Source organism: Lipophrys pholis (genome assembly GCF_963383615.2).
Source record: "Lipophrys pholis genome assembly, chromosome: 2".
Lineage (NCBI taxonomy): Eukaryota > Metazoa > Chordata > Actinopteri > Blenniiformes > Blenniidae > Lipophrys > Lipophrys pholis.
Genome location: NC_137636.1, coordinates 12,591,250 through 12,707,406, shown reverse-complemented (window position 1 = coordinate 12,707,406; position 116,157 = coordinate 12,591,250). Strand labels below are relative to the sequence as shown.

The 116,157-nt window shown below is 40.3% G+C and overlaps 6 protein-coding genes across 8 annotated transcripts; 3 read left to right on the top strand and 3 right to left on the bottom strand.

Moving 5' to 3' along the window:
• The first annotated feature begins 13,332 nt into the window (after window positions 1–13,332).
• alx4a (ALX homeobox 4a) lies at window positions 13,333–31,983 on the top strand. The gene is made up of 4 exons (XM_080458201.1): window positions 13,333–13,699; window positions 24,608–24,927; window positions 29,244–29,372; window positions 30,333–31,983. The coding sequence occupies exons 1-4, from the start codon at window positions 13,348–13,350 to the stop codon at window positions 30,651–30,653; spliced, it is 1,122 nt and encodes a 373-aa protein (XP_080314327.1). The 5' UTR covers window positions 13,333–13,347; the 3' UTR covers window positions 30,654–31,983.
• A 3,135-nt stretch (window positions 31,984–35,118) lies between these two features.
• ext2 (exostosin glycosyltransferase 2) lies at window positions 35,119–58,071 on the bottom strand. The gene is made up of 15 exons (XM_080458198.1): window positions 57,962–58,071; window positions 54,730–55,072; window positions 54,431–54,654; window positions 53,680–53,769; window positions 52,630–52,746; window positions 52,243–52,438; window positions 51,850–51,989; window positions 51,647–51,740; window positions 46,509–46,640; window positions 42,620–42,809; window positions 39,897–40,063; window positions 38,634–38,777; window positions 38,289–38,417; window positions 37,519–37,601; window positions 35,119–36,533 (listed from the first exon to the last, which is right to left on the bottom strand). The coding sequence occupies exons 2-15, from the start codon at window positions 55,042–55,044 to the stop codon at window positions 36,395–36,397; spliced, it is 2,160 nt and encodes a 719-aa protein (XP_080314324.1). The 5' UTR covers window positions 55,045–55,072; window positions 57,962–58,071; the 3' UTR covers window positions 35,119–36,394.
• A 2,880-nt stretch (window positions 58,072–60,951) lies between these two features.
• Window positions 60,952–95,563, bottom strand: dagla (diacylglycerol lipase, alpha). Of its 2 annotated transcripts, XM_080458196.1 has the most exons (21): window positions 94,864–95,482; window positions 80,902–81,003; window positions 80,585–80,796; window positions 80,293–80,394; window positions 80,063–80,201; window positions 79,852–79,939; window positions 78,873–79,007; window positions 78,702–78,779; window positions 76,956–77,080; window positions 76,469–76,619; window positions 74,900–74,983; window positions 73,641–73,718; window positions 73,321–73,401; window positions 72,923–73,065; window positions 72,108–72,176; window positions 71,950–72,022; window positions 71,315–71,523; window positions 69,157–69,283; window positions 65,263–65,429; window positions 64,991–65,008; window positions 60,952–64,506 (listed from the first exon to the last, which is right to left on the bottom strand). In XM_080458196.1, exons 2-21 carry the CDS (start codon window positions 80,994–80,996, stop codon window positions 63,408–63,410), a joined length of 3,273 nt encoding a protein of 1,090 aa, XP_080314322.1. In that variant the 5' UTR covers window positions 80,997–81,003; window positions 94,864–95,482; the 3' UTR covers window positions 60,952–63,407. The 2 variants fall into 2 exon arrangements, with proteins under 2 accessions (XP_080314322.1, XP_080314323.1); XM_080458197.1 differs by lacking the exon at window positions 64,991–65,008 and having other exon boundaries at window positions 94,864–95,563.
• A 5,614-nt stretch (window positions 95,564–101,177) lies between these two features.
• polr2l (RNA polymerase II, I and III subunit L) lies at window positions 101,178–103,199 on the top strand. Its single transcript, XM_080458202.1, has 3 exons — window positions 101,178–101,282; window positions 101,800–101,904; window positions 102,962–103,199. The coding sequence occupies exons 2-3, from the start codon at window positions 101,810–101,812 to the stop codon at window positions 103,068–103,070; spliced, it is 204 nt and encodes a 67-aa protein (XP_080314328.1). The 5' UTR covers window positions 101,178–101,282; window positions 101,800–101,809; the 3' UTR covers window positions 103,071–103,199.
• Window positions 103,200–103,290: 91 nt separating this feature from the next.
• LOC308106451 (cleavage and polyadenylation specificity factor subunit 7-like) lies at window positions 103,291–109,799 on the bottom strand. Of its 2 annotated transcripts, none has more exons than XM_080458199.1 (9): window positions 109,131–109,799; window positions 107,572–107,769; window positions 107,325–107,428; window positions 107,060–107,205; window positions 106,614–106,953; window positions 106,212–106,315; window positions 105,547–105,691; window positions 105,219–105,437; window positions 103,291–103,821 (listed from the first exon to the last, which is right to left on the bottom strand). In XM_080458199.1, exons 1-8 carry the CDS (start codon window positions 109,215–109,217, stop codon window positions 105,221–105,223), a joined length of 1,341 nt encoding a protein of 446 aa, XP_080314325.1. In that variant the 5' UTR covers window positions 109,218–109,799; the 3' UTR covers window positions 103,291–103,821; window positions 105,219–105,220. The 2 variants fall into 2 exon arrangements, with proteins under 2 accessions (XP_080314325.1, XP_080314326.1); XM_080458200.1 differs by having other exon boundaries at window positions 103,462–103,821; window positions 105,216–105,437; window positions 109,131–109,797.
• Window positions 109,800–109,982: 183 nt separating this feature from the next.
• sdhaf2 (succinate dehydrogenase complex assembly factor 2) lies at window positions 109,983–113,389 on the top strand. The gene is made up of 4 exons (XM_080458825.1): window positions 109,983–110,148; window positions 111,037–111,260; window positions 111,720–111,829; window positions 112,769–113,389. Exons 1-4 carry the CDS (start codon window positions 110,122–110,124, stop codon window positions 112,897–112,899), a joined length of 492 nt encoding a protein of 163 aa, XP_080314951.1. The 5' UTR covers window positions 109,983–110,121; the 3' UTR covers window positions 112,900–113,389.
• The last annotated feature ends 2,768 nt before the right edge of the window (window positions 113,390–116,157 follow it).

The window sequence follows — 116,157 nt, the reverse complement described above, 5'->3', positions numbered from 1 at the left end:
TTCAAGATTGACGTCAAATCTTGGAAACCTGGACAATGGCGTTTAATGTTGGCGTCTCGAGTTTTGTAATTAACTAGATTATAAAACAGATCGGGCTGATGATAATTTAACTCGTACAAACTATGTCATTTATTTGTTTAGTTATAAACTTTTCTCATTCTTGCAACAGACAAAAGCTTAAAAACTTGTAATAGCGACTGTCATTTGAAGCTATCACCAGCTTTATAGAGTTTTTATTTGTTAGCCGTGTCTAGCTGTTTTTATTGTCTTGGGGTAATATTTCATTATTTTTTGAGGTGGGGATATATAAGTATTATAACAGATAAGACCGGAAATCAACATCATTATCAATAAAGCTCCTTTTTGAACATGACAGCGGAGTACAATACAAACCGTGGATGAAATGATTTATCCTGACAGAGACATTTCTATGATGCAACATATTCCCCATAACTATTTTCAGATATGAACCTCATACAACTTTACTGCTGTAAAGTTTAAGCCCTTGGGGGGGAAAACATTGCTCTGTTCCTTTGTAGTGCTGCAACATTCCTGATGTCATTTACCAGCTTTGAATCTTTGAATGCTGAAGAGTCTCTCTTGTGCTGCCAATGCACAATCCAGCATCGCAACCACAGCGATGATGAAACACAAAAGACTTGAACTTTCAACCGTGTGAGTGCAAAACATCTTGTGTGTGAGTCTTGGTTATCAATGATTTGCCTCATGGCAGAACGGTGTCAAATATGTCCGGTGAATGAAGTCCAGGAAACAGAAATAGTAGTGTTACCTGTGATTTTGAGGCTTCGCACATTCACATGCTGAAAGTACAGATAATGCTCCAGAGCGGGAGAAGTCCTTGATAAAGTCTCTTTAGTCTAATTCATCAAACATGAGCAGGCTCGTTTCTTTGAAGCCTTTCTTAAACAAAGTTGCTGTAAGGACACCAGGACACAATTATTCTGGGACAAAGCTGAACAGTTGTTTATTGTTATGTGTGTGTGCGGCTTTCATTTTTTTAATACCACACTAGTGCTCAGTCTGCTCAGAAAGCATACAGACATAGATGATCACTAGAATGAAAACAATAATTAGATTTCTGTTGACTTTTAAGCCTAAAAAAACAAATTTTATTTATTGATTTTAAGTTTGTTTTGACGTTTCCTCTTATGTTTATAATTTACTTGAAGATTAAAAAAAAATAAAATAAACACTTCTGTAATGCAGTGATTCAAAGAAAATTCAGTGAGACTATTTCTAGACATCTGTGCACATGTTGAGCAGCAGCCCTACCCTCTGACCTCTTCACTGAGCGACCCACATGCTGCTGCAGGCTCGGTCTCTAGAGTCATGATGATGTCCGGGAGCCTGAGTTCGTAGGTCACAGTGTTGACAGCAAGCACCTTGCTGCGAGACTTCGATCTGCCCACCAAAATAAACACAAAAGGGTCTGGTCCAGGCCTCCCACAACACACCCTGTCCAGCTCTGACTGTGTCCCTTAGATGCAACGCTAAGGATGCACAGGACGCTGCCTCCTCTAATCAAAATACTGTCAGGGTCAAAGGTTGACCTGGGAGAGCACTGTCAACTTCTATCCCAGCGACATTGTTTCAGACAACGTGGCTTTACTCAAAGTAAGTTTGTGCTATTTTCCTTTGATTGGCTCCCGTTTGATGAGCTTTTCACCACCACCCCTTTCTCTTTCTCTTTTCTCTGCTCATACATCAGCCACAGCAAGTGTGTTTCATTGAGAGAGAGATGAACCCGAAACTCAAGTGAAATGCAGCACACGCCTGTCATTGTCTTCATATAGCACATCAAAAACCGACGTCAACCCAAACACGCTCGGACTGACTTTTATTTCAATTTACAATTCAGTCCAAAACAATTGAAGACTATCAAACAAACTTTGAACACCATAATGTTAAACCCATGTTAAGTCTCCACTTCTGATCACTGGAGCAGTTTTAGATACACCTGTACAATAACAAAGATCCTTCCCAAAAGTTCAAACACACCGAATGAAATTTGGCTGCACGGTGGTGTAGTCCAAAAAACGTGTATATAAAGTTAATTGGTGACCCTAAATTGCCCCTAGGTGTGAATGTGAATGTGTGTGGTTGTTTGTCTCTGTGTGTTTGCCCTGTGTTGGACTTTGAGTCTCTCCAGGGTGTATCCTGCTCTCGCCCATAGCAAGCTGGAATCAACTCCAGTGCCCCGTGGCTCTGAACAGACGAATAGAAGACGGCTGGGAATTTAGGCTGTCAAGGTTCGTCATGAATGATTGCATAATTCACACACAAGAGAACAAAATGTGGTCCGCTTGAAAGAAAACACTTTTATTTGTGTAACTGAACATTGTGAATCTCGAAAAGGGTGAACCAGACAGTAACATGTCATCTGTTCTTATTTATAGTCAAACTGCTAAAGGATAATCTGGATTCAACAGTTTCTTTCTTCTTTTTTTTTTCCCCAAGACTGATTTTTTTTTTCTCTTTTTATTTGTTGTTTTTTTGTATTTAGCTACAGTATATCAAACTATGACGAACAAGGGTTACCAGTCCAACTTGTTTTACGATCATTGTGAGCACGTTATATAATTATACTATATATACAATTCAGAGAAGATGTGACTGCTCTTGGAACTGCATCCGCTTGCAAGATTGAGTATATATTGGAAACATCATCTGTCTGAGTATCACATTTAGCGTCATTAAGGAAGTTATGAAACTTTATTTATGACGAGAGTTACTTATTTGAAAAATAATTGCGGAAAGTAACCCCTCCTTTATCACCTTGATTTCCTTCAACTTCATAAAGTGTACATTGCTGAAGCACAAATCGAGCCTGGAACAATGGCACTCCGATGCTAAACAGGAGTTCAGTGAAATGAGAACAGAGCTCGCCTTTACAGAAGTCAACAACTTTTGATTACGCTGGTAGTAAAGCTGTCAGACAGCTTAATGAGGAAGACAGAGTGAAACAGCAGTTCTACACCTGTATTCTTGTGTGATTAGAAATATTGTTTGAGTCCACTAAAACATCAGCATTAAATTGTAACTGCATGACTAATTTAATTCTAGAGATTTGTCACTTGGATTACTACTTAAATTATTAGAGCTTCAGTCTCTCTTTGTTAGCTTTGTGATGGACCGGTGGCATGTGTACTGCCGGTGCCCATACTCATCTGTGATTGGTTCCAGCCCTCACAAACACAATTTAGATAAATGCTGTGAATCACCTCTATCATGTGATGGTGTAAAAACTAAAAGTGTAGTGCTTGTAGTCGACATTGACGTAAAATGGGAGAAAATCAATATGTGTCGCAAAGGTAAAAAAAACAACAAAAAAAAGACAACATTAATTTTAATCCATTCCAATGAGTTGGCTACTATAAACCAATTTTTGACATAATAAGCTATTTGCTACTGAAACAAATAAGCTGAGAAACCACATGAAACCAGGGTAGAAACATTAGGCTTGTATATCAGTTTTCATTTGTCAGTTTCATGGTTGGATACTGAAATTTTAGGAGCAAGACTGAGGTTGAATTGAACTCCAGTGACCTCACAAATATCTGTGTGTATACGTCTAAATTGAACACAGTTGGCCTCGCTAACTGTCAACGAAAATCAATGTCATTTTTCTGACGAATGAATTAAGAGTTAAATCTTTTCAGGCAGCAACTTCCCGACCATGGGTTTCCACACATTGACACGATATACTACAAATGACACTGGGTTTAATGTAGCTGGCAGCTCTGAAGGCATACGACTTTCCTGCCTTTCTCAAAGGTTTGGACATGCACAGTATACAATTGAACGGATGAAAAAGAAGAAGAATATGAAGCGTGTGAAGCAAGAAACTGCATGACAAAACCAAAAGCCAGTGAAATTAAAAAAGCTGACACCATCAAGCAGCACTTCATCATCTGGACATTTACAGAAGAGCGGGTGGGGAGGGAGACAACAATTTACTGGACATTTGTGTAATTTATTCACAGAGCAGTTCCCTCTCGATTACAGCCTGCAACCTATTTGCACAGCATTATTTCTCAGAAGTGGTTGAACTGGGTAAGGTGCCAGTGCAGTGCATCGGAAATCCTTTCAAACTGGTGCTCATTAGCGTCACAAGTATATGCAGCTTGATTCTAACCCTCTCTGTAGAAATTGAACCTATTTGTGCATGTTACCTTTTTCTTTTCTCCATAGTTACGAAAAGATATGGAGCCTAATTGATGTTGAAATGTTTAGGGGACATCTCTTGTTAATCACAAATAATGAAATGATTCCTTATTATAGAATGCAAAATTGATAGAGGAATCAAAATCAGGTGGTCAAATTTATTTTAGTTCAGGTGCCAACTTGTAGTCCAGTTTGCAAGTTTGATTTCAATCAGGACATACCAGTAAAATGCTTGCGCTGTAATTTATAAATAACAAATATTTTTGTTTTAATTACACTAGCACAAGTAGTTTTGGGAAATACTCACAGTTTATTTTCTCCTTAGAAACCTTCAAGAAGGCCAACGAATGTCTTCAACAAACTGCTACGTATATGATGAAACTTTAGAAGCATGCAAACACACCCTCGGCATGAAGCTAATGGAATCAGGGCTGCTTACTATTGTCAGCACACCTTCATGCAAAAGTGAGGAAATATACATTTGAGGTGTGTGTAAGTTAAATGGGGTGAAGGAAAGAAGAGACAGATTGGAGTCAATTTTATTTCAAAGCATGTATTACTCTGTGTACTTTTTTTTTTAAAGAAATCATGGTACTGTGCTTCAGGAGGAGTTTTAGAGTCAACAAGAACATAATAAAAGCTGGGCAATTATATACAACATGAGTGTGATAGTATGACAGTTGGCAATAAATACAGACTGCCAAATAAAATAAGCTTCTCTATGGCGTATCGTATGATATTTGTCAAGATTCTCATTAGAAGCCAAATCATCTGTTTTTGCAAAGCAAAGGAATTTTGCACCCTGCTAAAAACTGGAGTTTCTCATGAGAAAATGGATGGCTGGCATGAGAGCTTGAGTTACGAGTCAAATGCAGGTTTCATGCTCAGTGCTTGAGACTTGCAGCCATGGTTGCCAGGTCTGCAGCCCACCCACAGAAATGAGCAGCCTAGATGTCTGGCCATGTATTGATCATATTATTATTTGTTGTGTGTTAGGGTTAGGCAGACCTATTTTTGCCTACAATTTGTATGAATATTCTCAATGAATTAAGATCCAAACCTGGCATGTTTGTTTAAAAAAAATAAAACAAAAAACATGACTTTCACAAAGAAAGTCTCACCAAAAGCCTATGAGAGAAATCTGGAAGTTTAGTAAAGCATAGTTTCATATGAGAGCAAGATAGAGAGAGCGATTTTAACAACTTTTAACTCTTCAGTGAGAGAAAAAAGCTTTTAATCAAGGCACACTAAATAATTGTGGTGTTTCTGATTATTTTGATACACTTTGCAGTCATACCAACACTAATGGGATTCACAAGCACATGGTTTTGTATTTTGAATCACGGTTTTGGGCTGGTTGTTTAGAAGCTCTCTCTCTCTCTCTCTCTCTCTCTCTCTCTCTCTCTCTCTCTCTCTCTCTCTCTCTCTCTCTCTCTCTCTCTCTCTCTCTCTCTCTCTCTCTCTCTCTCTCTCTCTCTCTCTCTCTCTCTCTCTCTCTCTCTCTCTCTCTCTCTCTCTCTCTCTCTCTCAGACCTGGCAACCCTGCTGACAGCCCTAATTTGCTTTCAAAAAGAGGCTAATGCTTGTCAGATTGATATCAGTGAATGAGCTGCATTTGAATGTCATGGGTCAATTTTGGCCTGCGGGCCAATGGTTTGGCATGAATGCCCCATAGCATGTGAACTCTCCTGAAAATAGGTAGGGGAAATATATATCTTAAACACATTGCGTTTGCATTGGTTGTTAGATGAATAACTACTATGTCTTTGTGCCATTAGCCTCTGAGGAGCCCTAAAGACATATTTGTGGCCATGGTTTCCAGCTACAAAAGCCAAGGGGAGACCTCCATATAAGCTTTCTGCCCAGTAAAGCTGCTACAGTTGCTCTGGGGAAATAAATTATAGTGAGTGGTGCACACAAGGAAAGAGAGGTTACCAAATATGTCAAGTACCATCCATTTAAATACCAGTGGGTGCCCGCTAAATTATGAAGAATTTGATTCATGACAACAGTTTTCTCCATTTCATACATTCATAATAACTTTACTATTAAGTTTTCACAGGCTGAACCCAGAAATCACTGTTTGTGCTGTTGTATGAGGGATGTCTCCAGGTGGCCCACCGTCCATTTCAAGACTTCAAGATACATGAAACACACAGCTGTATATACAAATAAAAGGATTAGGTACACGACTCAGTATAGGAAACACAAACATACTCAATAAACATTTATTCTAATATTTTGAAAATCTTAGATAATGATAACAATAATCATAATGATAGAGACAGTGAGACAAAAAGAAGTAATGAGTCATACAAGATTGAAATATTATGAATCTTGTGTTCAGGTTCATGGGTGCGGCTACTTTTTCACATGCGCCTTCAATTGTGATCATGCCGATTATCCGATTAAAAGAATCAGAAAACTCTAAATTTATCTTGAACACACACATGAAGGCACACATCTTCCTGTTTTGTGAGCTTTTTTTTTTGCCAGCTGTGTGTACTCCGAATCTGATGGAGCCGGATAATTCTCTCAGCCGATTATATCAGGAAAAGAGGGATCCCAAGATCAACTCCAGATTCTGGACGTAGTCACATATGGGACACATTTTTCCAGATCCTAATAAACTCTATTCTGTGGATTTTGTGTGTGTTGTGAGGCCGGATGGGCCAGGCATCATCCCCAGCCCCCCGACAAGATCTGCAGAGCCCAAAAGTCAAGGTGTTTTAAAAAGCCATATGGAATGTAATAGTCTCAAAGTAGCTCCGCAAAGTACCTCCAGTACATTCAAATGCTTCCACATTCACTGTATAGATACATACGGACGTGTGCCAATAAGTTAATACCACAAGAAAGAGACCGTAGAAGAAGATTTGAAATGTATTTCTTGAAAGACGGTGGGCAAGTTCAATCTTCTGACGCGGTTGAGTCTCCCACTCATGTGAAACCAATTTAAAGCAGCACGTACACGTCCGTTGCTTCATCTCATCTTCACCCACACGCCTTCATGAAGTGGCCATAGCTATGTTAACCTGCAGGATTGTCCTCACTGCCACTGACCGCAAGGACACAGACAAGAGAGGACCGACGAGTTCACATCTTCAGGAAGGTCTGTAGAAAGTTGACATTCACAGTCTGACGTTTTAGAAATTCCCAAAAACTGTTGATCGTTAATCAAAGCATTCTTAGAAATGTGGCGCTAAAATCAAAAGCCTCCGTGCAAACATAACCTCATGAGTAAGGCGGACACTGAGCTCATCCAGCAGCATCTGAACGATTTAGTTGGATTTTTGATTCAATCTGAAAATACAATATGAGCAGGCTTAGGTGATCCTACATGAATAAAACTTCAGTATTTTCATGATAACAACAAATATGAAGAGTCTACCAAAATCAAGCCCTTAAAGCAAAACGATATCTGTGCTTTAGTTTGGGGTTTTTTCAGCAATAATTGTTGGATGACCAGAGATTTATAGGACCTTTAGATATGAATCTTAAATGTGGTTCTTTTAAAAGTCCAGTACTTTTTTTCTTTTTCTTTTGTCATGGAAAAACAACGGTCATGAAACAGTGTATGACACGTACACTCGCCACAGGCCAAGTGTCATTGATTAAAATAAACCGTGACATAAATAGTACCAAAGATGAAATGACAGAAGAAAGTTTCTCCTATTGGCTTGGGCAGGTAGTAACCGACACAGCACTGCTGCACTACTGACTCGGTAATGGGATGTGACAATACAAATTCAGGCCGATACAGAGCAGATATTTGCATGTCACACAGATTAAACATTACAGCAAAGCTTAGCTCATTTTTACACTCCACAATGGAGACAATGTGGCGGGGACTATTTACAGATGTTCTGTCTGTGCGGACTGGGCCACTCGTCATTATGCCAGGTGGCTCAAGATATTCAGTGCCACTGAAATGTTATTCCAGGCGTATGTTTTTTAAAAAGCCCAATGCCACATGCTGTGTTTTCAGAACTCAGCTGCACGAGTTTTTGAAATCTGAGGTCTGTGTTGTGAGCGGTACAGAGTCATGATCCTCTGTATTTTCAGAAACTCTGTTTTTTTTTTGTTTTTTTTTTCATAAAGCGAGGTGCCTAAACAGGGCTTGTGAAGACGGAATGTCTCTTTTATGTGAAATTAAATAAGATCAGCTTGTGGGCCTCTCTCCTTCCTGTTCCGCTTTCCGTTTTATGTTCGTTTCCATTCCCAAACAAAGCCGTCTCTCCACGGTGTATTAATGCCCATCAAAGGCCTCAATCAAGTTGCTTTGCCACAGGCTAAAGCCATACTGGAGAGGCTAAAGTTTAATGCTGTCAGTGCAGCGAGGATGTGGGCTCATGTCTCCCCCATGTCCTTGTTTTTCCCCTTTTTTTAACCCCTACATGCACAAATATCCCGGTTTGTGGAATAAGACATCCGAAAACTGCGCAGACTGAAGGGCCATTTAAAGGTCATTGACTATGACAACAGTCCCACTCATTGTGCCCATTAATACAATGTCTTTATGTATTGCACTGGGGGAGCGGGAAAAGTATCAAATAAAACATAATTATGGAGGGCTTCCTAAAAAAATTTGTCACGGATGTGAGTCAATAGACTCTCAGTTTGGAAGTATCCGGCAACAAAAACATATTTGAGAAGAAGCTGTCACCAGTTTGCTGATATTTTCTCTTCCTGAGTGTGATATTAAACTTTGTATCAGTCCTAATTAAACTTCCGTCATGCTATTAATCCATCTCCGTGTGCTCTGAACAGGGGATTTTAATCCTTAGAGCATAATCACAGAAATATCTGTAAATTTTTAACCTTAGGACATTTGAAGGATATTTCTATACTCCTAGACTTTAAAGAGTATAAAGAAAAATTACTACATGTCTTGTATAGAATCAAATCCCTTGTAGTGAGATAAAAGTGACACAAATCATACTAATTTCACCATATCTCCTTAAAAAATTGTCTCAATGGGCCAAGTCCCTCCTTTAAAGTTACTTATACATTACTGAGTACAGTTAATGGTTTTAAAAGAAATGCAATCTAAATATATCCAAATGATTAATATTCCTTAGTATGAATTCCTATGTTCTGATATTTTCTTGGTGAGAAAAAAGATTCTATTAAAGATTGCTTTCCCTGAAGTTCACCAGAAATTATAAGTGACACTTCAGAGTAAATTATATATTATGAAAATGTTTCAATAAAGAATAAACATGGATTGAACCATCGCTTTTCTATTTCGACTGACAGTGAATGTATCTGTTCTTAATAAAAGTAATAAGATATATGATTTATTTTATCACATATTTTGAACATTGAGATTGTCGTGATTTCATATAAATTGTAATCTCAACGAGTCAATACCTTCAACTACTGTTACTGTCAAAAGTGACCTTCTTCTCAAAGAATTTGATGACAAATTTTCTATGAAGAAAATATACAACTTGTGCTTTTAAAAGTACTTTCACTGTCTTTGCCTGTACACGTGCACTCACTTTGACTTTGTGGGTGCTTGTGTGTGTGTGTGTGTGTGTGTGTGTGTGTGTGTGTGTGTGTGTGTGTGTGTGTGTGTGTGTGCTTTAATGCTGCTTTATTCACTGCAGGTGGGCCTACTGTTAGAGGGAAGCTTTCACTCACTGTGCCAGAAAACTGACACGTAAATAATGTTTCAGTAGTGAGGAGCACAGTCCCTCACGCTCTTACTCTGACCATCTCGGGCTGTTTAAAAAAAAAAAAAAAAAAAAAAACACACAAAGAAAATGAAAAAGACTGCGCATGTTTCTTATAATAAAACAATTACAGTTAACTGAGGAGACTTTTTTCCTCTGTGAAATAAAAGGAGATCACATCATTCTTGTAGCCAAAGCATGAACCACCCTCTCAACATGCCAGCGGAAACATAAAGCACCCTATATTCCATCTTTATTTACAGTGGTTGCAGACTCACTGGAGCAGCACTACAGATAGAGGCAGATGAGACGGTTTTCCGGCACATATAGCACTTCAGAGTCTTGCATGTGTCCATTATGTTTTCCATCTGAAAGTGACATCGGAAAACTTTCTGCACCTTTACGTTTTTGTACCTGCCGGAGAACAGAAAGTCTCTGATTATGTAGATCAGTGGCAGAAATCAGCCTGTTGCTATTGCTGTTGGGAGGGCTGATAAGTAGAAAAATATCCCCATAGAAACTTTAGGGGTCCATGAATCGACCACTCAGAAGACTGCTGGTGACTTGATCCATATAGTCCTAAAGTTTCACAAATGCAGAGTGTTATTCAGAGGTTAATGTGCTTTTGTTTATGATATCCTTTAAGTTAATGTTGCAAACGTTAAGATGTATTTCACCTTGTTACATGTTTCTAAGAATAGCAGTAACAGAGGTATACGGATCCTGCAGGTTCAAAATTTGACCCAGTGATCATTATGTCTGGTTCACTGCCATAAATCCTTCGACTGACATATGAGCTCAAAGTGATAAGATATTTGTTTGACTCCAGGAGATGAAATATAAATTGCCATGAGGTCATTTTATGTCTCCTTCCAAAGTCAGTTAGTTTACAAGAGTGCCAGCCAAGTTTTAGGAGCATCATTCAGTCAGACATTTGACTATGGACACCTCTCAGTCTCAGCCTGGAACCTGAATTCAAACCCAATCAGCTAAACGCTGCAGATATCAACTCCTCTTCTTCTCAGATGCTTTCTTCTTTGCCTCACACATGTGCTTGCATGTGTCCACCATGTGTGCATGGCTTTATGAATGCGTTTTCTTTTCTTTTTTTTTTGCAGTATGCACCCGCATATAGTGTCTAGCTGTGAGTCTGTCATTTTTTTCTTCTGGAACCTCATAACTCTGTAAGGACGCAGAGCTCATCTGATTTTCTGCAAAACCTCTGAAAACCAAGCATGCCATTGTGCACATTGACTGGGGAAGACTACAAATTTTAAAATCACAGGAAAATGTCACATCGAAAAGTGACAGTTTATTTCCTTCTTTTGCTTTAAAAAAAAAATAAAAATCAGAAACAGATTATAAGAGTTTGCGTGCAAACATCTTTTTAAACGCACTTTCAGAAACATGTGTGGTCATTTATACCAATTCACAAGGCTTCATTCAAAAAGATAGATCACTGTGTGGGAATAGAAGAAAATCTCCTAATTATATTTGATACATTAGAAATGTAAATGAAAATTATTTGCTTTTATATTACAGTAAGCGGCTCAGAAAATTTTAATTTACATTAATTTGATTACTTTTCAGTCCGACAATGCTGAAATATGTGACTCTCCACTTAAACTTAACTAAAACTGTGCAATATTTTATGGGCAACGTTATATTTTGCGTGTGTATGTGTGTGTGTGTGTGTGTGTGTGTGTGTGTGTGTGTGTGTGTGTGTGTGTGTGTGTGTGTGTGTGTGTGTGTGTGTGTGTGTGTGTGTGTGTGTGTGTCTTGTGTTGTTTCATGGATAGATTCAAAACATTCAACACTGTATTCTTTTAATGTTTTTAAACTATAACACTTCTTTTCATGTTTTGGAATTTCATTGAACTTATATCATGACAATAAAGACATTTGACTGATTTGAATCAGTCCAGGTGACAAAAGGGATTAATCAACATCATTACATGGAGAATAAGAACAAAAATGTAGCTGGTTGTTGAATAGAAATGCAAAGTGGAACATATTTTAAATCTGCTGAGGACAAAATTTCAAATGTGTGTGTCAAAGGCTCTTAAATTTTATTGATGATAACAGAAAACGATTGTTCCTATACTGTCATACTATCGAGCTATTAATTACACTAATAACTATAAACAGCTGGTCATTCAGTCAGTTACAGACATTATTAGGAAAACCACATTGATGTCATCATCAGGCAGGACAATATGAGTTGTTATGTTGGGAATCAAGAAAAAATACAAAATGTAACATTTATGTTATAAAAAATGAATAAAATTGCCTTGTAATTCGTATAAATCCCTTTAAAGAAAAGTAATTCTTATCATTGGATGAGTTTCCTGTTAATTACGCACGTTGATCTCCAGTGTGGCTTTCTAGTTATCGGCCTGAAACGTTTTTCCTTGGTCTGCATTTATATAACCACAGATTCAAGAAGCCTTTCTTGAATTACTCCACACGTAAAGAGTTTATTTGATGATAATAATAAGATAACGAAAACTGTAATATAATGATCACGATCTTATTTTTTTTTTAAAGAGCAACGGGCGGGAGAAGCACAATATGAATTTTTGTTGTTTAAATATTTAAGTCGGCGCAATAATTTCTCTCACTGCCCAAACGACTGCGCAATGATGAAAAAGTAATATTTCTAACGCCAATGTCTTAAATTGACTGGTTTGTCAATGTAATGGGGTTGGATCCCATAAATTTGTGGTTCCAAAATAATTCAAAAATTTTACCTTTATTACAGAAAATTATATGTGTTGGTGTAAAGATCGGTATATCTATAAAATAATGAAACTAAGACCCGTTGAGTTACGCATGAAAAATATCATGACTAAAATAAATGAGACGCAAGAGACTCTAAATATTCGCGGACACAGGCCGCTGAATATATGGATGATTTGTCCTTGATGAACCATTGCGAATGAAGCGTAAAATTGTGCCCTCTCCGCTCCAGTGCCATCACTCATAGACCATATTCATATCCAAATTGCATTAATGTCATGTGTTAAGAGACCCCCGCCCCTTTCTTGCAAACTTTTTTTTTTTTCGAGTTTCTTTTCAGCAAATAAGCGTCCTATAACTTGCTCATGTCATCAGGATGATCACTTGGGAGAGGTCTTGAAGCCATGAGATCTGCGCCCCATCCTCCAAGGAAAGACGAGTTTGTGTAACGCTCCTTAAACCTGAGGGGGAGTTTTGGAGTGTTTGGTCAACGACAGTGGTTCCTGGAAAAGATCTGAATCGTTTTATAACCAAACCCAGCTGCGGGGCGGTGTGGGCTGCAGTCTCTGCGCGCATATGTGTGCGTGTGTGCGCGCATTTTCATCTGAATGAGGTAGAGGCAGAGAGAGGAAGGGGTTTCTGAGAGAGAGAGAGAGAGAGAGAGCGAGAGAGAGAGAGAGAGAAAGAGAGAGAGAGAGAGAGGGGGAAAAAAAGTTTTGTTCACCCCATGACTCTTTTTTTAGGCATGAACGCGGAGACCTGCGTTTCATACAGCGATATGACATCCATGGATTCATATTATAGCCCCTCTGCTGCGCAAGGTAGGGATCACCCGACGGACCACTTTAGGACATTCCCAGCTACTGACACCAAATACAGCCCCACTGCCTTCCTGCCCAACAAAGGTCAGGCTTACGGAGAAAAGTCCCGGAGCCCCTTCCAGCAGGAGTGCCAGTCATTGGATGCCGCTGCAGCTGGGCAAGGCACTTTCAGCAAATACCACCTCTTCATGCAGAGGTCCTCTTGCAAAACACCCCCCGAAGAGGACAAGCTGCAGCAGGAGAGAGGACTCAACGGAGCGCTCATCCCGTGCTATGGTGAGTGTGGAAAATTCAAGGTGAGGCGTGAATAAAGCCAAGTGCGGAATTGAGATAAACACGCAGGGAATGGATGCAGCATGCAGGTAGGCTGCGCAATGAAATCATTCGCTATCGGACAGTCCTCTGCAGTCCTGCGTCTGATTTACAAATGTACTGCACAGTTGTGAATCTGTCGGTCATCGCATCATTCCCCACAAAACCCACAGGAAGAAAAAAATTGCAAGTTTCGATGGTAAACGGCACCGATGTGCAGCACATCAGCGAGAAAATAGTTTCTCAATGCAACAAGGCATTCCTCAAACTTTTTTGTTTTTTCGAAATTGTCCATGCAAGTGCATTTCATGTCTTGTCATCCCCCTCAAAATAAGTGAAAACCCATCAATAGATTCTTACCTGCAGCGTTGCTCGTTTGTGAGGAAGTGCTCCAGCAGTTCATGTGCGTAACACAGTTAAGGCGAAGAAGCATAATCTTCCCGACTATCAAATTGTCTCTTTGGCCATCAAAATTAAATTAGGGAGCATTTAATGCGATAATCTGCATTACAATCCTCAATATTGGAGCTGAGTCAGACAATTGAATTAACAGATTTTCAGATGGCACAAATAGTGAGCTCCAAACTGATAATATTTTCATTTCATTGCGCCGCCTGATTGGCTCCAATTAGATTTAATTGCACGGGGGCACTGTAGTAATTGGTGAATGATGAGGGTGTGAATAAAACTTTGACCTTTGTTAGGTAGGCGGCGACTTTAAAGGGGGCTTTATTTCAGCTTTTCTGTCCACCTGAGGACATGCACCCCTAATGTCTATACGCACTTGAACAGGGGGGGAAAAGCTACCATCAAGATTTATCCATCAAGAAGATGCGTAACGTGATTTTTGTCCGTTCAAAGTGAGCAAATTGAATTGAGCTGGGTTTGCCCTTGACTTAATCTCCTGGTCGTAAATAACACACCCGGGGAAGCACGGAAAAGGAACAGTGTTCAGTGGTGTTCAGCCGTATAAGCCGCCTCTATCTATGCGCAATCGCTATCCAATAATTAAATAGTAAATAATAATTCTTACAAATCGAGATGCCCAATTGTTTTGAAGTCACTTGGTCCTTGTCTTATCTGAAAATATAACACTTTTAGTGATTGTCTTTACACAGAAATTTATTTTTCTACTTAAAAATATATTTTTGTTTTGACAAAATATTTAAGCGTGAAAACAGATTTCAATTCAATTGGTCTTGGTATTGAACAATCAACAAAAACGCCAGGTTTTATAACTCAAACAAACCGCTCCATACAGAGGGAGTGGAATTTAACAATACCAACACTAAAATGACTTTAAGTGAAAGCATTATAATAATACTTTTCCCTGAATGGAAGATCACAGTGTTGCGTTTCTTACGCACGAGGTAATCGCCCCTCTTTTTTTTTTTGAATTATACAACTGCTTGTCCATCACTATTACGCAAATTTGTTATTTATTTTTCAGTGGAAGTAGTTAAAGGATGTTTTGACAGAATCCGGATATCGACCCGAAAACGTCCTTTATGGTTCCAGAATGTCAAGACACGGAGATCAATCCTTCTTATGGGCTCAGACTGGTCCTTTAAAATCACTGTAAAGTTTTTATTAGCTATTAACCTTGACACTGGCCTGGGTGAAATGAACAAAAAAAAAAGTATGATACGTAAAATAAATGACAGTTTTTAGAATGAGTGGCAGAAAGAAAGATAGAAAGAAAGTAACCTTAAACTTATTTGTTTGTATGTCTGTCTGTTTGTTTGATAGATTGATTACAATAACAAAATAATTAAAAACGGCGCAAACCGCAAGTTATATTCACCTTGCAAGTGTTTTCATTTATTCAACTTGTGCGTACAAGCAGCCTTCACTTTTTCCAGCAATACATTCTGACTTCGATTAAAACGTATTCCGGCACCTCGCCTGATTTTCAGATGTAAATCAAATTTTCCCGTTTTAAATAACTTCATTTTAAAGATCTGAAAGGAAAATCACAGAGTTGCTAATGAAGAATAAATCATATTCAGAAACAGGATTAAAAATGAATGACGTGAATTCGCAACGTCGTTTCTTAATTGATAAATTAATTTTTGGGGAAATTTATGCAAAGATACATATATAGTGTGCCTTTAAATATGTGGTGGAAATATTGAAAATAATTCTCACGTCTCCATTAATGCGGTTCCTTCTGTCGACGTTACAAGAGGCGCTCCGACAATAATCCGACTCAGATGTCAAACCTCACTGTTTGCTTGACCCTCGGAGACAAAACCTCTAAGTCCTCACACAAGAAACACAGCAAATCTACTTCTTTTAAAATCTGAATTTACGTGTTTGATCACTTTATCAACAGCGTAAGTTTTCATTTTCACAAATAAAATAAAATCCTCTCAATATCTTAACGCGCAAGTTTTGGAGAACAAACTGCGGATGGAGGTCATTTGACTTTGTGGGCCTTTTTTTTTTCTTTTTTCTTTATGATCATCACTGACTGAAGGTTTTTCACTGACTTCCACACCGCTGACTGACTGGACATAAATTGAAGGCAGCAGTAAAATATGCTGAACTTCCTTGCTGGGGGAAAACATGATAAATGATTCCTGATGTTTTTATTGGAAAAATGCAAGAGCATTACACTCCCTGGATCATTTCTTTTATCAAACCTGTATTTTACACCCTCGCAGGGTAGTTTCACGTTGTCAGAGATTTGCCGTGTTGTTGTAATTTCCAGCTTGATCCCTTCAGTCAAAGGTGATGTGATGACTGGTCTCTCAAGTGCGAGCTGGGGGCTTTAACTGAGACGTTTTTGGGCTGAAGGAAAACAGAGTGGCTGCCTAACAAACATTCACATACATCAGAGTCAATGCAAACACAGTGATGTTGCTTTGCACTCAACACACTGCCAATCAAGTTGTTATGTGGAATCAACAAGGCAGCTTTTGGAGCAGGAGCAGCTTCCAGGGCCAGGCTGAGAGCTGACAGCAAGAGACTGAAACTGTGAGCACTATGTATGAGAAAGTGTGGACAAGGCATCAATAAATACTGCACGGGCTGCTTTACAACTGTGAAAGAGTAACAGGACAAATTTAAGTTGTGTGGAAAAAGTTTTCAAACCCCCAAAATACTTTACAACAAATACACTTTTTAAAATACTTTGAAATGAGGAAAATTGGATTTCAGGTGGGTATAATGTGTACAAACATCTGTTAATATTTTAGGTCATAGATATTATTTTACAGTGGTTTGTTTAGTTCTGACCACAGTAACACAATATGTTTTATTTACATGCAAAGTGTAATCCTTCTAAGTTACTAGTGATTACCCCTGTCAAATAAATGCAACGTGAAATGGCAGTATTTGTTTGAAAAGCTGCATAAACTTGGCTCTCTTAATTATTTATCAAGGTCCCGTCATAGAAAATACTTGCTTTAGGTGTAATAAAATATCACTTAGGCTACTAAACATTCAGAATATTAAAGTAAATGTCAAACTACAAAAAGAATTCACAAGTTGAAAAGCAAAAATGACCCTGTGGAGGCTTCACTCATTCATTTCAGTCTTAAAACAGCCACCCACAAGTCTTAGTGAATCTCCAGAGACAACATGCTTCCTCTTTTGATGTGTCCGTGTCCTCTCCCTGTGTCTGAGTGTGTTGACCTCTCGCTCGGCTCTCCTGCCCTCGGTTGTTTGGAGAGGAGGGCCAGCTCCCCTGGATGCACGCAGCAGAGAGAATCCATTTGAAACCCCTGTTTAAAACTCTGTTGTCAAAGCTTGGCCCTTTGCAACATTTGGAGTCTGGCTCCAGAGTTTTTCAGTCATTCAAGTAGATCATGGAGGCAACGTGCGTCACTTTATTGTTCATTCATGACATGGGTGTTGAAGTGCCTCTAAGGTTCGATGGAATCAACTCTTAGATCTTATCAGATCTCAGCGTGTGTGCATGCAAACCTCTGCAGCGATGGAGACATAAATGATTGCACTTTAAAGTAAAATGAATTATTTATTTTGGGGTTTGAATTAAAAAAATAAAAATAAAAATAAATCAAGCAAATATTTTTCCCTGCAAGAGTACATCTGTTTTTTTTTTTGTTTTTTTAAGCAGGACGAGCCAAATCTCTATATGTGGACTATCATCCAGGCGATTGCACTGCCTTGGGAGATATTGTAACTCCCATCTATACCCCACCCCCGTACCATTTTTAACCTGGCACAACCATTTCAACCTCCGTAATGGCCGCCTCAGCTGATTGGGCCGAGCAGGCCGTAATGGGAACCAGCCACGAAGCCCAGACAACTGAGGCACACTTCAGCCACTCAGTGACATGAGTGGAGGTGACAAGGACTCAGGATCATTTTACCATTTAGCTTAAAGTTTGGCAGGGTAATTTACATTAGGCTCAGTTTGCATGGCCGAGTGAGAGCAGCAGGCCAGAGAGGCTCATGAAGTCCAGGACTTCCTTTGGTCTGTTTGTCACCGACTCGTGTGAAAACAAACTCATACAGAAATGAGTGAGCAAGGTTGCGTCAAAACAGCACATCAGTTCAGACCTCGCTTTGTTTTTTTATTTTTTTTTTTATGAATGTTTAGTGAGACGACCTTTTCTTGACGCTCATTTTAAATTATGTGGCAAATCATTCACTGTTTATTGCCAAAGCTTAGTCAGTGGATTCAAGTGTATTGGATCACCTTCTGTGCAGTCAATTCATCAGAAAATATTGTAAAATAGATTTTAGGGATTTCTAAGTAGGAAAATTCAGAATGGAAAGCCCGGTGGTTTTAAAAATTAGCGGCACCAAAGTCCTAAGAGAACAAATTGTGTAGTTCTGTGGAAAAAAGCTCAGATCTTTAGAATAAAATTCAAAAGTTCACGTCAGTTTCATGACAGAAGCTATTTAGTAACATTAATATACATACTATGAACAATACGTTGTGGTTTTAACTTCACTTGCACTTTAATAATATATTATATTCTGTCAGTACTTGCTTGTTTATTATTCGTTATGTTTTCTAATGTTTACAAACCAAACATCTCTGGGTAAGGAAAGCCTTGTTTGTCTGTATTTTCGTAGTGATTGAGCACTTGTACTTTTAGAATATTTCATCTTCTAATCCATACCAGCAAACCAAACAAACAAAGTTTTGACTGTATAATCCTGAAGGCAGCTGCAGTTCTATTTGTTCCAACTGATGTCTTTTGTAAGTCGGTTGGTGAAAGTTGCCGGGTTCATTGCGCCGTTAAACTGTTACGTGAATATTCAGATGTTTTGGTTTGAGAATTCTTGGTAGGAACAAGTGATTATGCAAGATTTAAAGCAAAAATTCTGGGCAAAGAGAGTTTCATTGTAAATGCACGCACACTGACGGTCTTAGCCAGTTTTTCCGACCCGGGTGGAGGAGTCTGTTTTGATTGAACAACAAAACACAAGATGGAGGAAGCCCAGTTTTGCTCTAAAGTCTGGGAGGAACGTTTGGAGGGGAGCTTGGTGGAGGCGTGGGGTGGGGGGGACACACAGGGGGAGTGTGTGAAGGAGACAAAGGGTGCGTGAGAAGTGATTTATCAGCCTCTCGGTTTATTGGGGATTTTTCCGTCTGAACTTTGCTCAGCGCTCCGACGCCGACCATTATGCTGATCATTCGGCAGAGCGGCGCACAAAAACAAACTAAACAATTGTTAAAACATTTTCTGCAGTTCCATATATGGGACACATTGCGTCAGCAGTGGAGCAACTTTACAGTATGGCGCTGTATGGATTTGTAAACGGCTGTGTCTTTACATACATATTGTCTCCAAATGTGTTGAGCACCTGACTTTACACCAAGCAAACATAGTGCCAAGCTATTGATAGTTGTGTTGTTTCCACCTCCACAAGAGACAAGGTCACACTTTAGGAACCAGAGAGACCGTTTCCACATTTTCACAGGTGTACTGATTGACTTAAAGCTGCAGTAATTCTATAGCGTCTAAAATAATCACATAGCCTGACAATGTGAAAACGTGCAATAGCAAGGTGAAAGGTGTGACTTGTGCACGCAAATCTATGCAGATGTACAAAATGGGCTGTTTACATAGTATATAGATGTTTATTGTTTAGCAGCTAAAAAGCCAGGTATTTTACTCTGAAGTTAGTAGTGATTAAACTTAGAAAAAATTAAATAATTGTGACAATTGATCATTGATGATCGACTTTAAAACTGCTGAATGAGTAAATAAGCAACTATATTGTACTCATATCCACTTTAAAGATAATGACATGAATGAGATATTTCTTGTTTTTATTGTTCTCAAAGGGACCAATTACACCAGTTCAGTAAAAGTCACGCACCGCAGTATAATAATACTTCATTATGTAGAAAAGACGTATAATCATCATGTATACACTGTCTTTACCAGCAAATGAAAACATTTGAAATTAATGCAACAATTTGTATCACAACTACTATTACTTCTACTGTTACTATAATAATAACAGTAGTACTGCTGTAACTACCACTTGTACTACTTCCCATACACTACTACTGCTACTAGGACTACCAATCCTATTTATAAAAACTAAAATATGAAATGTGAAGCATATTGTAGAACATTAAATCACAGAAAACACAAATCAAAGACAATGTTGCTCCTCATTATGTCGAAGTGCCTTTCGCCTCAGCTTGGTTTCAAGCTAAAGAACCAAAGAACGTGATGTTTGTGGTCGACGCTCAAAGCTGCAGTTTGTTTTCTGCAGTTATTATCACATCTGCAGCAGTTGTGTCAATGAATTGCAACTATTTTGTGAAATCCCGGCTTGTGATTTGTGATCAAATAAATTGAGGAGGCATATTCATGAGATCCCGTTGCATTTAAAATGACTTAATATAATATGACATAGATTATATATTGTATTGCAATGATTATCCACTCTACACTATATTAATGTCTCGGTCTGCTTCAATTGATGGAGCTCAATATGACTAAAGGATCAAGTTTCCCTGTTTCCTTTTCTTTCTTTCTTTCTTTCTCTTGCTCTCCTACTTTTTCTCTGTTTTGCAGATATGTCTTTCTGGAGCGACACAATGTTAATCTCTCTGTCACCGTATGCTTTGTAATTTATAGCATTTCCTCTTAACACTGTGAACTGACCCCAGTCATCTTAGTCAATAAAGAGGCAGGGAAGGTGCCCCGACGCTTTACAGCCAGTTAAACTACACTTTGATGTTGCCCCCCTGCAGGTTTTTAACTGTGAATTAATAGTTGTCCTTACCGTATGTCTGGCCAGCAAAAATCACTTTTTTCTTTTGGATACCAAAATCCACATAACCTCATATCACACTGAGGCACTGTGATTTATTTTATTTTATTAATTTTTTTTTTTTATAAAAATTGTAAAAATAAATCATGAAAAGTTGCATAGGTTGCATGAAAGAAATTACAATTTGTACACAAACCGGTGGTATTGTATTATCAGCAGGAAGCACCCACATGTAAATTACAGCTCACAATGCCATGAACTTTGTTTTGTGTCTATAATTTTAGCAGAACTGCTTCTGTAGCCACCAAACTGAGCTGCAGACAGTTTGCCTTCACTGTGCTCTGGAACAATGCAGATGGGTGAATCCACCATCGAGAATAAATAGAACATTCTGTGGTTTTGTAACTGAAAACATTTCTCAAGGCAAAAAACAAAAATACCCAGGCATTCGCAGGGTTGTAGTCGAGGCTTATTTCCATGTTTATAAAAAAAGCAGAAATGCAGGTGGAAGCCAAAACTCTTTTGAAAAGGTTTGAAAAGGCATTTATGCCCATGGATATTGTAATAGAGGCTGTGATATATGGTCCCCTGTTTGAGAATTTGTTCTTCTCTCCATACATACGGCATTAGCTGCAGGAGGAACCGCTGCCGTCCACCCTGAGCAGAGTTAGAGAACCTCAAAACTCAAGCAGATTGCCCGGTTAACAAGCACGAAAATTTCAGTATATCTCACACTTGCATCTAAAGACATTTTTATTCAGACAATCCTATGGATGATTTGTGATTTCTGTGATTGGATTGGGTTTTCATGTGTTTCTAATCCACTTTTAAATATGCTTTTACTGTCGTACTTTGGTACTTGTTTACCAATTGTAAAGTGCATTACAAATAAAATGTATTATAATTATTATTATTATTGCCAGAAAAAGATCCCATCGTGAAATAAACAATTGCCTTTGATCAGCGAGAGATTTCCTGATGTCAAACAGTCCCGACAGCTCTCGCTTTGTCGGGACTGTGGGTGCGGGCCAGGGGGCGCATGAGCGAGCGAATAACTGCATAGTATTTATGCTCGAGTGAAACACATTTGCTCCCTTCAAGCTCAACGGGACATGTTAGTTATGGACAGCGAGGCAACGTTTCAGAGATCAGATCCCCAGCAAGTGGTCTGTCACCAAAACACAGATCGCCTGCTCAGGTCCATGAGCGGCTCTGTTGGGCAAACATCCGAGGAACATGAGCCTTGCTGCTCCCTGAATCCTGTGGACTGAAATGCATCTGGTGTGAGACATTGCGCTCCAGTATCACACCAGACTTCATGGCCAGACAGGTTTCTCTCTCTTCTCCCGAGGCTGAACGAGATGAAAATAAAATGAGTTTGATGGTTTAAGTTTAGGGACTCTGCATGCTCAGCAGGGCAAAGGGATGAAAACACGAGGCAGTGTGTCATTACTAAACTTTACCAAACATCATGACTGCTCCAGGAAGTGTGCTTGTAGTCAATTAATAATGGCGGTCACCAATTTATACTTTGTGTATATTAGCATTATTTTATATAATCTGTTGTGAAAATATGTTGTTTTTTTAATTATTACTAATGCAAGCAGTGAAATCAGTAAAATTCTGTTATTTGAGTGTCAGTGTTCAACAGTAGTAATTATATCTTACACAGTTAAACTAAATAACTCATAAAATGATACACATGGATTATAGATACCAACATTGTTCAAGCTTGTTCTGACTACTTTATGTTTCTATTTTATCAACCGAGAGACCTTTTTGTTTAAGTTTTTTTTTGTTTAACAGTGATTCTAATTTAGATTTTAAAACATACAGATGTGATTTTATTTCTGTGAAAAATTACCACTATTAATGTAATTCCATTATTTTCAGGTCTGTGAATTTTAACTGTTCCTGGGTTTGTTTTGTGTTTTTAGCCTTTATTTGTTCAGGAGAAACACATTGACCTGAAAATTATGGAATTACATCAGTAACATGGGCTTAGAAAACAGAAATGGGTCAAAGGTCACAGAAGACATTATACGCATTACGCTCCTCAAAACTCTGGAAACAAACACAGATACGCCTTTAAATGATATCAAATTAAGAAAAGATACAAAAGAGTATTTAGTTTTGTTTTTCAAGTCAATGAGTTGCATATTAATTCAGACAGGTCTATGCCAAAATGTTAGCGATATAATGTGTCACCGATATTCAAAGTGCTGCATTGGATACGCTTTGGTGGACGAGCGATTCGGTTATTGACAAGTTATCTCTTCACATCCCCTTGTAGCACACCCAACATGGCAGTGAGACGCGGGTCACTGAGTGTGTGTGTGTGTGTGTGTGTGTGTGTGTGTGTGTGTGTGTGTGTGTGTGTGTGTGTGTGTGTGTGAAGCATCTTCAGTGCTGACAGAGTGCTGAGAGCTGCACAAGCAGCTCACATGAGCAGAGGGCAGAAAACCCACCTCCCAGTTTCTAACCTGACAAATTGTTGGATGAGTCTCGGCGTCCTCCATCCTGAAAATAAACTCCCCTCAGATGATATCAAGCAGCAGGAAGGGTTCAGCGATGTGAGGAGCCACTAGACACAAACAGAAGGAGGCACCTGTCATTGAAAAGCCTGACATCGTGACACGTTTGTTCCTTGAGCAGTCACCTCTGATGGGAAGTTAAGAGGCTGCCAGCTCAGACAAGAGAGCTGGCGCAGACATGATGATGGAAATTTATGAACAGAGAAGTGCTTGAGGTTTTCTGTTAAACTGCAGCCACGAGGGAAGCAAGTGTACAAAGATCTCAAACAGACCTAAGTTAACAGTTCAATCTGCCAGGTGACTCTGTGTGTGTGTGTGTGTGTGTGTGTGTGCGTGCGTGTGTGCGTACGTGTGTGCGTACGTGTGCGTGCGCATACGTGCACTGAATGATCTATGCTTTACAACTGGAAGCAACCAGTGATCCAGAGCATCCATTACATCCTCCAGCAGACAAACCAGCTGACACACACATGCTCCACTGACAGATTTCAGAATGGTCACAGAGGTTCTTCTCGAAGCACGATAAATTTCATGGAGATAAATGATCATGTTAGACTGCCGTCTCAAAAGGCAAGTTCAGTCGACACAGGCTCAGCTAACTTTATGCTTTATATACGTTCAGCTGAGTGAAGATGACAGATTTCCACTATGTTTGTCCCAAGTATAAGAGCAGTCAAAGCGTGCCTCAGATTGAAGACACTCATATAAGTGTGAGTCCTATGGGACTATTATTTCATTTGAAGAGGCTGTTGAAAAGGTGAAAAGTTGAGAATTGCACTGTATGTGGCAATATGAATGTTAGAGTTGCTATAGACATGCGCAAAACCCTACTTGTCAAAAGTAGTTGAGGGAAAACATGCCAAAAATGGAAAGAAGTGTGAAACATCAAAGTGTAACTTATGTAACTAACTCTTCACATGGAGAATCCACACATGACTTAAATAAGCCCAGCAGCCTTAAATCTTGATGAGAAGCAGTCGAACAAAAACCGATAAATAAATGTATTTGACTGAATTTCATGACTTGTTTTTGCTTTCCTTTTAATTCTACTCTTTTGATATGGTAAAAGTATTGAACATGAAGCTGTTCTTTGACAGGTTTTACTTTCTTCCTGTGTCTGCAGGTAAAGACGGTTCAGGTCTGACAGACTCAGATTTGGGCCCGGACTCCGACCCACCTGGCATGGACACCAGATATCTGTCAGTGAAGGATCAGGGCGTGAAGGCGGCCTCCGACAGGCCGCCGGGCACAGACTTGGGGAGTCCTCTGGACAAGACTGATAGCGGCGAAAGCAACAAAGGCAAGAAGAGACGCAATCGCACCACCTTTACAAGCTACCAACTGGAGGAGCTGGAGAAGGTCTTCCAGAAGACACATTATCCTGACGTTTATGCTCGAGAGCAGCTGGCACTGAGGACGGATCTGACTGAAGCTCGTGTGCAGGTAACAGAGGACACCCAACAACAGGGTTTGGGACAATTTTAAAGCTATGTAAAGAAACCTCTTTATACCACCATTTAATATGCACAACTTGTTGGCGCAAACATGGGACGCAACCATGTGCCCATCCTTCAAATTTGAAAAAATGAGCTTTCTCTCCCTCAGCAGAAGTGTGTTTAAACAAAGCAGCCTCACGGATCCTTCAGCATCTGCAGCTCGGCAGAGATAACGTCACTCACAGAGCAACATGAGAGATTTATCTGGTAATGTGGGAGTCAGGGGAGAGAGTGGGGGAGTGGGAGCTAACAGAGGCCAGGGGGCCCAGGGGGGCTGAGGCTTGAGCTGCCTGGGCCTCATATGTGCAGTTTTTAGGAGAGCAGACTTTTTATCGACATATGAGGAGACCTGTTAGACCATGCTGTGTTTCCACTGGATCATCTCAATAATTTCCCCTTAGGACACGGACGCTTTAGTTTCCTGAAGTTGTGAGTTGATTTCTATTGGTAGAAACCGGTCCTAAAGTCAGCACTGAGCCTCCGGCCTTCTGGCCTGATTAGCATACAATTTAGTCATGACTGCTGTAATGTGTTCCAACATTAGTATAGAAGGAAGGAGTCTTTCATCCTTTCTAAGGCCCCACTTACACGACAACGAATACTGCGCATGCGTATCTCTCCCCCTCCCTCCTGCTCATCCAGTTGTAAACAAACATGGCGGCCCGTAGTGGTACGACTCGCAGTCTATATTCTAGTTTTATCGTCCATATCAGTAGTTTAATAGTTGAGACTCACCCCTGATAGCATCCGATGCGTCATCAGTCCATGCGGATGTCGGGTGCGCTCCATTTTCTTCAGGTTTATAGTGTTTTGTTCTCTGCACACACGTCTGTGTAGTTTCATTACAAAATCAAGTAACAGTGCCCTCCTGTGGCCCGGCATACTAACTACATCGTTGTCTCTGTGTCCTCTGCTGCACAGTAAACACACTTCTTTTTTTTTTTAACGGATTAGGTGTTGTCACGTGAAACGTTGTCATGTAAACGGAGCTTAAAGCATGTCTGTGTGAGGTGTGTGTGTGTGTCCGAGTACCAAAGCCCCGGGATTGTCTGTGTTTTTCTTTCATTAAGGTACGATTCACACAAGAATGTGTCCCCACTGTGGTCTCCTGCGTAGGTGTGAAACCCTTCCCATGGGCTTCGAGTGTCTCAGTAATCATATATATATATATATATATAGACACACACACACACACACACACACGTTTCTTTTGCCAAAGCAGTACATACTTTCAGTTGCTGAACTTGTCTGATGAGATAGGAGCTCCATAAAAACTAACCTTCGACATGATGAGCCAGAGCAGCAGCCAGGAGAAACACAGGAAGTCTGTGCAGCCACGGGGTTATAACTCAGACCCCAGTGTCTGAAGGTTTGCTCTGCTCGGCTGCCGGTCATATCACAGACCTGCATGCCTCAGATGGATGCAGGTTTACAGCTCTGGGCTCTCCCAGCGGTCCTCTTAAACACTCAAGTTAAAAAGATAAAAGACGGGAGATGCCTTGTCGGTCAGAGAACAGGACTCTGCACTTCATTCTGACCATCCACATGCAAAAACAAAAAATGAACTCACAGCTCATCAATTCAGCATCGAGGGTTAAAAACATGTTTAAGAAAAAAAAAGAATTACTTAGATTGTTGACACTTTATAGCATTTTGGTTTTATTACTCCTGATCCTCACACACAAAAACAGAAGACATTTAAGCAACATTAGAGCCGGGAGTTGTTTGCTTTTTCAGTTTCAGTGTTTCAAAGGGAGAGACTGGGTTCACATCTGAGCCATACATACTACACGGGGAAGGTCAAAGGTCAAAGGTCAGGGGTTTCAATAGCATCACATCACTCAGATTTGCTCCTTTGTTAGTTTTAAGAGCCAAAATCACATCTGATCACCTCGTGTTTCTAGTCCGGAGACCATAGCCAGCAGCTCAGTCCAAACTTACAGAAGTGATGCAGGAAACTTTTGTAACAATAAAATCACATTTAAAGAGAAAATATCAAAAAATATTTATCATGGATATAGAAATGTTGATAATATTTCTGTCATATGAGACAATTTATGGAATCCATGGCTGCTCAAGTAAATCAATATAATAAGTTTGATTAATATTTGACTGTTTCAGTGATTCTGAGATTAACAATTAAACAAAAGAATGATTTCTGGTTTTATGTTCGTATTTGGGCCTGTTAATCATTTTTAAAATTTCTTGTGAAAATTGTCAGAAAAATAAAAATATACAAAATCGTCATAAGATTTTACTTTTGTGTTCTGCTCGCTTAATTTATTGAAAAGTTGAAATATGTATCAACACCATTTACTTCTGGTAAAATACCCTCCATTCTCAGATGATGTTGTTTTACCCCGACACTATAACAGCCAGTGTCAAGAGTGTGACGCTTTAATTCACTGAAATCCCCCCCACAATACTTTAAATATGAAATATTTGAGGATTTTCTTTTAAACTTTACTTTGGCCAAAAGCTAAAGAAAATATGAAACATATAACGTATTAAATACCCTACAGAAATTGGGTAGCATACAATGAACGAATGTAAAAATGTTGTAAATGTTTGTCTGTGTATGAAATTCTATTGAGCCCAAAAATAAGCCAATACAATAAACCAAAATAGGATTAAATCGAATTATCCAGTTGTGGCAGCACATTCGAAGTTGCTACAAAACACGGGGGGAGGTTTCAAATGTTATGTTGTATTTCTTTTTTGAATCTGTCCACTTGTGTCCTCGACTTACCTGTAATCGACATGGGAAATAGGAAATTATGTGGAGGACTTTGGAGGAAAAGAGAACAAACTTGCGCTTAATAAAGAACAACAGTGGTCCGAGGTGTCTCGATGATACTATTAGTGTTTTGGGGGTGTTGGAAAACCGAAGCCATGCTCAGCCTCGGATTTCTTTTTACTTTGGTTTGGAAGCTGACATGAGTGACAGCAGAGGCGGGTTATCAATCCTCTGAGCTGCTCTCTCACTTCAAAGTGTTTTCGGCCCCATACAGTTCTCCTGCTGGGGCCAGTTTGGCATTTCTCTGCTCTTTCTCTCTGGGGCTGTAACATAAATAAAGCCTCATTGAAAGTCCACCAGCTACTTAAGCTGTCAAGGTCTTTACCAATTACTGTCACAATGGAGTGTGCGCGACGCAAAAATGTGTTCTCCCCGTGTAATAGCCTACAGACTCGGTGTAAAGCGAAGATTGAGTCGATCAGAGCTGTTGGCGACACCGTATACATGCAGTTTATCTGCAGTCCCTTTTAGAGAAATGGGTTGAGAAACAAGGTTTGTAGGTTCTGAGTGAGCCACAGTGCAGAGAACGACGGATGAGAACATCAAGGAAAGGATTAGGTCCTGTAGTCTGGGAGCTTCTTTAATTTAGTAGGAGACAGTATCTCAAAGGCAGGATTTTTAAGTTGCAGGAAATTAAAAAGGGAAATGCAAACAAACCCCACTTATAATCCCATCTCACTTTTCAATTTCCTACATCGTCTCTGAAGATTTGTTTCACAGTGCCTGAGCAAAAAGCAGGAAAGATGGGAATTGATATCAGAAACAAGTCAGACGGGAACATTTTTGTTGCTGAATTTATGAGTAAATCAAGCCGGTCTAATTGGGTCAATATAACCAACAGTTTTCGAAAGAGACACACAGTTTGATGGGAATCATGTCAGGTGACATGTGAAGCCCACCAGGCACAATTGTTTTAGATTCCCTTCATCCTCTGATGGTATTTCAAACACACTAAATGTCTTCGGTAAACAATGGTGTCACATTTGGATGTCAGAGATGATTACCGAAAACAAAAAACACCCACCTCTTGTCAGACAGCAAATAAGCAAAGGTGATTTGTTTGGGAGCCTCAAAGTTACGTAGGGTCCACTGGTTCCCCTCGTCTCTGTCTTTGTCTTTTCCAGTTTTTCATCCGTTCAGTTAAGATTGCACTGACATATTTATGTGAGTTCATCTGGATCTGAAATACATTTCTGTCAATTGCAAGTTCACAATTCCACCTAAAAGCTTTTGAGTATTTGATGAGCTGCGAGTAAGATTTGTGAGTCGGTCCTGCAATGTTCCTGATTATTTTTTCACTTTAGGAAGCTTAGATGTGGTAGGGGATAGGGGAGGGTATTCTCTTTTTGAGTGCCCCTATGTGCAAGGTGGACAGTAGAGATTCTGCTCATCTTCAAGTTGACAAATGTTGATGCTCACTTTATAACTCTGAATTATTTTTCTCGTTTTATTCTTTTAACTTACAGGTTTGGTTCCAAAACCGAAGAGCGAAGTGGAGAAAGAGGGAGCGTTTTGGCCAGATGCAGCAGGTCCGGACACATTTCTCCACCGCGTACGAGCTGCCCCTCCTGACTCGTCCTGAGAACTACGCTCAGGTACAAAATGAACACTTCAGCAAATGTCCGCCGATTTTTCACGCCATTCCATCATAATCCCAGTATAATTTCTTTAGAGGACAGAAAAAAGGTGGGGGTTTCTTCTACTTGTACAGACGGGAAACCATTCTTTCTGCAATGAAATTTACATTTAATTGCCTTTGGTTTTGTCAAGAAAGTAAATGCAGGTGGCAGCAATAAAAAAATATGAATGGATCCTTTTAAAGGAATACTTCTACTTGTGTTTATGGTGAGAGTCGAATTATAAGGATTGGTAGGTGTTATCTTGGAATAGAAACAGGAGGCAAGAGGCATAATGGGCCTCATTATGTTAATAATCACCACAGCAGTTTGAAATAAAAGTATGTGGTTTTGCTGATTTCTCTTTTTTTGCATTAAATTTAGAGTTGGGTCTCTGCATGGTGCCCACACAGCAACCTAATCAGGAGAAAGAAAGCTGAAACACAAGCCAATCCTCTAATTTAATTAAACCTCAGGCACACTAAAGGTGAATTTGTTTTCAAATAGGAGAAGTACTCAGAACGTTTTCTGTACAGTTTAGTATCAAAGTCAAAGAGAAAAGATGACAGATTCAGCAATGAATGAGATGAATGAGAATGTCTGTATATAAAAAGGAAACCTGACCTCCAGACAACAAATTATGTTTGATGGTTTCAGTTTGCAGTGTGTTATGGTCTCGTGTAAACTGAAGTAAACTTGTAATGTGACCATCTTTATTATTACAGTGTTCGATAAGCCCTAAAGCGCTGCCACAATGAAGGTGGTCGACGTTTAGATAAATCAGAACTGTCGACCACGGCGCACAGTAGTCATTCAAAAATACTCGCCCTGAAATGTGTCCCTGAGCAATTCATCAGGAAATGTGACAAAAATGTTGATGCTACAGTTTTGGGGAATTTTTTTGGCTGAGATGAAGTTGATTTGCTGAACTTATTTCAGATCCAGAACCCGTCCTGGATCGGTGGCAGCAGTGCGGTGTCCCCTGTGCCGGGCTGCGTCGTGCCCTGCGACACTGTGACTCCCTGCATGACGCCCCATCCCCACTCTGCCAGCGGAGTGTCTGATTTCCTGAGCGTGCCGAGTCCCGGGGGTCACGTGGGTCAAGCCCACATGGGCAGCCTGTTCGGAGGATCTCCCGTCATGCCTGCAGGCATCAACTCGTATGATCTCAACATGGACCCCGACCGCAAGTCCTCCAGCATTGCAGCTTTACGCATGAAAGCCAAAGAGCACAGTGCTGCCATATCCTGGGCCACATGATGTGTTCATACATGCTGGATGAGGTTGCATGGGGGGTGGGGGGGGGGGGTGGGGGGAGCAACCTCATTATCCCCCGAAGCTTTTAGGGAAACCCAGCGTGGGGGCGAGAGGGCATGGAATTCAAAACACTAAAAGGCAACAGTGACTACCTTCAAAAATGCTGCAATAGAACGAGTACATACAGAGAAAAAAAAACAAAAGAACTGGCAAAATAACTGGTGCCATGTTTTTTAGTGCCTCTGTGTTAAAAAAACTAAACAAAACAAAAAAAACAACAATGGTGAGCAAGCAGGAGGTGGTGTTGTACTGTATGACAAGAGCTGCAGCTTAGAACTGAAGATAATGCTAAGAAAAGCTTAATTATATCAAAGAAATCCATGCACTTATTTACTAAAATACAGGAGGTTCTGTTTGTACATTGCTTTTGGCGTCTGCAGTTTTTATGTTCGGTGCTGTTAAACTGTTACAATGTTATTTAAATTTGTAAAGCGTTTTTTCCCCTCTCTAAACATTTTGTTTGTTTTTCCAAGTCCCCTTGAAGACAAAAAAAAAAAGGAGTTGTTTGAGGCCATGTAAGCATGTTGAGTCACGTTGGTGTAAAATCTAGAGCTCCAGAAAACTCCCCAGCGCATCTGTACCAGAAAGACGCTTCTCACCATCAACACAAACGTTAAAATAACCAACTGTGGGCGCCTTCTTCAGTAAGTCTGAAGTGGCTGGAAACTCTCGCGTTTAAAAGTCAAACAGATGAAAAGTGGTTTGCTTAAGTGCGGTCGGGGTGAGAGATCCACCTGCCACTCCGACTCAGGAGGAGGAGGAGGAGGAGGAGGAAGAGGAGGAGGAGGTGACGGAGGAGGAAGTGGAGTGTGGGAGTAAGCGAGGGGCACAGCAGGCCTGCTGCTCACGGGGGCTGAAGAGCCTGGGAGCGTCGGCGTCCGAACAGAGCGCAGCTCTGTTTGCAGGAGGACGGACTCGGAGTGGACGTGAACGTGCCCCTTTGCGTTTCAAAGTCTCGCCGGTTCCAGAGAGAGAAGGTGTCCACCAGTCGGACGGCCAGAAATAACAGAGAAGCCGGCAGCAGCTTCCAGGAGGCTGGTGGACGTTGCACACAGCGTGTTGACACTTTGAAACGCTGAAAGGACGTCAGTGTTCAAACTGCCATTTGTCGACTTCGCCGTGGCCGCTCGTGGCTCATGAAGCAGCTCTGGCACACACGCCGTTGTTTTCCTTTCTATTACTTTTGTCTATTCATGGAACAAGTTTTGTGTGGAGTCACCTTCCTTCAGGTTTTGGTGTGGACACTTGGAGCAATGTTTCTGTTGCATTATTCAACAAAACAAAACAAAACAAAACAAAAACAAAACAGGACACTGTACAGTCATGAGCAGTTTAGGGGTCAAACGTTGTAACTGAAATACTCCAATGGCCAGATTTTTCAAAGTGGAACAGTGAGGAACAAACAGCAGCAAACTCCAATTATAAGTTTATCGATTGTTTCTAATGATTGATATTTATGATGCACGGCTGAAGCATTTAATATGAACTGGTTGTTTTTTCAGAGGGCGTCAATTCAATCAAATCTGATTCATCTAAAGATTTTACAAAATCATTGAAAAGTGAAATATTTCACCAGTTTACTTTCAAGCAGTTTGACATTTATTTCATGATAAGAAGCAGGAAAAACATCTCATTCTATGAAACATTGTATTTTTTTTTTTTTAAAAGATGTATTTCATATCAGAGATTTACCCACAAGAAAAACAATGGCACGCTGACATTACATGGAAGGTCTCTCGTTTCTCGGTCTTTAGACACGATGTTGTAAACGGGTCTTCCACGGTGTTTGTGCGGTTCAAATCGAGAGGAACGATGAAGCCACACAGGCGTGCATCTTTTTCCATCTGTTAATTTTTAACATCAACTTCTTTGGATGGATACGTTTCCCTTCTGTTTCGTTCAAATTCAGTCAAATCTCTTTGAACAAACAAGATGTCCGTGTGCCTGTTCAAGAGTTTACATATAGAAATATGGGTCAAAGAAACATAAGCTTGAGGTCAACCCTCGTTAGATTTGTGGCGTGGTTTCTAAAGAGGATCCGTTTTTAGTACTACAAGAAAGAAATGGTAAGGAATCGTGTTCTCCTGTCCCCTCCTGTTGTCTTTTCTCTGGGTTTACTTCTGCCGGGGCTGGAATGATAGGCCTTTGTTTGTTTGTGTGACTTCATGGGAAGAGGAAGGGCAGGGTAGAGGTTAAAGCCAGCAGAACTCAGCTCCACCGCTTGGAGCTCATCTCTTACAGAGGATATCATTCAGTTTCCTCAAATATTTAAATAGTAAACCTCAAGTTTCACCCCCGGTAACAGTGTCCTGCAGTGACAGAAATAGCAGATGAGGGGTTTTACCAATGAGGGATCGTGTCACGTTTTTCTTTGTTTGCAAATCCCGATGTAGGCCTAAAGCATAACAGAGGGTTTCATAGTCTCAGAGAGAAAACCCGATACCTTGTAGTACACCTTGAGGCTGCAGAACCATTTCTAATTCCCTAAACTGAACCACATTCACTGTCCTTCTGGGTAGGTAAAGGAAGCGAGGCTCAGGCTATAACCTGTCAGCGGAGCAGATCACTCCAAAGTCCTCCTAATTACATCCAGTTTCACTCTTCTGTCCAAATGTAAGGCATGTGCATTGATCTCAGAACCGAGAGGGTATCCTTGAAAACATGAACATGGGGCCCCCTCTGCTCTCGGGCGGAGGGGTTGGATGGAGGGCGAGCTGTGAGGGCGTCTGCTGTGTTCCGGTGTTCTGGGAAAAGGACAGTGCACACAGCTGCGCTCAGGGGGTAAATGCAAAACAAACATGCCTCACACATGCTTCCCCCTCAGCTGTCATGGCTCTGCTTTCAAAGATTCATCCCACCCACCCCACCTTCCATCACACACATTGCACTGCGCCTCTCCCTTCACTCACTTCCAAAAGAGTCCGAAGGGCCCGAAGGCTGCGGCGTCCCGATTTCGGGGTCTGAGGCACGGCCAACCCAGGAAGGCTTTTTAATTAACACTGAGCCATGTGGAGGCGGAGGGCTGCAGTATTGTGTGTCAGGATGGACAGGGCCGTCTGTCTCTGTTCGTGCTGACTCTTCCGCTCGCTACACACACACACACACACAGGAAGGTTTAGAGCCAACATGTTCACTGCTTTCACTCAATTGTGGGTACTCGCTGTTCATTGTTCATGGATTAAAACATATCTGGTGATGGCCGATGTCCCCTCTTTACCTCTTGTGTCACCAATCCTACAATGCCCGTCCATTCGAGATTAACTTTATAAACAAATAAACAAAACCGTTTTTGCCTCTTGAATGCTGTAAAACTCCAGCCTTGAGAGACACCATTATGCATTTTTCCAATTTTCTAGTACTACTGAAGTCAGGCAGTCAGTATAGGAGTAAATATTTGATAAATTTGTGTGCTGTTGTGTGCATGTACATTTTTGTGCATGCAGTGGATTGAAGTGCCAAAAGACTCTTGGAAATGTTACAAATTTTATGCTCTGTTTTATTTTGTGAGACAATTTATCAAGTATTTGAGTGTATCACTTCTCTTAAATGTGTTGATGTACGTTTTGTTGAATTTCTAATGAGTTTGAACATAGTTTTCTTTCCTTGCTATGTAATTCTTTAAATTTTTTTTCATGTTTGCGTGGCTTCAAGCTGTCTTTTGAAGAGTATGAATTTACTCATGCTTGTGTTAAGTTTGTGATTAAAAGTACAATAAGTTATTGCACTTGGATCCATAATGCATTTCTTACCAGAAGCAGCAAAACATGTTCTCGTAATTCAGTTCCAGGTAAACATGACAGTGGCTTCCCACAGATTCAAAGAATGATCATAATCAATTTACAACTCCTGCAACAGAAATGGAAATTTCTACAGCATTTAACGATCATTCAAGTCATTCAAAACTTTAAAGAGATCAGCTAAAGACCCCGGCTGGCCACTATGAGCGAAGAAACTGTCTCAAGTTGTTAAAAAAAAAAAAAGCAAAAAACCCTATGATTTACTTTTGTCATATTGCATTGCACCATTCTGCCAAAGTATTGTGTCATCATTGTAGTCAAACCGTGAAATCCCCACACATCTCCGTGCCTTTGAAGAGACACGAGTGCTGAAATGAGATCGCGCAACCCGCAGGAATATCACACTAATTGAACTTGACAAAAATACGAACTGCGCCCTTTTGAACTGCTGACACTGAACAGGGTGGATTAGGCGGCGTATATTAACAACAGGTGACAGGCTGGAGGGAACAGTGGACCGGCCGAGTCACGGAGGGTCCGCTCCAGACGCCCGCACATTCAACCAACGGCAGACATAAAAAATAGAAAACTGTCTCACTTCATCTTCTTCTCACTTAATTCACTCATAAATGGAAGAAAAAAAAAAAAAAAATACAAAAATTAGGACCAAGACATGTGCGGTATTTTTTTTTACTTATGTATTCCAAAGGCTTATGTACAGTGAGACATATGAAGTCTCTCGAAACATTTAGACGTCTGACTGAGTTTGTGAAAAACATTTTAAAAAGTCAAATAAAAACACCCCAAGGCAATGAAAACATTTTGAAGATTGCACTGTTTTTATCGTCACATCCTGAATACTGAAGAGAGGACAACCGGCAAAGGAAAAAGGACAAAAACACAAACAATTGAATCTACAACAATTAAAAAAACAAACAAACAAAAAAAAAAAACACATGAAAGGTTTATACACATCTTTGAAAATGATATTCATCTCATCTTTCACTGTACATTATATCTTCTGCAATGTTTGTGTAGCACAGGAATAATGAGGTGACTTCATGGATGCTTCACTAAGCATCACTGTTTTTTGTTTTATATATATTTAAATATATACATAAAATGCTCACACGGGGAGTTAAAAAAGAAAAGAAAAGAAAAACCCGAACCCCCCCCCAAAAAACTACAGTTCAAACGTTTCCAGTAGCTCAAGCATCTATTCTTTAAATCAGCAGTTACTCACTCTAAATATTAGATTTATAGTACCAGCTTTGTCTGACGCGCCGATGTGAAACATTTATTGTACATCATCCGTGTGTCATCACATTTAATCAAGCGCCTAGTAAAGCCTGCACAGATGTTACTGAATCAATTACTTGTGGAAGATCAGCATGTAATACTTTATCTTTGCGTACAGTACAACTAAAAGAACAAGGTCGGGTTTTCAGCTTTTCAAGACAAAAGAAAAAAAAGAAAAAGATTATTGCTGCGCGTTAAACTAGGACTATTGTACAGCGCTGCGGCAAAAAAAAAAAAAAAAAAAAAGACACCTTTATACATTGTTCGGATGACTCCAGAGGAGATGGAGCTCAGAGTTTGCAGCTTCAGAACAGTGAGGATCCACGAGGGCCTCAGCCTGTTCAACTATCAGACTCAATGTGACCCTCACTCGTACTTTAAGACTAATGAAGAAAATGACACAGCTCCCGATACCATCCCCAGGCTTGTGTCTGTGTCCTCGGTCTGTCCAATAGTAACCATAATGTACTCTGGATTTGTGATTCAAACATAAATAAGAAAAGACAGAAGGAAGATAATGAAACCCATTGTAACTGAAGGGTAGGTGATGGTCTGAAAGTGGAAACTTCCAGATACAAAGTAAAATGCTCCTGAAAAGTGCTGATGTACTGACAACGTGACGAGACCCAGGCGTCTGTTGTAGGCTGGTCAGAGACTGCCGATGTTGGGGAAGCTCTTGAGCTTCTCTGGAAAGTCGTCCTTGTAGAGCACCGGGTCCGCTCGGTGTTCCACCACCTTCAGAGGCATCGTCCCAAATACCGAGGCAAACTTGTTGATGCATTCAGATCTGCGGGTGAAAACAACTTCGTCACTTTTCTAGAGCAAACTTCTTCTGCCACACGCGTGTTGTTAAAGGTTACCGCAAGATTAATTTACTTTTATGTGTTTGTAACAGTAAAAAATGTCTTTTTTTTTTTGGAAAAAACTTTTCACAAAAAAAACCCCCCAAAAGCCATAAAATCCTCAACGGGTTGGATTGTGAAAGCTTTATAAGAATCTATTAATACCCTGCACAGTAGTAGTGTCCTGCAAAATATCCTATTTTCAGGAACGTAGTGTGTTTCGTAATTGTAGACTTCTAATAGTTCTTTTTAAAGATACAAGACAAAATGCTGAAATAACCTTATATGGTCACTTGTTCAATAATGAACAAAAAACTAGGATAAATCCAGTTATGCCATTTCCCTGAAGTTGGTTTTCTTTACGTTTCTATATACAACAAACTGAATATAAATAAAGTGCAGGCTCTGTCTACTTGTAAACTGAAATCACTGATCTGGACAACTCTTTTTCACTTTTACACATTATCATTGTCAATTCTTAAAAAGCACTCAACTACTTTCATTAGTTCCGACATTTTATATCCTGAACAAAGTCTTCTTAACAAATAACCCAAAGTAAAATAAAAAAATTGTGGATAATACACAGGTGCCTTGCTGTTAAAGAAACATGGAGAAAAAGTTCCACAAAACTGTATTTTAAATCCATTAATACAATTACCTTCGCATAATTAACTAAATCAAATATTTCAGTAATTTCACCATGTTTAAAACGAATGGATGATACTATCATTTAAAAAGAAAAATGATTCCACAATTTGTTTTCGGCAAAATCCAAAAGCAGAGTCATCCAACAAAAGAGCAACACATGCATGTGATGACCAGCTGCAGTCAGTTAGCACACAGACACACAACACGCAAATAAAATAAATGAATAAACCGATTACACTGTGGATTCAATTGATCCAGATTTTCCAAAACAAACAGGCATACCTCTCCACCATGTGCGTCTGATCGAGGGAGAGTCCATCGATGGCAGTACATTCAGGGCACTTGAACTTTTTCCTCGGGGTCACCTAAAGAGAAACAAAACAAATGAGTCAAACGGGTAACGTCTGTTCACTTCTGCACCTTTGTTATAAAGACACAATACTTTGTCCTTTAAAAGTAAACTGTGACATCCTACAAGAGCTTTTCTCACTAACAAGATGAAGAAGACGAGCCAATCCTCATCAGCGCAGTTAGACAAAGATGATTTATTCTAGTCTAAACTTTATCAACACCCCGGGCCGTGCCAGCACCACGGACCTGTGTGTGTGTGTGTGTGTGTGTGTGTGTGTGTGTGTGTGTGCGCAGAAGAAAGTCAAAGGCACACAGGGGAGGGAAGACGGACGACACGGTGTTGGAGTGTTTTGTGAAGGAACCTGTTGGGAGCTGGAACCCCGGGTGCAGGTGTAGGGAAGTGTGCAGCCTGTGATTTGACGGCGGGGTGTGCATGAAACCCGGCAAGCTTAAGAAAACACACTGGGAGGGGGGAGTGCCAGTGAGTGACACTCAGATAAGGGAGGTTGAGGTCGGGCTTTAGCTCATGGCCCCCTGCACCTGGGCACAGTGAGTGCGATGGGGTGGAGTGGGGGAGCGGCAGTGATGTTGAAGGGTGATAGCTGATCAGACCCAGAGATCCTGGTATGCAATGTTGGGCTTCAGCCTCCCACTGCAAGTTAAAAAACACCCAGAAGAGCAGTCAAGAGCAGGGAATGTACCTTTATGGGGGCTTTGCCTGTAATGTTCGCCACCAGGAAGTTCATGGCAATATCTTCACAGTTCATGTGAGCGTCCACCCAGTTCTTGATGTCTCCTGGCATCTTGTATGTGTACAGATAGTTGAAGTACTGAAACAAAGAGAATTAAACATTTAATATCAACATTGACATAAGGAGCCAAAATATGGAGGTGGAATGGATGTGCTAGATTTTCTATATATTTATATCTGAAATGAGTTGTGTGCGCGAGCATGAGAGCTTAGAATTATTAAAACCTAAAACCCCTTGAGAGAAGCTCAGAGGGGGAATTAAAGCAGCTGAATATACTCAATTTTCTCTGGTCACCTTGTGGTAGAAGGCAACGCCGGTAAGAACCATGGAGACCTCATTGGTCCATTCTGACTCGTACTTCCACTTCCCCAGTTCATGGTCCCAGAGGTGCAGCCTTCCTGGATAGCCCACCAGCCTGTCTGGGAATTCCCTCCAAACCTGAAGGAAACAGCAACGCAGAAGACTGATTGGCTGACATTCCTCTTCTGAAGTGGACCAAGGTGACGTTTGATCGCTTACAACGAAGGTCTGGTTAGACACTGGAGAGCTTGGACTGGAAGAGGCTCTGGTGGGATTGTGCCGTTAGTGCTATTCAATAAAATCCTTCGATAGACTCGTCTCCAATAGCAGACGTTTGTTGGTGTGCAAAAATATTGTGCAGTTGGGAAATTTCTAAATATTAATTTCAATTTATGTAGCACCAATAACAATATTGTCATCTTAAGGTACATTTACAGAGAAAAGAAGCAAAGAGAGGAGACGGAGGAGAGGAAAAACCCCTTTTAACAGGAAGACACTGGTGCAGGACCAGGCTCAGAGGACAGGCAGAAAGGGACAGAAAGAGAAAAGACAGAGCCAATAAATCACCACGTTATGACCCATTAATATATTGAAATAGATAAATATACAATCTAATTCTACATCTTGACCAGTGAAGTGAGAAAACAACCATAAAGATGACTCAATTCATATCTTTTGGCTCAAATTCAAGTATTAACCTACATTTTCAGATCTCTCAGTCTGATCCTGTCTTTTACCCAACAGTCATGACTAAAAGCCAGTTTCTCGCAAACCAAAGCACAAAACAATATTCAGGCTCAAATTCCTTTATAGTTGTCTGCTCGTGTCAAATGGTTTCCCACCATCAGCCAATCTGATCCCTTTACTGAAAGCAACAAGAACTGTGACCAATCACACGACTTCTCCATTCGGCCTGTAATTCCACGTAATTATCTTTAAACTGAGCACAATTTTATTAAATGGCTTTTAAATGGATTCAGGTGAGTGTGCATTAGTCACTGAGCCTGGGCAGGTATGAGGGCATGGAAAGCATCAGCTTCACAGCTGTCATCATTCTTAACACATCAAACACTTGGGGCAGGCAGTCAAATCCCCGACGAGCACAGAATGAAACTGTAATCTTCCTGAACGACTTTAAACTCTGAGATCAACTCAAAGTGGCTCCATGCCATCATGAGAAGGACGGGAGGCACGTTGAAGGTTACCATTCCTGTCCCTTCTTTTGTTTTGGTTTTGTACTGGCCGTCTTTTTCTCACCTCATAACCAAACTGCAGTTCATCAGGCGTCAGCATGATTATATCGTCGTCGATGGCGAGCACGGCTTCTGTCTCGATCTCGTCGAAGGGGAAGAAACGGTTACTCAGTTTGTTCTCTTTGGTTCGAACCACTTTGAGAGGGACGGTCATCTTTGGCCAAAGAGATTCTGCAAGGAGGACAGAAAACAAAGGAAAAACAAAAAAATGACCACATTTACAGTTTAATGCACAGAGATTAATTAACTTGTTAGTGCATTTGACCTCTTGATAGAGAATATACCAGAGACAATTGTTATGATTGATGTTTGGGAAGATTTGCTGACAAAGGTTATGTCAAGTTCTAACTTTCTCCAATAGAACAATAAACTGACCATCTTTAAAGAGTCAATTATAAAGAATGAGAGCACCACAATGGATTCTAGGTAAATGGAACTATATTATAAGTATTTTCTAACACGTCAGAAACCCCAAAAATTTAATATTTGACATTATAGTCATCATGTTTTACCCTTAGCAGGGTGCTAATTGAGAAAGTTGAAAATTGAGACAATTGGAAATTGGTGTTGGCAGCGTATATTAATTCCATCTAATCCAGTGTCATGGGGCGCAGCAGCTAATCCCAGCTAACAACGAGCAAAGGCAGGTCACATGTCCACCACAGAGCAAACGCAGCAACAGACGCTCACACAGGCCAATTCACAATTACAGACGATTTCAGAGTCATCAATTAACCTCAAATGCATGTTTTGTACTGCGAGAGGAAACTGGAGTAGCAACAGAAAACGCACACATGTACAAGGATAACATGCAAACTCCTTCTGCAAATTTCCCTCTGGGAATAATAAAGTATTTCTATTCTATTCTATTGTATTCTAAATTGTTATGAATGAAAAATAGTGGTCGTCATCCAACAAACAAAATACACATATATGCTCTATGACACTGTAATAAACTATTTATTAACACTTCAAGGGTAGACTAAAGTGGCAGAGTTGTAACAACAGTTACCAGCTAGGGAGATTTTGAAATCTGCTGGCAGTGGAAAACGCTGCTCTGGGAATTTAACTTCACTCACTGACTCGTATCGCAACACTAAACCTCAAGCACGTGCAAATCTAACCACACAGCGATTCTTCATGAAGCACATCAACAAAGTAGGGCTTTTTTTGTTTTTTGCTTCAGGGGAGCGCTACAAAAGTCTTGGGTAGTGTCCATGGCACGGACGATGGCACAGTCAGATCACACAGAATGTGTCCGCTCATTAATGGACTAACTCGGGCCTGGCAGCGTATGAGAGGAGCCCCGGCTCCTCCTAACCACGTCTGAGGCCTGCTGTCAAAAGCTATTGTCAGGAGAACTGCTATGTTAAATGCCCAGAGTTTCTTCTTTCACTCTCTCCATGGCACCGTCATCCCTTCTTTTATTTCCAAGGCTGGAAATAGACCGTAAGAGTGAGGGAATTATAGGCTATTATGCGAGGTTTGAAACTTTAGCCCCACCTTGGCATCCGTCAAAAAGCACACTGTCAAGTGTTGTGACGTGTGACTTCTTAAACTGTATTCAATCACCCCCCCCCCCCCAAGAAAAACCCAGAATTCACATGTGAGTGCGGCTATTAATTTTAGGAGTGTATTCCAATCTTATAGAGATAAGTAGGAGCAACATGTACCAAACAAGCATGCATGAATGTTTTGTCCAAATGACCCAAAAAAATAAAAGGAAAAATTCCAATTGCTGACTTGAGTTGTACAAACATAATGTGTCTTTGACGGCAATTCTGCTTTGTTGGACATAAAGACATAAAGACAAGAGGAAACAAAAATGGGGGTCTTACTATTTCAGATCAAGGCTGGGAGTGACCAGGGAGCAAATCTGTTTTCATATTGGCCTGAGCCCGTGAGTCTGACCCGTCAATGGCCCCTAGTTAATTCTAATGGGACACAAAGCTCCAGCCAGGCGCCGCTGATGCCTCTAATGAAAAGGCAACTCGCAGCCACGAGTAAGCACTTCAAAGTTGTCTCACGACTTCATTGCATTAGTTAACGCTTACTGCTGTGGGACACATTTCATGGCAAAAAAACCCACTTTGCATCCGTCAGTGGGATAAAAAAAACTACATACAGTTTTATGCTGTAGCAGCCAGATTAGGTTCAATAAATAGACTGAGCAGTGAATTAAAGAAAAACACTTACAGACTCCTGACAGGTTTTCATAAGAACTGATGGGTGCCAGAAAACAGTTTAAAATAAGTTTCTGATCAGATAGTACTGAGATGTACTCATATAATGCAAGTATTTTAAGTCTACTGTATGCTCATTCTTAAAATATGGAGATGTTAGGAATGGATGATTGATCATTTGACCAAATATTAACAGCTCGTGTGTGAGTACAGCTTATTGCAGCAGTGTTTATTTGGGATGGATGAGGTTTTGTCTTGAAGACTCACTTTGGGTCTTCACAAGACAAGAACACAGAATTGGAAAAGGAGGCCAACTCACTGAAAGGTTTTTAATCTGTTCTACGTTGTGACCAGGTTTACCCATCGCTACCACTGAACAACAGCCCCCCCAGTGCAAGTACTGTATAGTTGCGGATTCATTCTGAAATATATTGATAATCCCATGTATGTTCATTCTGTGTTTGATCTATGTGGCTCATTTAGCTGGACCCATTTTATCTTGATCTTAACACCAACATTTATTCTCCCGTACTGTTCTACTGACCTTCAGGAGGACTTTTGTCCTGATTGTTCCACACCACCACCAGCTTAGCCAAGCTGGGCACCTTGGAAATTTCTGTGATGACCCTGAAAAGACTTTCAATGCGATCGTAGGTTAAGACCACAGCAGTGAACCCAGGAGTCCTCGGTGGGATGAGTGGCAAAAAGAGGGGGCTGTTTACACTGGCCCATTTCTGCACAAGAGAGGAGACAGAAAAATAAACACAAGCTGTAGAGGACATAAACATATACACATAAAAACATTTCACCAATTTCCACGTAAAGCAATAGTGACTGTAGCCTAGAGGTGGGTACTACTCCTGGTCCTGAAGGGCCACGACAACACGTTGATTAAGTTGAGGTCTGTTGAATCAGGAAGAAACTGAAAGTATGCAGGACTGTGGCTCTCCAGGAAAATGAGTGTCCACCTAAATGAAAGCCTACAGAAGCAGCAGCACAGACTAGAGCTGCAGGTGAAGAGTTTGGGAAGAATCAGGTTGGATTCCGCCTTCTCTGAAGTTGATATAAACAAATGAAACTCTGTAGGGAAACAGAAGAAATGGGGGAGGACAAAGAAGAGGAAGAAGAAAGAGGAATGAGGCAACTTTGCCAGGCTGTGACTTGTTGTCGTCTATCGGCAGTGTGAAACTTGGCTTTTCTTTTATTACTCGCCTTTAAAATGGCCTGTAAATCCTGGGAGTCGCACCGACTCCAGGTTGGATCAAATGACACTGTTAAAGGAAGGAAACCGCGGGAGAGTTTTCTGATGGTATGTGTGTGCTTAAGTGCTCAACTTTAAAAAAGGTACAAACCAGTCAGCCAGCATGCTCATGATAACATTTCCTCCTCAGGTTGTTTCTTTTTGCGAAACTAAAGAGAAGCTGAAGCTCTCAATCCTAAAGATAAAGTGCTGTAACACTTGCTACAGTCGGAGCATCAGGATTTTCTCTTCATAAACTTCATCAAAGTCCGCATAAATGCTTCAGCCTGGGTACAATGACAGTCAGTCTGAGAAGGGCAAAACGAGTGCATCCAGCACAGTAAATCTGTGGGCTTCTTGAAGTACACATAAACCCCCATTTCTCCTCTGGTCCCAGGTGGCCACTGAGTGATTATGTGGCTCCTTCCACAGCATCAACACAAGTCTGTCAACAGAGACACAGCCACTGCTTTCTACTCGACATCAGTCACTCCATCACCTATAAAAGCTGGCTTTACTGGCAAGTGGAAACTTCCCTGTGGTCTTTCTCACATTGTCAACACAAGAAGAGGAGGGAAATAATTAAACTAACACATACACTCCGTGCACATGCATTAAAACAGAATAAAAGCTGCTGAGACCACTTAAGTCATTTGTCAAACAGAATCGGTGAGATAAAAAGAAAGCCGCAGCTCAACGCGCCCCCAACAGATCTGAAAGCGGGTTTGCTACGCTTTACATTCGCATCAAAAGGAAAATGTTTAATTGTCTTTAATCTCAGACGCCGTAAAAAGCACAAAGTTTAAGAACAAGACCAAATGAAGAGCTGCCTCAGGATCAAAGGTCTTTCTTTGTGTGTTTCACACTGATTGTTTTCACTAATAAAGAAGACAGTCAAACTTTCTTCGACTCAATTCAACAAGACATTAGGGAGGACATATTTGTCAACTTGACTGCATGTTTGTGTACCAAAAAAAGGGAGCTATCGTTGTAGATTGAATCCCATCTTAAATTGTACTGCAAAGTTTAAAAACAAAGCTGGTACACAATTGTGTGTTCTCGATTCATTTATATTAAGAGTGTGAATACATTTGTAATTTTGACACAGCTTTAGCCGACTGATCTGGAGAGGAAAATAACTGAAGTTAGAACACTGATTATCTTTGAGGTTATTTAAAGGTTTCTAATCCCATAGTGCATGAGCAGAGTATAAGTTATAAAAGGTTTTTTTTTCTTTCTTTCCCATAAGAGATTCCGTCAAATTTTATAGTCAACGATTAATTCAAAGTGAAACTAAAATCTTGAAACGACTGAAGTACAGACTTCTACAATAGAAAGAAGTATATCTGTAAAGTGTGCGGTTAATTTCACTTTCATATTTCTAGCTCCCAAACGCAACGAAAATGTTTTCAACTCAGGTAACTTTGAAAGTCTGAGAAGCTCAGGGCTTGTAATGTAGAAATCCTGCAAGTATGCCCCCTACCTACGAATCCCAAACAAAAAGCAGCTTGTCCCTTATTCCAAACCCCCCTCTCCAAAGGCACCAGCAATCCTGGGAAATGTGCTTTCAATTACCAGCCTGAAGACTATAGGAGGGAAAATGTCTGACTGATTTATTTAGTGCTGTGTGCAAGTTCTTCTCGCCATCCATTCACTGAAGCCATCCAGAAAACACTTCATCTCCCTCTGAGGCAGAAATGGCCAAAGGTCTGCACCCCGACACAATTAACCTCCTCTCAGTCTGAACAGGCCGGAGACCGGTGTAATGCTCACAGATTAGAAGATAGGTTTGGGGGCTCTTACAAAATGATCTGACACAAGGGGGCAACGTCAAGTGTAGCAGTTGGTATACGAGATACCCAACAACCAAAATCTACATGGGCCGCTTCCAATTCTAGCTGGACGAGACCGTTTAATTGGACTACTGTCTTTGTTCCTGTATACATGTGCAGAGGTGGAATTGATTGGTTGCTGAAATCATGTTGCCTTCGCAATGATAGGCTGCTGTAAACGTGCTTTGAGCAATTTCAGGTTGAACGACAACGTCACAAACAACAGTCAATAGTGAGCTGAGACAGCACAACGTGACTCGCTGTAGTCGTCGTTCAAGTTTACACTTACCAGTCACTTGGTTTTATCTTCCTATGCGCTTGTTTATCAGTTGTTTCTTCCAGTCAGGGTTTGGTGCAGAGCTCGAGTGTTTGTGTAGAACAGCTCAACCTGTACCAGTCGGACTGTTGTGTATACACGCAGGAGGAGATCGAAGTATGTGTCTCCAACTTCAAAAACTATGTTTACATGCAGTTTTCAAGTCGAGCTTCAGACCAACTGACGCAATATTAGGTATCATGTAAACATGCTGACTGAATCCTGAGTAACCTTACAGATATTAACAGATCGGTCAGAAAACATTTCACTGTTTACGCTCGAGATTTCCCGTTAGGACGGTCACTTCTCTAATCTTCGGTTTTTAGTGGATTTACTTAAACTGGCACACTATTCGATAGCTGACAGATCCAAGGGCATTATTATGCGTCAATGCACATGCTGACTTATACACGCTTCTATCCCACGGATGAAGGATGGAGAAGACTCCAGATCAGACCGGGCTGATTAACAGCTCCTGAGAGATGATGGCCCAGCCAAGATGTCTGCAGCCACAAACTCCCACAACCACAGGGACGCTAAACACACACACGCCATTCTTCACATCCAGCATACTCTCTACAAACACAATGACTCAGTCATACAAGAACTTATTTTTCACCGCAACTGGAGGCATCCTCTGTGCGCAGAACTGCTGACACAAACTGGCTGCCTCGGAGCATATCTGGGAGTTTAACAGACTGAGGAGCACTTCATGTGTGGCACTTCAGAAAGAGGCGAAGCATCTACTGTCACTAGACAAAAGTCTTTGATTAACAAGGCACAGGAGAGCGGAAAAACTTATGTGGCACGGCGACCAACTGCATGGCAACTCTCAACAAGTGTCATTCAAATATCTGCAATGGAAACAGTGATCCAACTGATTGGCTCGGAATGGTTAACCAAAGAGCTGAAGACATTAAATAGATGTATTTCGTAAAAGAGCAGCCCTCAGGTATTGAGACAGAGGAAACATCAGAAGGTAACTGTTTGAACACACTGATATGGTGCACGTCTTGCTCAAAATCAAGTGTGCACAGGTACATACCACCACAGGTGGGTTGTTCCACTGTTCATAGCTGTGTGCAGCATATGGGTAAATACGGTCGTTGATGATCTGCAAGGTTGTCAAGCCGATAGCCTTCATGGAGCTGAAGTAAGCTTCCCAGAACCAGCGTGCCTATAGACAAAGGAAACACAAGTTTTTACAATTAATGAGAAATGTACAGAACTGACAGTTCAGGATCAACACTTAAACCACTTGCTATTCGACTCCTGCACCGATATAGATAAGAGAGTTGAAGAGTGCCTCTGGTTGTCTGTTTTTGAAAATGTACCGTCAACAAGTGAGTAGTTGATTATTTGAAACTGTAGCCACCATAAAAGAAGGTTTGACCAAATATGTAACACTGAATAATTGTGCAGATGCATTTGAAAGAAAGACAGTGACAGCAGCCAACAATTATTTACCCGAACCTCAAAAAAGATATTACATTCAGATGTCAGTGTGTTATTACCATTTTTTGTGGTATTTTCAAACCAGAGAGTATGCACATGACAGAGGATAACAGTTGTGTGAAGTCATAAATGTAAAATCCAGATATGTCCCCCTCAGTGCACATCTTTTAAGGCAATTTTGTAGGCCTCTTCAATGTCTTGTCCTTCAACAACTCCTCTTCTGAAGCTCTATCCAATCTCTTTTCATTGTGCCTGTTTCATTTCAACAGATCTCTGCTTTGAACAGCAGACTTTATGATAAGTGAACTCTTAACCCATCTACACCTCAGGTTTTTTTTCAGCAAAAACTGTGAGCATGAAAGAGTGTGTGCACATTCAATCTGTGTACTCCCTGTATTATTGCTGAAGCTGGACCATTAGGAAACATCCTGGGACAGTTCAAAGTTGAAAGGACTCTAAGAGTTTAATGAAGCGACAAATAAAGTCTTTTCCCAGGAGGCATGGATGCTGTGCCAATCCAATTACACCTTTCTGTCTGAATCCAAATCAGACAACAATTCTGCTGTAGAACATGTGAATATTTACATGAAGAGCCATCTGCTGAACATGTAATGCAACTGATATAAAGCCGTTCATGTGTCAGTCTCATTATTTGCTTTTGTGCATTCCGTCTGTTAAATAAACATCTTTTCAACAAGTGTGTCTGAAAGAGCAATGTCTGTTTGGACCAAAAGACTGAGGATATACACCAAGATAAAAACGGCACTTATTTTTACAGAGGGGGTTAGGAGAATCCAAAAAGACTTTCTAATCTCAGGGGGGAATCCCAACGGCTCATAAATCAGCCAGTGATGAAAGTTTCTTTTTCCGACCGGGAGGAGGTATAAAGCAAACTGTGCTGGCTCAAGGGCCCATCCCGTCGCCCTCCACCCTCTCCCAGCGCCTGCAGGAATTTTTATGAGCAGGGAAGAACGGACATCATTGCAAGAAAGAAGTGAGACCCGTACTGCGCCTTCTAACAGCAGTCTTCAGCCCGCAGTTCACGCACTCGATTCCCGTTTGTTTGGCTGCTTGAAAAAGAATGTGAAGCAGTACCGACACTGCCACACTGTGCACAAGCCAAGAGCTAACCAAAATGTATTCCCTCAAATTAGAGATACGTGTATTGGAAATTAAAACTATAAAGCTCCTGCAAATTGTAGGAAATAATGCAAGACAAATGTCGCAGCCATCTGATGTAATGCCTAGTTGAAATGAAATAATCTTCTAATTTCCCTGCAGTTTAGTGAAGTCTCCACTTGCTCTCATTCTTTGATTGTTTAACATAACTGGAGTAAAAAAAGCTGATGCACAGAGAGAGCCGAACTGACAGTAATCTATATTGCTTTGTTTAGCTCTGTGAAAGTTGTCAAGTGCCTGACAGACGATTAAACCGATAGACCAGAATTGGCAGCCACTGAGCTGTGGACACAAGCAGGGAATCATTAGTGTATTTGACATACTGGTAATCAAAAGCAGCAGTAAAACCAAATCTGTTCCAATCGTGAGAGGTTCTCACTGGGAATATTATTTCCCTCAAGATTTATTAGCGCTTCACTTTTAACTGTGATCAAAACATTTCCACACACACATGCACATGTGCAGATATTACTTGTTAATATTAATTACCCAGTGTAAATCAATCCTTATTAAAATCGCTCAAGTAAGAAACAAGTTCGCAGGACTTTCGGCCTAGTTGACGACATCTGACGACCACTTCCTTAGTAGTCGGGTTCATGTGGTATTACAGAGTGCTGGTGCTTGTAAGCCCTTTGGTTTGGCAGATTACTGACAATGGAAAAAAGAAAAAAAAAAGGTTAAAAAAAAAACCGGTCTTCCTCTGTTCAGTCCCTTCAAGGTCATATTGAACTTTGGCTTGTGAAGTTCTGACTAAAAGAGATTAAGATTCTGACTGGAGGCCTTTGGTTAAGTTAATGTTACCTTATTAAAAAAGGTGCAATGCCTGTGAGGATTCTATTCTATGCATATAAAAATTGGGGGATTAAAATTTTTGGGGGGATAAAAAAATAAAAAAAAAGGTTTATGGGGTGAAAGTGACTTGATGCATTCGATAAAGCAGCGATAGTCCGCACACAGTGTGTGAAAGACAACAATGCTGGAAATATGGGTTAAACGCTGCTTGTCAGGTCAGACCTTAATCTCAAAGCAGTAGCAGAGGATAAAATCCATCCTTGGCTCTGACTCCCTCCTCCCATCTCATGAATTCTAATTTAATAACAGAAATGATTCGAGTGTGCTAATCTAATAAAGATCTGGAGTGTATGTGTCCTAGTCTGAGGGTACGACCCAAACAAAGCTCATGGGAGTAAGTACACAAACATGGGCTCAGCGGTCTCATTTGAACACTGTTAACATCTCCCAGCTGTTTACTATGTGGCCTTTTAAAATGTGACTTTAGTGGATGCTATTACATCATCTCAAACATGAGAATGAGATTTGTTGTTTCAACTGAGAGAAGTGCAACAGCCATCATAGTGTAACCATCCCAAGAGATCCTGTACGGGGTGAACTAAAAGCACAAAGTACCTCATTGTTTTGTTGGCTGGCTGTGGTATTTAATAAAAATCTGATAAAAAGCACCACATAATGAACAATAATATGCCATTTGAGGAATCAGAACAATTAGTTTTAGTTATTTGGATTTATGGCACTTAACCACATCACTCAAATGAAATAATCTTTGAAAGTCATTTTTTATAGAGAAGCCAACAGAGGTCACATATGGGCAGCTCTGAATATTGTGGAGTCCACCAAAAAAACAAACAAACAAAAAAAAATCACACAAAACAAATTATCGCTACCAAATTGTGACTGATCACAAATTATGCACACCAGTTTTATGAAAGTGTTCATATTCTTTTCCACTTCAAAATTTGAAATTTTACAGGCCCATTAAAAATGAAAAGAGCTTCAAATGTAGTTAAAATTGTTCCTGTCATAACCGGGGAAGCAAATAATGTGTCAATGTCTTTTTTTTTTTTGGTTTTAATTGGTTCGTTGGCATTATGGGGACTAGACCACGTGTGGCCTGCAAGGTTTAACTACTCAATCTTCCGACTCCTGAAAGTATAATATAGGCCGACAATATCCTAATCTGTACCAGTGTTTCCCAGAGCGCTTCCAGAAGTACCACTGCTTTGGATGTTTTCAATGTCTCCTGGCTCCAACACACCTGATTCAAATGAATGGGCCATCATGGAGCTCACAGGAAACCTGATAAATCGTCATTCATTTGAATCAGGTGTGTTGGAGCAATGAGACATCTAAAACATGAAGGACAGTAACTCCTTAAAATAACAAAAGAGCCATTTCATACCATAAAAGAAAAGCATGCACAATATCTGTTACTATTTTTACATTTCAAGGGTTAAATCACAGCACATGGGAAGACAAGTCACACTGCATAACCAGGTGCTGTTGAGCCCTCTGCTGGATAAACAATGGAAATATATCAGCTATGTCAAAATTCAAGAAATCCATGTTTAAGCCTATTAGAATAGTACCAGTGTAACTGTCATCTGAATGAAATATTGATCCTTTACCAAGCGTATTTTTTTGTGGTCTGTTATAATTAATAATGTTTAATGATTGTACTGTAGTGACTTTCAAGATTCATTTACAGATGTGTCTCAAAAAATTGGGTTATTGTATGACTGCCAATTAAAACATCTGATCCTATGTAAAAATAATTCTATCATTTTGACAATTTTCTCAAATCGGAAAGAACATTACCATTTAAAAAAAATAAATAAATAAAATAATCACTTTGTGTGATAAATCTAACATATATTGAAGTTTCACTATAGTACAAATAGAATTTTTTTTTTTTTTAACATGATTTCATAGATATAACTACATATGCTTGCAATGTAAAGAGAGTATGGCTAAAACTAGAAATGTGTCACGGGCGGGATCTTGCTTTCTTAGTGTCAGTCTGTGATGTAGTGTTGCTAAAGTTTATTATGTGAAAAATGTATTTGCAGTCGACGGAGCAGACCATCAGAGTAGGCAGAGGACTACTGTGACCACTGGATAACAATACTACAGCTATACTACTGCTGAGAGTCATATTCAGCAGAATAGCCCCACTCTGCCCTGCTAGAAAGCCATAGTTCTGAGCTTGTCTGGTGTAATCCTACCCTGAGTTCATCTTTGAGCTCTTGGCCCAAACTGTGTGTTTGGCCAGTGTAATTGGTAAATGGACTAGAGTTGATACAAGGGAATGAAGAGCAGCTGAACTGGTGCACTTTTCTCATGGTTGCTTTCACTTTTGTTTATTGTGGCTCAATGCAGATATCAAGTGGAAAGAAAGAAAGCCATCTTCTGTGCATTTTGCTCAAGCTAAAATCAACATAGCTGAATCCTCTAAAAGCCTTTTCAAATCTAGACCAAGCAAAAGAGGAAATTCAAACTCGGAAAAAAAAAACTGAGGTCGGGTTCCAAATTCCTGTCTCTTGTATATCACGTAATTTGCTTCATCTTCCACAGATCTGGTTTGTCGACTGGTTAAGAAATTGGAACGTCTTAAAAATGAAAAGGCTCGATCAAGTAACAGCCCCACTGACGACTCTGTCAGACTAAGCTCTCAAACAACCAACAAAGTCATGCACTTTACTTCAGCCTCATGTTTACTGCAGGTTTTCTTTTTAGTTGCAGTGTGACATTTACCTGTCTCTGCATTTCTTCAACTTGTCTGTGAGGAATACTCTTCAGGATGGTGTACATATCTGATAGTTTCTCCTCTGGAATAACCACAGATGCCCTATAGAGAAAGAAAGGAAAAAAAAAACCAAGAAATACATATAGTCAACTGAAAATTCGGGGCTGTCAAACTATTTGACATTTTTCCACAGCTCTATGACACAGGATACCTTTTCCAGTCAAGCACTTCAGAGAATGGCAGGATGTAGGAGTCGGCCAGGATGACTGGGACACACCCAGCCTGCAGCACATCACTGAGGGCAGCTTGACCCAAACGAGCCCCTCGCAAGACCACACAGAAGGAAGACTCCTGCAGAGAGAAGTGGGTAGAAAACCATCAGAGGTATATCTATAATCTATGTAGATATTGCAAACAGAAACTGACAAATATTACAATAATTCCCCATTTAATTCCTTTGCTTCAGGCCTTGCTCACAAACAGGATTCCGGAACTTCCTTCCCCATACTTGGAACAACAGTACAACTAGTCACGTCAAGAGACAATTGATGCCCACGCACACAAAATTACCAGCACTTGGAACAAATGTTTCTCACGGCCGCACCTGCAGGATCTGTGGGTAGTCATACGTCTGCCCCTTATAACAGCGTTTTCGTGCTGATGCAGCGCCCTGGGACAGGTTGCTACACTTGTCGAGGAGCAGCAGTGCCTCGCCGTTCTCCTGCTTCAGACGCTCCAGTTCGGCCCGGTACTCTCGGTGAATAGCAGTTTGAGAAGACAGAACAAAGTAGCGTCGAGGCCTGGGAAAGGCAGAGATATGAAACGAGTCCTCGGGTTAAACTTTATGGGGTAAACCACATATAAGTACTTCCTCGAGAGCAGTGTAAGGAGTTCATAGAGATATCTTTAATCCAAGACAAATGGGCTAAAGTAACTTGGTACTGATGTTGCCCATAAACAAGACAAAGAAAAATGAGGTGTGAGATCTCACCCTGGCTGTTTCTCAGGCAGCTCGACGTCTGCAGAGAGGGGGCTGTACACTGGTATGCTGACGTCATAACCCTGTCTGTAGGTCCAAGTGGAGAAACCGCCACCAGCCAGAAGTGCTCTACAAGAGACAAGGCTGGATTAAAACGATGCATTAAAACGATAAAGATACAAAGAAGGAACACCTCTCCTTTGTCTTGTGCTGCTGTGACACATAAAATGACACCACGAGACTAAATGCCCATGATAAAAAGGTCCCATAATGTGTGCTTGGTGATGAAATGTATTTTGTATCCTCTTTTATTCTCAGGTAAAGTGAACATAAAGTAGAAACATACCATGACTAACACCTGGTTCTGATGAAGCTCCATGCCAAATGGACTCCATCTGGATGAGCGCAGGAAATTCCTTACAGCTAAAGATAGTGTTCGCTGTCTGAAAACTGGGTTTTCATAAACCCAGCCTCCTCCATCCTGAACCATCAGTCTAGCCTACAGCACATATTCAGACATATGGCTCTTTGCTGGTAAAAGCAGCCAGATTTATCATATCACAGCAAGGCCTCTGGGAAATATGTTATTTTCTCCCTGCTTGTAAATACTACTTTCATCTTCATTAGATGATAATTCATAACAAGTTTGTGAGAGACAGCTTTCAGCGAAATGCCACTTCGGTCTTTGAGAGACGTTTTTGCTTGGAAATTAATATCAAATCACATTGATATGTTATACAAACATGAAGGAAGTTATAGACTTGAATCATAAAAACCTACCCCAATGGTTTTTTTGGTTTCGTTTGTTTTGTTTCAATACAGTTCGCACCGGTCAACTGTATTTTGTTGTTTCAGATGAGTTTAAATTTTCCTTTTAATTTAGTCATTAGTAACAAATAGCACTTCCTGTGCTTCGGCCGTCAACTAGACTGCAGGCAAGTGTCCATCACTGGAAGAGTACACTTTCTGAGAGGAGTAAACTGAACCCTACAAACAAGCCTGGACAGGTCTTCGTTTGAGCTGAATGAACTCAACACAAGTGCTGCTTTTAATATACACTACCTGTCTCTGGGTACATCTAGAGCTGTATTATAGTCCGGAGGGCCTCCAGGTAACATGTTGAAAAGCAAATGATTCATCCCTTTGTCCCACCTGAAAAAAATTAGGACAATACATTACTTTCAAAGTAAAAAAACAACAAAAAAAACCTAACAAAACCAAGTGAAAGCCCACTTTCATACCCTGTGCACAAACACCTATTTAATAAAAAGGCCAGATAAATTTGTTTGTCGAGCACATTTTGTATATGCGCCACAACATATAAGCAAGAAAATGCAAGAAATAACAATAAAAAAGAGAAAAAATGGCGTAGAAGACATTTCAAAGTAAAACATTAAAAATGTTTTAAAGGAAAGGACTGCAAGTGCCCAAAGTGAAATATTGCCACAAGACAAAACTATGTAAGGTATTGTTATATTGATCATTTTTATTATTATAAGATAGAAATACACATTGTCAGGTACCACTTTAAGTGTTTCTAAAATCTCTCTTTCGTAAGAGGTCATTTGTTTTTAAGAGGTGACTCATCAATGAATATAAGGTATTACAGCTGTATATTTCGAAATGTAACAATTTTGTGCTATTAGAATAGATTCTACTATAAAATGAACCAACAAGACACACAGGCCAATTCAGTTGTTGTAAACGTTGGTTCTGGTTATAGTGATTCAAGTTTAGGTAAAAGAAACATTTAAACTTCATTACATCCACCGGATGAAACTGTTTTAGACTTGAGTCGACAGTAAATATTTACCTGGGCAGCATTGCGAGTGCCTGTGCCGTCTCTCTGATCCGTAAGGAATTCTGATTTAGCACATCAATAGACGGGATAAACAAACAAGCCCTAGTGACATCGTCAGTGTAAAATTCACTGTCAGAAATGGCACTGAGCAGGTCGTTGTATTCTCGGGACAGTCCCGTGCTGCTGATGGGAACTCCCAACTCATCCACAAACCTCTGCAGCGAATAGATGTAGACCTGCAAACAGTAATTTCAATAGTGAGCCATAGCTTAAACAGGAAACAAGTGAATTCTAGTGTGAAGTAGAGTTACCTTAATTTTATTCTTTGGATTGTAGCCACACCTGTATACATCAAAACAGGTGTGCATGCGACAGCTTAGGTCGCCCCGCTCTGGTATTGAGCTGGAGGCAGGCAGCCGGATCAAAGGGGCATCGTGCACAGTGCGCTTATCGATGGTCCAGTCAGTGGTGGATTCAATGGAGTGAGGCCAGAACTGAAACATCCCGGTGGCGATCAGGCCAAGCAGCACGACTGAGAAGAGGGTGATGTAGTAGATGCGGTGCTTTGTCTTCATTCGCGGGATGAGAGCAGGGCCCCGAGAGCTGTATTTCCCAGAGGCATACATCGCTGACACGTCTACCGCCAGACCGTTGCTGTAAAGACAATACGAGAGGACCAATGATGACACTGAGCTTTCTGCATAACAGTTGTGTAGCTTGAATAACAACAATAACAAAAATAAAAATAATTAAAAAAACAATATGGGTTTTAACACTTAACAAATGATCACAACCATTATAACCTACTGAAAATGCTTTTGCTCCTCTACCAAAAGGGCAGGTTGCACTTTTTATTAAAATTAACTCTGGATGGCTCCTTCCCCCTGAATGACATTACAAAGGGCTGTGGTAACTGATCGGAAACCTTGGCTGCCTTTTCATCAGAGAATTTTGCTCTGGCAATTACAAAGTAAATCTATTCTATTATACTTGGGATAGGAGAATTATCGAGTTCATAAACCTAGAAAATGTTACTGTACTTGTCTGAGCAGAAATACACATCTAATTTCTCTTGGCAGATATGCAAATGTTAAAGGGGAGCCAGTGGGGTTGAAATACTACTTAACAGGGACATCAGGTTTTTCCAGCATTGTTCCTCTTTTCACGTCGGCTTAGATGTGGTGTCAATGTTAACACACACCAACACATTGTCAAACTAAGCATGCATGCATTGGTGTGATCAATGTTACGCCTATATTCCTCAATTGAAAAGAGATCTAAGAGACAATACTGCGAATTATTGCGTTATTGAAACGATGAACAATTCTCATGTACAATGTCTAAAACCCTTTCATGACAAATGCAAAATACCTAAAACAAACATTCACGTTCCAAACTTCAAATCAAAGGTTTAACCTAGAGACAATACAGATCTGGTTCCATCATTTATGACATATTTTAACTCCACCCAAAGGGCAAAAAACGATATTCAGAATGTCCACATTCTTAGAATCTCAACAACAATGTCTCATACATCATGGATACGAATTTCCTCCTTGCTTCCTCTTAATCATACATTCAGTGTAGCCTTTCTTGATAAAAAAAAAGAAAGAAAAGTCGTTCATACCCAAAATATTACTAAGGAAAAGACCAAATTTGCTGCAAATACGAAGAATGCTATACTGAATTCCATTTATTTCTTTTTTTTTTGTAGCAGTGAGACAATCCTCCTCCATCAACCTTCAAGTCTTCAATTATATGATAGATTTTATTTCCTTGTGATTAGTGGCTTTATGAAAGACAGGTGGCTAAACAAACATTGCCATCTGTTTTCTACATCTTTAAAGTCGCACCGATGTTGAAACTGTTCCGTTATGGACTGAAAAAAAACCCACACACCCTCAATCGACGAGTAGTGGTAACAAGTCATGGTCAGGCGGCCAAATGGAAACCAAAACATTGAATAAAAGCCAAAACAAGTCCTAATCTAAGCAAGTTTTTAAGCTGCTTTGCCAAAAAGTTACGAGAGTGACCCTGCTAACTGCAGCTCATCTATCCGGTGTTACGGATTAAGTGGCGGCCCTGTTAACTGTGACCGACTTCCTTTAGCGTCCGGTCTTAATGCGAGCAACAGCGGCTGTCCAAAGCCCGACGGAAATCCGTAGCCGTCCTAACTCACCGCATTCACAACGACGCTTCCAAAGTGCCGTACCTTTTCTTTGCGTCCACCCTTGTTTCCTGAACATGTGTCAGATCGCTACTATCGCTCAGCTGCAGCTGCACATGCTCACATTAGTATGGTCCTGACACGAAGGGGCGGGGCTCTACCGAAGGTCACAATTCAGCAGGAGTCAGAGTAGACAGGTTGTCACATCCACACTACGCTGGATCAACCTGACTGCTGTCAGTGTGTCGACCCTTTAAATCAAGCATCGGATGGAAATCATCCAGAAACTTACTTGAATGTCTTCATGAATGTAATTTTCAACTGACAGTTTTCATGTTGGCACTGCCACTTTAAATAAACATTAGTGTAACGTAGATCCATTGTCCAGTGTTTAGCAGTATAAGAAGAAAGGTAACGTCGGGACCTGCTACGTCACTGATGGTGTCGTGCTGTAACTCAGGCCACAATTTAACACGAGACAATGGACTGGTAGTCACAGCTGCCCTCAAGCTTGTTCAACCTGTGGCGACTGTCAGTGTGTTGATCTGTGAGATCAATCATGCAGTTGTTCAATACACCAGCTTGGCTGATGTAACTCCCCGAAATATCATAGATGTCTTTTACAAAGCTACTAATTATATGGTCTTTAAAGACGACGAATGGAGGAGAATTGTATCCATGACTTATGATATGTGGCCATTGAAATTAAATGAATGCAGATATTCTGAATACAAGTTATTGTTTTATTTATGGAGTTGAGAAACGCCATAAACAAACAAAAAAAAGGGAAATAAAACTGCTGAAACTGCTTAGAAAAAACTAAAGAGTCACTAGGTTTTCTAAAAGATAGAAAATTAAAAATGGGGGGAGGGTTAAAAAGGAGCTAAAATGATTGAGACAACTAAAATAAAAAAATGTCAACATAAAAAAATTAAGAGCGATGTTCACAGGTCACAGATTGCTCCAGCTTCAGGACAGATGTGACTACCTGTCCACCGACTAAAGCCCCGCCCCCAAGTGACGTGTTAAGACGCAACATTAAGTGAGGAGCTTGAAGCTGCAGCTGAATCCGACTCATGTTTGTTAATCAAGCACATATGCTCACGAAAAGTACGACAATTTGAAACGTTATGAGGAATGCGGTTAAACGAAGTCGTGATTTCCGTAGGGTTTTTAAACATCTGCTGTTGCCAGCAGCAAAAAAATGGACGCGAAAGGAAGACGTACCCGTTAACAGGGTCACCACTTAATCCGTAACACCAAATAGACGAGCGACAGTTAGCAGGGTGCCTTTCAACTCGCGTTATTACAACCCTATAGACCGACACAAAGGATAATATAAATATTTAATCACTATGGATGGACGTTTTACTCACCGAGATGTTTAGAGGGACAGACAGTACCGTCCTAATTCATGATTAATACCGAAGAACGGTCTACACTTCAGTGGAGCTGCTATCACCAACAAGCGAACCCTGGACGCCCCGGAAATTACGATACACCGAGGGAAGTCCTTCTTTCCTGTTTGAGGCGAAACGCACTCTGCCGTCATCTGGTGGCGGACCCAATACACCGACAAAACGCCATTGCGCTCTTCTGATCTATAATCTCATAAAACCCTGTTACAACTGTAAATATTAGGGCAGAATAGAGCTGTATGTTTCATATTCAACGAGTAAATCTGAGATGTATTTAAGCCTGAGACTATTCAAAGCTTTATAGACGAGGAATAACAACAGCAAAACAACACAAAAATAACACCCAGCGGGGTATCCCTATGCTAAAAGCATGTTCTTAAACATCACCCTAAAATTCCCAGATAAATATCCAAAGAAAAAAAAGAAAAGAAAAAGTGACGTGCTTGAAGTGCGTTGTAGGCAAGAAAGTGCAAAATCTCAACCAAATTTGCAACACTCATCTTTCAAATTCTGATGGCAGCAGACAGGAATGACTTTCTGCTGCTGTGCCTTAAATCTCTCCCTCCAGCACAGCACAACACACCAAGAGTTTGCTGACAACAACTGGCAGGTAAACAGGGTGCAAAAAGACATTGATTAATGTTCTTTTTTTTAGTGTAGTTCCATTAAACTTAAAAGAATGAGACAGTGCTGCAAAATATCTACAAGGACAAATAAAATCGAAGGCTAAAAGTGATGGATATGCTCATCACAAAATATGACTACTCATAGCTCTCCTGCAATACCTCCACAGCCCACATTTATGGTCCCAAGCACTTTAGTATTCTGTGTGTTCATGAGGGGTCACATGGTGTAAATGGATGGATGCCTTGAGTTTACAGGTACCGTGATGTACTTCATAAGGAAAAAAAAAAAAGCTTCTGAAACCAAGAAAACCACAGCACAGAAGCGCACACATGCACAGGAAATTAGAATTTAGATACCTAACAAAAACAATTATTGGCATTTGGCAGTGTTATATTGGGATCCGTAAGTGGCTGATGGTTCTTCCACTGAGGAGATTGCATGATCTCCCTGTCTGTTTGGGAGCTTTCTATCAAAATGGAAACTTTCTTTTAAATCCAAATACATTTATGTATTATGTTTGGCTTGGGAAAGGGCCACTCAAGATGCCAGACACTGCTGTCAAAAATCAAGGTTGGCATTTTATTACAAAAAAGGGGAAACCAAAAATCGCCAAATCAAAATCCACAAGTTCAAAGGAGCTTCATCCCTGCGTGACACACAGACGCAGGAAACTGAAGGACAGGAGGACAGCCACACATAGACATGTGCAGACCAACAACCAGAACACACAAGAAAAGCCCAGTATATAACAAAGCCTTTAAGTGCTGCCAGTCACAGACTCGGGCACAGGTGAAATACATCAGGGTGGAACAGCAATCAAACACATGGAAGGGAAGCCAAGGAGCCTGAAACAAAAGACAGAGCTAGAATCTCACAATGAACATGAGACAGAAAAAGAAACCTTGACATTATGAGGGTTAAGAGGAGGGAGGATTTGGTTGAGGGTGTCAATGTGATTGTCTCTCTTTGTTAGTCCCTGTAAAGAACTGAAAAGCTATTCAGGGTTTATCATGTCTAATGTCAGTGGGATTGGCTTCAATCTACCAAAACACTATAAAACGGGAATAGACAGTAGATCAATGGATGGGATTTTTAAATCTTTCAAAATGTGACTACACCAGATTTTCTGTATAATTCAAACCAGGCATTTCATTTATCTGCTTCATCTTGGATTTTGACGGAATCTCTAATTTCACAGATAGCCTCCTGTTGTTAGTTAGTTAAAAGCACCACTGATCTGTGAACAAATGCATAAAAATAAACACACTAATTAAACACCCACAGTGTATTGGGAATTCCTGGTGTTTATCTGCCAAGGCTGTTCATTTTATTGGAAGTTATTAAAGGTTTTTCTCAGTGCAGTTCACTGGCTAGTTCTACATTGTGATGGAGGGTGCATCTTTGATATTATAAAACACACAGTACCTATCCATGATGTGTCAACTGACTCAGACACCTCCAGTTGTAGATGAAGTTGCAGTTTGTAGTATTTCTCTGCGGCACACTCACAGTGAACTGCACCTACACCTCGGCTATACATAACTCAACTCATGCAATCTCTACTGGAAACTTACTCTGTACTCAGCAGTTCTACAACCAAATGACGTACATTTTAAAGTAAACTTTTGCAGGTTGGGCACGGTGCCAAAACCTCCTACTAAGTAAGATAGTTTAGTTTTTTTCACTTTCATCCACCAGAAGATAAAATGTAAAAGATACATTATAATGTACATATTGTGAGTGTATACAGGGATTCTATTAAAGCTGAAGGAAGTGACACTGTTGATGATTGGCCTCCACACTCACCTGACCTAATTCCAACAGAAGAAGCACTGTAAACATGTTTTGCGTGAATTAGGCACTGCCAGATTGCACGTCAGACCGTCCAGGAGCTCAGTGATGCCTTGGTGAAAACCTAGGAGATCACTCAGCACCATCTGGTACCTCAAAATGAGCATGGCCCCTCTTTTCCGGGACTGCAGACAAGCACATGGAGGTTAGTGGAACAAAAGAAACATTTAAAGTTGCCGCAATGAAATCTCGGCCTGCCATGTAAATTGTTTCACTTTGATTTTCAGGGTGACTTCAAATTTAGCTCCTATTCTAATATAAATCAAACAATGTGACAGATATGCATTCAAAGTATTCCTTCACTGTAGTATACATATATTCATATGTGTGGATATATTTGTCTCCATATAATTTTTCCTTCAAGTGTTTATGTAAACAACTTTAGAAAAGTACTATACAAACAGACTTGATTATTCAGAAGTGTGCTTTGGAGATATATGACAGAAATTCACGTTTTTTTTCTTACCATAGTTTGTATTTTATTCCATTACAGGCAGGGCAGTGTGGGGAAGGGATTAAATACATTCTCATTGTGGGGCAGGAAAGAAGGGGATGCAAACCAGGTAAACATGGACAAGACATAGTTGGATTATTCCTTTCAATGAAGACCAATTCATAAATCTGCCAATAGTTTGAATAAATAGCTTTCGAATGAAACCTTTTTTTTTTTCTCTCAATATAATCTTCTATTAATATAGTTATCATCTCATTGTTATATAGTTGTTTTTCTACATGACTCTATTGGAATTAATCTTTTTTTTTCAGACATCTGCATAAATAATTACACATAGAAGATGGTGCTGTACACATCATGGTGGAAAGTATTAGTGCTTTCTTTGAGAAGTGTTTAGTGGATGACCAGCTGCAGGCAAAGCTACTGTATGTAGGAAATTGCTGGCCCAGGATTGGTCTATCTGCTGGGACTGGCAGCATGAATCGAGTGGTGTCAGACTGTAAACTGGCTGGAACTGTCTGCTGTGAGTAACCACAGCAAATCTTATTCCAATTATAGAGACTGTGCAGATCACTGTGGTGACTCCAGGCTTGATTATGGCGCTGCACCAAAGGTTGCTGTGAGAAAGCTGTCAGTCTGCAACATGTCCCATCACTACGACATATTTGCGAGAGAGAGAAAAAAATAAGCATATTTTAACCATGCCATGGCAGAATTTCAAATACTTTTTTAACTCGGACAGAAAAAAAGCTTAAATATATAACTCCTTACATTTGGGAAAGTCTAAAAAGTTCCCCACACATTCCTAAAAACTGAGATTAAAAACCACTGACATCAAACCAATCTGCTGCAAGAGCAATAAGGATAATAATACCATCAAATATAGCAATAAATGTGATAACATTAACAGTAATAAATAATGCAAATTGTGAGCCATCTGTTCCACCCAGAGTGATATGGAAGATTGTATGCCACACAGCATTTAGAATCCGCATACACATTGTTCGAGCCCATTTATTCATTTAACCCAACCTCAAGGATGTTTGAGATGAACCAGATTAAAGGGAAGCAAACACCTTGACGTCAGAAATGACCGAGAGCACCTTCAGAGCAAGAGAAAAGACATCCTGGGATATGCTGTTTGGCCCTGCCTTGTGACCATGTCTCTCAGTAGTTTCAGTTTACATGAGGATTGTTTGGACATGTTTACAGCTTATTTACTGTTTGGCATAATGACAAGACTTGCTCTATACCAGCCATGCTACTCTGAAATGCATACAGCATGCAGACACCTGTGACCTGGCAACATTGCTAAGAGCTCTCAGAGGAGAAATGTACAGTATTTGATACCAGGACAACTATTAGTATGTGAGTTATTTGATCAAAATACAATGTGCAGAAGTTGTGTTCCCAAAATGAAGGTCGAGGGCAGTGTTTTATGTCTGGGAGACATCTTTTCCATGATGTTGCGGTCTAACAGTCTACATGGGAACCAAAACATGGCTAGGGAAGGAGATAATGAACTCGGCTTGTGTTTAACTAAAGCAATATCCATATACATATACAAAATTACATCTCATAAATACATTTGGCAAGACAATGTATTCAATTTTTGGCAAAGGGGATAAATTGAGCCATATGATGTGTGCAGGAGTAACCAAATGTCAATCTAAGTGGCTTAGTGACAATTTATGTTCAAGAATAAATAAATAAATTAAAAAAAGTCTTCATGCACTATAAAGAATAACCATAAGACTCCAAAACATCCATAGGCGTCTGTAATAACTTTGTCACAATCACTAAATGTATAAGACACATGGAATCCCACCAATGTAACACACTTACTCGCTTTCTCAAAGTCAATTCTTTGTAGACCTGAGGAACATTTCTTAATGTCTTCTCACTCCAGTTTATTAACAAATATTTCCATCTTCACATTCCTGATTTAAAAAAATAAAACAACATAAAAAGCTGGGCAATTTTCCGGAGCTGCTGAGGATGCAGGAAGTTCATCAGTACATCAACCCCGATGATGTGCCTATGCTAACCTCTTCTACAGTGTTAAGTTTTTATTCCCTGCTCGTGTAACTATTCTCCCTTTGATTCTGGCAAGTCAGGAAATCAATGTAAAGTGGATGCATCTCTACGTGGGTGAGATGACATTGTTTTGGAATGGCGTTGTGAAGCTACAGTTATTTTTATTCACCTAAAAGCAGCACGGCCCCCTGGCATGCAGAGAGAGGTATCTTATTTTTTTTCTTCTTCCTTAAGTCATTGCAATATTGTGAAAATGCTATAAACACAGTTCAAAGGGGACAGCTTCATGATGGATATAGTCTGAGTTGGTCAGTGAAGTTCTGTCGCTGGAGCTCCGATGAGTGACTGCATTCAAACGCATGCATGTACTGTGATATGTTTGGATGACTGCATCTCTCAATCTAGGACAAAGACATGAGAGCCTTTAAAAGTGGACTACACCATTGACGATAGTGTGTTCTCCTCAGGGCAGTGGCAGGGGGTAGATGTTCGTAGTGAGTGTACGGCTGACGGGGCACCCTCACTGGGGGAAAGGTCGTTAAGCTCCTCAGATGACGACAGAGGGAAGGAAGGTGACAAAGATATGCCTGAAGAGGGGTCGGCAGATCCAGCAAAAGTGCGTGGGGGCTTGGGGACTAGATTAGGCTCCAGTGTTGCTCTGGCCAGTAGCTGTTTGTCATCCAACTGCTGTCCATCTCCAAGACACTCACTCTGGCTAAAAGAGCCCCGACCTGACTCTGACTCCCCATCAGAGAGCTCCAGAGGTGGTGAACTGCTGCCGTCCAGTCTAAATAAAGAGTCTAAGTACTGGGCGAACTCCAGCACTGCCTGGCTGGGGTTTCCGTTGGATAACTGAGGAGGCGGCGTTGAAGCTGACGGTCTGGTCTCTCCACCTAGCTGTTTCTCAGTTGTTGCCAGCTCCCAGCCCTCTTTCTCTCTATCCATTGGTCTAGAACCCATTTGTGGGCTCAGGGGAGTGTTGGGAGTGCTCCCTGGGCTGTATACACCAGGAATTTGTTGGTTATCCCCATCAGGAAGAATTTTTGCAGTGGCATTAGGCTCTGGTTTAAAAGGCTGAGCCGAGACACTCTGGTTCAGAAGAGTGGGGGAATGGTGTCCACTGTAGCGAGGTGTGGCAGGAGACAGCCGCATAGGGTAATCTGGAGTGGACTCCACAGGGGTAAAGAAGGGCCCAACCTCACCCATGTGCTCTGGTGTTTCCTGGCAAAGGCAGTCTGCTGCAAGTAGTTCAGTGCGAGAGCTGAGAGACGGATTCTCCTCCGGTATCGGGGCATCCAAAGGGAATGGGAGGCTACCAAGCATAGGCGAGCCCCTTAATGCAGCCGAGGATCTCCGGGAATCCAAACTGTAGAGAGACTCTGCGTCTGACAGGCTCTCCATGACGGCCAGCGGTGCTTTGCGGTCCCTCAGCTCCACTACAAGGCGCTCCCGTGCTCCTCGCAGCACTACAGGCACTGGGGGAGGAGGGCACTCAGAGAAACCATCCAGAGATATTTCAGACTGGGCACACGAACTAGAGGAAAGCAGCAAAATGGGTTGGAGAGTGGTGACAGGGTAGGGAGGAGAAAGGGATCCAAAACACAAGGAGACAAAAAAATGGGTCAAAACATACTTACAAAGGGTTAAGAAAGGGACATAAAATGCAACAGTGTTAGTAGTGACACTACAGAATATCTAGACTCTATACACCACGTGAAGACAAGAAAATATTACAAGGATGGGGAAAAAGAAGAGAGTAAAGGAGAGACTAGGAGGTCAGGGGTGTGTTGTTGAGTCTGTATGCTCTTGTATTAGCATCTAATACAGGAGAATTAACATAATTCAACAGCGACTACCAGGGATTCACACTGACTTTGGACAGGGGCTAAACCAGAGAGGGCGAGGTGGGAACTGAATACTACCATACGTTGTTACTGCTCTGAAATCAGACAGCGTGCATGCGTGCATGAGAGAAGGGAGCACATTACGCAGAGTTAGTATTAGCATGCTTTGCTTACCGTAACAATGGTTTTTGTCTTTTTTTTTTTTTTTTTAAACAACACAGAACAAACAGAAAAGATGATTTTGAGAAAACGATAAAGCAGCAGTTAGTAGCAGTAGTACAATTAAAATAGTGTTAGCTCTATAGCTGATGTCCCCGTGACTACCCCTACAGTTTAGGATTGGGTTTATTTCATTACTGAGACTGAAAAACAAATGCAGAAGATGAAACTAATGGAAATATTGTTTTATGCTTAAGCACACCCACAGCGGTGCCTGTTGTACTAACCGAACACTACTGTTCCTGCGGTGGTGGGTTGTAGGCGTCGGTTGCTGGGAGTTTGCTGATGCATCCATGAATATGGACTCTGGGTTCAAGTCCACTTCTGTGGGGCTCACCATGATCTTGGCAGCGGATAGCAAAGCTGTTTTTCCCTTGTTGTAATTCTCCAGGACCTGACACAAGGAGAAAGGTATACACAGACACATCACTTGACAGATGAACAACTGGAGCAAGAGATCAGGGAGGGGGATGCATCGGGGCTGAGAATCAATGTAAAGAAAAGAGTGGCTGCATACAGAAGGATTCACAAGCTCAGCTTTTATGGGTATCATGTATTATACACAACCCCCCAGCCACTTTCAAACAAGTATAGTTACATACTGAAGTGTTTTCTTCAGAGAAATTAGCACAAAACACAAACCTTTATCCATGGACACTAAGGTTGTTAATGAAGTACAAAAGCAATTGGTGATAATCACAATCTAGATATGCATTGGATTCATTCTTAGTAATGTCAGAAATGTTGTAAATTACATGCAAGTAGCCACTGTGGTTATATTTAACAGTTCTCAAAATTCTATTAATAAATTGTTAACGAAGCAGTGCAGTTCCGATAAATTTAAATGCAATCTAAAGGTGAGCTCCCACCTACTCAAGCTGACATTAAACACCCACAACAGAGTCATAATGCCAGCGCAGGAACGGCACAAGACCTACATTAACTGTACGATAAATCATACAACAACTGTGAAGACAGCCAAAAGAAAATGGTTTAATAATATGTGAAGCAGTTTTTCCGATATGAATGTGAACAGAACAAACACTGAAGGGAATTCACAGCAATACACAAACACATATATTTGGTTAATTTTAATAACTCATAACACTCGTGGTATAACAGTGTGAGGACATGAACTGACACAGAAACATACAACACAGGAAACAATGGGATGATATAATTAAATGAAATGGCACTGCAATGATGACAATAAGAAACAACAGGTCTAATGGACACAGGTTAAGGTGTTAAAAATAGGCCTTAAACAAATGTTTATTATAATAGGTTATGACGACTGTTGTTTCACAAATGAAAGCAAGTTGCTGAGATTGGTGCCACACATTAGGACAAAACTGCTGCAAGTGAGAAAAGTACAGCAAATATCTGGACCAAGAGCAATATCAAAAATATTTGGAACAAAACAATAAAATAAAGACAGAAAAAAGATATGTATAAAATGATGTGTAATCTTTGCATCCAGCAATAAAATTGTGCAAATAGTTACATATAATACAACAATTGAAAGGAGAGGATGACCTATTAGGAAGCGAATTAAGGAAGGCATGGAATTATCTTTCAAGCTCTCTGGCTCACCCTCGTGAAAACCCTCCCATGTCAGGGAACATTTTAAGAGAAGTGGAGCCGAGTGGCACACTCCATATTACTTCATCTGCTCTTGATGAGTAAATGACAGTTTCTTCGGGCAATTATGACAGAGGAAAAGCTGAATGTGTGCTTTCAGAGAGCAGAGAGACGGAGGAAGCAACCAAAAGAAGAGGAGCTGCAGAGACTGAAAAAAACAGCCAAAAAGGAAGAAAGAGCAGTTAATGTGGAAGAAAATTAGGTTGCCATGGAAACTTTGTGAATACAAAGAAAACTTGTTAGGTTGAGGAACAGGGTTAGCAAGTTCATACCAAAGCACTTGACCAAATGTACTGTAGCTGAGACAAGAGTGGAAACGAGGAGTGAAGGGACACTTTAGAAGAAAGCTGAAAAATGAATCAGATTTAGAAGGGAAAGAACGCAGGTGTCACTTTTGACAGTGATTTAAATAGATAATACTCGAGGTTGCGCATAAACATAAATACTCTTTGGTTAGACTGGTTTTGCTTTGTATATGCTTCACATTGTTTGACTTTCAGCCTGCCTGATTTCTTCTTCCTTCCTGGAACAGGATTTGTTAGCTCAATCTAAACTTGCCTGGACCTGTTGTATTCAGCTTCTGTTGATGGGCAACTGAAAAGAACAAAAATGTAACTTGAAACAGCAAGAAAAGGATTTTGCTATATTCTTTCTCATGTGGTTGTCTTGTGGAGCTGCTCTCTTGTGGATTCGTAAGAGGGTAAGAAAGATAAAAAGTTTTTTTGATTCATTGAAATGAATGGACCTGGGTGTTTCAGCCTGGCTCTGCAGTCACAGTATCCATGGCATCAATGACAGCATTTCAGTGCCGCATGAGTAATTATTCCTGGAACCATTTAGATTGATAGCTTGTGCAGTACACTTCTAATACTGAGTGTCATCAAGTTTTAACAAGAATATCAGGAACATGGTTTGGCACTTGCTGCAGTGAGCTATGTGCTACCACTATCATAAGTGGAGGATTTTCTATCCGAGTAGAGTCATCAGGTTGGATTTCGGAGACATCTTCACCAAAGTAAGAGATGGGTGTCTCTGATTGGGTTTGTGCAGGAATGCATGAATCATCCTCAGCTGGAAGCACCTCTGAGGGAAAGCTTTCAGAAAGTGAGGGGGCAGACTCTGAGCATGGCAGAGAGGCAGGAGTACAGTCAGACAGAGGAGGAGAAGGAAGAACAGACTCAGTATCTGGAAAAGAAAGAGTAGCGAGGACATTCGCATGGACAGCCTCGGTCTCTGTGAGGGAGCCAGTGTGAGGCAGGTCTTTACAGACGGGAGATGAGGAATCAGAGGAAAAAGGACTGTGGTTTAATTCGTTCTGTGAAGTCAAAGACACTGTGGAATTGTTGGCAAGTCGACTGACTAGTAGTTCTTCTGGTTCCAAGTTTTCCTGTTCAGACATTGGACACGAGACCTGCAGTACCTGCAGAAACACCAAAGGTATCACACTACATACTGGACACAGGAGATACATATATATATAAATAAAACCACACACACACTTTGTACACACACATCCAAACAGTAATTTCCATCCAGGAACAACCATCCAAAGAGAGAAGACTGAGCCATAAAAAGGTGCAAAACTGAGTGAAGACACGCTGTAGACAGACAAGAAGAAACATAAAACATCAACTCTGCAGCCAAAAGAAAGTGAAAAACCCCAAAGTCAATACTTCACATGCAAACATATACATCATTAACCTGTTATCAAAACAGATGTTCATTGTCCCCGAAGGACATGCTCATAAAGACCAGAGAAGACTGTGAAACCAACCACGAGTGAGCAGTTTCCATGCTTTGAGACAGGAGCGATGTGGAGAAAACAAAAAGGTGCAATAAGTTGCAGGTTATCGGTTAATGACATGCACAAATTAACTGCAGAATCAGATTCAACCAATCAAAGTGAGTCTTAAAATAAGTTCCATCTCTAACAGAATGACTTTACAATTCTCAGTTTGATTACTGTAATGTCAAGTTGTGAAATGATATGTGACTTTTGTATGCGGATTATTTTGGAAACATTGGAGTGAAGGTTTAACTAACTATGTAGTGTAGTTAAATAAATACATCTAAAGTTTGGTTCAAAATGTTGGTAATATAAACTATTTCGTTTCTAAAATGCTCTCGTCAAAACCATCAGCCTTTTGAGCAGACTAACAATCATGGCAAAGCAGAGAGGAACACAAATCTTTACCCAAAACAGACTTTAAACAAAATCTACAAAATCTTGCAACCATCTTCAATCAAAATGAAATCAAATGACCACATGTGATTTAAACAAAGTGGTACCCATTCCTGAGCAATTATTATTTTCAAAATGAACAAATAGTGAGATGCAGGTTACAAAACATCATCATCCTGTCACCCAGTGCTAAGAATCAAGAATACAATCAACTTGCCATTTCACCACCATCCTATATCCCTCACACAGGGGAAAAAAAATAAAAATCAATGTGCATGCAGAAAAAGGCAAAACTGACCTTATTAAGACCCTCTATCACCATGTGAGGCATGTGCTCGTTCAGCATGGCCGGAGATATAATGACCTCGTTGAAGGCCTTGTTGTCCCCCCACAGAGCCGAGTAGGTTGGCTCCTCCTGGCCACAACTGCAGAGCCAGAGAAAGAAGAGAAAGTTCACCATGCTGAATAATCATGTCAACACACATTGCCAATATGCGTTTGGGAGAGAATGTATGTTATGTACCTTACACAAAGTCATACACCTAACACATATACTGTATGGATTATTACACTTTATATATCCTATATACATATATACCATTTATAAACATAGTCGATCATATCAGTGATGTTTGTACCGGCAGTGTGTTTGTACCAAACTATGAAAATTAGCTGGAAAACAAAACAAAACAAAAAAACAGGGCATTCAAAAGCAGTGCAGTGACTCAAGTTGGAAACTTATAAAGAGGGAAAGGGAAAAGTTCAGTACAACCAGTTTGATTTCTGTGTTTATTTCATGTTTTTTTTTATTTTTTTATCTGAAGCACAGATTCTACTGTCAGAGTAAAAGAATGTTCTCCACCACATCTTTACAATCTTGGTCTCAGAGGCCACAGCCCATGCTTCAGAGCTCCCTGCTTTAACACACCTCATATACAAGTATAAGTGAGAGTTGTATTATAAGGATTTCAATCGAGCTTGAAGATGAGCCATTAATATACAGGTGTGTCGCAGTTGGACGGTGGCCCTCCAGGTCCAGGATTGGACACCACTTAGGGGCCGCTGTGGTCCAGTATGGTGGCTTTCACTAAGTTAAGAGTGCACTTCCACTGATTGTCTTACAATCCCAAGGTTGGCGCTTGTTTTTTTTTCTTAATAATTTATCTCAAGCTTGCACTAAGATGTGAAATATAAAGTGTATTTGTTCAAGAATAAAATACAATAATAGAACAACAATAGAAAGTCCATTGTAATTTTTCTCTAACACATTATTTGTTCCGAAAGAGACAAGATGAAGAAAAAAGCATTTCCAGTCCTGTCTCATTCTTACAACTTCCAGCACTTTGATCACCAACCAAGTTGCCTTGAATCAGATACTCAACCTCAAATTGCTGGTGTGTGAGCGCCTTGCACAGCAGCTGTTGCCATTATTGTTTGCGCAAATGGGCGAATGTGACGGATCATGTACAGTGCATTGTACCACCTGGGTAGTAAAATGTTTAAAATCTATTCACTCAGTAACAACCACGTCATATTACTGATATAGCTCATCTATTTTGAGGAAATGAACAACATCTGATGAAAATCCTTGCACTGGCTTCAGGTCTTGCATTACAGACCCAATCATGCAGGTTACTGGATTTTATAGCTCAGTTATGTGAGAGAATCATTGATAAATATTTAGTTATCTGCCAAGGTGACCGCTAAAGGTTATATTTTTTTTTCTTTAACCTTATAATGATTTACTTTATTTTCAGGTAACTTAGCTTAATTGGACTGTATGGCGGTAGATGACTCCAAAAAGGTGAATTAATTTAGTTTTGGCCACTTTTTCTAAGATACATTCAACTTTCAACATCTGGGTGTTTTTGTGATTGGATGTCTTCATTGCAGAGGTCCCGAGGGTCACATCTATAACCAGCATACGACTGCAAGACTCCATTCCCCTGCTTACTGGTACGTTCAGAATTTTCAAAATATCATTAACAGCCTGGCAATTATTGTTATGAGCAATACGAATTTGGCAACAGTATGGCAACAATAAGGTTAAAATCATTTCAATATTGTATAAGATTGTATAAGCAAAATTCCTCAGAAGAAAAAACATTATATAAATAAAATTTGCCAACAGACAGCAGGATGCAGACAGAAGAAGAGGAGAGTGCTGCGTGACACACTTTAAACCCACACGGTCCCAACTATGCAGTGTAGCACTTTTTCCCACTCGGCTGGCAGTTGTTTTATGTCACAGGTGTGAAACAATTATGAAATTGGCTTTGCGGTAACTGCATGTATGCATCAGTTATACAAGCACTAAACCACTTGTGGGCTGGTGAAGATAAAGGTTTTATGCAGAGACAAACTTTTAACGCTGGATAAATCACAGCAAAACAGTAAAAACGCTTTTAGATTTAATTGCTACTATCTGCCCACGAGTTAAAAATCAATTGTCTCACCATGTCTCCGGAGGATGGTTGTGCACCACATGGATGATCCTGCCTGGCGGGTAGAGGGGCGTGGAGGCTGACAGGGCAATGCTGAGGTCACTGGGGTGTAGCCACAGGCGACTGCTTGGGGGAGCGGTCGGCTGGGACTGAGGATCTTCGTCCTCCAAGGGAAGCTCTGATTTTGGGATGCATTTTGTGCCTCCCGCGATAATCCTCCACTGTTGCAAAGAAAAAGAAAAAAAAAAAGATCGTTATGTAACTGAACATCTGAATCTAAATTTATCTTCTGTACATTCTGCTTTTTTCTGCAGCAGACAGAGTTTGATTAAATTATACTTTGATTATACCAAAGACAACTGCGGCTTTCGGAAAAGCGGTTGTTTATCTTCAGAAGTCACGGTAAAACTTCTAGGATTAGTGTGAGCCTGCTAAACTTTTGCCGTTCATGTTGAGAGATGAAAGTGCAAATAAGTTATGAACTTGAACAGTATTTAATTATTCAAACATATTTGTACCAGAGGAATGTGTTTTTTTCCAACTATGCACAACACAAAAGATGGACTTAATGTCTTACACTTTTCTCTTTTATTATCTTACCTTATAAATATTAAATGAGTCTATAATCACTCATTAAATAAAGTCACCTTTGGCTTGTTACTCTTCTGTAAGACTTCTAGAAGGTGGCGTCGGAAACCCTCCAGTTGAGACAGGCCGAGTCTACGAGAAAGCACAAGTTGCTACATTAGTGCTGCAGAAATGTGGAGGCAATAATACATCTACTATTGCCTGTAAAAAGACATACCTTGGTACCAGGTCTTTGCCTAATACCACAGACGTGACAAACTCTTTGGAGTAGTCCATGGCATCCTCACTGGGTGAGTTAAAGAACAAAGGGGAAAAACAATAAGAGAAGTTTAGAGGGAGTGTTGGGTATGAAGCACACAACAAATTATACACTCTGCAAACATGCAAAGGTCACATTTCAGATAATTACTCTGATGTTAAGTTCCCAAAGTCAGAAATGGTTTGTGCAAATAACAAAATACTGATGCTTGAGAAATGTATTGATCGATGATCAGATCCTCATTAAAGAAAATATGACACAATAATGCAAATGGAAAGAATCAGTGAGTGGAAAGTGAACGATCAACAGCAACGTCCTTAAATATTTTGCATTTGAACAGACCATTAAAAACACATGACGATGCCTGTGAATTATGCATTGCTGCTTTTGGAACAGGTCAAACAAGCTGGGTGTGTGACGAACGCACACAATTGTAGGTTCTGTCCAATAATCTGTCAATATGTTGGGTAACATATTACATAAAAGTAATCAACTTAAGGTAACACATTTTGGACAAAAAAGGTCAAATCATTACTTTTGAAGGGTACACACTCAGCATATGGTATAAAGAAGAAGCTACCACTATACAGTCCGTTAGCCTAAAGCATTAAGTCATTGTCATTATTTATAGATTTCTGGTCAAAAGGTATGTGGAATTCAAAATAATAAACATTGACCAAAATGTCAAAACAGTTTTAAATAATTCTTCTAATGTATTCAAACATCTGATTGAATACATGAATGCAGTAAAGCATATAACCAGAGTGACTCACCTAAGAAGGCCACCAGGTGGAGAGTAAGAGTAGCAGTGAAGTGTTGGGTATTGAGGTCTCAGCAGGAAGGAAAGGATAGCAGCAGTACCTGCACCCAGAGAGTGCCCAACTATCACCAGTCCATAGTGCATGGTGCCCTTGTTCTGTGAGAGACAGCCAGAGTCATTACACTCACAACAGCATCATTGTGTTGAATCAGTAAGGTTACTCGCTCGGACAAAATTGCCGCCATTTGTAAAAGAATTTGTTTTATGTACTGGAGTGAGGTTCAGGGTGATGATACACTGCTGTAGTAGCCTTGAATGAAGCACTACCGTGGTGTCAATACACAGCACAAAATCTCAAAAAGGTTCATTATTTAGCCTGCCATTATTTGCACGGTAAACTGAGTCATGTACCAAGTCTCTTCCAAAAGCTTGCGACAAGATCATTTCCTGCTCCAGTTTCTTCTTAATGTATTCTGCTGAGTAAACCATTCCCTGGAGTGGAGAGAAAGAGAAAGGGAGTCAGTGAAAGGAGGAGAGCAAGAGAGAAAGAATAATGGACAAGGAGTAAGACTCATTAATCTTTAAATTGACTATTTGCAGTAATTATCCCACTATTAGCAGCTGAAATGACCACTGAGGTCTGTGCCACATGTTAAGCCTGAACAAAGCAGAATGTGGAACTTCTCTGCCACCGAGAGTAAGAACTGTATGCGAGGCATTTTATCTCTCACCTTGTGGCCGAGCCACGTCCCGTGCTGCTCCTCCACAGGCAAACGTTCAGAGTCTCCTGTCAGATCAGTCAAAGCATCCTGGTACACAAAACAGGAGTATAAGCTCCTCAAATACAAAATACAATCATGGTGAACAGATCAAGAAACACAGAAATAATAAAAAATAGTCAAAATTAATCAAATAAAAATGTGCTGATTTGCTAAATTTATCAAAGCCGTCATTCACAATTTTTGCAGCAGATTTGATATTTTGTTTAATGTGACGAGCTTTGAAGTGAAATGGTAAAATTTAAAAATATTAACATTACAAAGTGAATAGTTTTGTAAGTTGTTGTGTGCACATAAAATAAGTTTTAGCCAATTTTATTACCTTTCAATTGTATATTTATGTCTTTCAGTTAAAAAACATTTGGAAAAACATCTCATATTATCAAATATTCTAATATTAAAGAAACTGTAATTTTGACTTGAAAGCTAAATTCATAAGTTATAAAACAAAATAACTTGAAATATGTCAGCTTATGTGTAATGAATCAAAAAGATATGGGAGATTCACAGTTTGAACTATGGGAACCATAAACTTGCCAAGTGTATTGTAATTTGTTGAGAATTGCTGTAAAGTTTGGTGGAGGTTCTGCGTAGGCTTCATTTGTGAATCTCACTTGTTAACGTTAAAAAAACCCGATTATCATTCTCAAATTAAAATACATTACATCTGACAGGCAACTGAAACGTAATGTTAATCTGACATGAAGCTTTCTTAGGTCATCAATAACTACAGAAACAAATCTACACAGACACACACAGGTACACACACAAATTCACAAATACATGTAAATTCCAATGCTTTCACAACCTCAGCGTAAGCCTTTGTAATATCTCAGTTTGGATGTCCACTCTATTCTGATTCTATTTTGACCAGCTGGGTGCAGAGCTCAATAAGATGAATAGCTGGAGTGCTCTCAAAATACAATTTACCTTTGTTATAAGCCCGTGAATAATAATCTCTTAGCTTTTGGTTCAATTTAAGTTTAAAGTACTCCAGTTAAATTCTCAAATGCTTCCATAAAATTGATGGAAAGGACATTTATCCCTGAAAGTGGACAGTGCGCTTGTACTAAATGCGTGAAAGCCGTAGGAGGTTGAGAACATCATAATGAACCAAGAGAACTTCACCTGTTCTGGAGGTGTTTGTAGTGAAAGTACAGAAAAAAGGGTTGGCTAATATTTTAAAACACTAGAATATAGCTTTTTTTCACCTTTGGTGAAAGCGTCCCTCTGATACTGATGACAACTTTCTTTTTATCATGGTCCACGGCCACAAAAAACGGAGTCTCATAAACCTGTTTGAAAGAAGCAGAGTGGAGAGTGAACATGGGTTAGAGAATGTGAGTGGAAAAAACACAAGACTTTTGTGCATCATTCGTTCACTTCCAGCCCAGCAAGCCGAGCACGACTACAGTCATTGTCATCAAACCTTTTTCCTCTTGGCACAGTGAAAACAGTCATATAAGTGAGAGAATTTCTAGACGGAAATTCAGCATTGGCTGAGTCGTGGTCAGCTTTACAGATCCCTGTTGAGGCTGAAGTTTCTGTGCACATAAAGGAACTAATGTAATAACCATTATTAAACAGCTTAGACATAAAGAAAGTATTGTTAACTGAGGTCAGGAAATTTGGATAAAGAATAATGGGAAATGGTGCATAACTGTTCATGAAATATCTACTTGAAACTCCACTTGCGCGTGCCAAAAAGTGCTACTGCAAATAAAGACACACTATGGTTTTAATGCGTTGGCTTGGCTACGAATCTTATAAGAAAATTTATTCTTACACCTTTCGCCCATTTTATGCACCAGCCGTTTCCTGCCTTTGCATACAGTTGGATAAAATTACAACACAAAACAAACAGGATGTCTTTTTCCTTATGAGAAGAGAGTACTGTTATTTCTGAGCACTGTGAAGGCTGCATAACATCCATTCTCATTAACAGAGGGGCAAACAAACACATGACAATTATGGTCGCTATTGGAGAAGATTTCTCCAATGTGAATCATCAAGCATGCAAATGATATTTTTTTACATTGTAATAAACTCAGTAATACAGTAATTTGGTGTATTTTCAACAAACACTTGTTTCAAATTGACTTAAAATGACCATCATGCTACCATTACCTGTGAAAACAATAAGTTATTCATTTCTGAAAATTGTCTCTTGTCCTGCAAAGTGAGAAAATGGGGCCGCATGTGGCCTCCAGGCTATTATTTGCCCATGTCTGCACGACACTAATACAGGAGAGAAAGCTCTGTCTAATTATCAAATGAAACAAAGCACATTGTGTAAATAACATTAACACAATGATGGCATTGTGCAGCCACATGAAACAATGTCGCCATCTCAATAAGGCTACTGAGGAGGACACATTCGTCACTTTGGCTCTGACCTAAGAATGATAAACAAGAATCTGTGACGAACCACAGGCTTGACAGAGATGACAAATGAGAAGACACTTGACTTGCAATCGAGGATCACTCAGCCCACCTCATATCAGCAATTTAACTGTTGCACCATTACCATCAACAAAAGTACATATGATGGCCAAAACACCCTAATCAACCACTAACGGACTAGGCTCACTAATAGTTTCTGAATGCGTTTAAAGTTGTGTTTGCACGACAAGAGCATTGTCTGAATTTAAAACACAGTGTCCTGGAAGCGAGTAATTCACCTCAAGAGACATGGAAATATTACATACAAGGAAACACACACATCAAATAAATAACTGTCACAGGTTTTTAAACTGACCACTTGTGTTTGGGGTACTTACAGCGTCATGGCAGGAAGTGTAGACAATGTGAACTTGTTTGAGATCCCTATCAAGGAAGTGTCTGCGTATGGCCAGGACATTACAGCCGCAACAATTGTCTTCCTCCACTGTCACGGATTGAGACAGCCGAGAGCCAGAAACTGATGTACATCTGTGCAAATAGACGGGGAAGAAATAAAAAACAAAAACAAAAGGCAAATAAATGGTAGATTTTTTTATTTATTTTTTTTAAGTGGAACAGACAAGATAATCAGATAAAACGATAGAGCTATAATTAGTATCTCAAAGCATTCAATCTGGAGGAAAGAATGTGATTAATTTGACACTGTTTGTGCCAGCGAGTGGGCCTGACTAGAGTGGTATTGTCTCAGTGGATTACCACTTGGCAAGTGTTGGCGCATGTGAAATTCAATGTGTACTGGAAACGCTCAAGAGACACAGAAACCAAATAGATCAAAACTGTGCGGGTGTATGTTTGAGTGCTTACGGGCAGGAGCTAGCGAGGTGGCACAGCCCGCAGACGGGCTTCCTCATCAGGTACATGGGCCAACCATATGCAGCCAGGGCAAAGAGCATATAATAACACACATCCTTGTACATGTTCATCTCAGCCTGGGAGAAGAAAAACACAGAGAGAGAGGCGCACACGCACACACACACACACACACACACACACACACACACACACACACACACACACACACACACACACACACACACACACACACACACACACACACACACACACACACACACACACACACACACACACACACACACACACACACACACACACACACACACACACACACACACACACACACACACACACACACACACACACACACACACACACACACACACACACACACACACACACACACACACACACACACACACACACACACACACACACACACACACACACACACACACACACACACACACACACACACACACACACACACACGCCTGCATGAGAACTCAGTGACAGGAGCAAAACCACATTCAGACATCACAAGACATCTTTCAGATCCTCACATAATACTTCAGTAGAAAATATACTCTTGTATATATGGTACATTGACAGTAAATATGGCATTGGTGTGATCTTGAGAACACACACAAACAAAAGCTGTAGAATTCACAAAACAAACACCTTAAAAAGAGGGAATCGAAAGAAATTAAGGCTATGTTTATGTGCAGGCTAAAATCCAACATTTCTGCCCATCTAATTTTAATCCAAACAGAATTTGATATTTTACAAATTGCTTGCAGACTACTTTGCTATGATGTACTGAATTTCAGAAATATTCAATGTTATTCAAAGCGACCTCACTCTGAGCGCTCAAGTCGCATGTTATCTGACTTTTACATCGATGGAGTGAGACAGGCGTCACAATTCGGCGCAGGAGGTTTGCGTGACATGGCAAGATAACATTTACTCGATGGATGATGGATAGATGCAGTCGCACCTCCACAAAAGGCCATCCTCACGATTTGTTTTTAATCTTTTTCTTCCTTTTATCATTTGATCATAATGTCATTGTCTCTGACTGCACAAGATCAAAAGAGATGCTCACACTGACATGTGTTAGCATCCATCTTTTACTGTACTTCCTTCAACACAGCATGCTGGTTGTGATGTTGTTTTCTCACATGAATGTGGGTGACTTTAAGACCAACGACTGATCACACGCGAGTCTGATCGCAGTTACATTTAAATTACAATATAAACAACCACGCCAAAAACAAACCTAAACATCACATCTCAGAGAAAAAAAAAAAAAAACGTGAACTGAGCTTTAAACCTGCAGGGTGCATGTAGTCTAATTCTATGAGGTTTTTCAAAAATTGGTTTTATGCAGAGTGAAGAAGATGAAAACAATGTTGTTTATTAAAAGGGGTCTGCGTCTGTCTTTTTCTTGTTCTTCCATGTGATATTCACAAATTCTCTTCTTTTCATCTTGGCAGTTTGTGAAATGTTTGAATAAAAATAATCATGACCTCTATTATCTTCCTTTGTGGATGGTGTGCAATCTTTGCTGTCATGGTTAAATAAGATCCACAAGAGCCCCTAGAAATAATGGCCTTAATGCTTTTCCCCTTTTGTTTAATTTGTTAAATATCTAAATTCTAACCACAACCCTTTTAAATAGCCAAATGAGTTGTAAAGAGACGGAAACAAAGGTCTTGCTTAGATATGTAAGACTCTCAAACAGACTAAACTCACCAGGTTCTTAAGATCCAGGTATCGAGTGTTGCGTGTGACAGGCATTCCTGATAAAAAGGCTATAATGTCATTGTTGGCCTTTGGGGAAACAAAAACAACAGAGGGAAACAGTGATTAAGTTTAAAGGTCTCAAATACAGTTCAAACCATAACTTTTGGTATAATTGTGTACCTGGTCAAGGATGGAAGATCTCTTCGATCGCTGTCTCTGGCGAAGAAGTACCAGGCCAGCAATAATATCACTAGGCACAATGTCCAGGTCTCTGAAGAACTCTGCAAAAAGGCTGGCCACTTCTGAATATGCATCCTAAAGAGGAAATGAACAGAAGACAGTGTGGAGACATAGTTGAAAGAAAGAAACATCAATACAAAAAAAACGGAGGACCACAGAATACACTTGATTACTTAGCATTCACACTAGCTACACACCATTATAGGACTGAACCTGTCTGAAGCATCATGGCTGGGGATTGTTGTTTTTTTTATATCTTGTGTTAAGTAAGGTCAAAAGATCCCAAATGAGGCTAGAAAAAGGGAGGCATAACCACCCTGTATGGCTAAGGATGAGTGGAAGGAAATAAGTGGCTGGATTGATGCTCCTCTCTTTCCTAAATGTCGTTTTGTACACTTAAAAATGATGTGACAATGTCTAGTCTAATAGTCAGGACATAACTTTTCAAACCAACTAGCAATAGATTACGGAATGTATCTTAACACACCCCTGTGAGAGGCTGGTGTTTCACATGTAGAAGTACACGAACCACTGCACTCACATAGCACCTACATACTAAGAACATTGTGTCTTTTGTTCATTTTGCTCAGCAGTCTGCTGAAAACCAGATTCTTTTTCTATCATGGATGACTTCAGATGTGCTGAGGTTTTCGGTTTATTTTTAGCACAGCTGGTAAATTGATCTTGCTTAAAATACACTAATCTTCAATACATATCTTATAATAACTACTTAGTGTCACTTGCATTTAGCTGGGCGTCACACTGCAGAGTTACCATCTTGCTCTGATGCAGTCAGGACTTATTTTAATGGCTGGTTAACTAGATGTCAGAATGTCTAGAGTGACATATTTCTAGTTTTATTGCCTTTATGGTTTCCTCTAAATGGAAAAAGCGCCTGGTTGCTTTTGAGTTGACTCACTGATTGTGTATCCTGGGCTCTTGTGCAGCACATGAAGAACTTAAGTCTCCTGCTCCAGCTGCTGGCTTGGCCTTCCTCTAGCCTGTGTCTATAAGAGGCAGAAAAGGTCAATTAAATATCGTGCGTTGTATCTGCATCTGCAAAAAACAGAAAGATATGCAGAAGTTTAAGGCCAATCAACATTCACCCAAAAAACAGGGAATCAAAATACCTTAGCGTATATGTAGTGAGATTGCGCTGACGCCGACGAGTTGCTTTGAGCTTGACAAAAGTCCGACCCGTAGGATCAAAGGTGCACATAAGAGTGATGCACACGCTGAGTATCACAAGCCAGTTGCATGCAACAATTCCTAAAAAAAAGGATAAAACATCCTTCATATTCTTGTACAACAAACCATTTTAATTGTGAATGTCCATACTCCTTTATATTGTTTCACTCACCCAAAGCCAAGTTTTTGGCTGTGACATCAGAGCACGGCTGGTAATACTGGACAAGCCAGGCAATTCCTACTACAGCATAAGCCAGCTCCACCAACAGGATAGCTGGGGGGGTGGGGGAGAGAGAAGTAGGCGGCGTGAGGTGACCACTGATCGATATCTGCATAATCAATATGAACAGGGCTTGAATCCTTATCATGAAACTAATCCTCACAACACATTCTGACAAGCATTGGGACCTAACCCTGTTCACAACAGAGCCTCACATGAACAAAGCAGTCGCGGGATGTCTTACCGAGTCGTATGTAGATGACATACTGTACAGCTTCCCTGGGCTGTGTGTATAAAATGCTGCCCCTCATGCTCAACCACATAATGGCACTCTCACATATAAGGCAGCTGACCAGGATGCCCAGGTACCCCCGTCCATGGTCCACCAGTGTTATTGAACAGGATTGGTCTGAGCCATAGGGGAGGCCGAACAGGACCACGGACAAAACCACCAACCTGGGAGAGGAAAACATGAGAAAGAAAGCAGCAAGACAGAGGAAAACCCTATATAGTGATCCTTTGATGGATAATACAATGTGTATGAAAGGAGAACCGACTAACCAGATGCAGTGTAATAAAAAAAGGAAGAGGGCAGGCAGCACCAGGTCATCACTGCCAACTGACCAGCGCCGCCGAAACATCACCATTCCAGGCATCACTGCCCTGCAGGAAACCACAGAGAGAGAAAAGAGGCTTCAGGGACAAATGATTTAAGTTCAAACTATGCATCTCTCAGTAAACTGCACCGCACAGAGATTTAGAACAAAATGTGAGGTTGTGTGTCCTATTCGCAAAGAATCAAATGTCTTTACAATGCACTACATATATATATATATATGTATAAATAAAGTATATATAAAGTTTCAAACGGATGAAAGCAAAAATATAAAAAGACAAAACTCATGAACAGAGATGCAGTGTGTGTATCCAGGTCAGATCTAACATGAAGCTCAGTATCATCACCATGATAGGGGAGAGACTTCCTACATTAATTCACCGGGTTCTAAATTCTCCATACAGAATGTTGAAACTGTGCAAAGCCTGCAGGGATAATAACAAAAAAATAGACTTTCACTTAGGAGAAGAGTGAAGGATAATGGGAGGTGGAGGAGATGAGAGGAAATGGGTGAAGGCATGTGAAGAAAGTGCATCACATAATGTAAAAAAAAATAATAATAAAGAAATGAAGAAGTCCAGCTTTAAGATACAATGCTACAGTACTGTTTATACCCGTGTGATGAAGCTTCTTTTATGCTACTCTGTCCATTCTTTGTTGGAAAAAAGCATTTCCAGATTACAGGAGTCGCCTCTAGGCTAAACTGAAATGAAGTGTAAAAGGAACGGTAGGAGGGAAATAAGAGGGAGAGAAGGAGCCACAGAGAGGCTGATGCAGGCCTTATGGCGCTGATAGAGGCTGAAACAGCCCTTATGGCTTCTGCTGCATGTTTACTGAAAGCTTAAAGGACAGCTTTTCCAGTACTGTCAAAAGTAAAAAGCATCCCCAGCCAAAATAACAGAGCACATGGCGTATAACGTATAGTTCTAGTGTACAGATGAGGTCAGCAACTGATGAAGTGAAATATTTTTAAGATGTCGTCTTGGTCACTGTCCAGCATGCCTCTGCTTTTTTAGTATTATTTCAAAAACTGTTTTTCAGTTGTTGTGAAATTGGCAGCATCTTCTTTTATTCACCCTTAAATACCACAGTCATCATAGCTGTTAAAGTCTCACCCCACACTGCCAGTATTGTTTTGTGCAGGCTCACAGTTTCAGTATTCCACTGTTGAATGTAAATGTAAGACTGTACAAAGATATTCAGTCTGAGGTGAATTAGTGAAATGAGGCACTTTTCCATGTAACTGTAGATGTGACACAGTGGGATCATAAATTAAGATTTTGTTTGTTAACCTTGTAAAAAATATTGTGCATTCGAGCCAGTTTTACTGGTGAGTGGTCACGTTGGAACAGGAACTGGCACAGTAATTTGGTGCGTACTGAGCATCCCTTTGTCATTATTTGTTCACACTTCCGTTTTCTGACTTTACGCATCTTTTCAATTTCAGTTTTGCACAGGACTAATCGCTCAGTAACGTCGGTTGGTTTCCTTGTTACAGTAGTCAGAGTATGGATGAAACAGAGCAATTTTAAGAAGCTGAATGTGCAGGCTGCGGGAATGAATCCAGCTCAACCGGTGCAGAAGAAAGCAGAATACATCAGAATGACTTTCTGTAAAAAAACAAAAAACAAAATAAGAACAACAACAAAAAAATAAAACACCTGTAGCTTTCTGTTTCAGTGTCTCTTCAAGTACAACCTCTTCACCGCAAACAACAAAGAATCATTTTAAGAGTTTCCTGACATTGATTATTGGTGCAGAGAGGATAAAGACAGTCTCGGAAATAACTTGCTTTAAAGACTATCCAACAAGTGGCCTTGTTGTCTTGCAGAAATATGAGTAAGGACATACATACTTCCAAAAGCATTTGGTCCATTAATCATAAGAATTATAGGAGGCTGTCAGGCTGATAGTATCAGCTCCGAACATACACAGACCACATTTTCCAAACTGGAGTAAGCCACTACACCAAACTCTGTTACAATTAGCTTTTTATTGATTATCCATTGAAAATATGAAAGACATGAAATAATCCAGATGAACAAATATTGTAAATGTAACAAATCCTACAATGACTAAGCAGCTTCATGTTTGTATTCTCACAAAATATACACCTAATTACCTCTGTAGAAAGACATGAGGCATTTGTGCTACCACCTACATAGATCTCAGTGTGGATGTGTAGTGTAGAATCAAAAACGGATATCCTCTGCTGGAGAAGTATTATTTTATACATGAACAAAAACTTGCTGGTGAACATGGATTGCCATGTTCGCTAGATCTGCTGGTCCGAGACATATTTCTATAATCTGAGTGCAGGAGCTTGACATTGGCGAACTACTATCTATCCTTTATTTGTGCTAAGTCCTTTAAGAACGCCTCCTTTTTACCCTTAATAATAGCCATGTAATAGTGTTCTCCATGATTTCCCAAGTGGCTCCGTATTGAATTTAAGCACCTGCATTGATTTGCATTGTGTCTGAATATAGATTAAAAGGTTCGCTCTATCGTTTGAAACCAACATGATAAAGAAACCCTTTATGCTCTTTTGCAGGATTGTGGCTGTGACCTTTCCAGCTCAGATCTTCTCCTGCCTGGATTCAATGTGACCCGCCACAAGGATGTCGATGCAAGAATGTGGCATTGTTCAGACAATTTGAGCAATTGGCGGTTGAGTGCCTTGCCCAGGGACCCAAGCAGTGGCCCAGTACTGTGATTTGACCCAACAAACCTCTGGTTACAGGATTCCTTCCCTAAACTGGAGGCCACCACCAAGGCAGAAATATTTCCTGAAATTCATATAATTCTCCTAGTCATGTCATTACTGTAAAATTTAAAACCTTTATGACAATAGGAGCAATATTACATTTTCCATCCATCCATCGAGCAGAGGACCCAGTGAGAAGCAAGTCAGGCCAGGGACAACATACAAACTAAACTAAACTCATCCTACTTTATTAATCCCCTTTGGGCAATTCCCTTTTCCATATTGACCCATCCTATTTCTCAGGTGAGGAGGTACAGCGCTCCAGGAAGCTGATGGGGGTCAAGGGTTTTGCTCGGGGATCCACAATGGTGACTCCAGAGAAAAGGACAAGGACAGGAATATGAACTTGTTTATATATGCAGTGAGGCAGCAGCATCACCGACAGCTCCACTGTGCTGCCCACAGCTAAGTGTTTCTATATTTTTGACAAATGCAGCATAATAATAATATTTTTAAAAACATTATTGTTGAATTAATATTTTTCGTCTCATCTACAAATCCCACAGGTAATAGTTTTTCAGCTGCAGTGGGTCTCCACTTAGGAAGTATGTAGACATGTCTGCAAACACAACCCACATTTCTGGGTTATCTCGTTATCTCTATCTCATTACAAATCTCCAAGTTGAAAGCAGACACTATACAAATCTCTGCAGCCGTTGATACAAGAAGAACAAAACAAAACTATAAACTATTTAGACTTCTGACCTCCCAAACATGGCTTTGTTAACGTTATGGAATGAAGAGGATGGAAGTAAATGTACATTTAAACAAGTCACTTTAATAATAATTTCCAACCAAGGTGCAAAGCTACTACTGCAGTAGTACCAATTCATCATGTCCCTGGATGGACATTGTGGCACAATAACAGGCGGTCTCTGTATACAGTAAGTGTGTAAGAGCAATAATTCACTTCTCTGTTGCACTCGGTGGAAGCAATGACCAGTAGAACTAGTTTTGCTTTGTGTAGTGCTCTAATAAAAAGGAGGTGTCCGCTGTGCACCTGACTGTGAAATGCCTGCTACCGCTGCTTGAATGTTTACCTTCCACAGCAGAGGTTTTGGCATTACTGTCAATACAACAAAACATTTCAGCTCATCACCTTCCACCAGACAATTAGACCCTCACCAACAATGACTTAACCTCGCGGTTCCTGCTTGTAAACACAACAATCTTATGAATTTCAGCAATTAAAACACAATGGCAGCTTCACACAGATGTCAGGTGCTTAAAAGTGTATCGTCTAAAACTGTGCAGACGCATCACCAAGTAGTATGAGGGGAAAACAATATTGTTTAAAACACAATTACCATAGAGTCATTTAGGCTCACTGTGGCAAATTTCCCTGAGCTGTTTTGGCATGTGATTAGCAAATAGCTAACCCATCAAAGCAAAAGAGGTCAAATCCTGAGCAGTGGAGTGACAGTATGAGGGTTTTATCATCCCATCCATCCCATCAAAGCTCTACAGCAGGTGGCTTCACTGATTGGCAGACTTTCAGCCAAAGAGGACAGACAGCACAGTGAAGTCAGCTGCAGTTGGAAGAAAAGAAAGAAAAGAAAAAACTGTTTGCGCTCAGTCCTCTGCAGCAAATGTTGTGACACCCTGGTGCAGAGTTTGGGTACTTGCTGTGAATATTCATAAAACGAAAGCAATGAAGCTGAAAACTAAAAAAAGAGGAACAAATGATCGTCAAAGTCAATGCATCGGAAGACACTAAATCTGAGGTAAAACAGTTGACCTGCAGGTTTCAGTTTTTATTCATATTTATTTGGTAATGGGGCCCCTCAGCTTTGGCACAATTCAAGTGGGTGAAGGAAACAAGGGGGTGTGAACGAGTTCATATGACAGAAGTCACATCACAGCTACTTGTAAGACTATCTGGGTTGGAGTAACGACATTAAAGAGGACAGTGAAGGGAGGGAGAGAGGAAAGAAATAGGGGATGGAACGCAACCAACATATGAATGACCCCCTCACAGAAAGAGAGAAAAAAATAAATCTAATTTAGGTCAAACAATCAGGGCAGTGAAATCAAAAAGCTCTTATTTAAATGCAAAGGCACAATCTAGACCACCGGGGACTCGGTTATCAGCACTCCTTTCCATATCTGTTGATACGATGCGACCCAAAACTCCCAGTAGAGGGCTCAACAGTGGGGAAAAAAACATTAGGACATAATTAGAACATAAAAGTGATTACAGAGTAGCCATGCAACCTTATTGTTATGTATGCCTGCTGAGTAAATCTATGAAGTCTGTTAGAGTGAAAATATCAGCTCCTCCCACTGAACCAAACATAACCTCCAGTAGTTATCTCATTCAAACAATCAGACGAGACTATATTTTGTAGGTTGTTTCTATTTTACACAACTGTTACCCTAATGTGGCATTTATGTGTGGTAACTGCATGCATGATAAGTAGATTTACGTGGTGTGCCCATGTGAAACATGTCAAACTTTTACTGTGGTTTTTGATCTCGAAGGTCAAACACAAATGGTCTAATACCTACAAACTGAAAGAATGCTCAACATTGATTACACTCTTGTGCGTGTGTGAAGGGACAAAGGCCTTGTTCACACTGCAGGCAAATGCGACCCCATTCTGATATTTTGCTTATAAGAGACCCATATCTGACCTGTTTTGTGGCCGTGTGAAAACTCCAATTTCGATTTTTTTGTCACACCAGACCCAGGCCTCGCTCATATGTGGCACCAATTCAGAAATTATTTCTACATGCGACTGCCTTGTCACTTACATGTGACTGACGTCACGGATGAGTGCCGGAGGAAGCGGCTTTGTGAAAATGTTAAAAGTGTGCTCTCTTTTTTTTTACTCATTCTTCTTCTTTCCCTCGTCATGGCGTCTCGATTGTGTTGGCTCGTGTTGAAAAGCCAGTCGAAAAAGGTCTACACCCGCTGACCTGTGTTGCCAGATATGGTGGGTATCCCCCAGTTGTGGAGCCAAATTCTCTTACACCTTAACTTTGTTTACTTTATGCTTTTGTGTGTTTAACATGATTTCTACACAGGCTGCGATTTGGTCTGGTTTTTATGCCCAGGAAGAACATGTAAACACTGCACCGAAATATCTTGAATCCAAGATATTCTGACCTCGAAGAAAGAAAGCTAACTACTATGCGATCATGCGGGCAATGAGCACAGTTAGACATTTATAACTGTTTATTTCAAACATGTAGCTTGTTTTCAAATGTCAGCTTCCCTTGATGAACTGCAGCCGAACACTATTTCCGCAAAACATTAATTCTTCACAATAACCCATCGTTAATGTCTTTAAATAGTTTTTACTGTCAGTTTTGGTTTCACTGAATTCCTTTTACATTGATTTTTGGCTTAAAAAACAGATTGATCAACGTAGTGAATCATTTAAAGTGATTAAGTGATCTATCAGTTCAGCAGGTACAAACAATGAACCACTTTGAGAAATCCATTATTATTACCACCAGTGCTATTATCAGTAGGAGGTACATGGTCATTACCAGCCATGTTTTTTGTCACTGTTGTCTCATAAATCATTTCTGGCATAAGCCCAGGCAGGCCAGACTATGTCTGATTCGTATCATCTGTTATCGGGATGCATTCTCATTTTTCAGGCACACGACAAGAACCACAGATACCGAAGTCAATTCATATTTCTGACTGATCACTCCGGAGATCAATATGCAAAGAATACCTAAAAAAACCCAATAATAATCCTTTTAACTGCCAGAGCACTCTCCGAAAACTGATGCAATAGAATAAATAGATACTAACATCACATATTAACAATGAATATTAATTCAGTGTCAGTTTCACTGCAGAGGGTCGTCTTTGTACTTCTGGAAATGGATCAAGCTGCTCGCTAACTCATGAAATCCACCTGATGAGACATGTAATCAGTGTAAACAATTAAACAGCACTGACCTCCGATGAGAAGGTCTTTGTGAGCTTCATTTTATGGAAGAGGAGACTGGCTATCAGTCTCATGTCTCAACCCACCATCTTCACTAATAGCTGCTGCCTCGTCAAGGGCTTTCCCATCCATCACTCGGATGGTAGTGGCTCATTAGTCCTGCTGTTTGGCTTCTGCTGCAGACAGCCGCAGATGCACTTGGCCTTTTTTCACCATCGACAAATACTAACACATCCTAATGAAATAATATTTAGCCCCCCCCACACACACACACAGTCTTTGAACGGATGAGGAATGAACAGATATTATGAATTCATGCAATTAATTACAGACAAAAGCTTAATTCAAGTCAAAATAAATCACTGTCATTCCTGATTAAAATGCTACAGGTCATCATCTTGTAGATTATTGCAGCTTGATTTAGTTTTAAATGAATGCCATTTATAAAATGATTCCTTAGTCAAAGACATGAAGCTGATGATTCAGTGAGCTTTAGACTCTTAAATCCAAGATTAAATCCTCACCTAAATTCATAGTAATATGAGACATTTCAAACCACAGTGTGGTTTTAGTTAACTCAAATTAACTTATTGGTGAAAGGTTGTGGGTAAACCAGAACGCTGACAAACAAGAACCACACTGTAGTGTAGTGGTTGGCAACAAAGCAAGAAGACCACATAGTGTCTGTGTGTATAGTTTGCATGTTTTGGGCTTTCTCCCACAATCCAAACAAATACTTGTGAGGTTAATTTGAGACTCTAAATGGCCCGAAGGTGTGAAAGGTGTCTGTCTCTCTGTGTTGGACTGGAAACCTATCAGAGGGTGAACTCTGACCTTTGCCTCAAGGCAGCTGGGATAAGCTCCTCATCACCCTAAGCTGGATAGAATGAGGATAACAGATGAATCAATATTTAAAACAAATATTACAAATTACTTGTTTTGATCCACTGATATTTTCTCAAGCAGCAAATACACTTTGTTCCAGCACCTGAAGGCATCACAAACCCTGCTGGGGTATATAACCCGAGATCAAAATCAGTATTTAAGTGTCAAAAAGCTGACCTTTAAGGCAACTCCAGGGCACAGACGCATCTCAGCTGATCTGTTCTGTACTCTGCTGTGGAAGATGCATTCTGCATGAGGCATGAGTCATGCAAACACTTGACTCTGGTCCTCTGCATGTAACTCCATCTGCATCCAAATGACATGTCTTTTGTAGAACAACCATGATATACTCCTGCGTGTGCGCCCTGCTTTTGTGCTCCACATAGTGTGCTATTGTGTGCCATGCCCATACCCACGTGACGCAACAACAATGACAGGGCTCCCCCCTCCGTCATTATCATTGTGTTTGACATGGACAAACACCATATAGGTATGCAGCACAGTGTCATGCTGTTTTGTTTTGTTTTCCCCCCCCAAATGGGCTCAAATATACTTTGATCAATAATAATCCTAATTTCACGTACACAAAGCACCTATTTAGACATCGTTATGGTTTTGTTCTTTTCAGTGGTTGAAGTGACAACTCATCCATCGGGACTGCAGATGGAAACTAGCTACGGCTAAAATCTGGTACGAAGCATCTTTTGTTTAGGATGAATGTTTTTGTACATGGTCACTAAAAAAAAATCAACTAAATAAATAAATAAATAAATCTGTAGTGACAAAAGATAACATTGATGCATCACTGCATTACACTGAGATTCTATCAGGACGCAGCAGTGTCGCATATTCCTTGTCGAACAGACAGCAGATTGATCTGGTATGAAAAGCAGCAGGTGATTTAGTATCTTAGTTTAGTCTAGATCTCGCTCACAATGAGTCTGCTGCAACAACAGCAGCAGCAGCAGCACCAAGCCAAGCTGTGGCACACAGCCTGCTGGTTACAGCCTCTTTATTTTCTATCACATTCTCTACCGGTGTAACCCCTCCATCTATCATCACTGTAACCAAACTCAACAACACTTAGTTTGTCTAGCAAGCGTCTCTGTGCACACACAGATGACAACAGATATTACTAACTGGTTTGAAAACAAACAGCTGAAAGATTCAGTACTTGCCCACGACGCTATGCTTGTTACTGTGACAATCACTTGCAACGCTGCACCACTTTTTATTATAATCCTTTTCCCCCCCACAGAGCCACTGAAAAGGCACACTTTTAAAACGGATGATCCTTCCGAAATCTAGATTATATATGGGTTTCAAACAATCATCTCCTCTATTGTCAGAACGACCGTTCTGCAAAGTTTGTTTTTCCAACATGATCAAACTGTGGTTAGCTTTACCCTTCTCTGTGTTTTAACAGTGCCATATGGTCATGTGGGAACGATTTTAAAATGTCGGAAAGTATTTATTTCAATATTTAGATAAATATTTATCTCCAAATGAATACAACTAACTGAACACAAATATGCACAAACTGGAGCTGGATTATGAAGTAAGGGTTGCATAGAGACGACATTGTTGGAGCGTTTGTGTTTCGATGACCAGATTCCCTTCAGGGTATAAACGCATAGGTCACTTTAATTTGTTTCTTTAAACAAACAGATTATGGGATAGACGCCAACAAAAAGCCATTGAAGGTACCCACAATGTACACCTAAAAGCACAACATCCACCTGCCATAGAAAACGTGAAACTGCCAGTGAAGCTGTGAGCATTGTTCTGAGGAGGACATTTCAATAACCATAAAACACTGCTTCTTTTTTGCCGTCAAGTGGGTGGCAGTTCTGCAAAATTATCTAAAAGCACCATTTCATTTTGTGAGTGGCCTTCCCAAATTGAGATCAAACAACAGTCAGACAGAAAATACCCACTGTTGAATGACAAGACTGTGAATAATCTGTAACCCTACTTCATCCATGTTCAGCCAGTTGATACACAAATGCATACCGGCTTCATTCAGCAGACAAACAAATCATCCCATGTTTAAGAGAAGTTACACAAATACAATTAGGACCATTTGCATATCAGCATGTTAGACAGTATCGAATAGACCTCACACAGGAGAGGTGTGCAGCCCCTTCCTCTTTTCTCTCGTAAATCCTGAACACACTCTGGACATTCAATGCAGCGCATGTCGTCTGTGCAGAAAATCTATTGATCCACTGGATGTCAATACTCACGTGTTGCTTTCATTTTATGAAACAAACATTTATACATTTTTAAACAATGGAGTGATTAATATGTCCTTTGTGCCTACACTGTCCCCTCATTCAGAGGAAGTCGATATTGGGTTATAAATATATGGCTTTAGTGACATTTGAATGTTAGCTATGTACTGAAATTCCCGCATGCAAAGTTCAGACTCAAACTCTTTCTAAATAGAAATGACTAACATCATACCCCTGTAATATTGCTAGGAGTGTGTTGAACGGCTACAGAACCGAGAAACTCTTAGATGGTGAACCATTAATAAAAAAGAAAATCGTCCATTCCTGCAGGTGGCTTATGCTGTCAAGACTTATTTGAATAAACTAGAAAGGAAAGATATTTGCCTGAAGCGACGGTGAACGCCGACACAAAAGGGCTGCGCATGTAATGGGTTGTTGGGAACAATCTTGGAGAGATGGTCTGTTGAAGAATGTTACAGAAAATGCTGAGGTTATGCCGGGCTGGCTGGACCGTGTGACTACAGCACAGTCCCAAATCTCTCCATCTCCTCTGCTTGCTGTCATAAATCCATCTGCTCCAGTCTCTCTCTTTTTCTGCCGGGGTCAGTGTTACACTCTGCTCGGATCAAGATTCTGTACCAGCATTTGTCACATCCCTGGCTTTGCTCCTGCCATCTCTAATGATCCTGTCTCTCCCTGTTCTGTCACAATACGGCAGTGCTCTGTCTATCCTGAAGGACCCAACGTTCTCCTATCTCCATCTCCATCTCACCCTCTTTCTCTTTCTCGTCCACTGTCTTCCCATCTTCATGCTCTCTCCTACCCACACACTCATTCAGTATTCATATTTTAGAGGACGTTTATGAGCATGAAACTGAGCGTGTGCATCTGCACCATTTTCGGCGTAGAGGAAACCTACATTTTCTCCTGCAGCCTTCCCCTGTCTCCCTCGTTTTCCTTATCTAGCTAATCCAGATTCTAGTTTTGGTTTTGTGTTGCTCATCTTTTTTTAGACTGAAAGCCATGTGCCACTCACTCCTACTCTCCCTCTGCCTCTTTCTCCATCTTTTTCTCCCACTGCCACCCACTCAATCCCTTTCACCTCTTCCCACTCCATTTTCTCTTCTTTCACTTGATGTGATAGTATGTGGACTGCCGATCGCATGACTGTGTTTGTGTATACGTGAATGTGATTTGATGTTAGGGAAGTAACATATGTGGTCTGCCAACCTGTCTGTGGCTTGCTGCCACAACCAATGTACAAATCCATTTGCCACGGCATCTGGTCAAATACTGAAAATAAATAACTACAGCAGTTTTTGTCCATGCAACGCTCTGTTGCAGTTACAGGTTTTCAGCAGAGCGCTGAATTTATTGTGGAGCATTAAAATGGCATTTTTCACACACCCTTATTGAACAGTTGTCCAATGAAGGCTGCAGCTTACAGATTATCCAATAAATGGTAAATGGACAGCACTTCCCTGCCACTTTTTTCTCCCTCAGCACTCTTAAAACGCTGTGCAATTTCAGTCGCGTTCATCAATTCACATGGACACATATGGTGACAAAGCTGCTGTGCCACATACCAGCCAATAGATGTGTGTCCACCTGAAAGGAAATACGCATGAATGTCTGCGAAATATCTGTCGCGGCATCAATAGTATTGCAGTCATATTATCAGTGAGTGATGTTCTTTGATTTGGACCAGCCATGATTTATTGTTAAACAACAATTTGAAATAACAGTAAATACTGCTTTTTCAGGATTCACACAAAACATGAAACAACAAGTATAAATCAAAGCCTCACCCACACCATGATAACAGAGAGTCATTAGCAAAAGCATCTTCAAAAATGTTAACTGCCTCTTAATCACGGCTCAATTTGCATTTGCAGCACCATGTCCGATAAAAGGACACACAGGGGCACTGAATCTAGTTTCCATTTTCTTTCTGAACTCTACAACATGCTTCGAGTCTGAAAAAGTTTCAGTTCATTCCAAAGTTACACGATATCGAAATAATGTTTTCCAATTAGCACGTTACACGCAACGGAACCTAAATGGTATCTGTAACTGTGAAAGATAATCTGCAAAAAACTGAAAATAAAACTCAATCTAATGAGCTTATTCTGTTAAGTTTTTATGCTGAACAAAAAAATGATTTTGCTTTCTTCACATTTGTCCTCGGTTTAATCAGTGCCTGTTAAAATACTGATTGATGGACATGTGAGGGAATGTGTCATCGTGGTATTTTGCACTACTTTCAATATTTATAAAAGGTGTTTTATCACAACCTAGTAATGGATCAGAGCTAAGCGTACCAATAATTTCCAACACAAATGTGAGAAACTGAGCATTTTTTTCCCCCTTCTTGTTTTTCCAGCTAGATGCAAAAAATCCCTTCCATATTTAATGCTGTTAGTTCTTTTAGGCAAATCAGTCAAATGCTTCAAAATCCTCTGTATGCTGCTAGCGCATCCAAAAGCAGTGCTTTTCTTTAATGAACTGTGAAAACCCAAACACCAGAATAAGGCAATGTGACGTCAGGTTAAATCAGTCAGTCAAAAGTAAGGAAAGGAGTCACAAGCCCAACACAAGAAGTGCTGACATGTACGGAACGCCCACAGAAACCGATGTGAAAAACAAGACGACATCTACAGGAAGTCCTCTCGAGGCACCTGGTTTCTACTGGCATCAAGTCCTATGGGGACACCAGTGAATCAAGTGTTTACACTGCCGTTCTAAGGCAGCCTTACATGGCCAGGCTTGCTGTGGTGGCTATCATCTTTTGCAGCAAATGTAACTACAGATGACCTCAGGAAAGCCATATTTAAAATCAACACCAAAAATACAACCATTAATGAGTGTGGATGCAATTTTCACGTGTCTGTGTTTTTCCTACTACGGTCATATCACAGTAGTGATTGCAGACCACTTATATTGAAGTGGATGGTATGGAGTGTAAGGTGGAAAGGTCTGGTATTGAAATGACGGGCAGTATTTCAACAGCCACTCAGTGATTTGAATGTGACCAAAAGCATAGTAGATTAGTGTTTTTCTTTTCTTTTAGTGCATAATCAGAGACCGAAACCAATTCAGTGAAAAGTAAAACACAAAACATAAAAGCTATGATACAGTCCAGCAGTACTTCTACTTATGACACATATATTAAGTGCCTCAGCATGAACCATATCCTGACAACAGTCTATGCCACTCTGTGTATGATGACTAATACTCCCCACTTTCCCTCATTCTTCTTCCCCTAACTCATCTATTGCTGTGCTCCAAAATTGAGTCACTCTCTCAAACTGGGTTGTGACATTCTTATTTTAAAAAACAATTTACAGATGTTTAGGAAAGCTTGGCAATCTCCTGATGTCTTTGGGACAACATGGGAGCAATGGTGGATTGGAGCCTTTGCAGTGTGTGTGAGTGTGAAGGATTATGGACATGGTTGCAATAGAGAGAAGAGAGTATCCACAAGAAGAAGTCGTGAGAAAAAGAAGGGTCCAAATTAGCAGAGAAATATGCAGTGTGAATGATAATCAGGTGTGACATTCCTCATTACTGACACGGTGTCCGGTCTGTCTTTCAGGCAAGGGTGTCATCGACTGCTGGACCAAGAGCATTAAGTCTGGAGAATGCACATGCTTGGCTTCAAGCCTGGCTAGTCACGTTATCTAGTAAAAGCAGACTAAGGAACTGCTTTAATTGCTAAATGTCTAGAAAAATAAGACAGCAGCAGTAATGGTAGGGAGATCACCAATGTGCTATTATATGATCTGCAAACTGTCACATCACATAAGGAAGGCATTTGTCATTATTACAACAAATAATAACTGCTAAATAACTGAGCTGCAAGTCACACAGTGGTCCGCTGCAGCACGGGCTGTTTGTGTGTAACGGCATCCTAATGTGTGACTCCAACAAGTCGATCAGCAGCAGTAGTGTCTCATCTCAAGTAAGCAGGGCAGCTGATTCAAACGGCATCTAGAGGGCCTAGCTAACGTGGGTATGGCCTAAAAATCACTCCCAGCACTCAGGCATGGCTTTAAAAGCCGGTTCACAGACCCAGGCTGCGTGTGCACACAGCGACATGCGGCTGCCGCTCACCTGTATTTTGTCGATGCCTTGCCAAGACCCACAGCATCGGTTCTGCTCCCTCTCCCATATCCTCCCGGCTGCCGACCCGCCTCAGCCCCGCTCTCCCCGACACCGGCTCAGCGTTGGGTGGATGAATTCTCAGATGATCTCTCCGATGAGTTTATAATGACCGAGCAAACGTCATTACCGTGGAGGGGATGAATGGATCCAGAGGCATCGGGAGCGCCGGAGCCTCCTCGGATACCCGCCCGGCTGACAGGCGGATCTGACACTAACCATTAACGACACCGCCGCCTCTGAACCGCTGGACACTGACGCCCTTCTTCTGGTTTAATTGCAACACGTCGTCGGCTCCGGCTGTTTCACACTGCTGGGGCTCCTTTGCAGGTCCTCCCGTCGGGGCTCGGCATGATTATTTCTGTCCACGGCGGATAAGAAGCAGCGCCTCCGCCGAGCGAGCAGCACACCGTGGTCTCACGCCGCGCTCTCAGCGGTCCGTGTGTGCCACCAGCCGGACAACTCCCGAACCCTGACACGGACAGCAGCGACACGGAGCCCGCAATTTCCCGAGAGCCTGGCCCATCCCCTAGGACATTTTCCCCCCACCTCTCCGTCGAAAAATACGTACGACTCGGGCTATTCTTCTTCCGTGTTTGGCTGCGCAACAGCCGTGTGGCGTTGGATTTACGCACACCTGACTGGCTTCTGTAAATGGCAGACCGCAGCTCCTGCTGGGGGGAATACTCGCGAGCTCCTGCGGAGAAAGAGCGCCACCGGTGGTTGGTGAATTTTCAAGGAGTCGGACAGCGGTTCAAAGAGAGCAGTGTGTTTTCCAGAGAGGTTGCCGCTCCCCTTCCGTGATGTCATCTAGAAAGACCCAGAGGAGGTCTCACACTCATCTGTTTGTTCTCTCGATTTTCTAGTTTTGGAGGAACTTTGTTTGCTGTTTGTTGTTGTTATTTATGTTTTAAATAAATACGCTGAAGTTACGTTAAATGTAAAATTGTGCGTATGCCTGACTGGGTCCGGGTGCTGCTGCGCATGTTCAGTTTGGGATTTGCCCAAAGCTTCATTTTTTTATTAGGACCGTGAAGGCACAGCATTGCAGGCAAAGCCAGACTTGTGCAACACACACACGGATTGTAGACCACATTGTACATCTAAAATGTCTTTAAATGTATGATTGAAAACACACGCACTGTTCTCTAAAATATTTCTGCATTCCACATGTTTATTACTCCCCAAAATGTTTACAGAGCATGCTCTCTATAATCATTTAAATAATCCTAATGTCAAAACACCACATTTTATCTTTGTAGTGCGTTTCATGTAAAGACCATCTCGTATCCATTTTTGGGTACGCACATATCCACTGACGTAAAACGAGAGAGGTGCGTTTATTATTATTATTTGATGTATTTTCTGTGCGTTTCTACTACGTCATCCAAACTGACATCATCCCAGCGTCTCCTCGTATCATCTTGATCTCGTGCGGTCCTCTTTGCATCGACGTAAGTAGGGCGTGGGTTGGCATAATGTCTGGATATGCGCATGAATATATGAGTAAATGATGCAGGCACGTATGTTGAAATGTGTTGACAAGACAGCAAATGAATGAGAAAACACTAAATAGGTAAATCCTCATTAGGGCAGCAGTTGGACTAATCCTGTCACATGGGCTTGTGCCAAGACTGGTCACCTCAGGTGTTGAGGTTATAGCAGACATCATCCTGAAAGTAGATTTAAGGTAATAAGCTATTTAAAGGTACTTGTAGCTCCTGTGGATTGCCGCTCGTTGCGATATAATTATTTCAAAACAATACATAGCAGCAGATGTCTCTGTGTATATCATCATTTGTCCAATAGGAGGCATCTTCATGTGTTCTTACCTGTGATTTCACACATTTGTCTTTTTGAAGTCCTATGAAGTGACTTTGGTTTACACACACACACACACACACACACACACACACACACACACACACACACACACACACACACACACACACACACACACACACACACACACACACACACACACACACTGTTATATATCTGTTGCAGTGTGCATTAACTTGAAATGATATTGGTATGAAAATGAAATCAAATACCTAACATATAAAATTGTGACCCTGATTTCAAAGCAAATTGAGAACTTGCCAAGCTGAACACACAGAGGTGAAAGCACCTTGGACTCTCAAACTGAATTCAGTCTGATTATACAGCTTAAAAGATAATCACAGAAATGTATCCCCCCAATAACCTGTGGTTCATTCAATTGGTGCATGATTTTGTCGGTGGAAACGTGTCTCGCCTCACTGAAAAAGCTCACGACAGTCATTTCATCTCAATGGAGTGAGAAAGCAAATTATAAGCCTAAAACTACATCTACTCTAAGAATAGGCATCCCCCCATTTTGGGCACCAGATGGTACATCCCAGTCTCTCCTCCTCTCCCTGTCATTCTCCTCCCTCCTGCTTTCAGTGCCCTCCATCTCTCCCTTTTCTCTCATTTTCTCACATTAAGGACAATCCACTTCCAGACATTGCTGTTCCTCCTCCTGCATCTGTTATCTTGTAATCTATACAGAGCTTTTGGAGAGGTAGGTAATACCCATATTTCCTTCTTGTTACATAACAGAAAGACTTAGTAGGGAGCATTTTGCAAAGATATGTGCGAGCTTTCCTTCTGTAATGTTCAAGCTTCTCTGATGTGTTCATTCAACCTCAGCAGTATTTATTCCCCTTTCTTTCTTCATTTGCATTTCCACTGATTTCCTCTTTCCGAGTGGCTTTGATGCTTTTTTTCTCTCCTCCATCTTGTCCTCCGTTTGTAGCACATATGACTCATGCGTGTTTTCAGGCAGGAGAATTGAGAGCGAAACAGGGAAACAGATTAAATCTCTATTTTTTTGGATATGGGCGAAGCTCTTGATGAATAAAGAAAAAAAGATTTGATCCCTCATTGTGGAATTGCTCTGCAGCTGCAGTGTTTTGCTTCTAGATCATCCCATGAAAATGCCATAAGAAGCCACTGGGCAATTTTTTTTCTTCAGTTGAAGACTATGTCACAGCAGCTGCAACCAAAATGAAGAGTGTCCTTGTGAGCCTCAGAGAGTTCCCATCAATGTCATCTTTTTCCAAGGTCACATGTAAGGCCCCACCGCTACCTGACTGCTCCACTGCTGTACAGTGAACGCATGATATTGTGGGCGCTTTGATATGTCAATGTCTCTACACTCTACAGAGCAGATAACATGATGCCTGAGCCTAATTTAGAGGGATAATCTGCCTGTGTCTGTTTGCTGTTTTTCCTCAGTGAAGCAGCACAGAGCTGACCTTATAAAGACTCCTTCTGACCAGACCACACCTCTGTCCATGGAAGCCAAGGCCAAGTCTGGGGCTCCAGCGCCCAAGGCATCTTCGAAAGCAGAAAAGAAGGAGCCGGCAGCCCCACGCAAAGCTGACCCAACCCCTGCAGCCCCTGAGCCTGAGCATCCCCCTCCCTCCCAGGACGGGGCAGCAGAAGCTGAAACAGCGGCAGCAGGCGATGAGGCTGCGGCCTCTGGCACAGACTCTCTGGAGCACCTGAAACCTTTTCTCATCGGCGGCATTGTTATTGCTGCAGGAGCCATCTTGCTGGGAGTGCTGCTATTGGCAAGAAGAAACTAAAATCAAATCGTTATTCCAAGAGAGAGTATTTATTGGTTGAGAAGTTAAGAGTGCCATTACTGACTGGTTCACAGACTATCATGGTACAGATTGAGGAAGGGGAGCCACTGTGTTTCTTTTTTGGGTTTTTTTCTGGCCTGCTTTCACTTGTAGTGAATCAAACCATATACGATTTGATCAAGGCTGTACATGGAGCATAATTATTGATAGTATGTGCATGATGTTTCTGCAAAACTGTATCTCATATGTAATATCTATTTCTAAAGAAAAAGGCCCTCTATTACTTTACTTAGATGCCTAAACTCTCTAAAGATAGCCTACTCAGCTTATTTAACGTAGTTGCAACAAATATTCACAGGTTGCATTAGTTGCAGCAGAAATAAGCTTGGTTCACTTTGCTGAAAGATTATAAAACATTGTATTTGTAATGCAAATTCCTAACTGACTGTCAGAACTGTTTTGTTAAACTTTAAATAACACAACTGGATGAGTAGACTCGACAATCATCCATATATTAATGCACTGTGATATATTGCACACATTTTGGCAAATTAAATGCCACATTAAAGGGATTACTTTTCTTTTTATGGAGTTCAAAGTGAAAGGAAATGAATCCCTGAAAATTCTATTTAAATACAAAGTAGAAATGATTACCTTTCACAGAGACTGATTATATAAGCATGCAGTGGTTGAGGAATAGCATGTAGAGGACTGTAGGATATAAAAAAAATAATACTGTACACTACAGAAGAGTGCAGTTATTTCTAGCTGTAGAATCAGACAGATTTATTTTAATGCCAAAAATGTCAAACCAAATATCTGCTTCGTCTTTCATGAGAGCCACATAACAGTTCAGGCTGTTTTCATCTTAGTCGAAGCTTTGGCGTAACAGACTAAATGGTCATTCGTGCGGCAGTTTTAGGTTTGAAGATTACTGCTAACACATGGGAGTTGTTTCTTTTGTCATTTACTGCCCGTCTTCTTAAAATCTAGTTTTAAAATCCCATTAAAATTAGCTATGTTGTAATAAAATCATCTGAGGCTGCAGATGCAAAGAAAAGGAGATGTAAATGAATTACTTTCCTTATAGTTAACTCAATGGAGAATAATATTAGGCAGCCATGAAATTGTTGCTGCACACACTCACTTGTACACTATATTTTCAACTCACAATGTTAAACTCATGCGGTCATCCCTTTGGCATAAGTAGATAGCAGATATACAGTTCTGACACGCATTACTCGACTTAACCTGTAACCGTACAAAAACAGTTTGCACATTACTGGCTCATCATATTCAAAAATAATATACAAACACACCATGCTCACAACTGTCAACATCGCAGGTACATCCAAAACACCGTATACAGATACCTGAATCAAACGTCACCTTACATTGTACCATACAGTGTACCAAAAAAGAAAGTTCCTATTTTCATAATTTCAACAGCGTATAAATGCAATAATTCAGATAGGACTCCTCATTTAGCACATGTGCTGTAGCAAGTTAAATTACATCAATTGTATAATAATGTATGATGTTACTGATGGCTATGATGGAGATTTTACAAATGGCAATGAAAATGGTTTTTGTGGTAACTGCAAAGATGATAAGAAGGGTTATGATATATTTTTTTATATTTTGAACATGTTTTTCTTCTGCACCCTTCCTTCTGCTCCCAAACTTCTCAATGTACAAAGGGTTTGAAATCCAACTTCATTAAAGGCAGTGAACCAGCCAGCATGTCTGTTTCTTTGAAGACGATGACCCCTTTGAACAAACCAAGAATCACACAGATGTTAAGCCGAGCTGATAAAGTTTGTATCAATCTTTAACCTATATATAAATATCTTCCACTACAAAGTTTAGGGTTCAGCATTGAAACATTTACATCAGGTGAAAGTTCATGTTTTTACCTAAATTTAAACAAAACCTTTGAATACGAGATTTGCCTTAAGTATTGGAGAAAAGGGCTAATCAGTTTGTATTGTTGCATAGTTATTTCTCAAATAGTACAGACCCATAAAACCAAGTAACTGGTATTAACTCTTGTGCAAGTTAGTTAATACCAGTGGTAATACCAGTGGGATTAACTAACTTGCACAAGAGGAAAAACCGCCATCCTGGTGAAGTTAAACTGTGTGCATTTTTAAGCTATATGAACTATGCTCGCTCTTACTATGATATAGGCATCATGCATGATTTATCAACACATCATATTGAAATTCAAACCTAAATTTAGAGGGAATGGCATCTGCATTGTTCCAATGGGTGAAATAACCCCAGCAGGCTCAACAGAATGACCATCATGTGACAGTAGGACTTTAATACGAGTTTAAAAAAAATGTGAAATTAAAAAAAATAAAAATAAAATAGAATATATATATATATATATATATATATATATATATATATATTAATACAACCCTTTATTAATCTAAAATTGCTTCAAACTGTCAAAGTTTATTCATCTAAAACTGTATTTTTTATTTGAACAATATATATACATAATAATGTAGTTACAACAAAAAAGGATGAAAAACGTTACAACTCACAATAATTTTTACATCTCAAACACATGGAAACACATAGGACGTAAATACTAGTGTTTGTGCACACGTCGCTGGAAATGACGTACTTTTATGCAAAAGGGGCGGAGCTCTGACGTAAGCGGAAACGCCATCGGTTCCGTTTATTGATATTCCTCCTCGCAGATTAGCTTATAGTTTCAGCTGCATTGAAGCTGCTTCGCTAACGGTGAGTAGCATTTTATTATTGGTGCGTTTGATGAGTAAGTTTCATGTTTATCTGTGGCAACACGTTACGAAGCGCCTGATGTTTGTTTGCGTGGAGTCGTGCTCGCCCGCATGGCTGCTCACATGGACTAGCATCTTCTCTAAACATGACTTGTATTTATACGCCAACCGCAGATAAACCTGCATTATAAGAAACAACAAGACTTAAAAACTGTCATTTTCAAAAAGCCTTCACTTTTTTAAGCCTCAAATACATCGCACGCTTGACCGTTTGCTTCGCTTCGAGTAATCGGTACAATTCAAACAAAACAAAGGCAACATGTTTACACTGTAGTGCTTGGCGAACAGTTTTTAGCTTTCAATGTTTAAAATAAACGTTGTGGAATGTTTGAACATTTGCGAACCACGGTTTTAATGTTTAGGCTTACAGTTTTACAGTTGCTGGTCGAGTAGCTAGCCACTTAGCTTGCGTATCTTTAGTCTATTCGCTATTATGGTTTTATGCCTCCTTTTCTTAGGTGTGCCACAATGATCATACCTGTGAGATGCTTCACGTGTGGGAAGATAGTGGGAAACAAATGGGAAGCATACCTCGGTCTACTACAGGCAGAATACACTGAAGGGTAAGTTACAAACCTGCTGGTTTTAGGTTATGTCTGGTGTTTCGGATTAACTGGTTTCCCTGTCAACTTGTGACCGACAGCCTTTAACGTTGGTAGTGACTACTGGTAAAAGCAGAGATAAAAACCGAAGTGAATGTTTTCAAATGAAGTAATTATTAGAATGTTTCTTAAATTATACTTTATAAACTGTTTTTGACACCACAAAATAACGCTGCGTGCTAAAAAATTGAAATGGCATTACATGGTTTGAGCACACATACCTCGCTCGGCTTACCAAAACTCACGCACCTAAAGTGAAATCGATATTTCTGGACGTATTAGTTATATTATCGTAAAAATGCAATTATGATTTCAACATCTGCTTTTATCAGTTGCAACAACAGCGGCTAAAGAGTCACCAGATAACAGGGACACCAGTTAATATGAAACACGGCAGTTAATCGGCGTGCACGTGCATCTAAAATATCTGGGAACGGTGAAACAACCACATATTTAAAACCTATTACTTCGAGCTATTCTATGATTACTATTTTGAGCTGTTAAATCGTGAAATTGAGAGTTGAAATAGGTTGGTCTTGTATGTAATGATGTTGTGGGTTGAGCTGTTAGGCCAAAGGAAATAACATTCGTAGATGGGAGTGAGAGATGAGGATACACAAGATGACTTGCGCTGGTAAACCCTATCAGAAAGTTAAACTCGGTTTCACAATATTAGATTTAACAAGATCATTTTTTAAAACCAGAGACCACAACTATCCCAGTTTTTAAATTAACTTTTTTTTTGTAACGCACCAATAGCTGTAGTGTTTGCGCAATTTGTCTAAGGTTCTGTTCCCCAACTTTCCTCTGCATGCAGTAAGTGCCTATTCAAAAGGTACATTACCTTTATACGGCTCCAGTTGCTTACATTCACATTGAAACTGCTGTGAGGAATTGAACAATGGCAATGACCGGAGGCCATTTATCAGACTTTCCTCACTAATGTCTCTGTGCTGCACTCGTTCAGTGATCCGTATGTGATGCATCAGAAATAACATTACACTCTCTTCCTCTTAAGCGATGCCCTTGATGCCCTCGGCCTGAAGAGGTACTGCTGTCGGCGGATGCTTCTTTCTCACGTGGATCTCATTGAGAAGTTGTTGAATTATGCGCCGCTGGAAAAATAACAAGCGGAACAACCATATGGACTTTGCTGTGTTTTGCCTATCGATTAATATGTGGCAAAAAATGTTGATCGCTGTGATAACATGGATTGCTGCACCAATTTTTTTTTCTAAATAAATCTCTTGACAACACGTGGACCTGTTTTACTGGTTTGCGTATTTACTGCTCTTGTCACCAGGACAAAGGTTATAAATTGCTTTCTTACTTTTACACCCTTTAATAAAAAAAATCTGTAATTTTACTTTATTTCTGTAGTTATTCTAAATAAAACACACATTGGAAGCAATTTACTTAGAGAAACACTTAAAACAAGGATCATGCATGTGATTTCAAGTTTAAATAGTCTAAGAAAATTAAAAACTAAATCATATGTATGGAGAGAAAACAGAAATTCAGGGCCTTTTTTTTTTTTAATTTTGTTGATTCAATACAAAAAAAACGTGATAAACATTACACTGTATTACACAAGTTATTAAGAAGTGTTACTGTGCATGCAAGTCCTGAAATCTGAAGTCGCAGCAGCTAATCTACAGTCCTGTTTTTTTTTTGTTTTTTTTACTCCTGCGTTTTAAATTAGAAGTCCCGGTATGAACATCTGACTGGTGAATAAAACAAGTACAATTTTGGGAGATACATTTCTTCTGTATCACCTTAAGTTTCCAGGGTGGCAGGGGGCAGGATTTTATACACTGGGCGTAAAAACAGACAGTCCTGTCTTTACTCTTGCTTGTCACATGACGACACTTTGCCAACCTAGGGGATGGAAAAAAAAAAACACAAAAGTCACATACAGTTTGGAATTGGCCAATAACGTACACAAGCATTTTCACACATCCCTTGTAGGAATATAGAAATGAGGAGATTACTGTCTATTTACAGCTAGCTGCATCAAACAAACAAAGTCGGGTGTTGAAATACTACGAGTCGGAATCATGCTCCGTTCCAAAAACTTTGTCCTAAAATTAACGTCTCGTCATTGCCGGTAGGACGTGATGTAATAAGCTCCAGGTCTCAATAGTTCACTGAATCTTTTTCTTTGGACTAAAAATAACCACTGCGGCCGTCTGCATGCATTGAAACTCAGGTATGACATTTGATTAGTTAGCATCCGTATGTAAAAGAAATATAAACCCTTCAAGCAACAAAACTTACTTTGACAACAAACTTCCTTCAAACATTGAGAGCTAATTAAGCAAACTTTCATACGGCTAAATTTCAAAGTAAATGCAGTGAAATTGTCTTACTGATGAATATTACAAGACTGTTACTACTCAGTTTTAGGGTTTTGTCCTTTGTCCAATGATGATAGTTTCAGTTTGAGATTATGGTGTTTTCCTACAAAGTAAAGGTCCACAAAAAACCCAGTGTGTCACAGTGACTTTTAATTGGATTAAAAAAAAAAAATTTTTTTTTACAACAAAACAACAAAAAGTAGACAGTAACTTGATGGATGTTCTATTAAAAAATTGATCTGAATAAAATGAATTATGTCTGAAGGACTGCTGTGTGGGGGGGGGATTGTCTATTCACTCTGTCATGCAGTTCTTCGTAAACAGTGCAGAGGACTCAAATGGAAGGAACACGCAGGAAAGTTTCCAAACTGCATCACAGATACTTTGGTTGGAAGCGAGAATGCTGTGCTATTGGAGGATTATGCAAAACCACACCATCACAGAAACAACAGCTGGAATAAAACAAGCTTGTCAGGACAACTGTGTGAGGACTACGTACAGAACACTGGAGAGTGTAGAAAACTGTATAATAACCAGTAGATGGGATTAAAAGTTGCATTGTTTGGCCTGTGTCTCCATGTCCCAATATCAGTATTTAACAATGTTAACTGTTAAATTTCATTTTTTGGCATAAAAACACATTGAATTCATGTATTTATAAAAAAAAAATAAAAATACTTGATCTATATAATAAAAATTTTTTTTAACTAATTTAGTCCTTTTACAGTGGGGTCGGTGTGGTGTTATATTGGCACCTATTGTTTATTATTATGTGGAGCAACAACTTTGCTTTTCATACTGGAATTGAACACAGTTGTTTTCTCGCGAGTACAGATTGAATGTTCTGTATAGGATGAGAGTTAAACCAATGTATCGGGTTAAGAGCAGAGTGCAAGTCATTAGTGACGAGCTTACCACCTTTAGCGGTATCTGTCTCTGTAATCTCTGTGACGTTCCCGTTCCCGCGAGCGCTCCTTATCCCGCTCTCCGCTCCAGGAACGCTCTCTGTGCCTTCGAGACATTCCTGCGCCGTCCCAGCCGGAAGAATCGCCTCTGTCCCGATCTCTGTCCCGCTCTCGCTCTCGGTCACGACCTCTGTCCCGGTCTCTTTCTCTATCCCCAGAACGACTACTACTCCTGTGAGGAGAAACATATTTAAGTAAAAGGAACAGATAGAAACCTCCTTTATAACCCATTTCAGGTTTTGAAGAAATAATAAAAGAGTGCTGATGCAAATTCAGCAAACCTGCGGCTATTGTTGCCCTGGATAGAGACTAGACAGTCCTTGAGTGAGGTGACCAGGGCCTGGCAGCGCTCGTCCCCATATACCCTGGACTGCTTAATGATGGCAATGGCCGTTAGCAGGGTTTCCATGGCAACTTGCAGGTCTCCTACATTATCAATTGGGAAGAAAGGGTTAAGATCAGGTTAAGAGAGATATTAAAGACATTTCTTTAAATGGGTTTAACACTTCAATGATGCAGGCAAAAAGCAAATAACACCTGACATTGTTTTTATAGAACAGAACGTTGAACATCAATAGAAAGTTGTTTCACCGTGATTTCGGCTAAAACCACTGAGTTTTTTTGCAACAAGTAAATCAGAAAAACAAAAATGTTGGGTATATTTGCTTAGAGTTCTTCTAAGTTTCTATATACCCGATGATTGGAGGACAGATACACCTGACAGAAGAATGCTCACACACCAAAGCTGCGTACATGTAAATAACTGTTGCCAAATCAGTTAATCAAATAACCGGCCTGATCTAGTTACCAGTAAAAGCGTGTATTTCAAAGAAGATTGCTGTGGAAAAGCATATATTTTGAGTTCATCTGTTTACCGCTCATAGGTATAGACTTATCAAGTTGAGTTCTTTCTTCTCCTTGAGAGAAACAGATTGGTCGTACTTACCAGTGGTTGCTCCAGACACGGCCTTGGTGATGGCACTGCTGGCAATCGCTCTGTTTCTGTTCATTAGGTCTTCCCTGTCTCTGTCTGTGGTATGTGACGTGTGTCTGTAAGAAAAGAAGAAAGGATTACTGAACAAGCGCAGATTTGTACTATAAATTTACACAACTGGGATTGTTTTGACATATGCTATCGCAGTCAAAAGTTTATATTTACCATTATATTTGAATCTAATTAGTACAATATAAATAATTTGTCTTATATTCCGTGAGCATTACCAACTGCAGTTGTATTATTTGTTACTGTTTTTCTTTTGCTTAAAGAGAAACTTTCCACTCGAGGTTTTCTGTACACTCAATGAGAACAAGGTCTTGATATGTTATAATAAGTAGTGTCTTTACTTACTTTTGTTGGTTGTATGTGTTGCTGCTGTGCCCATCTTGAGCCGGAGTGAAAAACGCAGGATTTATATGCAGACTAGGAGGTGGTGGTGGGACGGGCAAGGGATGAGGGGGAAACAAATGCGGTGGCATGGGTGGAGGGATTGCTGGCGGCATATGGGGGAACAGCGGAGGGGGGTGATTCATATATGGGCTGGGTATTGAGGGAAACCTGTTTGAAAATGGATAGGGTGGAAAAGGTGGAGGTACTGGTGGAGGGCTCGGCTCCTGTGATAATATTGAGGAAGTCTTATCAGAAGAGTCGTTCTCCTTGGAATCTTTAGAATTAACGCGGATCGGAATACCTGTTGAGAAAATATAAAAAAAAAATCTATATTGTGAGTCTGACAAATACTTTGTATTACGATCCCATATCAAATGTAGATTTTGATTAAATAGTGTTTCTCTTACGTTTGTTTGCTATATCTTCAAACATACTGAGGTTCTGACGAGTAGCAAAGCGACAATCTACCCTCTCCCCGTTGAGGTCACACTGGGGGATTTTTTCCAGTAATACTTTGAGCGACTCTTCTGAGGACACCACCACCTCCGCATAGCTGCATCACAGAGTAGAAGCAATCATACATATGTGACTGCCAATATCAGATCATGATACACCAATTATTCATTTTTCAATGGGTTGTTTTATCATTTTAGAACCACAACAAAGACTTACCCCCGTGACTGTCCGTTCACTCTGTTTTCAGCAAATTTGATCTCTAAGATGTCTTTCACTCCCAGCCGTTGAGCCATACTTATTAGGTCCTTGTCAGATGTCCACTGTAAAGTTTCAAAAGTTTCAATAGACAACTCTATTCTGTTTTACCATAAATTTCATTTAAGCCTATATCATGAAAAAAAAAGTAAATATATAGGTAAATAAATAATGTAACTTCCATGAATACAAAGAGACTGTTGCTTACCCAGGAGAAATTTCCAATATATAAAGACAGTTTCCTCTGTGAATTTCCCACCACTTGTGCAACCACTTGCTTTGGTTCATCCTCGTCTTTGTCTGGTGTGTCCTTAGAGCGCTCAGCATTCGCTGCCTTTTCTTGATTGACGGAACCAGTCAGAACATCATCGAAAAGTTCATTTGCTTCCGCAAGTCTTACCAAATCCTGTATGGAGTGGAAAAATAAAACAACATTACTTTTATATATTGTGGTCCCTATACATTTAAAAGAGCTCAGCATCAATAAGCTGAAATGCAAATTATATAAGGCAAATGCAAATACTGTTGCACAGGTGGGGATGTGTGATTTGATGAAAATAGTAAATTAAAAAAACTATTAGGCCTATTGTGATTTGAACTAAATATTTATAAGGTACCATGACTTAAAAATACAAAATAAAAAAAAGTGTTTATATATAACAATAAATGAACAGAAAGCAAGTAAAACAGAATCCATCAAATATTTATTATTTAAGTGTTTTGACATAATCTTCTGAGACTGGCTATTTCAGTTTTAGTTTATTCCCAACTTCAAAACTGAGATTTGAAACTAGAAAGACATAAGTTCTCAAAAACTACTTCAACCAGGCAAGATATGGAATTGTTGAGGGAGCAAGTTCTAAAATTAGTGCTATCTTCCTGGTGTTGAAATGTCATGGAAAATAAACCAAAGAAAATGATTCCCATTTCGGGGCTACTGCAAACAGAATAGAAATAGTTTATTAATATCAGAGGGAAATTCTTTCAAAGAGGACTGATCCACCAATTACATGAAATTGTCTACACCGAGAATGAGAACATGATATAAAGAAATCGGCATTATTATTAGTGTGATTTATTACCACGTGGGTGCTTATATTGTGTTGAAATATTAAACATAATCTGAATGAAAACAGTCTGAACGAATCATGCTTTCATTTTTAAAGATGATGTATGAAACTGAAATAAGAATAAGAAATAAGCTATTAATGTACGAATTCGGAGGTAAAGAAGACATGTTACTTTTGCATTTGATAATTTCCCTCTTTGTTTGTAGTCTTGTTTTCACATCTGGGTTTAGGTCTTCTCAGAGTCAGTTTCCAGCGCCTTTGAGCAATTTGCGCGATCTACCGATCCGTTATTTGCGCCAAGGTCTGCTGATGTCGCTGCGGAATCGATCAATATGTGCGCTAAACTTAAGGATTCATTACTTGCGCAAAGCCATCAGGAGATCGCGCCCATCACCCAAATGCGCCGGAAACCGTGACTGTGAGCACCCGGATGTGAAAACAAAACTCCAAACAAAAAAAAGGAAATGATCAAAAAACAAGCCATGCGTCTATCTTTCTCACCTATGACCCATACTCGTACATTAATAGCTGATTTGCGATCATCTAACCAATGTTGCAAGTTGTTAACTGTTTATGTATCTTAACTTCCTCATTCAAAACAAAAGACTGAAACTGGTCAGGACACCAATATGCGGAAGAAATGTGCGTTTAAACTCCACCATATTTTGTTGATGACTTAGTTGAGATAAAAGCAAACCTCGTCGTTAGGGTTCAGGTCCCCGTACAGGTCGATGAGGTCCTGGTTCGAGGAGCTCGGTCCGGCTGCGGCTCCTGCAGCAGCCATCCCGCCGGCCTACGATCTGCCGACACCGCAGTCACTTTTTGCTTTCCAGTGCAGTTTGCATATGCACACCGTGCAAAGTTTTCAGTATTTACACAACAACAGGTGCACGCTTCGATAAATCTTTGTCTAAGCAACGTCGTGTTTTGTTAGCTAATGTTCCGCTCGAGCTCACAAAAAAAAAAAAAGATGCTTCAGCCAAAACAAAAGAAGACAGAAAATACCAGAAGCGAGTAAAAGTCACAAAACTGTATCTGTGACACAAACACTGAAATACACGAAAGCTGTTTATCGTATGAGAGCATTCGCTGCTAGTTTAGCACCACTACATGCTTGCTAATGCTAACTCGGCTAATCTTTCGGTACGTGAACATCGAAGTGCATCCGGAATATTTTACCGGACAAAACAACAAACAACAATAGGTTCCTACTTCAAATTACGTGATAATACAACGTACGTTATGTGGTTCGGTTGCAAAAAAAACCCCGCAAATTAACATAACTACCTTTCCAACGATGATTGAAATTATAATTTTTTGTTAAGTAAAAATTACTATTATCGAAGCATCATGGCGCTATGAGTGCGCTGCTTTTGTGAAAACCCCTACTATATTTTAATAGTCCTACTATGAGGACGCTATCACCAGCCCTACTCTAGCTCTGATTGGATAACTTTCCCAGCGTTGCCCACGGTTTAACCAATCACCACTCGTTATAGCTTGCCCCACCCTGAAAAGAAAGACGTACCAGCTAATCACAGGAAGAAACGGAAACACCATGGCGTTGGTTTAGTAGGTTTGTTACCTCTTCCAGCAGCTCTTACGCCGCTTGTGTAATTTCAGTGTGAGATCAGGAACGTATTCAGAGAAGTCAAGAAGCTCCTCAAGAGACCAGAGAGGTGGTTAAAATGCTCTCCTCTGCTATTGCGAAAAGGGTGAGTTACATCGACTCATTCTTTTCACGAATTTGTAGGTTAAAGTATGCTAATTTGTGCCTTTTAAAACGAGGACTTTCGAAAGGTCTCATGTGAATTGACATTTATTTTGCATAACACAGTCTACTGCATTATTGTGATACAATGCAGGAACAGTTGGCTGTGTAGTAAGCTGATAGTTGTGCTATGTGTAGTTGTGACAGTGATGTTATTTTCCACGTGTGGCCTCTTGTCCTGTTAGAGGACACTTGTACAATGCAGAAGTAAACAGTTGTACAACAGGGCGGCGTGGATTATTACACAAGTACCCTCTACATTACTCCTTACCCATTGGTCTAATGAAAAAGCATTTCTTAAAATGGAACAGGCAACTACTTTTACACGCATGTATGTTTATTCAGTCAAGACCCTTTCTGTCTTTTTCCGGGAAGTTTCACCATCTTCATTGTCAAAATACGTAAATACCCGAATTTAATCCAAAATGTTTAAGTGTGGTCACACATTATTTACACATTATTTATAGTGAGAAGGACATGCACTGTTGAACAGGACAAAGCAATACTGTTTTTGGTATAATGAGAAGGGCAACAATACGTCCGGTGGACTGCCACTTGCCCTGTTATGAAACACTGCAAACAACATTTATGTATGAGTTTGACTATTATATATATTCTGACAGTGAAAACTTGAATATCTGTATGAGTGAACATGTAGATGATTTTGACTGTTGACAAAGCTTTCCTTTGAAAGCAGCTGTGACGTTACCAAAAACAAAGACACATGGCAGTGTACACAGACTATATTGAGTGAATAGTTCAACCATCACATGTTGTATGACACAACATGGCACAAGTGCAATTCCGAACACATGTGCTTGCCTCGTTACAGCTGCTTACAGGGGTATGCCAGGCATCTTGGAGGCCAGCCGTCACGGGGCTGGTGTCTACCCGTGGTTACCGTGGAGATGCCCCTGAGGATACCAAGGTGGATCTCATTGAGATTCCTTTGCCCCCCTGGGAGGAAAAGCCGGACGAGCCCATTCACATCAAAAGACGCAGACTCTTGTACGAGAGCCGCAAGAGAGGCATGTTGGAGAACTGCATACTGCTCAGGTTGTTAAACTCTTTCTGTAACCCATTCTTTCCTTTCTTTTCAGTTTATATGTAAACCTAAGGTGTCCATATTCAAGCCACACATGATAGAAAGTGCTCCCATTACAGATATCCATCCGATTTAACAGAGATTCCCCTCAACAATCCTTTTGTGTAATTATGTACAAGATACGTTTCTCAGCTGTAGAAACCACTCTTTACTAATAAGCACACTTTCAATGTTCATATGACAATGTTTGAAAACAGACCTTGAAAACCTTGTGAAACTGTATTTTAACTTCCTTAGAGCAGATGTGCAAGTTATAAGCTGCAGCTGATTTTTAAGTTTTGCGGGTTTCATTTGAATCATTTGTCTCATTCAGCCTCATTGCATGCCGTCCTTTCACTCGTCACTCAGATAATACGTCTCATTTATAGAGAGAACTCAGACGCTTAATTAATTCTCCATCTCTTTTGCAGCCTTTTTGCAAAGCGATACCTCAACACAATGAGTGTGACCCAGCTGCAGCAGTATGACAGAATTATTAATGAACCGAGCAACGACTGGGACATCTACTACTGGGCAACAGGTGAGAATTGTCTCCTGGGACATGTAATATTTGCCGTGAAATCTCACACAACAGACAGATTTTATAGCATCTAATGCTGTCTCAACACATTTTAAATGATTAAAAACACAAACTATTTATTTACCTTTATTCCTTCTGGCATAGAGTCATCAAGATTCTGTAAACATTTCCCAGAGCTCTTCAGCCACAATAACATTGTGCAGTTTTGCTCCATGGTGTGAAAATATCCCAAAGATGCTCCATCGGTTTGAGATCTGTGGACGTCATTGGAGTATGATGGATGAATTTTCATCTTCAATAAAAACACACTCGCATTATTCAAGCTTGTTGACAGTCGCCATCAAGACATTGTTGATGTCTAAATCATGTTACATTGGGACCTCGGGGGCCAAAGTATGCCAAGGAATATGTCCCCCAAACCATGGCACCACCAGAAACGTGGACTGTTGATATAAGGTGGAATCGATTCACCCTTTAATGTTGTTTACTTTTAATTAATTTTTAAATGGATTGTAAGTATTCTATTGGGTTTTGCAATGTAATTAAAACCTCTAGCTTTTAGAGGAGCTACTATAAAATACTTGGAACAGGTAATCTTTTTTAGATCCCTTTGCTGTCCTGGGACCATATTATTTTTGTAATTTACTTTTTTAATTTGATTCAGTTATTAATTGGTTCAATTAATTATATGTTTTGATGGTGAAAAGCAGAACATTAACACATCGAACTGACAGCCACTCGGGACAATTAAGTTTGTCCACCCTGTAGATCACCTTCTGTAATACAGAATTAGGTAAGGCCATACAAGCTTTTATCTGAGTCTTCACTGCTCTGCAGCCATCTGATTATTTATCTTCTATAATGTCTATAACTTAACTTTGCTCCTGGTGCAGTTGAATTAAATGCATTAAACCTCTTCTCTTTTTGGGGGCATTATAGAAGCTCAGCCCACTCCTGACGTCTACCAGGGGGAGGTCATGGATATGCTGAAGGAGTTCACAAAGAACCGCAACCAGGAACAAAGGCTGGACGCACCCAGCTTGGAGTACCTGGAGAAAGACATCCATTGAGCCTCTCTGGACCTTTTCACAGACACTCATGGCAAGGCACTGAGTGATCACGAGTGCGATAAGCCTCCAGAAAAGTCATTGGGAAGTCAGAAGTCTCTAAAGTTACACATGGGAAAATGTATGAAATCTTAAGCGCAGAATGTTTGGAGGACCATCTTCTGATACCGGCTTCACTGATGTAATGTGGCTACAAAAAGCACTTTCCACTATCCCATCTGTACATTTATCAGTCTGTATAAAGAAAGGACAATTCATAGAAGATGAGGGAAGATTTTGTTGTTCTGACTAAAGCTGATGCCGAGGAATTTGTTCGGAATAATTTGTTTCCATTGTATCATAATACTTGTGATCCATTTCTGTAAATTGAATTTGCTCAGTGTGTGTGTGTGAAGTTCAAGGATCTAGCCAGCTTCAATAAATAGATAAAAGTTGATCTGTTTTGCTGTGCCTATACCTGATATCATGGATTATTTAATAAATGTTAAGACTATTGTTTTCTGTTTGTGTTGTTTCATTCATGAAGGCCACCCTTCAAAATAGGCCTGGATCACATGACCAGAGGATGCCATGATGGCCAGTGTGGGACAGTATTCGTTACATAATGAAGGTTGCACAAGCCTGCAATGTCTCTTTGTAGGCACCAGATGGAAGCATATCACTGGAGTTCCAATGTCAAATTCCGGCTCCTACTTATCATCTGTGGAAAATGGCTCATCTCAAACAACAAATCATCCACATAACCTTTATTCTCGCAGGGTACCTTTCCAAGACATCATTTCACAGATGCCTACTAATACACATAGAGAAATCTTACAATCTGTAAAATCCAATAACATCATGCTATTAACGAAACTGTTGTTTTCCTTACCGGCTTTAAATCCAACTCCCCAATTAAACTGCCAAAGCTTTTGTTCTCCGCTGTGTACACAGGATTTTCTCCGACACTAGTGGACTGGCATGTGTTGACTGTGGAAAACATTTCTTGTCCGGCTGTGTGTCATGTCGGTTCAGTGGAACCTTGTACTGAGAGCAGAAGGGAAATGCCCTCTGGCCAGGCGATGTGTACTGCATCTCTAAACAGATGACGAGCCAGCTTGTGTACGTCCAGAGAATTACAATGTACACATGATCTGCTGCTGTGGTGACACACAAACAAGGCAATATCACTGATATAGCGTATAGGAATGGTTCTGTGCATTTTCAGTGTGCAATGGTTTAAAGAACCATATGTTGGGCAGGACTGAGTTCCTTCATTATTCACATTTCTGGCTGCTCTTAAAATAGTCCAAGATGATGTCAAAAGGGTTCCCCTCTGTGTTTCCTCTGCTCTTCAGCCATCTGTCTTTGTTTAATCTGTGGTAGAAATTAACTAAGCACATTTAATTAAGTTCTATCAGTGGAAAAATAGATATTTGGAGAAATCTTCCAATTCCTCAAAACTTAAATCCTAAATTAAATCATGGTTGATTTCTTTTAGAATTTGTAATATCTGAAACAACAAGTCTCATCATGGTGGAGCAGTGATTAGCGCCTGATTTGAAAGACCTTGGTTTAATTCAGGGTGGATTAACTTTGTGTGGAGTTTGCTCCGGCTTCATCTTCCTACCACGGTCAGGCCTTGAAGAACACTGAACTCAAACCAGGGACATTCCAGCTGGTAGACACAAGTGCCAACCATACAAACTAACATTCGTGAGAAGTTTTGTGTTGGCACTACTTTACAAAAAAGTCAGAAGTTTTGCTCCATCTCATACTGTCACCTATCAGAGTTCCGAGTGGCTTCATCAAACTGGAGAAAACTCTAAGCAAAATGATAAAAATGACGACAACACTAACCGAAATTAACAGCAAATGGGCCAAAGGATAAACATTATTGAGCAGTGTCAGGTGTTCTTTATTTCCTCTGATCGTTTGAGGGATTGTCCAGGTAATTTTTTGACTCTATGATGAGATTGAACCAGATTAAGGAATTTACTGCACCAAAGTACCTGAAATAGAATAAACTACATGTATGGCCAGAACAAAACATTATATTATATTCATACAGTGCCAAAGACAACAGTCATCTCAAGGCATCTTGACAGAGAAGGACAAAACTCTTTCACACGATCAAATATAGAAGATGGTGAAAAGGAAAAGCCTCACGTTTAACAGAAAGAAACATTTGTAGGACCGGGCTTAGAGGTGGTGCCTTTCTGCTGCTCTGACAGAGATTAGAGGACAGAAAGCGAGAGAAGGATTGTGATAGATAAACTTTCATTTGCTCCAGGAATGTATTGATGGAGACGACATGGAGAGCACAGACTCCAGGAGGGAGGGCGAGAGAGAGAGAACGTAAAATATCACTATTCTGGGAATTTGTAAATCTGATCTCTTTATATTGACGAAGAATTCAATTTTACATCTTCACTGTAGTCGTTTGTGATATTTGAAAGTGAAGTAACTAAAGCAACAGTTATAATTCTCCGTCTTGGAAAAAAAAAGAAAAAAAAAGAAAAAGGATACCACCTCAGGATCCCACATGCAGGGGAAGTACAATTCATGTCTTTATTGCTCTGAGGCTTGTTTAGAGTGTATATTCATCAGCTGCCCACGCACACCCACTGTGCCTATCTGTAGCCCGGCGCTCCTGTCATCCTCCACTGCTGCTTCTTGTGTCGTGACAGCTCTCTGTTTTATCCTCAGCCATGCCATCACCCTCTCCTCCCCGGGACTTTCAATCTCATGTGCTTTTGTTCCAACCATAAGCAGCAGCACCCCGAGTCTTCCTCTCTGCTTCCCGTGTCGGCAGGAGAGCTTTTCGCCGGCTCAAACAAAACCTGCAAACACCGTCAAAAGGGGGAAGATTGCCAGGATTCATTCTAAGAACGGAAGTGTTCGATAAGTTGGTAAATTAAACACCCCCTGTCATCATCACACACACACACACACACAAACTTTCAGTGCATCTTCAACTCAAGATGACATTTCAGAGAAAAGCTATGTGTAGGAGGCAATTTCCTTAATTTTAGAGATCAGCACCCACTCTCAAGATTCATGGTAATTATCCTTAAAAAGCAAAGTCCCTATTTCTGCTAAAAACTGAAAGAGAAAGGAAAATGGAGAGGAAATGCGGCTGCATGTTTCCAGCAGTTCAAATAAGAACTAATTTCATGAACCAGTCCATATATTTGCAATATGGAACTTCAAGGAAAGAAGCGGATGTTGCTGTCCCCTAAACTCATATATTAGAATAGAACAGTAATACTTATTAATCCC

Bases quoted from the DNA above. Each gene is read 5' to 3' on its own strand.
- alx4a (XM_080458201.1), top strand. From the start codon at position 13,348: ATGAACGCGGAGACCTGCGTTTCATACAGCGATATGACATCCATGGAT. The intron at 13,700-24,607 runs GTGAGTGTGGAA...CTGTGTCTGCAG, and splicing joins AGCGCTCATCCCGTGCTATG to GTAAAGACGGTTCAGGTCTG. The intron at 29,373-30,332 runs GTACAAAATGAA...AACTTATTTCAG, and splicing joins GTCCTGAGAACTACGCTCAG to ATCCAGAACCCGTCCTGGAT.
- ext2 (XM_080458198.1), bottom strand. From the start codon at position 55,044: ATGTATGCCTCTGGGAAATACAGCTCTCGGGGCCCTGCTCTCATCCCG. The intron at 53,770-54,430 runs GTAAATATTTAC...AATTTTTTTCAG, and splicing joins GCACTCGCAATGCTGCCCAG to GTGGGACAAAGGGATGAATC. The intron at 36,534-37,518 runs GTATGCCTGTTT...TTTCACCCGCAG, and splicing joins CAGACGCACATGGTGGAGAG to ATCTGAATGCATCAACAAGT.
- dagla (XM_080458196.1), bottom strand. From the start codon at position 80,996: ATGCCTGGAATGGTGATGTTTCGGCGGCGCTGGTCAGTTGGCAGTGAT. The intron at 79,008-79,851 runs GTGAGTCAACTC...TTTCCTCTTTAG, and splicing joins GAGCCCAGGATACACAATCA to GATGCATATTCAGAAGTGGC. The intron at 77,081-78,701 runs GTGAGTTTAGTC...TTCTTCTCCCAG, and splicing joins ACCTGGATCTTAAGAACCTG to GCTGAGATGAACATGTACAA.
- polr2l (XM_080458202.1), top strand. From the start codon at position 101,810: ATGATCATACCTGTGAGATGCTTCACGTGTGGGAAGATAGTGGGAAAC. The intron at 101,905-102,961 runs GTAAGTTACAAA...CTTCCTCTTAAG, and splicing joins CAGGCAGAATACACTGAAGG to CGATGCCCTTGATGCCCTCG.
- LOC308106451 (XM_080458199.1), bottom strand. From the start codon at position 109,217: ATGGCTGCTGCAGGAGCCGCAGCCGGACCGAGCTCCTCGAACCAGGAC. The intron at 106,954-107,059 runs GTAAGAGAAACA...TTTTCTCAACAG, and splicing joins TGAAGATATAGCAAACAAAC to GTATTCCGATCCGCGTTAAT. The intron at 106,316-106,613 runs GTAAGTAAAGAC...CTTTTCTTACAG, and splicing joins AACACATACAACCAACAAAA to ACACACGTCACATACCACAG.
- sdhaf2 (XM_080458825.1), top strand. From the start codon at position 110,122: ATGCTCTCCTCTGCTATTGCGAAAAGG. The intron at 111,261-111,719 runs GTTGTTAAACTC...TCTCTTTTGCAG, and splicing joins GAGAACTGCATACTGCTCAG to CCTTTTTGCAAAGCGATACC. The intron at 111,830-112,768 runs GTGAGAATTGTC...GGGGCATTATAG, and splicing joins CATCTACTACTGGGCAACAG to AAGCTCAGCCCACTCCTGAC.